This window comes from Sciurus carolinensis, chromosome 4, assembly GCF_902686445.1.
Source record: "Sciurus carolinensis chromosome 4, mSciCar1.2, whole genome shotgun sequence".
NCBI classification, from domain to species: Eukaryota; Metazoa; Chordata; class Mammalia; order Rodentia; family Sciuridae; genus Sciurus; species Sciurus carolinensis.
The window spans coordinates 173,264,532-173,405,361 of record NC_062216.1 but is presented as its reverse complement, the minus strand read 5'-3'; the positions used below and the strand labels follow the sequence as shown (position 1 = coordinate 173,405,361).

The following is a 140,830-nucleotide window of genomic DNA, read 5'->3' as shown; positions in this document are numbered from 1 at the left end:
AGGGTGTTGCTCATTCCACTAGGCAAGGCAATCAAGAACCAGAAAAAGACATTGCAAGAAAAGAAAACTAGAGTCAATATTCCTGCAAGGAACATGGGTGCAAACATTCTTATCACAATGTTAGCAAATTAAATCCAATTATATATAAAGAGGGAAATACATCGGTTATAATGTGAGTAGTATTTTCAGTGGGAATGCAAGGTTGGTTTAATGTTTGAAAAAGGTAATTCATCATGTTGACAAACTAAAAAAGAAACACCTTTTGATCACCTTACCAGATGCATAAAAACATTTCCCAAACCCAACATTGATTCCTATAAAAACTCACAGCAAACTAGCATGGAAGGGAACTTCCTCACCCTGCGAAAAGGGCATTTGAGAAAAACTAGCTAACATCACACCCAGGGATGAAGACTGATATTTTCCCCTAAACCAGGAATAAGGTGAGGATGTTTTGCCACTTCTATTTAACTTTGTCCTGAAATTCTAACCAGGCTAATAACATAAGAAAAATAAGCAAAAGACATCCAGCTTGAAGAAGCAGCAGCAAAATTGTCTTAATGTCAGATGGTATGATTATCTATGTAAAAATCCTAAAGAATCTATAAAAAATTTACTAGAACTAACTAGTGACTTTAGCCAGGGTGCAGGATTCTAGATCAATATCTAAAGAACACTTGCATTTCTATATATGTACACAATTAGAAATTAAAATATTAAAAAATGCTATTTACAATATGAAATAGAGATGTCCGACAAAAAATTTACAAGCTTGTATACTAGAAACTAAAAAATGTACTGAGAGATACTGAAGAAGACCTAGTAAATAAGAAATAATCACGTCTGTGGGTCCGAAGAGTCGACATTGGCAAGATGTGAGTTCTCCCTCCATAGACTACAGATTCAATGCAACCCCAATCAAAACCTCAGCAGGCTTTGAGGGTGGAGATTACAAACTGATTCGAAAATGTACATGGAAATGAAAAGGATAGAGGCTAAACAAAAAGTCTTTGAAAAAGAATAAAATCGGAGAACATATTTTAGGTGACTTCAGGACATTGTCCAAAGAAACAAACGAATCAGGGGAGCTGCACAGAGCTCAGAAATATAGGATCAACAATATGTGATCAATTGCTTTTAGATCAAAGTACAGGGAACTGTAGTGGGGACAGCAAACTTTTTAATTAACTGTGCCAGAATGAGTGCAAATGAAAAGGAAGGAAGGAAGGAAGAATGGAAGGAAGGAAGGAAGGAAGGAAGGAAGGAAGGAAGGAAGGAAGGAAGGAAGGAAAGAATGAAGGAAGGGAGGGAGGGAGGAAGGAAGGGAGGGAGGGAGGAAGGAAGGGAGGGAGGGAGGGAGGGAGGGAGGAAGAAATGAAGGAAGGAAGGAAGGAAGGGAGGGAGGAAGAAAGGAAAGAAGGAAGGAAGGAAGGAAGACAGAAAGGAAGAGAAGGAAGGGAGAGAGGAAGAAAGAGAAAGAGAAGGAAGGAAGGAAGAAAGGAAGGAAAGAAGGGAGGAAGGATAGGAGGGAGGGAGGAAGAAAGGAAAGAAAGAGAAGAAAAGAAGGAAGGGAGGAAGGAAGAAAGAGAGAAGGAAGGAAGGGAGGGAGGGAGGGGGGAAGGATAGGAAGGAAGGAAAGGAAAGAAGGAAGGAAGGAAGGAAGGGAAGGATAGGAAGGAAAGAAGGAAGAAAGGGGAGGAAGGAAGGAAGGAAAAAGGGAGGAAGAAGGCAGGAAAGGAAAGAACAAAGGAAGGAAGAAAGAGAGAAGGAAGAAGGAAAGAAGGAAGAAAGAAAGAGAAGGAAGGAAGGAAGGAAGAAAGAAAAGAAAGCTTTTGATTAATATGCAAAAATTAAGTCAATGAATCTCAGGCTTAAGGGTAAAACCTAAAACTTTTAGATGTGACCATGGGTCAGGCAGATTTCTTAGCTATGACACAAAAAACATGACCTATGAAAGAAAATACCAGAAATAAAAATGGAAAGAAAATAAATTGGACTTCAACAGAAGGCAGCACTGCCTTTTGAAAGTTAACAGAAAGAAAAGGCACACCACAGACTGGAGAAAATATTTGTAAATCCCATATCTGATAAAGCAAATAAATAGGCAAATGACTTCCAATAGTCAATAGTAAGAAAAGAAACAATCAACTAAAAAATGGGCAAGATATTGGAATAAAAACTTCACCAAATAAGAGAGCAAAGAAGCACATAAAAAGATGTTAACATCATTTGGTGTCAGAGGAATGCACACTAAAACCACGGCGAGGAGATGCCATCTCACAGCTGGTACAGTGGTAAAATCTAAGACTGGCGCCACGTCTGCCCTCGAGCGTGCGGGGGAACCGGCACACGCTGCTCTGCTGGTGGGAATATAGAGCAAGCCAGCACTTCAGAAGAGACTCCAGCAGTTTCTTAAAGAGTTCCACAGACCCAAGTCGCAGCTTCCGCTCCCGGTATTTACCAAAGAGAAATGACAGCAGACGTCCACACAGCCTCGAAGTTCACAGCAGCCCCACGTGCAGAAAGTCGCAAACTGGAAATGACCCAAACCTTCATCAGCAGATGCTTGGACAAATAAGTCATGGCAGATCCGTGCAGCAGATAGAAAGAATGGACTTCCGGTAAGAGCAATAGGGCAGACGGGTCTTAAAGGAATTCTGCTGAGCCAAACCAGTCCGACTGGAAAGTATGATTCCATTTACATAAACTCCCAAAGACAGACTGACCTAGAACGATGGACCGGGTGGGTGCCCCGTGTGGGAGAAGAGGGCTCCAAAGGAGCACAAGTGACCTTCCGGGCTGATGGACAGGTCACTGTTTTGATTGCAATGATAGTTTCACGTGTGTGTGTGTGCGCGCGTGTGCGCGCATGCACACGCATGTGCACCTGATTGTATTCTTTAAATGTATGCAGTTTGTTGTAGTCAATGTATCAATAAAGCTGGGAAGAAAAAGGAAGCAGATACATGGCAGTGAGCCGGCCTCCCCCAACTGGTCTTTTAAGTACAGTTTAAAGTGAATACATTTTATATACAGTCCTTCTACATGAGCACTTTACAAAACTGCAGAAATATAGTCCAAAGGATCAGGTTAGATACAAAGATGAAGAATCTAATTCACAAAAAAGAAACCATCTTTAAGAACTGTGAGCAACAGCAGCAGGAGGAAGTGAGGCGGGAAGCAGACTGGGTCTCCCGCACCTACTACCCTAAGGGCCAGTCCAGGAATCAAGGCTGTATGTCTGGTACTCCTGGTGTGGTCGTTACTTCTAAGTTACATATTTAAAAAATTTTTTTTAAAAGTGTGTTATTAAGTTCCTTGGAGTTGGTTAAAAACAAATTTGGATCGCTGAGCCCGCCCCACCCCACCGAGGATGGAGGCCGGTAGCTGACCCCGCCCGCCTGCCCCCCTACCACTGAGCAACACTGCGCCTGCCTCCGTGCTGACTCATCACACCCTCGCTGGGCCTCCCCAGCTTCTTTGGAGGCTGGTACAGGCATCTTGAATTATTCCCGAGGGCATGGCAATCATCATTGGAAGGACAGCTCCCTTCCTGAGACACCTGAAGGTCCTTTGACAGGTACCTCTATTTACTCACGTCCATCCTACACCCTTCCCCATCCTCTTGTTCACAACGAGAAATACTGTAAATAGTAATCGAACTGATCCTGTTCATTACAATAATGTTAAAGTCAGTCTTTATAGGGGCTATCTGGTTCAAGGCTGCGTTTTCTCTGTATTGGGTGTGATTGGTATTGATCTCCCCTTCAAAGGAGAGGTAGTGGAAAACTGCAGGGTCATAATAAGCCTGCAAGGGGGGAAACCTCAGTATCTCTGATCTTCACAGCTAGAGGGGAATATATAGAAACAATATGAAAAATCAGGGGAAGAAAGTGTCCCTAACAAACCAAGATGCTATTGTGATAGACTCCAATGACAGCGTGGCAGTAGAAATGACAGAAAAGGAGTTTAGAATCTGCATACTTAAAATGATCAATGAAGCAAAAACGAGATAAGAGAGCAAATGCAGGCAATGCATGACCATTCCAGTAAACAGTTAAAAGAGCAAATGCAGGAAGCAAAAGAACACTTCAATAAAGAGAGAGAGATTCTGAAAAAAAAAACCAGACAGAAATACTTGAAATGAAAGAAATGATAAACCAAATTAAAAACTCAATAGAAAGCATCACCAACAATATAGATCTCATGGAAGACAGACTCTCAGACAATGAAGGCAAAATATTGAATCTTGAAAATAAAGCTGAACAAACTGAGAAGATGTAAAGAAATCATGAACGGAACCTCCAAGAATTATGGGATATCATGAAAAGATCGAATTTAAGAATTATTGGGATTGAGGAAGGCACAGAGATACAAACCAAAGGCATGAACAACCTGTTCAATGAAATAATGTCAGAAAATTTCCCAAACCTGAAAAATGAAATGGAAAATCAAATACAAGAGGCTTACAGAACACCAAATGCACAAAATCACAACAGATCCACACCAAGGCACATTATAATGAAAATGCCTCACATACAAAATAAAGACAGGATTTTAAAGACTGTGAGAGAAAAGTTTCAGATTACATATAGGGGGAAACCAATATGGATATTAGCAGATTTCTCAGCCCAGACTCTAAAAGCAAGAAGGGCCTAAAACAACATATTTCAAGCTCTGAAAGAACATGGTTGCCAACCAAGAATCCTATACCCAGAAAAACTAACCTTCAGATTTGACGATGAAATAAAATCCTTCCATGATAAACAAAAGTTAAAAGAATTTACAAATAGAAAGCCTGCACTACAGAACATTCTCAGCAAAATATTTCGTGAGGAGGAAATAAAAAACAACAATGTAGGTCTGCAAAGGGAGGAACTACCATAAAGGAAAAGCCAATCAAAGGAGAAAACAAGTCAAGTTAAAAAACAAAAATAAGACAAAATGACCAGGAATACAAATCATATCACAATAATAACCCTGAATGTCGAAGACCTAAACTCAATAATCAAAAGACACAGACTGGCAGATTGGATTAAAAAGAAGGGCCCAACAATATGCTGCCTTCCAGAGACTCATCTCATAGAAAAAGACATCCACAGACTAAAGGTGAAAGGATGGGGAAAAACCTACCACGCACATGGACTCAGTAGAAAAGCAGGGGGTCTCAATCCTCATATCAGATAAAGTGGACTTCAAGCCAAAGTTAGTCAGAAGGGATGAAGAAGGACATTTCATACTGCTTAGGGGAACCATAAATCAGGAAGACATAATGATTGTAAATTTTTATGCCCCAAACAATGGAGCATCTATGTATATCAAACAAACCCTTCTCAATATTAAGAATCAAATAAACCAAAACACATTAATAGTGGGGGACTTTAACACACTGCTCTCACCACTGGATAGATCCTCCAAACAAACACTGAACAAAGAAACTATAGATCTAAATAATACAACCAATGATATAGACTCAATGGATATTTACAGAGTATTTCATCCATCATCAAGCGAATATACTTTCTTTTCAGCAGCTCATGGATCCTTCTCCAAAATAGACCATATGCTATGCCACAAAGAAGCCATTAGTAAATACAAAAAATAGAGATCCTACCCTGTGTCCTATCAGACCATAATGGAATGCAATTAGAAATGAACAATAAAATAACAAACAAAAACTACTCCTACACCTGGAGACTAAATAATATGCTATTGAGTGATGCAATGATAAGAGAAGACATCAGGGAAGAAATAAAAAAAATTCTTAGAGGTAAACAAGAACAATGACAACATATTAAAATCTCTGGGACACTATGAAAGCAGTACTAAGAGGAAAGTTCATTACATCGAGCTTACACATTAAAAAAATTAAAAAGTCAACAACTAAATGACCTAATATTATATCTCAAAGCCCTAGAAAAAGAAGAACAGATCAACACCAAAAATAGAAGACAGGAAATAATAAAAATCAGAGCTGAAATCAATGGAATTGAAACAAGAGAAACAATTCAAAAAAATTGACAAAACAAAAAGTTGGTTCTTTGAAAAAGTAAACAAAATTGATAAACCCCTAGCCACACTAAAGAAGAGGAGAGAGAAAACTCAAATTACTAGAACTCGTGATGAAAAAGGAAAGATCACAACAGACACCACTGAAATACATAACATAATTAGAAGCTACTTTGAAAATCTATTCTCCAACAAAATAGAAAATATCAAAGACATTGACAAATTTTTAGAGACATATGATCCTCCCAAACTGAATCAGGAAGACATATACAATCTAAACAGATCAATTTCAAGCACCGAAATAGAAGAAGCCATCAAAAGCCTACCAACCAAGAAAAGTCCAGGACCAGATGGATTCTCAGTCCAATTCTGTAAGACCTTTAAAGAAGAACTGATACCAATGCTCCTCAAAGTATTCCAGGAAATAGAAAAGGAGGGAACCCTTCCAAATTCATTCTATGAGGCTAGTATCACTCTGATACCAAAACCAGGCAAAGACACATCAAGGAAAGAAAACTTTAGACCAATATCCCTGATGAACATAGATGCAAAAATCCTTAACAAAATACTGGCAAATCGCATACAATAACATATTAAAAAGTTAGTGCACCATGATCAAGTGGGGTTTATCCCAGGGATGCAAGGTTGGTTTAACCTGGAAATCAATAAATGTAATTCATCACATCAATAGGCTTAAAGTTAAGAATCACATAATTTATTTCAATAGATGCTGAGAAAGCATTTGATAAAATACAGCACCCCTTCATCCTTAAAACACTAGAAAAAAGAGGAATAGTAGGAAAATACCTCAACATTGTAAAGGCTGTCTATGCTAAGCCCACGGTCAACATCATTCTTAATGGAGAAAAACTGAAAGCATTCCCTCTAAAAACTGGAACAAGACAGGGATGCCCTCTTTCACCACTTCTATTCAACATCGTCCTTGAAACACTTGCCAGAGCAATTAGACAGACCAAAGAAAGGGGGACAAATAGAAAAAGAAGAACTCAAGTTGCCACTATTTGCTGATGACATGATCCTATATTTAGAAGATCCAAAAAACTCCACTAGAAAACTTCTAGAACTAATAAATGAATTCAGCAAAGTAACAGGACATAAAAGCAATACACGTAAATCATTAGATTTCTATTCAAAAGTGATGAATCCTCTGAAAGAGAAATTAGGAAAACCACTCCATTCACAGTAGCCTCAAAAAAAATAAAATACTTGGGAACTAATCTAACAAAAGAGGTGAAAGACCTCTACAATGAAAACTATAGAACATTAAAGAAAGAAATCGAAGAAAACCTTCGAAGATGGAAAGATCTCCCATGTTCTTAGGCAGAATTAACATTGTCAAAATGGCCATTCTCCCAAAGGCGCTATACAGATTCAATGCAACTCCAATTAAAATCCCAATGAGATTCCTCATAGAAATAGAGAAAGCAATCATGACCTTCATCTAGAAGAACAAGAGTCCTCGAATAGCCAAAACAATCCTGAGTAGAAAAAGTGAAATAGGAGGTATCACAATACCAGATGTTGAACTATACTATAGAGCAATAGTAACAAAAACAGCATGGTATTGGCACCAAAATAGACAGGCAGACCAATGGTACAGAATAGAAGACACAGAGACAAAACCACATAAATACAGTCACCTCATACTAGACAAAGGAGTCAAAAATATATAATGGAGAAAAGATAGCCTGTTCAACAAATGATGCTGGCAAACTGGAAATCCATATGCAGTAAAATGAAATTAAACCTCTATCTCTCACCTTGCACAAAACTCAACTCAAAATGGATCAAGGACAAAGGAATTAGACCAGAGACCCTGTACCTAATAGAAGACAAAGTAGGCCCGAATCTTCATCATGTTGGCTTAGGATCAGACTTCCTCAACAAGACTCCCAAAGCACAAGAAATCAAAGCAAGAATCAATAAATGGGATGGACTCAAACTAAAAAGCTTTTTCTCAGCAAAGGATACAATCAAGAATGTGAAGAGAGAGCCTACAGAGTGGGAGAAAATCTTTTCCACACGCACTTCAGATAGAGCACTTATCTCCAAAAATTAAAAAGTATTTACAAAACTTTACACCAAAAATACAAAGAACTCAATCAATAAATGGGCCAAGGAACTGGAGAGACACTTTACAGAAGAAGATACACAGGCAATTAACAAATATATGAAAAAGTGTTCAACATCTCTAGTAATTAGAGAAATGCAAATTAAAACAACTCTAAGATTTCATCTTATTCCAATTAGAATGGCTATTATCAAGAACACAAAGAATAACAGATGTTGGTGTGGATGTGAGGAAAAAGGCACACTTTTACATTGCTGATAGAGTTGTAAATTAGTGCAGCCACTCTGGAAAGCAATGTGGAGAATCCTCAGAAAACTTGGAATGGACCCACATTTTGACCCAGTTAGCCTACTCCTTAGTTTATACCCAAAGGACTTAAAATCAGTATAGTACAGTAACACAGCCACATCAGTGTTTATAGCAGCTCAGTTCACAATAGCTAGATTGTGGAACCAACTTAGATACCCTTCAACAGATGAATGGATAAAGAAACTGTGCTATATATACACAATGGAATATTATTCAGCCATAAAGAAGAAGAATATTATGGCATTTGCAAATAATTGAATGGAATTGGAGAATATCATGCTAAGTGAAATAAGCCAATCCCAAAAAACCAAAGGCCGAATGTTTTCCCTGATAAGCGGAGAACGATATATACTGGTGGTGGGGGGGTGGGTAAGGAGAGAAGAATGGGGAAACTAGATTATGTAGAAGGAAATAAGAGGGAGGGGGGTGTAAAAAATGGTGGAATGAGACGGACATCATTACCCTATGTACATGTACGATTACACAAATGGTATGAATCTGCATCATGCTCAACCACAGATATGATGTATCCCATTTATGCATAATGAGTCAAAATGCAGTCTGTAAAAAATTAAAAGATAAAAAAAAACAACAACAAAAAGTGGATTTGGAATGCTGTCCTGGGAAGCCACTGCCCTCCACTTCCTTAGATGGGAAGCACCTGCAGGCCGGTGGAACTGGGTCACACCTGGCCTTCAGTGCCACGGACCACGAGGCTGGCTCGGGAGGAATTCCAAGCCTCCGTGTGGGTTAGGAACCGACTTTAGATCACGGTTCTTGACGACAGCCTAGAGGCAGTAGTTTTAGGAAAGGAGCCTTGAACTCTACATGGAAGAACGGGATTCTGATTCCTCCTCTGGAGTGAGGCTACCTGAGGGCAGGTCTGCGGGGAGGGCGGGCCTCTGGAGGCTCTCCTGGCCCCTGCTGGGAAGGAGTCTGCAGAGGTCTCATGGGCAGGCGCCTGCCACCCACACAGCTCTGACCTCAGCGCGACCTCCAAAGTGTCCCCGACACCTGCACTACAGAGAGGCTGCTCTCCTGGGCGGGAAGAGCGAGCTCGCCGGGTCCCTCCCTGCATGTTCAGCATGTTCCCGTTCCCCCCTGTGACAAAGGACGCTTCAGTGCACACCCTGGGGAAGGCTAGCCCCGGGCCTTGCTGGGCTTCCGTTCTCTGCAGTTCTCTTGCTCCCTGCAAAGCACACTGCTTCCGGCCAAATGCAGTGCCTTCTGTCTAGCCTCCACCAAAGAGCCTCCAGGATCGGAGAAATGAGAGAAGGTGGGGAAGCGCTCTCAGCCAGGAGCCGACACCAGGGGCCCCGAAGGTGAGAGAGCAGAGACCAGGTGCTGCCAGGGAGGACCTCTCTGCTCCCTGGGGAGCCCAGATGTCCACACTCAGGGTGGGCCACACACCGTTCACCCCCACCAGCTGCTCTGACCAGTCCAAGCCACTCCTGCAACCCCACGCAGCGGGTGCAGAATGTTCCACCGGACAGCTTTCCTCCCACTGAGGATTCAGGGGGGGCACTACCCTGGAAAGATCACTGCCCTCTGGCTTCTCCTCTCCCAGCGATGCTGCAGGTCACCTGAGTAGACTCCCGTCTCACTCCCATGTACCGTCTTGTCTGGTGTGGCTCTCACCTGATGTGGCTCTCAATGCGATGTTGAAAGTGGAGAGATGGCTGATATTAATTTCCATATTTAGGAGGAGTCACCCTCATCACGGGGGGAATCTCTGCTTTAAGGAAGTACACAGGGCACAGTTAAGACGCTGCGGATGCCTCTGCCGAGTTTCAAGCACGTATGAGAAGCAAGACACGCCTGGAAAGCTTCCAGGTCCGCGTGGCTGTGCGGCTTTACTGTGCCAAGGTTTCCTTGCAAAAAGGTGTGGTTTCTGGTGAAAGAGAACAGTTTTCTCTGCAGGAAACATTTCTAGACAAAGCTTTCTAGGAAGCAGCACACTTACCGGTGACGACAGACCCATCCGATCCGGGCCCGCTTCCTAAGTACTGGTATTCTGTGAAAGTAAAGCTTCCAGAACTGTCCTCCCCAATGGACTGAGATATGTCTTGAATGTTTCCCATTTCTTGTAGGAATTCTTCAGACAGCGGGCTTTCCAGGTCACCAGCCTCCAGTGGGGAGAGGGGGCAGATGGGACTCTCCGTGTCCACCATGTTGACTAGCTGGAGCTGGTCAGCGCTCAGCTCCAAGCTGTGGAAGAAGGCAGTCATCAGTGAAACTGACAGAAGAGATCTGGGTTTTTTAAAACATTTTTATTTATTTATTTGTATGTGGTGCTGAGGATCAAACCCTGCGCCGCACACATGCCGGGCAAGTGCTCTACCACCGAGCCACAGTCCCAGTCTGGAGATTCAGGTTTGGTTTTCAAGTGAAAACATGGTTTACCAATGAGGACGTACCTGAAGTCAGAATCTGAAGAGCAACTCTGTTGGCCACCTTTGAGAAGCACACTAAGAAAGTGAAGGATCTCTAAACAACCAAGGTGTGAGCCCCCCTGTGCGGCTGAGGGATAGTCACCTCTTCCCACCCGTACACCACAGTACGCGAGGGCTGGGGATGCAGGTGTACAGAAACAAAGTCCCTGCTCCTGGAGCATCCCTTCTCGGAGGACATGGATGGGAAGCAAATGAGCGTGAGAGGGAATGCCTAGTGGACATGTGCCAACAGGAGAAGAGTGGACGAGGCGGGAAGCAGGAGGGCCGTGCCGACCAGGGCATGGTGGAGACCGGGGGTAAGGGAGCGAGCTCTTAGGGGACAATGTTCCAGCAGAAAGAACACCAAGTGCTGGGGTGTGCTGCACGTTCCAGGGAGGAGGAGGAGGAGGCGAGGGGCTCGGCTGAGGGCAGGGGAGGGCCAGGCAGTCAGCCCCCGAGTGTACCGCACATTTGCTCCTGAGTGTTCTGCAGTACCCACGAAGGTCACTCACGCAGGGAGTCCTGAGAAGCGATTGCAGAGTAACGAATACATTGAGGAGGTTTCGACAAAGCTAAGTGGGCGAGCCCCAGCCGACGCCAGCCGACGTCAGCTAGCAGCGCAAGAGCACTCTGCACGTGGGCACGGCCCGCCACGGCAGCCGCTTCCGGGCCGGTCTGCACAGGCTCTCTCCCCACTTCTGGGCCCACTTCCCGACACCTCCAGACCAAGACCCAGCCTTGGGCATGCCCTTCCAGCTTATGGAAGCTGACCCTGTGGTTGTGCACTGGGCCCTGGCCCTCTGCCCCGTGGGGGTCACGGCCCACCACCGTCACCCCACCACCGCCTCCTCTGCTTCCCGTTCACCTCTCTGAGCCTGGCCGGCCCTCCCACCAACGACTCGGCTAACTGGGAGACACTTAGCTTGCGGAACTGTTTCTCCATCTGCAAACAGTCACAGGGGCGCCCACTGCTCGCCTCACAGGGTGGGTCCCGGGAGCTCTGGACCGCCATGGGCCTTGGCTCAACACAAGGCAGTCTGTCTGGTGACCCAGGACACCTGGGGCTTCCAAAGGAGTCGCCTGTGAGCAGCATGCCCACTTCAGGTCCGCTCAACACAAACAACAACTTCAAGTGCACAGACGCAGGAAGCTGTGGCCACCGGGTGCGAGTCACACGTGTTTGTGAAGCTCACATCTGATGCCCGGAATTCTGATGAGTTATCCTAGGTGATCATAACCCTCGGGGAAAAATAACGGGAGTCGTCAGCCGTTTGCAGGATTTAGAGGCTTCACTACCTTTCTCAGAGACCGCGCTGAGGATCTGCACTTGCTTTCTGTCTTCCTTTGGGAGGTGGTGCTGGGGGTCAGGCCCAGGGCCTGCACGCTACTCACTCTCTAGCACTGAGCTGCACCCTGCTCTTCCAGAATATTTTGTTGTGCTTGGATCAGGTGGAAGATTCCTTCCAACAGTAAGCAAGATAATGGGGTAACGAGCATTACTTAACCTATTTTCACCATGAACAAAAAGTTCAAAAGCCACAGTCATTAACTCAATACATGGGCCCTAAAGTTCATCCCTCCCGGGCTGCGGCTGGGCAGTCTGCTCACGGCACGGTGGCCGCCTGTTCTCAGCCCTGTCCGAGGCTCCCCTTGGCAGTAGCGCGCACGTACTGACAGTCGCCTTTCATTCCCACAAAACGTTCCTTGTCCTGCAGGAGCACTGGGCTAACACGATGCTCGTTCCTTGCTCATCACCTGCAGGGAGTTAAGAGGCTCTGCATCTTAGGATTTCACCTCCCAGGTGCTTTCTAAAAATAGCAGATCTAGTCAGAGAGACGCTGATACCGCCATCAAAGAGCTGAGCGAGACAGAGGGAGGAGCACTTGGCCTGAGCTCTGGCAGGAGAGCCTGGCAATCGCACAGGTCACCGAACACACTGGCCCTTCTCCCTTCAACCAGAGCAGATAAGAGCTTTCCTCTGAACAAGTCCCTCAGATAGCAGAGGTCACACAGCACACCCTGACCTGCAGGCCCTGCTGCTCCCAGCACACCCTGGTCAAGAGCAGACATTCCAGGGCACAGTCCCCTGCGCGTCAGTTAATGCCCACAGAATGCGGTCACTTCCTGGTCCATTGAGAACAGCAAACCAGGCCAGCCCACGACAGTGTCCCAAATGCTCTGGAGGGACAGAGTGATACGATTCAGCAATAGAAACATTCCTTTGGGAACCATGGAGCACAGTACGAGCAAACTACAGGACATGAAATGAAAAACTCGCCCAAAAGAAAGAGACACAGAATTCTACCGCTGCCTTACCTGCTGCAGGTGGAGACCCAGGGGGCTCTGAGGTCCTTGGTGACCTTTAATAACTAGGATTTTTCCACACAGCCAGCACTCAGAAGCTGACTGTTTGGAAGAATGGGCCAAAATGAGCTGCTGACGGTGTGCTGAGGTTTGGGTGAAGCCACGGGCTCAGCCCCTTCTCTTTGGAGGACTCTACACCCCAGCCCACGCTGGCATAGCCCTAGTTACACGTGGCAGGGTCCCCTCTTGCGCTTGTCTCTCCAGTGGCTGGTGAAGGCAAGGAAAGCATCCATCTCCTCTTTGCACGCAGGCATCCCATGGGGCCCGCCGTGGCAGGTGATGGGCAGCCACTTCCAGCACCTGGCACAGAACAAGCACTCCTGAATGACCTGCTCCCGGAGCAGCCTGGTGAGTGTCCATAAGGCAGCCGTGGCCTGCGTACCCGATGGCAGGGAGACACAGTGTGTGAAGGATGGCAGAGACACAGCGGGCACTAGAACATGAGTCAAGGACTCTGTGTTGGAGAAGCGACCAGCAATTTGCAGAGTGGACTGTAACCATTGCGGGGGCTGAAACAAGCAGAGGGGAGGAAAACCAAGCATAACCCTGAACAGCAAGGTCCTGCGTCAGGAGTCGGGACCGCGGAGAGCAATGCAGAGAGCCGAGAGCTCTGTGTCAGCCCTGTGCTAAGGGAAGAGCTTGCAGAGCTGGCTCAGCAGGGGCCTGGGCTTGGCATGGGACGAGCATATAGTACATGCTCAATAAAGACTGTGTGGCAAAGGGGAGGAGTGAGTTATCCACCTGACTCCCACAGAGGCTGTGGGCTGTAGTCCCAGCTATGTGAGAGGCTGAGGCAGGAGGATCAAGAGTTCAGGCCTGTCTGGGCAAGTGGGTGAGACCCCATCTCAAAAAGAGAGAGAGGTTTCATCACTTGGTTGGAATAAGAAAAGCTGAGGGGAAGTCACTTCCTGCTTGGCTCCCTGACGGCTCCTGTGGTGTGCAACCCGTCTTCACACTCTACACTGTAAATGGAGTTTCCTGAACCTACGATCACTTTGCACACATTTTCGGAAATTACATATTAAATAGCAAAGGAACTTGACGCTGCCCCACCCACCAAGACAGTTCTACACACCGTGTGATCAGCTCCCTCAGGAAAAGGCGGCTGGGATGGGGCTTGCGTTTCCCACCCGGAACTCACACTTTCCACGACAGCAACCAGGTGAAGAGTTGCAAGCATCGTTTGCCTGGCCCCTTCCCGGCTCCTCCATCACCCGCACCCTCACTGCTGGTCCTGGCGTGGCGTTACACCACCCTGCGGGGTTCCTGGGGCTCCCTTGGCTAGAGGGAGTCTCATGAGCCTTCGGGAGCTGCTTAATGACAGAAGATGGGAGTCTTATCAAAGGAGTGGCAGACAGACGGCCACCGGACACGGGTCTTTCTCTTTTCCATGAATTCTTTCACTTTTCCACCCTAATTCACTGCCTTGTCAGATTCTGTAGAAATTTTAGATATTGTATTTCATATTTAGAAGTTTTTTTGGCTCAATTTGTTGGGCTAGGTACCAAAATAACATTTCAGAAAAGACAAACAAAAAAGCTAAAGTGCCCTCTGAACCTTCACCCAAGGTTCTCGAAATAGATTAATCATTAGCATCTGCACAATGATTAACATGCCAACAGTCAATGCAGAAAATGCCCAGGAAACACCCTTAGAACAGGGAGCCAAGGACAGAATGTAGCGATGATAAGGAACCGGGGCGAGGGGCTTTAATAAACCAAACCTGACGTGCGACAAACGGTTCCCACCTCACCTAGCTTTAGCTGGCGGCATCTAGATCTTTCTAGAAATCCCGTTGGCATGTGAGAAAGCCCATGATGGCATGGGAGTGTAGCTCTGGGCTTCCAGGCCTCGGGAACTTCAGGGTGCGGACGCCCCTTCCCCTCTGCTTCCAGGAGAATGTGCTCTGGGCACAGGACCCCACTGCAGGATGCGGTTTACACTGCCATCCGACCGGTTCTTCTTTCAGCTCTCTGAGAGTCGATGGCTCTCGTGTTTCAAAGCAATCTCACCACCGTGGATGGTGATGTCAGAACCAGAGATGGTAACCAGAGAAAAGCTGCACACGTGGGCGTGTCTGCCTGCTGCAGGGGAGTCCGGGGAGCCGGGAGCCTGCGCTGCAGTGACATCGCCACTCTGCACAGACACAAGCACAGCGGCGGGAAGGCAGGCTGAGGCATGTGGCAGCTGAGGATCAGGGGCCTCCCGAATGTGCTGCACCAAGTAAAGATGACATTCCAGAACAAGGGTGGCCCACCGTCGTCTGACAGGAACATCTCAGATACACAACAGGTGAACTTCACGAGGCTGAGCCCTTCCAAGATTAAACTCACGGTCACCTTCCGGAGGGGAGACCATGTTTATGAACTCTGTGGGCCATGTGTAGGCACCACAGCCAAGGAGAGGCAGTCTCAGTCCCGAGAGGACCTGTGGCCCCAGGGCCCCAGGCAGGTGGGGTGTGCCACCAGGGCAGAAAGGCAGGACGTGGAGAGGCAGCGTGTTTGGACCACGCCCTCAACAGAGTTGCATATTTGTCTTTAATATTTTCCCAACCCGGGGGCAGGTGGGTGTCAGGGTTCCATTATCAGAGGAGAAAGAGACAGGTTCAGAGAGACAGGAAAAACGCCCAACTAATAAGAGAGAGACTCCAGTCAGCAGGTATCTGCAAATGCAGCGTGGCCGTGGGGAGTCCCGAGGGTGGTGAGGCTCCAGAGGAGGGAGGCCCAGGAGAAGGCCGACGAAGAGGGAGATGCTGCAGGAAAACCCGACAGGACGGGCACAGGCCTCACAGGAAGAGGAACAGCCATCCACGCGTGCGGCCGTGGGTCTCGAGGAAGCAGGTGAGTGAGCAGCTGGCGGCACCAGGGCCTGGGGACGGGCTGCGTGACGTAGGCTCCAGCTTGGGTAACGGCAGCTGGGTGACAGCAGAACACAGGGTGGCGCATTTCTGGCTGTGTGGGGACCGAGTTCAGCTCGACGCCGCATCTGAGGAGCCGAGGAACATGGGCTTGGCCGCCGACCTCTCTGCTGAGGAGCCGGGGTGCAGATGGCACTTGTCCCCGGGGCTCTCGGCAGCAGCTATGGAGGAGGCCAGCCCCATTCTGGGGGGGGGGCACTGCGCGAGGACCTGGAAGCTCGGCGTCGACCCCGTGGGCTGGGGTCAGCGACAGCTACGGGGCAACGTGGTTCTGAACGCTGAGCGCAAGGTCTGCTCCTCCTCCTTTCTGGGGACCCCATGCCCACAGCCCCTGCTCTCCTCCCTGCCTGGGTCTTTCCCAAACTGTCACCCTGCACATGCAGACCAGGCCTCACTGAAGTGCAGAGCACAGTGTCCTTACTCAAGTTCATCCGTGGTGTCAGCTCACGAGCCAGGACTACACCACCAATCCCACCCAAGCCAGGTTCTCAGACCGAGTGCAACGCGGGCACAAAGGGCAAGAACGTCCCCTGGCTGCCTCTTCAACTTCTAGGGCCAGCTCATGGAAGTTCAGCTTTCCCGAAGGCCAAGAGGAACCCGCCAAGCAGAAAGACGATGACTTCTGCTACAGTCCTACATGCTGAAGGTTAGCTTTGGATTTATGGTCTCCAGAAGTTGACAGGGTGGGTCCATTTTAAAGCCTTCCTCCTTCAGTTCTTAGATCAAGCCAGTGGGACTGTATTTTGCCGGGGCAGACGGGCTCTGAATGTGCAGCACTGAAAGATCAGAACAACAGAGTTCTACAGCAAGGGGACCCGAGGCAGCCGCTGCGCAGGAAGTGGTGAACACCAGTGAGCTCCTGACGGAGCAGGGCGGACAGCGCGCCTGACAGGAGACACGCACGCTGCCGAAGGGACTGAGGACGGAGGTGTCTCTTGGGCAAAAACATGATCACAAACTTAACAGGAGGGGGAGACCATGTCCACAAGCTCCCTGAAAGCAGAATAAAAAGACAGATGGAAAACGGAGACGAAAGCAAGAGGACCAGGCCAGAGAGGACAGGCCAAACAGCAGGCGCTCCAGAGGGAGGGGGAGGAGAGCAGAGGAACGCCACCACGGATCCGGAGAGAGCCCGGAAGGCCGGCGGCCAGCATCCACCACAGGCGCACGGCAAGGCCAGTCACTGGAACTTCAGAACGCACTGGGGACACGCTTTCAGAAGGGCAGACCATGTGCGGAGGACTGAGCACCAGAAAGCTCTGGGGTTCTCAGGGGCGACATGGGAGCCAACGCCAGGACGCCATGCTGGAGCAGGAGACCGGCCGTCCAGGTAGCGTGAGGCCCGACGTGGCCGGAGCACGAGTCTCCCACCCGGGACCCCGCCTGGGACCCCGCCTGGGACCCCGCCTGGGACCCTGCCTGGGACCCCGCCTGGGACCCTGCCTGGGACCCCGCCTGGGACCCCGCCTGGGACCCGCCTGGGATGCCCGGCACTCACCTTCCCTGCGGGCGTGCTGGAGAAGGCGGTTTGCGGGGGAAGGGGACGCATGGCCTTCTCCTGGACGCCCGTCCTGAGTGGAGGTGGAAGCTGCCTGCGTCTCCCCTGCGTCTTTACAGTTGCCCAGGGGCCGCGGCCAGCTTCAGCCACTGCTGGCCACCCTTCACATACAACGCCGCACAGCGTAGAGAGGCCAGGATGGGACACTGGTGATGACGGCGACCAGCACCAGCCACGCACACTGCACAGTCGTAAGCACCCAGCATCTACTGACCTCCCCTCACTCGGCCCCATGAGGTAGGCACTGCGTTCCTGTTTACTTTACAGATAAGGGAACCAAAGTACAGAGAGGTCACAATAACAGGCCCAGGGGCTCCGGACTGCGCGCAGGGTTGAACCAGGCCTCCACCTCTCGTTTCCGACCACGGCCCTCGGCTGCAGGCTGCCTCTCAGCTGTCACTCCCCAGGCCCAGCGGTCCAGAGCTGACGGCCAGCCTCCGACCGTCCAGAGGACGCTCCTCCTTCCCACGGAGCTGCACTCAGAACAGATGCTTCGTTGCGTGAGTGATTTTTGTTTAGAGTCTACAGTAAAATTTAGGGTCGAGGAAAAAACCGCAGTATTATGATGATTTGTTTATAAAGCAAAGCCTCGAAGTTTAAGCCAACAAGGAAATGAAATGTGAGGACCCCTGAGCTCTCGGTCAGTGGAGGTCAGCGACTCATTCAGCAGACTGTGTCATCGCGTCGGGCCACCCGAGTCTGGATCCTCAGATGAGGCCCTCAGGGCCAAGGCCAGTGTTCCAGTGTCTGCTATGAGCCAATCATTTTAATCTAAAAAAGTCAATCAATTTTAATTTATTTTTTGATTAATTTAAAAATGGTTCACACCTGTAATCCAGCCACTCAGGAGGCTGAGGCAGGAGGATCACAAGTTCAAGGCCAACCTCATCAAGCTAGCTAAGTTCTATCTCAAAATAAAATTCAAAAAAATTAAAAGAGCTAAACATGTAGCTCAGTGGTAGAGAGCTAGCCTAGGATGGACGAGATCCTGGGCTCAACCCCCAGTATCCCCTACAGTCACTGGCATATAACTGGCACACAAAAATGTGCGTGTATTTGCAGACTACGAACTGGAAAAGTTCTGAATGAGTTTACACCATGAAACTTCCATCACAATCAAGAAGGGAGTCCTCTTGTCCCTCCAGGCCCACCCCTCTGGTCTGCTGTCTGTCCCTACAGATCCGTGTCCCTTTTTAGAGTTTTACTTAGAAAAGTCAGTTTTTAAACTTTTATTTACATAAGCAAGCTTACATTGATATAATAATACATACTTCTCTCTGTATAAGCAAGCATTTTAAACCTTCTCTGCTCTGATTATGAGGCAGGTCAGGAAGTTTTCACATTTCTTTGCTGTTCACATTATCTCCTCTGGTGACAGGTCTGTTCAAATCTTTTGCCCATTTTTAAAGTTGGGTCATTTATTTTCTTCCAGGTGAGTTCTGACAGTTCTTTCTGTATTCTGGATACAATTCCTTTATCAAGTATATGCTTTACATGAATTTATTCCCAATCTGTTACTTGTGTTTTCATTTTCTTAAAATTGTCCTTGGAAGAGCAAGTTTTTCTTTGGGTGAAATCTAACTTACCAATTTTTTTTTTTCTTTTATAAATGGTCCTATTGGTGCCATATCTGTGATGTCTTTGCTAACCCCAGGGCACAAAGATTTCTTCTGTTTTCTTCTAGAAGTTCTACATCTATGATCTATTTTGAGTTAATGTCTGTTATCTGGTGTGAGGTAGGGATCGAGTCCATTTTGGGCATATAGGTAACACATCACTCTTGAAAAGATGTTCTTTTCCCACGGAATTGTCTTTATATCTCTGTTTTTTCCCAGCACTGAGGACTGAACCCAGGCAAGTGCTCCACCACCAAGCTACATCTTCAGCCCTTCTATTCTATTTGAGACAGGGCCTCACTCAATTGCCCAGGCTGCCTCGGACTTGCCACCCTCTGGCCTCAGCCTCCTGAGGATTACAAGTGTGCACCACTGTTCCAGTGGTTTTTTATTATTAATGAATGTGGAATTTTATCAAATGTTATCTATGGATCTATTCAGATGATCCTATGATTTTTCTTTTTCATCCTATTAATATGGTGAGCTACATTAATTTTTGCCATTTTTGTATTCCTGGAGTGGATCCCCCTGGTTTTAATATTCTTTTTATGAATTATTGAATTCAATATGCTAAAATTTTGTCAAGAATTTCTGCATCTATGTTCACAGGGCATATATTGATCTTTAGTCTTCTTCATTTGTGATGTCTTTGTCTAATTTTGTTACCAGATTAAAACTGGTTTCACAGAAGGAGTTAAATATTCCACCTCTTCAATTTTGTGGAAGATGTGTAGAGTCAATATTCCTTCTTCCTTAGGTATTTGGTGGACTCCACCAGTGAAACCATCTAAGACTGGGAATTTTAGTGAGAAGTTTTTGTTTTTTGTTGTTTTTTTTTTTTTTTTTTAATTTATTTGTTTTTAAGGGTGCTAAGGATCGAGCCCAGTTCCTCACACATGCTAGGCAAGTGCTCTACCACTGAGCTACAGCCCCAGCCCAAGAAGGTTTATAATAAAAAGCTTTATTTAATAGATTTAAGGCTATTCAGGTAACCTGTTTCTTCTTGAACTCAGCCCTAGAGTTCAAGTGAACTTCAAGTAAGCTGTCCTTTTCATCTGAGTTGTCATCTCTTTATTGGCATACCTGTGTTCATAATATTCCCTTGTCACACTTTTGCTATCTGTAGAATCTGTCATGCCGAACATTGGTGATCTGTCTTGCCTTTCCTTTCTTTTAGGGATTTGGATCAGTCAGACTAGAGGTTCTTCAGTTTTATGTATCTTCTCAAAGAACCAGCTTTGTTTTTTATTGATTTTCTCTATTGTTTTTCTATTATTCTCATTATTTGTTTCTATCCCAATATTTCTCTTTTTCTGCTTACACTGAGTTTAATTTGCTCATGTTTTTCTAGCTTCTTTAGGTCACTGGCTTCTCTCTTCTTCTTTTTCCTTAAGTGCTATACATTTCTAAGTACTGCTTTAGGGGGCTGGGGAGATAGCTCAGTTGGTAGAGTGCTTGCCTTATAAGCACAAGGCCCTGGGTTCGATCCCCAGCACACCCCCCAAAAAAAAAAAAAAATCCTAAGTACTGCTTTAGTAGCATCCACAACTTTTGACAAGTTTTATTTTCATCTGGTCTAAAATACTTCCTAACTTCCTTTTTTTTTTTCTCTATTGACCTGTGGGCTATTTGAAAGTATGTCATTTAGTTTCTAAATATTTTATGATTATCCAGTCATGATTATGTTATGGTTTCTAATTTAATTCCAATATGACCAGAGAACTATTTTGTATGACTTGAATCTTTTTAAATTTATTGAAACTTGTGTTACAACTCAGAATATGGTCTATATGGATAAATTTTCTGTATGCGCTTGAAAAAATAATGTATGTCCTGCTGTTGTGTGAGGTGTTCTATATAATATAAATGTCAATGAGATCAAGTTGGTTGATAATGTTATTCAAATATTTTATATCCTTATCTGCATTTGTTTTATGAATCTGGATATAATTGTGTTTGCCTAGTTTTCCTTGGACTTCTAGCTCTGCTTCTTAAAGCTCTGCTATTAGAAACATAAACTCTAACAACTGTTAAATCTTTCCAATGAGTTGACACCATTATGTCTTCAAAGGTTTTTTCTATCACTCCTCTTTTTCCCCCCAGGGTCTTCAATTATACATACATTAGGCTGCTTAAAGCTATTCTACAGTTTACTGAAGCTGTTTTCATTTTTAAAAATTCTTTTTTCTCTGTGTTTCATTTGAAATAGTTTTTATTCGTATGCCTGAAGTTCACTATTTTTCCTTCTTCTGCAATGTCTAATCTGCCATTAATCCTATCCAGTGTATCTTACTCTTGGACTTTGAAGCTTCCCTTGTAGAATTTGATTTGCATCTTCTGTTATATCTTCCATGTCTCCACTTAACCTTCAGAACCTGTGAAATACAGTCACAGCTGCTTTAATGTATTTGTCTGCTGAATCTAATATTTAATTCTGGGTCAGTTTCAATTCCTGGATTTTCTCTCTCATGATGGGTCCTCTGTTCCTGCTCCTTCACATGCCCAGAAATCTTTGATTAGACACCAGATATCGTGATTTTACCTTGTTTGATGCTGAATAGCTTTGTATTCCTACAAATACTTTTGAGCTTTGTTCTGTTATGCAGTTAAATTTCTTGGAAACATTCTGATCCATTTGTGTCTTCTTTTTGAGATGTGTTAGGCAGGACCACAGTTGTGTGGCCTAGTATAATCATCCCCCATACCGAGGCACGCTCTTCTGAAGGCTGTTGATTCCCTCTGACGTGGGAGGGCATCCAGGCTGAGGGGTGAACACTGTTCCCAGCTCTGTGTGAGCGCCAGGCCCTGCTCCTGGGCAGAGTGCGTGCTGGCACCATTCCCTCCGATCCTCTCAGACGGTTCTCTTCCTGGCCTCAAGCAGTTCTGCTCTCACGCATGGATCAGAAAGTACTCTGTTGGCTCTCTGGAGTCCCTCTCTGTACAGCTTTCTCTTCCTGCACTTTGCCAGGGAAACTAGACATGTTGGTCTCTGGCTCCCAGCTTTACCTCCTCAAAAGGGACTCTGCCCAGCTTTGCCTGGGTGCCCACCCTGCACTGGAGCCGGGACTCAGCTCTCCCCTGTCACTCTCTTCTCATGCTGCCAGAGCCCTCACTGCTGATGCCCAGTGTCCTGGAAAGCGCTGTTTCCTTTACTGTCTGGATTCTTGATTCTTGATTTCTTCCACTTTGAATGAAGGAGCCAATCTTTTCTTTTCTCTCTCTCTCTTCTCAGTACCAGGGATTGAATGAGGGCTTCACACATGCCAGGCGAGTGCTCTATCACATCCCTAGCCATTTTATTTTGAGACAGAGTCTCACTAAGTCACCCAGGCTGGTCTTGAGCTTTGTGATCCTCCTGCCTCAGCCTCCTGAGTAGCTGGGGTTATAGGCACGCACCACCACATATGGCAGAGCCAAACATTTTCATACATACAGAGTAAGTTGGTTATAAGGTTACAACGTACTTCTCAATCTTTTGAAATCCATGTTCCATTGTGTTAAACAGAAGTATCTTTTTGTAATTCTTTTCCAGATTCATTATGATTTATTTTATTAATTTTTTATTTTTTCTAATTAGTTTTACATGATAGTAGAATAAATTTATATATTTTGATAAATTATACACAAATAGAGTGTAAATTCACATTTTTCTGATTGTACATATTATAGGATCACATCAGTCATGCAGTCATATGTACATAAGGTAATAATATCAAACAGAAATATCTTATAATCTCCTTTAATATTGTTTAAATTTGCAAAGTAAAGTAACAATTAGTTTATATTTTAACAATCTACTCCCTCCTTAAAGACCCTAATAAACCTCCTTGGGCGTACACCTGAGTTGGGGCAGGGGGCAAGGGCTGGGTATTGAACCAAGGGCCACTCTACCACTGAACTACACCCTCAGCCCTTTGATTTATTTTGAGGCAGGGCCATAAGTTGCTGAGGCTGGTCTCTACCTTGCCATCTTCTTTTCTCAGTCTCCCCAGGTGCTGGGATTACAGGCATAAAGCACTTGGCTTGAGATTCTCATATAGCTCTCTGGGCATACACCTGAGATCCTGACATAGGTCCTTGTGTATAAACCGGAGGGTCTGATGAACCTTGTTCTCCTCAAAAATACTCAACCTTGGGATCCATCCCCAAACCTGTTCATTTTGAATCTTGGAGGATATTATACTATTACATCTTCACATAAAATATTTTTGTTAGTTCTGACATTAATATAATGTTAGAATTATTGAAGGGTCAATAAAAAAGGAAGGAAGACTACCAGTAGACTATCAAAGAGATTATTTTCTAAAGTACAGAACTCAGAGGGTTGGCTAATGTAAGTGGAACCTCCACCAGGCCGACCTGACGGTCCTAAACCTGTCCTCTGACGGCTCTCTCTGGCATCCAGTAGTCACAAGACAGAAAGGCAGCTCGCCTGCGAAGATCTAAGAGACCGAGTAAAGCAGCAGGTCTAACTGACGTCGGACCCTCTGCCTGCTCTCATCTGAACGCTGCAGGCAGGAATGTGAAACAGGACAGGCACCCTGGAAGACAGCGAGGCAGCTTCTTATAAAGCGGAACATGGCTACCGCTGGCAACTGCACTCTCAGGCACTGACCCCAGGGAAGCAAAAGCTCACATTCAGTGAAAACCTGTATGCAAGCCAAAGGCACGGACAAGAGGAAAAAGCATAGGAACCGGACACTGCACTTTACAACCTGTGCTATAAACACTACCATCATGCAAGCAAAATGATAACCCACGAAACAGAAGAAAATACCTGACAATCATGTGCTCAGTGGAGGCTTGTTTCCTGAATGTAAAAGAACTACAACTGAGCAATAAAAAGACAGACATTCCAAATTTTAAAATGGCAAGGGATCTGTGTAGAAATCTCTCCACAAAAAAGATGCAAATGGCCAACAGGCCTCTGAAAAGCTACCTCATCAAAAGCACAGATTAAGAGCACAAGAGCTGCTCCTTCACACCTACAGGAGGGCCACAACCAAAACGGGCAACAAGGATTGGTGGCCAGGTGCAGTGGCCACGCCTGTGATCCCAGTGGTGCAGGAGGCTGAGGTGGGAGAATAGAGAGTTCAAAGCCAGTCTCAGCAACTTAGTGAGGCTCTAAGCAGCTCAGTGAGACCCTGTCTCTAAATAAAGTTTTTTTTTTTTTTTTTTTTTTTTTAAAACAAAGGACTGGGGATGTGGCTCAGTGGTAAAGCTCCCCTGGGTTCAATCCCTGGTACAAAAACAAAAAGCACTGGCGAAGGCGTGCAGGTCAGGACCCTCACACCCTGCGTGTGAGTGTGAGATGGGACGGCCTCTTGGAAAACTGTTGGGCACTTATCAAAGAATCAAACTCAGTCACCAGGTGGCCTGGCAATTCCACTCCAGGAGAGACGTAAACATACATCCACACAACACGTGTGCCTGTGCCCAGAGCAACATTATTCATAAAGGGCAAAAGTTGTCCACTAGCCAATAAATGGTTGAAAGAATGAAATATCTTTTCAATAAAAAGTGAACCACTGAGGCCCCACTAAGCTTAGTGATCCTCAAAAACACGACTGTAAGTGGAAGGTGGCCATCACCGGGGACCTCCTGGTCTGACTGGCAGAGGGGACGGGAAGTGGATCCGTGCCTGGGGCTGGCAGCAGGGGCGCCAGAGAAGCTGGGCATGGTTGCCAATGGCTGGGGGTTTCCTTCAGGGTTGACAAAATCTTCTGAAACTGGATTGTGTGATATTTGCACAACGCATGCTTTGAATTCGTGCCGTACAGTTGTATAGTGTTACTTCTCAACAGCGCTATCTAAAAAGAAAACTGGTACACGAATTAGTTCATTAAAGCCCCAGAGTAGAAGCCACCGAGGCGTGCGCCCTGTGGACAGCTCAACACGCTGGCCACCTCGCTGCGGGCGATTCAGCGGGGAAGGGGAAGGAGGAGTGGGCACTCCCAACAGCTAGGGCGCCTGAACAGCCCAACCCAGGCTGCCATCCAGTGCCAGGAGCGCTGCAGACTCCACCTGTGCCCTGATGGTGCCATCTGTTTCCACGGGTGTGGACCCGAGTACACTTGTGTCTGAGGGCGAGCTGCGGCCCCGGCCCTGCACTGGACCAGGTGTTACGAGCAACAATGCCAGCTTACACCCGGGAGCACATGCAAAGATCTCAGTCGACTTAGGGCGTGCCGACTTCAAATCTAGGGTTCAAATGCGCATTTGGCGAGTGAACCCAACAACATCCTGAAGGTGGTTTCCTGCTGGCACAGGGTCCAGCTGGGGACAGGGGTGCATTTGCTGCCCCTTCCCTTTCCATCTGGCACATTCCCACGACTTCCCTGTGTCTTCTGGGACAATGACATTATTAGGAATGCCATCTCCAGCTCTCTGCCTTTTAAAAGTAGGATGCAGAAGCTGCTTTAATGTCCACTGGTAGGAGCATCTCACAATGGCAACTTGTCACACGAGCCATCTTGTATCCCACGCAGCAAATAAAAGAAACCCACAGCACAATTATTCTGGCCATCTCCAAATGAGAGAGCAAGACGAAGGAGGCGTCCACCTGATGACATGATTTGAAGCCACTCTGTCACCTGAGCTCTTAGCGGATGTCAGGCACAATACACCTGCACCTCCTTAGCCAGTTGCAGGACCAGCCTTTCCTCAGGAAACCAGGACCAGGCAAGTTAGAGGACACCAAGGGGACAGAAGCAAAGTGCTCTTTAAAATGCAATTTTCTGCTGTAAATCAAAGTTCCACATAAAAATAAGAGAAACAGGGACCCGTAAGGGTCTCCTCTGGGCACAGTCTTGTTTCTGGGTAACTGATTATGGGACGGCCGGGGCCAAAAGCTGGAGCATGCTGGGAAGCCAACGACTGGAGGCGCTTCCTGGGCACACACTCCGCCCCGCCTGCCAGCAAGTGGGTGTGTCCGAACCACACAGCGGCCCACGAGCCTTGCACCCAACACGCCCGAGGCGACCTTGGTCTTCAGCGTCGTCACAGAGCCGCTGCTCAGTTGTTGGCGTGTCTGCTGTTTGTTCTGAAGGGCTACTTCCCTTTTAAAGGATCAGCACCCACCCCTCGCGGCCCTCCTGGCCCACCTCCTACCTCCTCAAGGGCGCACGCCTTCCCGCTGACTGTCCCACCACTGCTGAGGGACTCCACTGAGCAGCCTCCTCCCAGGTACCTGGGTTTGCAGATAGGGAAAAAGACCAGGGCCAGGGACCACCGAGGGCACGTGGTCGCACTGTTTAAAGGGGCCACACTCCCTTCTTACATAGAATGTAGAAACTGCTTTCCTGGCACTGGCAGTAACTCGGTCTGAAGTCAAGGTCCCCTGCGCCGCAGCGGAACTCCTCCTACACAATCCCCTTGCCTGCTGGGCTGACTCTCTAGGCTTCCTCAGCTCCTTCAGCCTTCTAAGTGACCTAAGTGACCTACAGCTCTGCCCTTGGCCCTGACCTGCCAGAGGGAGCCTCTCAACGGCTGAATCGGAGCTGTCCCAGCCTGCTCAGGAGCCCTGGGCTGCCCCACCCGGCTGCTCGCACGCGGAGCCTCCAGTGACCCGATGCCACCTCTCTCCTGGGACCGCATGTCCTCTCCTCCCGGACGTTCCTCCACTCACACTTCCTCCCTGCTCCTCACAGGCCAGCCAGCTGCCAGGACGCCCAGCTCTCACCTGCACCTGAGCACTTCCTCCAACAGCTTCCGCCCCTGAGGCCCACCTGACCATCCCTGGCGCCCTCGCCCCAGCCCTACCTGCTCTGTGCTTGCCCTTCTCACTGCACCTGGCCGCTTCTAACACACCAAGTCAAACTCAGCTGCCATGCAAACAATCCGGCTTCCACTGTGAGAGCAGAGACTGCGTTTGGGGCCCACTGATGTATCCCTAGTGCTTAGAGCACAGCCTGGCACAGGCGAAGGAGCTCTCTAAACTCTGCTGACCCTTGACCCCAGGGGAATGCATCTTCTCTTTATTTCCCTCTGCAAACCCTGTACTCTGCCAAAATAAACTACTCAGCATTTGCCAAACCCACCTCATGTTCTCCAGCCTCCATCCTCTGTCCTGTTCTTCCACCTGAAATGCCCCCCATCCTCACCCTTTGGGCAGAGCTCAAGTATCTCTCCTTGACAGCCTCCTGGACCCCCAGGTGGACCACATCCACCTCTGCATCACCACAACTTGGGGCTCAGGCATGATCTGTACCCGTGAGCAGAGCTCTCAGCTGTTCCCCGACTCCCCTACACAGGGCAGGTGTTCAATAAATATTTAATGAGCTAATCTAACATCGGTGCTATATTCTGGATATTGTTCCCTCTGTTATAAAAAACTCATTTTCAGTAATGAGTCTATGAAAGGAGCCTGCCCAGGGGATATGGCCAGTGTTTAGTGAACAGAGTTGACTGTAGGACAAACTATTTTCTAAAGAAAGAAGGAAAAATGCAACTTAAAAGTGTTAAGAACACCAAGGCAACAGAAGCAAGTTGTTTACAAAACGTGGAGTTCTCTGCCATGAAGTCCTAAAGTGCATCCCGAGACCACCTGAATGGGGTGCACACAGGGGGCTCCTAGTCACTGAAACTAACTGCAATAAGTTCTGTAGAGTCCACATTGCTTCATTAAACAGTAAGGGAACACCTGCATGCTGGTGTCAGATATCAGTATCCCTTACATAGCAAGCGAGTCTCTCCCTAAGAGAACTGCCACATTTCCAATACTGAGTTGGTCCTTCCATGAACATGGTACATCCACCTATTTTCGTGGGCTATATTTAACTTCTCCCAATAATATAATCAGAATTCTGAGTCTTGCATATCTTTTAAAATTTATTCCTAGGTATATGATATACACATTTTAATTCAGCTTTAATTAAGACTTATTATAGAGTAGTTTAAGTTTTAGAAAGAAATTAAGAAAATGCACAGAGTTTCCATATCCTGCTCACTGCCCACCCATAGTTTCCCTATTGTCAACATCTTGCGTGGGTAAGGTATATTTGTTACCACTGATGAGTCAATGCTGATATATTATTAGCTAGGTTCATAGTTCTCACTGGGGCTCACTCTGTGGGTATAGTTCTACATGTTTTGGCAAACATATAGAATACAATTTTACCATTATAGAAGCTACAGAGTAGCCCCACTGCCCTAAAAATGCCCTGTGCTCCACTTATTCATTTTCCCTTCCTACCCCTGAGCCCCTGGCAACTACTCATCTTTTTACAGGCTCCATGATTTCCCCTTTTCCATAATGTCATGTGTTTGGAATCATACAGGGTGGAGTTTTTTTCATGTGTACAACATGCTTGAAGATAATGTAACTGGTACTGTTGGCCAACACGTTTTCCAGAGTGGCTTTTACATCCCCATCAGCAGCACGGTGAGAGTCTTGTTCCATGTCCTCACACACATGTGGTCAGTTTGCTTGGTTTTAGCTGTTGCAGTCAGCTTACAGTGATATTTTTTTTTCAAAAATTTTTAAGTTGTTGATGGACCTTTATTTTTATTTATTACATGCAGTGCTAAGAATCAAACCCAGTGTCTCACACATGCTAGGGAAGTGCTCTACCACTGAGCTACAACCCTGGTCCTTATAGTTATATCTTTATTAATAGTGATATCTACTACTATTAATTTGCATTTCCCTAATGACCTTTTTATCTACTTACTTGCCCTCCATTTAAACATGCCCTTTTTGATGAGCTGTTTCAAAGATTTTTTCCATTTTTAATTGGGTTGTTTGTTGTCTTCTTACTGAATTGTAAGAGATCTTTGTATATGACAGATCTGTCTTCCATCAAATATATATTTTGTAAATATTTTCTTTGAGTCTGTGATATCACTCTTAATTTCCTTATATGTCTTTTGATAAGTAAAAGTTTATAATTTTATGAAGATAATTTTTCTTTAAGGGTTCATGCTTTTTGAATCATATTTAAGAAATCTTTGCCAAACCCCAAATCACTATGATTTTCCCCTATGCTTTCTTCTGCAATTTCTATGGTTTTAAATCTTAAAATTCGGTCTATGACCCATTTCACTAATACGATAATACATGATAATATTATGTTATAGTAACAATAAGTATTATCTAGCATGAGGTATGAGGTGAGGGCTGAGGGCCCTTCTTTGTCATATGGTCATCTAATTGCTGCAGCACTGTTTGCCTAAAAGATTACTTTTTCCCCACAGGAAAGACTTGGCACCTGACCTGAAGTCAGTTGTCCACCTATGGATGGGTCCATTTCTGGAATTCTTATTCTGTTCCATCATCTGTCTATTTTCTTATCAAAAGTACGATTCTCGAAATCAGATAGTCTACGTGTCCCACTATGTTGTTCCTCTTCAAAGTTGTCTCAGTCACTATAGGCCCTCTGCATTTCCGTGGAGTTCAGAACTAGCTTGTCAAATTCCACAATTGGGCATGCTTTGATCTGCTTTGGGCGTCCTGGAAAGGACTCCCTGAGTCTTCTGATCAAGAGGAGGATCATAACTCACTCTTTATCCAGGTCTTTTAAAACTTCTCTCAACAGTGTTCATAGGTCTCAGTGAACATGATTCACACATTCTACCCTGAAGCATCTTCTAATTTGATGCTGGATCACACTAACGTCTTATTCCTGGAGTAGACCAAACTTTTAACACGGAAGAGTCTTTTCATTGTTGTGTTAGTCAGTTCCCTCTGTGATGAAAATACCTGAGAAAATCAAATTGAAGGAGAAAAGGTTCATTTTGGCTCATGATTTCAGAGGTTGCGGTCCACGCTGGCTGGGTCCATCGCTTTGTGGCAGAAACAAGGCAGAATATCATGGCGGGAAGCATGTGATAGAACAGAGCGGCTCCCTCACAGCAGCCAGGAAGCAAAAAAGCAAAGGGGGCTGGGGAAAAACACACCCTTCAGAGGCACAGCCCCATGACCCGCATCTTCCAACGAGGTTCCAGCTCCCGCCAGCTCCCCACACCACCCGCCGGTGGGCACCAGTCCTTGAACGCGTGAGCCTTCAGGGGTCAGTCCAGATCCAAACCATCAGCAGTTGTCCTGTAGCTTTCACCGTTCTGGCTCAGAGGTCAGCTCCCAGATGCTCCTTCTCTGAAGGCAATGTCTTTGCTTTCTTCCTCTGGCTTCTTTTAAGATAACTTTTGTCTTTATTTCTTCAGCAATTTTACTGTGGCATGTCCTGGTAGAGATATGTATTTTTAAAATCCTGCTTGTGGTTCTTTAGGCTTCTTGGATTTGTAACTTGACATCTTTCCTCATTACTAGGTAAACTTCAGTCATTATCTCAAATATTGCTTCTGTCCCATTCACTCTCCTCCCACCAGGGTTCAGTTACATCTACTATTCCTTTGTATTTCCATTCTTTTGAAGCTTTGTGCTTTACTTTTTTTTTCTGATCTACGTTATCATTCACCAAGTCTTTCTTCACTGGTGTCTATTCTGTTATAGCTATCTATGGAGTATGTAATTTCACTTTGTGTATCTTTTAGCTTTATAACTTATAAAATGGTTATTTTCAGATCAATGTCCTTTTTAGGAATATAATTTCAAATGCACTACCAAAATGATCAATTTTACCTTCCATCTTCTTGAACACAGGAAGCAGGTTAAAGTTTATGCTTTATAAGTCTGATGTTTAGAGTCACATGAGTCTGTTTCTAGCATCTGTTGTTTCTACTGATTCGTGAGGCTTCCCCCACATGCTTCGTTAGTTTTGTGTTGTTGCCATTAATAGAAAGTCTTGACGTGCTTGGTGGTGTAAGACCACAAAAAGGGTCATGCAAGCAGAAATTGTGCAAAGCAATTTTAATAACCCATGAGAACAATCACACTTGTCCTATAACTTTCAGGTTTTTTGTCAAAATATTAAAACAATCTCTGGCTATATGTTGTACACACACAGGGAAAATTTTAAAAAGACAGTAAGACTAGTATTTATTTAGTACACTCTCTAACTTAACAGGTTAGAAACCACAGTGAGAACCACAATGTCCAATTTTCTGCAAGAACCTCACAGAGGGTAGCTTGAGCGCATGTGCCTGCTTCGTGGCACTGTGTTGTGGCAGCCTGGGAGACTGACGGGCAGGGGCCCTGAGAGGGGAGACTGTCCTAGATTCTTGGGGTGGGCCCAGTGGACTCCCTTGAGCTCTTAGTAGCTGACAACCTTCTCCGGTTAAGTCAGAGAGATGCAGAAGAGGTGGTGGTAATGGCAAGGCAAAGGCGGGGTAGAGAGGATGAAGCCAGAGGACTCGCGTGCTGCTGACTTTGACAAGGAAGGAGCCACAAGGCAAGGGGCGTGCTGGCCCCTAGGAACTGAGAACAACCTTCGCTACCAACCAGCATGGAGACGGGACGGATGGGCTTTTCAAACCTCATAAAATTGTACACAAAAAGGATGGATTTTACCGTAAATTGCATCTCAACAGATCAACTATAAAAACAAAAACAAACTTCTCCACCCTGCTGCTGGCTTCCAGGGAGTCTAATACAAAGGGCACCCCAGGCATCACACACCCCAGAGCAGGTGACCAGGCTGACCCTCCAGGACTTCAGGAGGCCAGCTTGCCTCCACCTGAGCTGACAGGGTTTGTGGCCCCAGGGGCAGGTCGTAGCTGCAGAGCGGCGAAAGCGGCCTGCGTGCAAAAGCCCCAATGCCACCGTTTTCCTCCTCTCCTGCAAGAGCAGCCTGGACAAAAGGCTTACATCTCCAGGGAACCCTTCGCCTCTTGGCACCTGTCAGACCACAGGGCCTGAGCCCGGGCACGCGAGCCCCTCTGCCCGCTGGCTCTTGGGAGCTGCGGACTAGTGGCAACAAGGCCGGGGCTTGCTGGCTTTCCACGCTGACCATGGCAACCACACCAGGCAGACGCTGTCACTAAGTGGACAGTGTTCCCGCACACGGGCCATTAGATTCGTGTTTGGACTTAATAATCACCAGAGATTAGCTCCCGCGGCCAATGTGGGTCAGGAGGAGTTTAACCGGGGTACTTAATGGCTTTGAGATCCTAATCAGAAGAGTTAAAATGGGCTCTGAAGATTCCTGGACAGTTTTATGTCTTTCTTCTCCCTCAACTTAATTCCTTCAGTGAGGCAATTCCAAAATTTAGGGACAAATAGGTACTGAGCTGTGCTGGGTGCCGTAAATCCCTCGCCTCCCTGCCACCCACGTGACCCCTGTGCTGCTCTGCACGCGCCAGGTCACGCGCTTCCCCACCGCCCTCCCTGCAGCTGGGCCCGCTCCCCGAGGACCGCGGGGCTTTAGTCCAGTGGGGACGCGCCTGCTCCTTCCCCCTGCTTCCCCAGCACCCGGGACAGTGCTGGCACTCGCGAACGTTCAGGAAACACCCCCAAGTGAACAAAAGGACTCAGGGGTCCATGACCGCCTGCCTCACGAATAGCCGTGGGACACGAAGCACCACAGAGAATGTGCTGGACGAGATCCCCAAATGTGGTTTGGGGGAAGATCCAGGAAGGTGCTGGGATCTGTCCCATGCACAGATGAGGAAACTGAGGCACAGGCCAGTTGAGAAATCTGAGTCTGAGAGCGGGACAAGGATCCTACCCTTCCTGCTGTCCCTAAGGTCCCCATTCCAGCCCAGCTGGGACCAATTACTGAGCCAGGAAGGGGATACCAGAGTCAGGGCAGCTCAGAATCAGAGCCAAGGAGTTGGGAGTGTCCCCCGGGGAAGGTGGAAGCAATGCCCCAAGGTGGAGGGTGATGGACTTGGAGCCCAGAAGAGCAACAGCAAAGTGCAGGGGCCTCAGGGGAGGTGGAAGGGCAGGCTGGGTCTGGGGCAGCGAGGACACAGCAGTGTGCAAAGGGGCACCCCAGCCTGCCTTTCTGAGAAGGCACACGCACAGAATCAGGAAGTTCACGTCTGCTTCCTGGCCCTGCGGCAATTCACCTCTGGGTGGAAGTGGGACAGGGGTAGCCCTCAGGGTAACTGGAGGGGGATGTGTTACACTGAGGGCTGAAGTTTTGTCTTTCCTACTCCTTCTCTGAGGTTTGAGTTTTTACTACCCTCCTGTCTTTCAGGTTTCATTCTTGTAGAGTCTGTACCAAACCCAAATTATGACAGGGTGGGTATCTTTCTGAAATGCTTCTAGAAAGTGCTTTCTCCTGCTAAGAAAGCCCACAGTTAAACTAATCCATTCCCCAAAGGGTAACCAGGCACTCCCTAGTTTCTGTGCTCTTATTAGTCAGGGAAGCTCTGGCTGGATTCTTTTTCTGGAGTCCTATTTCCCTAAGTCTGTGCCTCTATTATTATTATCAGCTGCCCTTGAGTGTGGTTAAATATTCACCTTCACTTAGACTTCTGCCCTAGACACTAAAAGATAACGTGTTAGATTCATCTAAGTCAAGGGAACAGAGCAGGAGAGAGGCTCCAGAGGAAGGAAAGTGCACCACATTTATCTCTTCTTACGTTGGCATCCTGCTAACACACCTCGCACTCTGTCCACACACCGAGCCAGGGACTCAGGAAGAATTGCCACTGCTCGTAATGGAAAACTGTCCGTGCAGAGCTTTCTCCTGTCTCCACCTGCTAGTCCCTTGGCTCGGAACTGTGACCTTCCTCCTGGGTCTCACCAGCTCAGACCCACATGTACCAGTTCTTCCCTGGCCATTCCAATCAGGGCTTTCAGGCTGCTGCAGCTTGGGTGGGCATCCTCCACCCCTCCACTCCTGAGTGGGCACCTCCACTGCCCGCCATGTTTGATCCATGCTTCAGATCAAAGTGCCAGGCACCACCCTCCCTCCCCTCTTCCTGTCATCTCTGATCACATGCATTCTCCCACCCGCCAGTGCCAGCTCCCCTGAAGGCACACGGGCTTCAGCTACATTTAGAGGCCCCAGCCACTTGCCCTGGTGGTGCCCCCTCCATTGGACCCGGGCTGCAGCAAGTGCTGGGCCCACACCTGTCTCACTGCTGGCTTCCTGCAGGGCTTCTCAGGGAGAAGGTCCACTTGACAACTCGAAAGTGGGGGCCACAGAGTGTCTTCCTTTCTGGAAAACACTCACAGCAAGTAAGGTTTTGAAGGAAAGAAGAGAACAAAGGTCATGTTCTGAACTTCTGGACAGCTGGGCAGGGAGGGTGAACTAAAGTCCCCTTGCCTATATCTGGGGACGGGTTTTGTAACATTTTTCCAAGTGGAAAAAAGGCGGTCAGTACTCAGGCACAACACTCTCCCTCATACATTACAGCCAGGTGCAGTGAGCACACCAGTAACCCCAGCGACTCAGGAGGCTGAGGCAGGAGGACTGCAAGTTCAAGGTCAACCACAGCAACTTAGTGAGACCTTGGCTCAAAATAAAAAAACACATAGGGCTGGGAGTGTGGCTCAGTGGTAGAGTGCCTCTGGGTTCTGTCCCCAGTAGCACAAAAATCAAGCAAATAAATTGATGGATTGTAAAGTCCAAGGATACTGTAGCCACATCAATACTGCCCTGTTTGTTTTATTGTAAATAACTTCCACATACTGAGAGATGAGTCCATCTGAACCAGATTTCAAAGTCCTCTGAACAGTTTTTCTATAAACATCATTGATGTTAATCCCATCCCCAATACGCAGACAGATAAACAAACAGAAAGTGAGCAGACAGCGAATAAACCAAATGCCAACTCAGTTATCAAGTTGTCCCATGAAATGAACTAAAAAGAGACTGCAGTAAAGAATTCGTCATGTTTGCTCATGATTCTAGACAGAGGATAATATGCAGCTTATGTTGGCAACCGAAAAGATGTCATTTTGTCCAGTAAAGAAAACTGCCAGAAAATGCATTCACATTTTTTTCCAGTAAAAAGTCCCATATTTCACATACAGGTGACAGAAGAAAACTTCAGATCACTGAGACTGGCTCGTCACGGGGCGCGACCCTGCCTGTCACAGGCCGGAACGCCTCACTGTGAACGTGCACTGCAGTTCACTTCGGGGGGCCACTGTTTGGCGTGGCTCAGGAAGTCACGCGGCTACAGGTCGACCACTAACAACTGCTTCCCTCCTGTGACGCCTGGCGACTTGTCACCACCATGTGGTTATCACAGAAGGACAGACTTGTTCAGTTATAGATGACTGTGAGAGCCCCTGGGGCCCCTTGCTCAGACCCTGACCTCGGCCCCATGGCTCACAACAGGTTTGGTAACTTGGAGACAGCGGTCATTGTGCATTCTAGTCCTGATGCTTAGAGTTCCAGATTACACTCTCTCAAAGGTGTGCTTCTGGCCCCTGAAGTATCAAGCACACGGATCAGATTAGGAATCTGCATTGCTCTTTATTTGCAAATATTTTTAAAAAGAACAAAATAAAACACAGAGGCCGGCTGCACCTGAAACACTTGATCCCTGTTTTCTCGAATGGCTCCCAGGAGTCTCTCTGCCCGCAGTTCTCTCACACTGCTGCACACAAGCACTGACCAGCTCACCAAGGCTCAACTACACCCCTCTCCTATCCAGTCAGCAATTGGCATTTGAATCCATGATCTTGCAGAAAAAAATAGCATTTGATTTAAATGGAGCCTCAAGGCAGCTGCTAAAGTTTATTTAATGTACAATACCTTCCAAAACTAGCAACCATTACAAACAGAATCCTTTCAACTGCAACTCTCCTAACCCTGAAGCAATGGCAACCACATGAGGGCAGCTGGGAAATGCCAAGGGGTATCCCACTGCGGAGGGACGGGGAAGGCGGTCACCTGCAGGCTTGGAGCTGTGTGCACTTCAGCTTAGATGCCCTCAGCCAGCTCCACCCACATCTGACTGCTGTGATGATCACAGGGGCCCACTATAAGTTTCTGTGATTTAAATTCTATTAACCATTTACGTATTCAATAAGCATTTACAAGCACCTACTAAGTACACAGGACTAGCAGGGCAGCAACTCTGCCCTCAGGGAGTGAGTCAGACGGACAAGGAACCGCAGTACTGGGCAGCAGCTGGCCCCACATCCAGGGAGCCTGCTCTGAGGCTGCACTTCCGCAGGGCCTGGCAGGACGAGGCACAATCTGTGGCACGTTCTAGACACACTGGAGTAAGACACATGCAAGACACCTCATCACCAAAACCTGGGGTCACATCCACACTCAAAGCCAGTGGGAACCACTCAATGCCAATTTGTTCTTACCAAGAGAGAATGTTCCTTTACCTCTACAAAAATGAAAACAGAAGTGTTTTTGGTATTTATGAAGGGGGACGCTTCCTTCTAGAAGTCTTTGAAAGATCATGAAATTATGTGAGCAAACCCAACCCAGGCATCAGATCTGAGGGGGAACTTGCAGGCAGCGGGCCTGTCCTTCCTCCTCGACACCCCGATGGGCTTCACAACCCTCCAGTGTGGCCTAGAGAAGGATCCATCTCCTGCTAGGAGGTGGGCAGAGGTATCTGCACCTGCAGACAGCAGCAACAGGCTAGAACCCAGGTCTGGCCTTTCCCATCCTCAGCCTGCTCCCTGGTGCCAGTCAAAATGCCCAAATACTCTTCCTTCCACCCTATGTGGGCCTCAAAACGACTTGGGCTACACAGTCATCACACGCTGAGCTGGCGAAGCTGGGGCTGCAGCCTAAGACACTTTGGGCACTCCAGGGTATCCCTGCCACCAGGTGCGGAGTCATTAAGTGCTCCAGAGGCAAAGAACACACCCCTTCAACCATGAACAAACCAGACTAGACTGCATTGATCACCTGTAGAACAGGCTGCCAAATCTGCCTGCAGGGCCTTCCCTTCCAGAAGAAGCCCAACGCAGGACCATTGCAGAGAAGAAACCAGTTTTTCACACACAGCCCACTGGACATGAGGGCTTCTCCAAGCTGGTCCTTACCTTGAACTATCTGGGGGCTGGAGTGTGTTTTTAGCACACGAGAGGCCCTGGGTTCCATCCCCGGCACCATAAATAAATAAATAAATAAATTCATAAATACATAAATAAAAGAAAACAAAATCCACAAAAAAAACCAACAAAGCGAAAAGGAACCCACAAATCTCTTACCACCAAATTGTAAATTTAAATTCTGTTCCTAATTTTCCCTAACCACATAGTCTAAAAGATGAACTAGCTTATTCTATGTATTTATAAGACTGAGGTAATAGCAAATGTCTGTCCCACATAAACTATGCCATTTTACACAATGTCCACAAAACATCTGAAAATGGACTATATATCAAGCTGCCCAATCCAGGTATAAAAGCTGAGAACCTCAAACTCCAGAAAAGGGCAATTCAACAGGAGCCCACAATCGGGAAGGGCATTAAACACCAATGCTGGTCACCTGAGACAGTCATCCTGTCCCCACCAACACACCCACTCACACACCCAGACTGCAGGAGAGCAAAGAAGGTCAGGAAGTCTGGCATGTCTAAAATCTATTTACAATAAGCACAAACATTTTAATTAATGCTTTTTAAAAATGACAATATTTATTATAAAAATACTAATGCTCATAGCATGCAAGAAAAAGAGCACACTGAGCACCTGTCACTGAAGAGCAAGATGTCACTGCAAACAGCACTTCTCCTCTGCACTCCAGCGTCCTCATCTTTTACAGGATGAGGATTATCACTAGGTTTCTTTTCTATATTCTGGTATGAAAATCAGTTTCAAAAGCAGATGGGTAGTTGTCTTATTCAGGACTAGGCACAGTAACCCCCAGCCGCTACTCAATAAATGGGCACAGAGTGGAAAAACTATGTGTATATGTCTGTGGATTGATTAAAGACTGCTGTATCTAAATACAATGGAATGTTATATGGATATTTAAAAGGATAAAGCAGAAATATTTTTTTTTCACTTGGAAAAGGTTTTTCTTTAACCTAGTACTCAATAAAGCAAGTGACAAAATTCTATAGGAAAAACTTCTTTTCTCTCTCATTCTCTCACACATAAAACTTTTAAAACTCTGTTTACAGACTTGACAAATACAAGCTAGGTAAAAAGAGCTCTTCTGTGATTAGGGCATGTCTTATATGTTTAAGATATAGCGGAAAAAAGGAAACATTTTTCCTAACATCAATTAATTTATGTGAGCTTCAAAGCTGTGCAGGATACCAGGCCTCCTGCCTCTCGTCTTTCATGGAGGGTGCCCACCCAGATGTTCATCATCTGCTGTATCCTGGGGCCATCCCTGCTGTGGCTGATGGCAGTTCTGGAACTGACCCACTCTATGGGCAAGTCATTTGCCTAATATTCAAAATGAACACAGCTAAGAGACGGCATGCTGGTCTTAACTGGTCAGTGTCAATAACTTAAGTGATTGGCAAGTTACAACATTTCTCAAGGTATGTTATCCCGTCTTGAACTACATGAAACCAGCCTGTCATAAAGAAATGAAGTTTCCAGTGCAATGACACAGTCCTTCAGAGCCGAAAGTGAATCCTCGCACATTCCTCTTCCCTTCCAAGCTCTAAAAATGCATTTAACATTACATCAGAAAGTGCTAATTAACCCCCAAACTGCCAGTCTGTCGTGCAAGGGAAATAAAAACTTGGAATATTGCAGTCTGGAAAGAGTAAATTAAACCTTTTTACCTGTGGTGGCAGGTTCTTGGTTCTGAACTTGTCTTGCCACAAACTGTCACTTCACGGAGAAGGTAGAGCCTTTAACTTCAGCCTTGGCAGTGGGAAGACAGAGGAGGAAATGATTACAATATGTTCTCTGGATGTCCCCCAACTCTCCACCACCTTAGGAAAGTCACGGTGACCCTGCTTCTTGAAACGACAACGGGGTCACAGGGTCATGCCCCGGAAAGCTCTGTAACCTCCTCCCAAACCCAGTCCCTGTTTTCTTTTGGGGGTGAGGGTGATGTCAGAGGTTGAGGTGGGTGTGCAAGCCCCAGGGTTCCAGAGTGCCCCTCGACGCCCAAGACATTACACAACCATGAGAGGAATCTTGACCTGTGGGGCACATTTCCTTCCTTTAAATTTAAGAAGAAAATGCATAAGCGCACGTGCCTTGGGGAGAAAGCTCCGTGCGGGTAGTTCCGGTAGTTCGAGTGAGCCCGCGGAGGTGGGCGGGAGGGTTTGGGCAAAGAGCTTCCCCCAGCCCCCGCCCCGGCTCCTCTAGCATTTCGGGCGCCTACCGGTGAAGGTTCACTGGAACCACACAGGCCGCGCAGCCCAGGACGCAGAGGAAACCTGGGCGCAGAAACTGCCAGCGCCCGGCACTCAGCCGCCCGGGGTTCGAGGGATGTCGCGGTTTCGCGGAGTTGCCACCCTACCCGGCAGAGCCTGCCCTAGGTCTCCACTGCATTCGGGAGCAAAGTGAGAACTGTCGGTCAAACGTGGTCCGAGGCTGGTGACACTAAGCGTGCGTGCGTCTCGCGTCGGGCAGCAGCCGGGCGCACTGGCCCCAGGGTCGATCAGACTCTCTGGGCCTAGGGTTACCCTGCCTTGGGGATCCCTGGGGGGTTTCGGAAAACGTCCCCCAATTCGGTGACGCCCGAACTCCACCGCACCAGGGGAAAGGGCGCGACACGACGTCCTAGCCCGTGGGCCTCCCCTCCCAGGGGACAACCAGAGGACCCGGCGTCGCCACGGTCCACCAAACTCCGCGAAGTCCCGGGTCCCGACAGCTGAGGACGCGGGGTTTCCGAGCTGGCCGCGGGCGCTCCGAAAGACACTGAGTACGAGACAGCCTCGTGGGCACTGCACGTCCCGCAGACTTCTCTGCGTGAGCCCTCGACCCCGCGCCCCAGGGTCTCCAGCCCCGCGCCCCCAGGGCGCGCGCATGCGCCGCCCGGCCCCTCCTCGCCCTGTCCACCGCCCTCTCCGTCCCGGGCAAGGGACGCCCGGCCCCCGACCCCGCTCGCGCGCTAGCCCGCCCGACCCTAGCACCTGGGCCGCGGTCCGCCGCCTGCCGGTTCACGGGGCTAGCGCACCGAGGGAGGCGGCGCCAGGCAGGGCGCTAGCGGCCGCCTCCGCCCCGCCGCCCGCTGCCCCCGCCGTGGGGCCGCTGCGTCCCCGGCCCCTGCCCGGCGCCGCCTCCCCGCGCCGGTGCCAGCCGCGCCCCCGCGACACGCGCCGCCCCTCGGCCGTCCCCCGCGGGTCTGGCCGCTCTGTGACCGCCCCGGAAGCCCCGCCCCGGGGCCCGGGCTCCGGCCCTGGGCGGGACACACCCCCGGACGGCGGCTCCCGATTGGCTGCTGCAGGAGGGGGCGGGCCGCTGACGGCCGTGCCCTCTCCGGGTCGCGCGGCGGTGGTACTAAAGGGGAAACTGAGGCTCGGGCGGCGAAGGGACTGCTCAAGGTCACCCGGCGAGGGAGGAGAGCGCTGCGATGGGTCGCTGCGTGCTCCTGGGCGTCGGGCCCTTCAGCCCTGCGCACTGGGAAGGGCAGAAGTTTAAGTCGGGGGGCGGGCGCCGGCCCGCGGGCGGATGGAGGTTCCCGGGCGCCCGTGCCACGCTGGCGAGGCCCCGCCTCCCCCGGGGAGTCCCGCACTGCCCGTCTGCCTGATGAGCCGGTCTAGACCGAGAAGCGGGTGCCCTCGAGTCTTGGAAGGGCTTAGGCTGGGAGCCGGGCGGGGAGGAACCTTGTCCCGGAACCCCAGGATGCAAAGTAGGGAGAGCGGAGCCGGGAGCACGCGTCAACAGGTGGCCGAGGAGCCAGGGCGGGTGTGGCGCGCGGGGGAGGAGGCGGCTGAAGGGCACCGCGGACGCGCGCGGGGAGGCGCCGCCGGCTCCGACCCCCGCCCCCCGGCCCGCCCAGCCCCTGGTGTCGGCGAGCCTGCCTCCCTTCTCGGTGCGCGGGGGGCGAGGGGCTGACTTGGTGCCCGGCCGAGGCGCTGGGGCTCTGCCAGCGCAAGGGGAGGTCGCGGCCGGGCAGCCAATGGCAAAGAGAAGGGGAGAGCGTTGCAAAGCCTCTTTGTTTGGACCGCGCGGTCGGAACTCCCCGCACGGAATGCACAAAGCGTCAACCGGCTGGCGCAGGGCGCCCCTCCTTTGGGAACTAAATGTGTGCTATGCCAGCCCTCCTCTCGGCCCTCATCCTGCGCCTGCTACTGTGTTATTTGTGGCGACGAGTGCCCAGGAGAACCTGCGGGGAAGAAAACTTCAAACACAAACCTCCATTACTCAGGGGGAACTGGAGATCAGGCCCTGCTTGGCCCTTCTTTAAACTCACCCTTGCTGATTTGCCCGCCCTCCAGACTCCCACATAACCTTCGAGTTTGCCTACCAGCAAGCCCAACTTTTATTGCACGTGCTAGCTGGCAATAGCTAATATTTGTATTTCAGAGTCCGCAAAGTGACCTGTACATATCATGTCCTGGATATCTCCTAGGGTGGGCCAGCAGCAGCATTATTATTTACCCATCCGGTGGTAGTATGGTGTCTGTTGCCCTGGCTGCTCCTGTGGAGAGGGCAGAGAGGCCCCTGTGGAGCTCACAGACTGCATCCTCACCACAGACCTCCTGGCGCAAAGATGGTATCTGACTTGCCCCGGATTCCAAGGACCGGAGAGTCTACCTGGGGGTGTATGGACCTGTTTCTCAGATGATCTGTGGTAAACCGAGTTCAACCAGGCAGTTGGAAAGAGCCAACATAACACTGTCATGAACAAGGACCAAGCCTGTACAGGGCTCAACAGAGCAGTTGTGTACACTCAGCAGTCACAGGAAAATTATATTCTTGGGTTCTTGGGGCTCCCAAGGTTTTGTGGAGAGAACATTTGATTTTCAACCATGTGTTAAGTCACTTTTAAGCAAGTACTCTCAGTCGGACTTCCTGGGCTTCCTGAAGGAAGAAGGAAGCTCAGGACTTTTCTCATGGAGTATCCTGGTCAGAACTTGCTCTGTGTCTGCTGTTTCCTGGGAACAGTGGGATTCTTTAGAGAAACACTTTCAGAGTACAGAGGTAAGAGACCTGTCACAGCCAGAATGGGAGAAGCCATCACAGAGGACACACACTCTGCTCCAAGTGCCTCTTCATCCCTTTCCTCCTTCAGTGCTGATGGGCATGGGCAACAGAGATACTACTTGTTCTGGGGACTTATGGTGTCTTGAAGATGTCTCTGGGCACGACCTGAGAATCTGCCTCCCTTGGAGCATGAGTAGCTTGCTGTCCTGGCTTATGTGCTGCCTCAGTTCCTTTTCATGTTTTCTAGCTTCAAAGATGTTCTAAAAGGTCATTATTATTGTGCCCACATTACAGTAAGAAAACTGAGGCACTAAGAGTCTCCCGTTGTGCCAGGTCACGCGGGACAGTTGAAAGGCCCAAGAGAAGGTAGGTCTATAAAGCCACACCTGCTGCATGTACCCACCTGCCAACCACCAGGGCAGCCAGGAGAGTCCAGAAGAGGAGAGGGAGTACCGGAGGAGGCCACCTGCAGAGCCAGGCTGTGCCACTCTCAGCAGGCAGTGGGTTAGAGCCCAGACCTGGAAAGTGGGAGTCACCAGCCATCTGTGCTCAGACAGCGTGCAAGACTACTGCCCTGGCCCAGCCCCAGCGAAGCTTGTCCCATGGCCTGGGGTTCAGGCTGTCTGTTTACCCTGCAGCTTAGGTAAGCCCTTTCCAGGAACCACCCAAGGCCTCCGAGGGTCACTGAATTGCCCTCTGCTGATCCGCAGCCTCTGTCAGGTTGGCTTTGTGTGGCCAGGGTGTTACTAGCCAGGGCAGTGGTCTCTGATCTCCTGGAAGCGTGCCCTCCAGTCAGGTGGTGGAAGTCCATCAGGGCAGGCAAATAGGGAGGCTGGGGGTTGAGGCTGGATCTTGGTGAGGGCCAACTGTGGGCATGTGCTTGGCCACCACCCTGGTACTGACAACAGAACATCACAGGCCAGGTAACACAGTACTGTCCTATTAAGGAACAAAATTCACAATAGCCCCCACAGGCAGCTGGGCCCACCCCTGTTCTACAGATGAGGAAAGCAAGGGCCAGGAATGACAGGATTTGGCCAAAGTCTCTTAAGAAGGGGCAGGAGACCTCCCAATTCAGAAGCCATCATCAGCATGAACACCTGCCCCAATCTGTGGCAGAAGCCACTTCCTACCTGACATCTCAGCTGCTGGCAGACCCTGGAGCATGGCGTTCAGAATCAGTCCGACTCCAGCTCCCCAGGGATGGCAGTGGCAAGTCTGAAAGCCCTGGCAGGAGAGGGGGCCCTGTTGAAGGGGAGGCAGATGTTGAAGGGTGGAAATGGTATAAGATGGGCAGGGGTGGGCAGTACTCTGGTCAGGCAGGGCCTTGTGGTTGGGTGGGGAGTGGGGCTTTTTGTTCTGAGGGTTGTGGGAAGCCTCTCATGGAGGGTTATAAACAGGAGCATAACTCCATCAGATTAGTAACAAATAATAATAGATACTTGTTAACCTATGGTCTTTACCAATGGTGGGTAAAGCTACCTGCTCACTCTAGGTCTTCAGGCCCAGATACTGCTACATGGTGGGCACTATACCCCTTTGACAATTGACCTGTCTCTGATCAAAGTTTACAGACTGGCCTGCTCACCCCGGGTCAGAGGCCTGTCTTTATAGTCCTTGGGAAGACCAGAACAGCCCAGCCACAGCACTGCTGCCCTGGGAGACAGATGCCCTCCTCAGTAGGCTTAGGCAGTAGCAGCTGGACCATGCATGTCTTCATCCAGTCCAGAGGATGACCTGAAGCTTCTGGATCAGTGTGACCTGCTAGGTACCATGGAAGTTTCACTGCAGAGCATGGTATAAAGGTGGATTGGTCCTAGTCGGCCTGCGGCTGGGCTCTGCAGCGTTCTGACCCAGGCAGGGGCCGACCAGGAGCTGTACCGCCTTGGGCAGGCGGGGGTAAGGGGCAGAGATAAGGCACTGTGACAGCCACAAGTTCAAAGTACAGCAACTCCCCTCATCCCAGGCCGCGCTCACCAAGGTTTCAGTGAGTCATGGTCAACTGCAGTCTGGAAATATAAGTGGAATATTCGAGAGATAAGCAATTCATGTTTCAAGCAACTTATATATTGTTGTGATTATTCTATCTTGTTTCTGGAATGGTTGGGAGTCTCTTGCTGTGCCTGACTTACAGATTAAACTTTATCATAAGCAGGCTTGAGTAGGAAAAAACTACCTATGGGGTAGAATCACGCATCCCCTGGGGGTCCTGGCAGAGAGCCCTGACCAGTGGTGGGAGACCACGGTACCTGCAGGGATACCCGCTGCCCGGACACCCCCTTCAGGTCTTCTCAGGGGTCAGTAGGCCAAGCCTGGTGTTGGGCTCCAACAGACTGGACTCAAATCCTTGCTCTATCTTTTAGTTCCTCTCCCACCTCAAGCATTGAACTTGACTCCAGTCTGAGCCTCCTTGTCCACCACGCAGGGCAGTGCTGCCTACCTGGAGGGTCCTGGTGGGAAGATGAGGGCGCTCCTGGGGAGTGCAGGGACCAGGCCTGAAGGGCGGATGGTGCTCACAGCATGGTGACCACCGGTCCAAGGGCTGCCTCCCCGGGGACGCCAGCTGGGTGAGCATCCCGCAGCCAAAGCTGTCCTCTGCCTGTCACCTCCACTTCCTGCACGCTGTCCTCTGCCCTGTGTCACCTCCACTTCCTGCACACGTGCAGCTCTTGTCCAGTTCAGCACCGTTTCCCGTCCTGTCTCACCACCCAGAGCTACTGCCCTGAGCCCTCGCTCCTTGAAGACACCTGCTGGCGTGCCTCTCTTTGCTCCCTCACATGCTCTTTTCCACTCTGTGTCTGCTCTTTACAGAAGAGTCCTGCCAGCAGCCCAGGCAGTCTGAACCTGAGCCCAGAAGAGCCTCCAGGCCCGGGCCGAGACTGACGGTGAATGCAGCTGAGTGAGCGGGGTGGGTGTTATGCCAGCGTCCCTAGTCCTGGTTTTCACTAAAATGAGGAATTGGACCACGCTCCAGGTCTCCGGAAGAGACAGGCTATCTTTGACAAAGTTTTCCTGATTGGCAGCAAGAATAAACCATGACATTATGGAGACTTTTCTAGAAAACTTCATCAGGTTGTTTTAAAGAAATAAATATCCTTATTCTCCCTGAGATGGTATCCTTTATGTGCTTTTATTGTTGAAAATGCCTTTCTTAGTGAAAACTTCCAAGATGAAGTGCTGGCAATGGCTGGTAGGATTGGTTTGTTTTGACTTGGCCCAAGAAGACATTGGCTCCCTATGTCAGTCTCTGTTCAAAACCACAGTGGTGGGAAGTGTGAGGCCCCACCAACACCCGCCCATGCGCACAGCTCTGTTTACTGATAAACCTGGAGTGTTGTGAAGGCCTCCTGACATTTTCCCGGTCTTTCCACGCCCAGCTCTCTCCTCTGGTTTTATTTGTGATAGTTGGTTTGTGTTGAGACTTGCAGGGTGGCATATACAACTCTATGCAAGCGCCTGATTTTGATCTTCAAGGAGGCCCAGGAGAAGGGTGTGGGCGGTGGAGCCTGCAGGAGCCTCGTCCACAGGAGCCCTGGCTCACACCCACTGGGCACCCTCCCAGGGGCTCAGCCTGGGGAAGGGTGTGCCCTCTGCCCGGAGCCCAGGCTTGCGGGGCTGGTGGCAGGCGGGAAGCTGAAGGAAGCTTACTTGCTCGTGGTTTGTGAAGGCACTCTGTGTTTCCCTGGGGGCCATGACATGGGGCAGTGAAGGACAGGGGCTGTTTTAGGCAGCTGTTCCTCTTCTGTGACTAAACGATCTGACCAGCACAATTGTAGAGGAGGAAAGTTTATTTGAGGGCTCATGGTTTCAGAGGTCTCAGTCCATAGAAGGCCGGCTCCATTCCTGGGTGTTTGAGGTGAGGCAGGACATCATGGCGGAGAGTGTGGCAGAGGGAGCAGCTCACATTGCAATCAGAAAGGAGAGAGAGGGAGAGAGACCCGTCGCCACTCAATCAGTCCACCAGGGACTGGTTCACTGGCTGGGTTAAGGCTCTCACCACCCAGTCATTCCTCCTCTGAACCTTCCTGCACTGCCTCACAGGTGAGCTTTTGGGGGATGTCTCACATCCAAGCTGTAATAGGGGCAAACCCCCTGGCAGACAGGGCTCCTGGGTAACTGGTAGGAGGACAGACCGGGGAACCACAACCCCATCTCCAGGTGAAGGCACTAGAGTGAACCAGAGCATCGTGGCGGGTATTAGTGCTGAGCGTGAATTGAACCCTAAACCAGAACACCAGTGAGCACTCGGTCGGAGCGAGGCTGGCCCTTTCCCAGCGTGAGCCCCGCTTCCTGCCAAGCGAGACCCCACTGCTGAGTTCCTCTGGGCAGCAAGGTGGTCACTGGGGTCTTGAGGGCAGATAGAGTGTTTCCTCTTTGGTCCCGTGTTCCTGGACTCCCCGGGGCTTGGGGTGAGCTGGGGTCTGTGCTGCCATCCACCCTCCCTGGCCTGTGACACCTCCAAGCGCCCCCTCTGGGCTGGGGGCCTGCCCTCACTGCCCCCTGGGCCCCTGGTGAGCCTCCATCTCCTGCCTGCTTCTTTCTCCTGCAGGGGACATTTCCTTGCCCGCCTCTGTTGTCAGACTGGGAGGGCCTCCGCCTTCCCCACCTAGTGTGCTCAAGGGCCATCAGCAGACCTGCTGCCAAACAGCGCCAGCCTGTTGTCCTGCTGTGTGCACACGTGAACACGTAACGGCAAGGCCATCCTCAGGTACTACCATCATGCCCCCATTTAAAAACGTGGGGAAAAGTGGGAAAAAAACCCAAGCCCCATGCTGCCCACCTGGAGCCCGGGCACTCCAGGGCTGCAGCTGCAAAGAATTCGGGCCCAGTAACACGGGAGGCCTTGCGATGCAGGCCACGAGCTGGGACTTTGCCCTGGAGACAGCGGGAGCCAAGGAAGATGTTGGAGCAGAGCAGCCGCAGACTCAGAGGCAGGGCACTTACCCACCTGCTTGTGCTCACCTGCTCAGATGCTGGAGGAAGGCGCAGGCACCGTGTCCTGGGCGTCGTCCCACAAGGCACAGTGGGACACGGCTCTGGGGATGGCCGAGGCCGGAAGAGGTCTTGCCCACCTCTGGGCAGTTTGGAGTGGAAGTGAGAAGGTGCCCCTGCTGTGCCACCAAAACGCCTCTGGGTGTTTGTGTGCTGGGCACGTGTAGGCAGGTCCAAGCGACAAATGCTCAAACGCAGGAACCCTGCCGCTCCCAGGGCTGATTTCAATTCCGAGCTCTTCAGCATTTTCTCCAAGAGCCCGTGGGGTTCAGGACAGTGCAAGCAAAACCAGAGGACAGCCACCTGGGAACACCGGTTCATCTTAGGACACAGCGAGCTTCCACCTGTGGGAAGGGACGGGGGAGCTTATGTGTACACTTTTCATCAAGAGCAATCCTTGTCTCTCCTACACGGAGGCCACATGGTATCAAAGGCAGGGAGCACCTCCTCCGACTGCCCATCCGTCTGCCCTGCCACCAGCCACTGCGTGCCTGTGCCTCCCTCCCGGCCTGGCGAGGTTCTGGACGTGCCAGCCTGGGCCTGTGGACCTTCTCTGTGGAATTCCTGGGGGAAGGAGAGCCACGCCTGGGCTCTGCCCCAGCCGTGTATCTCCACTGCCGCTGTTGGAGATGTGACCTCTGATCCAGTCTGCCATCCGGTGCCGGGGGCGTCTGCTCAGGAGGCGACGCTCTGTCTGCTGGCTGTTGCTCATGGTGCCTTGGTCCCCTTCATCCCAGCATCCCTGGTGAGTCTCAGGACCCTGAAGGGGCATTCATGAGGTCACATATGGAGTGTCCTTCTAACAAGGACTCGTATTTGCTTCCATTAGCCAGACAATCTGAAACCGAGCGCACAGCCTGAAGCCTCCTGGGTCACGTGGTGACAAATATCAGGGATCCAAGTCTGCAGGGCCACGGTCTTTATGCTCAAATCACTTTTCTTTTCCTTTTTCCTCCTACTCCTCTTAATGCTAACGAATGCTTCCTTCTAGACTGACAGGAAAGGTAAGAGGGAATCAGATTCCTGCTTCATTTCACCTGAGGGCTTTCAGGTTCCGCTGATTCCAGGGAGAACCCCTATGGGTTCTCGACTCTGTCCACTCACCCACTGCCCTTCAAGGGCACAGTTTGCAGGGTTGGCAGATGCCGTGGGGGAAATGCTCATGGCCCTCTCTCGGCCTGGCTTCCCGGAGGTTCCCACTGCCCCGCGCTCGATGATTTTCTAGGGTAATTTTCATGCGCGATACTTGCTTGCTTCCAGGAGGAGAGTTGGTCCCGATACCGTCCGCGGCCATCACTGGGCGTGACGCTGGAACCCTTATTTCAATCATGGATGAGTCTTGCTTTCCAGGTGGGGCCTTGCTACCGTCCAAAGCTGGGCAGTGGAAGAACAGGACCTACCCTGCCCTTGTGCTCTGGGGCCCATGGCTTGCCTAGCACAGGGAGGTGGCCACGGGGAGTGGCCACTACGTGGGAATTTTGAGCATGTTGCTAAGGGCAGTGCTGATCTAGAGGAAGGGGCTGCTCTCTCCCTGGGCTGGGGGACAGGTGCCTGGAGGGACTGCCCAGAGAGGTGACAGGAAGCCCCACTGTGCACAGGGCTCTGCACAGCTGCCTGCAGCCTGCATCCCTCTTCCTGCTCCCAGGGCTGGAGACAGAGGCCTGGCTGAGCCCCTGCCGGAGTGCAGGTCCTCGTTGTCTCCACTGTTCTCCCTGCTCCCTTCCAGGCTCGGTGACCTTGGACAGCCACGGCTGCCCTGGGTCCACTCCCAACTGTAAAATGAGAGGCTAGGCTGGCTGATCTCAAATGTCCCTGCCAGCTTTGGGTTCTGCATTGTGCCCAGAGGTGTGACCGTGACAAGCCCAGGGAGGGAGCTGCCAGTGCGGGCAAGGGAGCCTTCCTGGCACTCGGGGTGCAGGGCTGGGGACGGACACGTGGTCATCCACGCTCAGCCTCGTGGCGACTCACCATCACGGACTTGCGCTGTGCTTTGGAGCCGCTTCCAGGACCAGCCCCCACCTGGAACCCACCTCTGAAGCCACAGCCCTGGGGAGCTCAACTCCATTTCCAGAGCCTCCCTGGCCAAGGCAGGTCAGCTGAGAGTCACTCGCCTTGCCTTCCGCGGACGGCTCCAGGCCCCGTGTCAACCCTGTCCCAGGGCAGGGACCGTCCCTTCCCACTTGCACCACTGCCTCGGCTCTGAAAGTCCACTGTGGCTTATTTCTGGAAACCCGCAGAAGTGGGGATCCTGCTCCTGAGCGGAAGCGTTGCCCCCAGGCTTGCTCTGGCAAATGAACAAAGAGGTGGGGCCCACAGGCAGGTTTTCCCAGGTGTCCTTGACTTCTTGCACCCGGTTGGGGACCCCAGGCTTAGGGACATGAAGGCAAACCCGGGCCTCTTTGCCTAGTGACTTTTGCCTCCTCTGGGATGGAGCCCAAGAAGTCATCTGGGAGGGAACCTCTTTGCAGGGCCTGAGGCCCAGTTAGACCCTTCTGGACTGTGGCTTCCTTGAGGGCAGCTTCTGTGTCCTGAGGACTGGCACGTCCTTGAGAGGAAGGCTCAGGCAGCTGAGAGGCTCCCTCACCTCTCCGTGAGGGAGTCTGCGCTCTAGTGTCTGCCCTGCAGGGCGAGCTTGGCTCACACCTCACCTCTCTGTGCTGCTCCTCAGAGGTAATGAAGGTCAGGCGTCCATGCCAACAAGCTCCGGAACGACTTTCCTCTGCCAGACAACCGTCCCCTTCCCTGTCTCACTTGCCTTACTGCACTGACCTCCAGGCACTGTCCACTTGCACTACCCGGTCCTAGCCGCACCCCTGCACTGCTGGCAGCCTGCGGGCCTGGGCAGAGCCCCTTGCCCCAACACCTGGGTTGGCGAGGGTGGTGTCCTCACCTCTCTCCCCAGCCATGCCACTCCCACGGCTTCACTTCGTGCTTGCTCTTCCTTCTGTAGGGCCTCTCCGTCCCCCACTTCTGTTTTTTCTTTAAAGACTTACTTCAGGTGGCACCTCTTCCAGGAAGTCCTCCCTGATCTCTCCTCCCTGGATTATACTGCTCTACTCTCCTCCCTCGGTTCCAGGGACTCCGGCTGAGGTCACTGTATTGTATTTGTCTGCTGGTCGTCTCCCTCGATAGACTGGAAGTGTCTTGGGAACTGGGCTCTCAGCTGAGAATTAATAGCATGATAACAGGAAAGATGAAATAAAAATAATCATCTAACCGCCATGGTAATAATAACTGAATCAGGCAAAAGTCACCCACGGATGCTAAAATTAGTGGGTCAAAGTTTGGGCAACTGGATGTTCATCAAGTCTCGAAGTATCTCCTCACAATGACAGAAGGAAACGGTGGCTTTGCAGCGAGGAGTCTGGCAGGCCTCTCCTGCCCCAGGGGTCACCAAGTGGCTCTTGATCACATGCCTCCTCACAGAACCTGCCAAGAAGGACTTCCTCCCTTTGTGGTCTTCCTGCCAACGGGAACCTGAACCTCATCACAGTGGACCGTCCACAGAATAACGGGTGTGTCCTCCTCCAACGGGTCAAAGGAGACCACAGACGCATCTTGGGGTGCAGAGGATGTAGCGCATATTCACCTTCAGCCATGAAGAAGGAGGCCATGGCATCTGCGGGTGCGGGGTGCCGATGGGGCGCATCATGCTGAGTGGAGCAAGCCAGACTCAGAAGAGCCCTGTCTTCTCTCCTCAGTGGAAGTCAGAGCAAAATAAGGGAAAGAAGGTGGGTGGGCGGGGTGGTCAGTACACGCCTATAATCCCAGAGGCTCAGGAGGCTGAGGCAGGAGGATCGCGAGTTCAAAGCCAGCCTCAGCAAAAGCCAGGCCTTAAGCAACTCAGTGAGACCCTGTCTCTAAATCAAATACAAAGTAGGGCTGGGGACGTGGCTCAGTGGTCAAGTGCCCCTGAGTTCAACCCCAGTATGAAAAAAAAAATTAATAGTATTAATAGTATTAGAAATTGAAACTAGGAAATCCTTTAATATTTAGTAACTCATAAATAACAAGGTCCTTCAGATGTTATAAATAATAGATGTCATAAATAATATTTTAATGAAAATGACTGTGTTTTTCAAAGGAAAACACTTCAAGACATTTTTGAGACCCTCGTCGATGTTTGTGGAGTAGGACGCAGCTGAACCCTCAGGTCACTTGTGCACTCAACCTGCTGCTGCGCTATTTTTATTGACGTCGAGGAACACAGCTTAGCCCTACGTGCCCAGCAGGTTCCATGCTTCGCCCCTGCTGTTCCTCCAGCCCGGGGAGACGTGTCAGCAGTGACCGACGTCATCGTGGGGACGCGCCAACGTTGCCGAATCCAGCAGGGCAGCCTTTTTTCTCTTCTTTTCTGGTAAAGAATTTTGCTCAGTAGCATTCACATAGCACGCGGTCACTTTCTGAAAAGGCACAATTCCCGGTGTTCAGAGCATGCGCAGCTGCAAAGCCTCATCTGTTCTCCCCCGGGCTTCAGGGAGCACGTTTGAAGGCAGTATGTTCAGGCCGGGGCAAATCAGGAAACACCCCATTCCCAGGTCAGAAGACACAATGGAAAGAGGAGGTGCCACACAGCTGTCCCCCTGAGGAAGGCACAGAGGGCTGCCCAGCAAGAAGGCACCAGGAATGCCCGATGCTGGCCCCTGCTGGGAGACAGGCTGCCCCTGGCTTTGCCTCACTTGTCTTCACAAGCGCCCCGGGTGCTGGGGGACAGGGCAGAAAGCAGAGGCTCAGTGGGTAGGGCCATACCTGTTGTTCCCCAGCAGGCAGGCTGGTAGCCAAGATGGACTTCAAGTGCCCTCCAGAAAGCTGGTCTCCACCTGCTCAGATGGACCATGCCGTGTCCTGGTGCTCTTTCCTCCGGGTCTTGCTCCATCGGGGAGAACAAGGAATGAGGACTGACTTGGGGCGACCCCTGGCCTCTGTGGTGGGGCAGTGGGCTCCAGAGGCACCCTTTTGCTTTCTCTTCCCAGAAAGGCAGGGGTCCTCACGCCCTCGGAAGGACAGGAGATGCTGATTCCCCACCTACCTGGGGCCACGCGGGAGAGGTCACAGCATGGCTCCCCAGAGGGAGGGGAAGGCGTGGGTTCCTTGCCTTCCTGCTGAGGAGGACACCGTGTGGGGAAGCACCAGGAAGCACGTGAGCGTCCGTGGCTGTGTTGCCACAGATCCAGTGGCTCAAAATGACCTAATTTCATTCTCTTGCAGTCCTGCAGGTCAGAGTGTGAAACAGGTCCCCGGGGCTAACGCCAAGGACCTAAAGCCACCTGTCCCTTGTCTTGAGACTCCTTCTTCCACCTTGAAGCCAGCAGTGCCTTCAGGTCTCTCTCTGACTCTGATCTTCTTCCTCTTGAAGGACCCTGGTGATTCCGTTGGATCCGCTGAAATCACCCAGAATCATCTGAGTCTTAACCTTACCATCACCATCTCTGGAAGGTTCTTCTGCCATGTAAGATGATTTGTTTGCAGACTCTGGAGATTAAGGCGTGAACATCTTGGGACTTTCTTTCTGCCGGCCACAATGATCAGGAGTGTGGCAGCGAGGGCAGATGACGGCCATTTGCTGAGCAATGGGGGCTCATTTCACAGCCCTGGGCCTCAGTTTCCCTACATCATAGAGGAGATGATGAAAGTCCTAGCTCATCGGGTGTCAGAGGCTGGATGGGGTAAAGGTCTGCGGCACACTCAGGCGGGGCCTGGCACGTGGCGAGGGTGGGTGGTTGTCTGTGTCGCCATTGGGATGAGAGCGGCGAGGAGGTGGAGAGGGAAGAGGAGGAGGAGGAGGAGGAGAGAAAAGAAAAGATCGGAGGGCGAGCAGGGGAGGAAGGGGAGGAGCTCGGAGAGCGGCGGCGAAGTTTTCCAAGAGCCCGAGGGGCTGGCTTTGCTGGCTGTCTGGCATGGGGGCCTTGGCCCTTGCAGCCCAAGGACAGGTCCTGACCAGCTGCCAGCTGCCCTAACTCCTGGCCTGAGCTCTCTGCTGGCTCCTGAATGGCAGACATGCTGTCCTGGGCCAGGCTGTGCCCCGGGCTTGTGGGAAACCACCTTCTGCTGAGGACCCTGGGAGGATCCTGGGGCCCACGGCACAGCAGCCAGCCCCAGCAGAGGTCCTGCTCCCTCCACCCTTGTGCTGGGGCCAAGCCGGTTAGGGGTGGGCGGGGGCCCTCTTCCACTTGCACAGCACCCACCCTAGACGCCTGAGCTGTGGGTCTTGATGACGCCCTGGTGCCCCCCCTGCTGCCAGCCTGTGCAGCTGAGGAAGGACTGATCGCTCAGACCAGAAGGCAGGATGCTGTCCATCTGTCCACTGTCCCTCCCTGAGTCCAGCATTGATTCTAAACAGGGGCAGAAAACATGCCAGGCACGCTGGGAGAACCGGGGATGGGAGGGCAGGGTGGAGGCCCGAGGGGCTTGTGGAGTCCACGGGTTCACAGGGGAGCACTTGAGCTTCTGTGGGTGTGTCCTCCCCAGCAAGGGACGTCACGGCCCACGGGCACTGAGTCATCTATTCAGACAGGTTCCAGGTCTCCCACCTGACTGCCTCCAGGCCCCTGACTCCCCCACCTGTGGAACGAAGCGGCCTTTATTTCAAAGCAAGGTCAAGAGTGCTGGCCCCATAGGCTGTGTGGCCTTGAGCTAATCACTTCCCTCCTCTCCTCAGGGTGGGCACAGTCTGCCCTGGTCCCAGGGCAGAAGCCTGGGAGTCTCCTCGCCATGAACAACCCTGGACCCCAGGACCGCTGCACAGCTGGCAAGCCCCCCACTGCCTGGCCTGCGGGGAGTTCCCCAAGACCCCAGAGGGGAGACGAGGGTGGGAGACTCTTGGCTCTCAGCTCAGGGCTCCCTGCCACTGGGTGTGGACGTGTGCGTGCTCACCTGGGCCTGTGAGTGCGTATTTGTTGTGAGCACGTGTGTGTGTCTTGTGCACACGTGAGGTTTCTTACACTCTCTCGGGGGATTGAGGTCACAGATGCCAGACTCAAAGACAGGGCTAGGAGGAACAGCCCTCCTGTGCCTGGGCTGCCTCACTGACCCACAGCTGCTGAGGACCAGGAAGGCAGAGGCCTTGACTCAGCAGAGCCGAGGTCAGCGGGCCAGGGCGCTTCTGCGACTGTGCTGCCAGCACCTCCGTCCTTCTCCACGGCCTGTTTCCCAGCTTCCCCAGCTCAAGGGCATCTTGCCTGCGTCCTTCAGTTTCAGGCCCTTCCGAGACCCAGCTGCAGGGTCCTTGTGAGTCTCTGTTCCCCAGGGCATTGCTGTGGAATTGTCCCCTGCCCAGCAAGGGTGCCGCGGGCAGCCTTTCCCTGCCGACCAGCCTTGATGGGCACGGGGAGCAAGCCCCGGGCCTGGGGCCCTCCCATTTAAGGCTCGACACTATCCGGCAGCACCCATTTCTCCATCATTGGCTTCGTCCAGGGAACAAAGATAGAATTGTAATGGGCTGTGGGAAAGGGGCACAAAGAATTTATTTTCTCCTTCCCTGGTTTGAGCCATGTCGCCAGGCCCGTGGAGCTGCCTGGGAATTCAGTGGCTTCGGGGAGCAGGCTGAGGCGGGCGGGTGGGCAGCTGCCACGCAGGCTCTTCCCAGGGCCGTCCACACCTGGGAGCCGTGGCGCTGCGGCCTTCCTCCCCGATGCAGGGGTCTGGCCCTCCTGCTCCTGGCTCCGAGCTGCAGAGCGGCATTTCCCAGTCTCTGCTCGGTCTCCTCCTTCCTCACCTGCCCCATCCCTGGTGTCCCCGCACCTTGCGGGCGTCTCCAGTCAGACCTTCCTCCTGAGCTGCCGGCTGGGGCCTCCTGGAACCCTCGGTCCCAGCCTGATGCCCTCAGTGCTCTCCAGCCCAGCCCGGCGGGACAGGCCTCCACCCCGTCACCAGCCATGGGGGCAGCTTCCTCATCACCTCCTCCATCCTCGCCTCCTCCCAAGGGCCACCAATGCCCCCCAGAGACCCCTCTCTCTGGTGCTGCAGGGTAAAGCCTTGCGGCCTCTCGCACTAGTGGCCCCGCAGGCTGCCTGTGCTCTGTGTGGCTGAGCTCTGCACCCAGCAGGCGGGCTCGGCCTGGGGCAGCTGTGGGCAAGCTGCTGTCCACGCCCAGCAGAACCGCGGGGGAGGACTGGAGGGCTGCCCAGAAAGGGGAGGAGCCAGGGCAGACAGGACTCTGGCTTGAGCACCAGAGTGGGCTTGGGACCTTCGCCCTGGGAGGAGGACGTGCCAGAGGCCTTGCTGAAGAGGCCAGGAGGGCTTCAGGCCCCAGGCAGGTCAGGGGTCAGGAGCCAAGCTGGTACTCTCAGACTCAAGAGGTGGCTCCTCTGATGTCCCTGTACCCCTCCTTGGCACAGTGGGCTGACCCTGGGGGACCATGTGACCTGACTGCAGTGCCCTACTTCTGTGGGGCAGAGGCCTGAGAGGATGGCCTGGAGTCACCCCTCCCTGGAGGCCAGGCACTGCCCTCTGTGGACGAGGCCCCCAGCCTGCCCACCACCTGGGCCCCAGTCTGCCCACCACCTGTGTCCCTGCCCACCCTGTGGAGCTGAGCATGTTCTCAGGCTTCTGCTACGACTCCACAGAGCACAGGTCACTTCCCATGGGCTCCAAATGCTCCCAGACCCCCTGACCCCATGGCCAACCTAGCCCAGGCTGGCTCTCCCGAGGACAGGAGCAAACCTGCCCGGAGGCAGGGCCCCCTGCTGGATGCCCTAGTCTGCACCAAGCTAAGGGGTCAGTATGGAAGTTGGGCCTGGCTCCCAGCCCTGGACGCCCTGACTGTGGCACAACCTTGGCCTGATCTTTGGACTCGGGGCCACGTCACATAGACGCTGAGCAAGGAGGCCCTTTTGCCTAGTGGCTCGGATGTCTGTGCTGCTGACAATCTGCCCACATGACCCCACCGCCTGCCACTGCCCTGCTCCAGGGCAGCCCCAGACCACCCAGCAGAGGCGAGGCATTGGCCGGTGCTGCCCCTTTCTCTATCCCTGGAGCTCCAGCGTCCCCAGGGCCCAAGGCCCTACCCCCAGCTGCGATCACATGGGTGGCTATTATCCTGAAGTGCCCAGAAATGATCAATGACAAGATGCATTTCCTACTGAATCTGGTCAGAGGGTGGTAGACAAGTGCCCCTCTGTGGGGTGGGGAACGTTGGGTCCCTGCATGCAGCTTCACAGGTGGCCCAGTGGCTAAGAGGCCAGCGCTGAGCACACGCGACTCCGGCAGGGAGCAGCTGCCTGGGGTCTGTTCCCGCCAGTGCACGCCTCGTGGGCACCAACAGCAGGCTGCAAACCGAGGCTGACACAGCTGTCCAACACAGGACCCTGTCCTGGCCACGCCACAGCCCAGGCCACCAGAGGCTGAGCAGCTGAATCTGGAGCAGGCCCAGCCTTGTCTCCAGGAGCTGCACGCCTGCTGGACACTCCTTCTAGAAGCCTCTGGGTCCTCGATCTGCTGGACACTCCTTCCGGAAGCCTCTGGGTCCTCGATCTGCTGGACACTCCTTCTGGAAGCCTCTGGGTCCTCGATCTGCTGGACACTCCTTCTGGAAGCCTCTGGGTCCTCTGGGCAGTGCTGCCCCTTTCTCTATCCCTGGAGCTCCAGCGTCCCCAGGGCCCAAGGCCCTACCCCCAGCTTCGATCACATGGGTGGCTATTATCCTGAAGTGCCCAGAAATGATCAATGACAAGATGCATTTCCTACTGAATCTGGTCAGAGGGTGGTAGACAAGTGCCCCTCTGTGGGGTGGGGAACGTTGGGTCCCTGCATCTGCTGGACACTCCTTCTGGAAGCCTCTGGTCCTCGATCCTGTCCCCACTGGCCTTCCCCTCCTGTGCACTTCCTGAGTGTGGCAACATGTCGTCTCCCTGGAAGCTGGCTGCTGTCACCCTGCATTCCTGGAAACAGGCTGGGCCTCAGCATGGAAGGGCCCACTGCCAGCGGCCTGCTCTCGAGACCCCGCACTTCTGCACCTGCCCGTGCTCCTGGCCTGAGCCCTCCCCGGCCTCAGCTGCCTCCCACCCCACTGGGAGTCTCCTCCCTCTTTCAGGGTTGCCCCTGGGTGCAGAGCTCGCCCTCTCTGAAAACCCGCCCCACAAGCCCCCCGCTCCGCTCCTGCTCTCCTGTGTCTGAAACGCCCTGCCTGTGTCTGCAGGGACAGCTTCCTGAGAAGGCCTTCCCTGGGCCCTATCGAAGTGGCCCCTGCCCTGAACTATTAGGCGAGCGAGGCACTAGTCCAGAACTGGCCCTGCCTCCCGGAAGCCCACGCTGCCGGCCACCCCTGTGCTTGGTGACTGGGGTTGGGCTGCGTGGCTGGGGGACTGGACAGAGCCCAGTCTGCCTCTGCTCCAATGCCCTGGGAGGAACGGCGAGGTCGGACCTGGGAGAGCAGAGGACCTGGGAGTCCAGCCGCACAGCCCTGTGATGGGGACACTGGTAGGAAGGAGCAGCCTGAGCCCAGCTCACACTCCTCACCCGTCGCTGGAGCTGTGTGGAGTGCCACCGGGCCTCCCCCGCAGCTCTCCCCAGAGCCCCTCGCCGTCTCTCTGCCCTGAAGGCCAATCCCCACCCCACAACCTGCTCTCTGCCCCAACTCCTCAGCTGGAATGGACGTCTCACACACCTGTCTGGTCTTAGCACCATGCTGGAATCCTCCCTGGCTCCTGGGGCTCCTGGAGACCCAGAGAGCCCACAGCCCACTGGCTACCTACCTCTGGCCTCACCTACCTCTGGCCTCAGGCTCTGAGCCTGTCGGGAGCCCCCCACCACCACGGGGACTGTGCATGTTTCTCCCAACATCTGCACCCTGCTTCGCCCTGCTTCTTGTCCCTGAAGAATGCCTCCTCCAGGAAGCCCTCCCTGCCCCCAGCTGGTGAGGGCACCCACCCAGCCCTTGGTCTTCTGCACATCTGCCTTTCTTCCAGGGAATCCGCCCTGGCATCTGGGGTCCCTGATGCAGGCCATGCAGCAAAGCCCTTCTCCCTGCAGGAGCAGGGTGTGGTGCAGGGGTGCGTCTGCAGGTGCAGCAGGCGTGCCTGGGAGTCCACGGCCCCGAGGCTCTTGTTGCTCAGGGTGTGTGACCTTGCTTCTCCCCTCAGGCCTCAGCTTGCCCATCCATGACATGGGGAGCTGTCCCCCAGCACAGGGCCAGTGGTGGATGCTGGAGAGAGCGTGGCTGGGTCCAGTGGACACTGCATGGCCAACTCTGTCACTCACCCCGTCTGACCTTGGTTTGACGGCACCAGCCTGTTCCCTGGCAGTGAATGGGGACAACAGAAGTGGTGTGAGCTTGGGGAAGCAGGGTGATTCTGAGGCTCCTCCAAAGCCGGGCCTGCAGAGGGGCCAGGATGCCTGAGCAGGGAGGTCCCAGCCTGGTCCCAGTTGGCCCAAGAGGGGACCCAGCGGGGCAGAGGTGATGGGTCAGGAGGCAGTGGCCTGCTCCCGGCACTCCCCACTGCTGCCCTTGGGAAGGTCGCCAGCCTTCGGAGCTCTCTGCCCTTCCAGGCCTTGTGGCCAGGCCAGGTCCTTCTGCATTCCCAGGCCTCTGTCACAGAAGGGACGCCCAGCTGTTCTGCGGAGCTGGCTGGCGGAGGTCGGCCCTGGGCCAGCCCGCATTTCTGCCTTTACACAGGAATGGCAGCCGCCTGAGGCGGGGCGGGGTGTCCTGCAACAGCCGGGTGCCCAGGGTGCCCCTTGGCGGCGGCAGGCTGAGAGTCCTGGGCAGGCACAGGCTTGGGGTGGACAAGCTGAGCACCGGGGACGGGCGCTAGCCCGCAGCCTGGCCCACACTCACCGCGTGGGCACTTCCCTGCTCGTGCCCGCCCCTCCCCTTGCCTCTGGGTGAGTCTTGTGCCCACTAAGCACTGTGCCAAGCTCTGGCCTTAGCATAGTCCAGAGGGACCCCCATTTGGCCCAACTGACTTCAGGACAGGCGGCTCCCTGCTGGTGGGGACAACAGGGGCAAGGCCCAGGGAACTCAGGGGCCCTGGGGACTGTCCCCCAGCGTGTGTCGAGCTCTGTGGAATCCAGTATCACTCCACAGTGTGTGGCCCAGAGAGGGTAGGGGATTCCTGGGGACGCCTGCAGCTGACGTGGGCCTGGGACCTCCAGCCCCAGGCCGGGCTGAGGCGGGATGACAGAGCCTGTTCCAGCTGCAGGTACCTGTGCGGGAGGCTGGACACCTGGATGCTGTGGCACCTCGACGGGCAGCATGGGGCTCCTGGGGCTGGGCCAGGATCAGCCAGGAGTATGTGGCTTACCCTGCTGTGCCGAGGTCCGGGTGCCACAGGAGAGCCGAGGGGCCCAGCCTCCCTGAGCGCACCTGCCCCGCTCGCCCCCTCTGTCACTGCCCCGGGGGAGGCTGCCTGCAGGCACAGCCTCCAGGCCCATGGTCAGCACCCCCAGCTGGGCAGAGGGGCAGGGATGGGCATGAACACCCATGGGTGGCCACGGCAAGCCTCTAGTCGTTGCCAGAGGCCGTGGTACCCCCAGTGTCTGGATGCCAGCCTCCCGACCCCTGCTGAGCCCAGTCCCATCCACCCCAGGTCCCAGCCGGGGGTGGCCAGGCCCAGGCCTGCTCTCAAGGGGCTGCCCAACTGTGAGGAGTGCTGGGGTCAGGACGAGGGCAGGGTCATGGCAGGGCAGCTGTGAGCCCACCTGGGGAGCGGGTGCAGCGGTGACAGGGGCTCAGGCTCCAGCCGATGGGGGAGGGCGGCTGGGCGGGGCGGAGGGTGAGCTCCTCTCAGCCTTCAAAGCCCAGACCCAGAAGCACCTCGCTTTTCTGACAGGTGCCCCCTGGTGTCAGCTCCGTGCTGGCGGGTGCTGGACACAGGACACAACAGCGCGGACCCCAGTGGGGTCTGGGCACTTGGGGGTTTCGCTGTCCAAACAGGACCTTGAGGGTCCCCAGGTGTCTGGCAGCGTGGCAGTTCTGAGAGGCAGTGAGAGGGCACAGGGGGCTGGGCGGGGCTCCTGAGCAAGGAGGTGCGGCCACTGCCAGGCTCAGGCCCGGGTGCCCGGGACCCTTGTCCTGGGTGGTGGCCAGGGTGTGCCTCTGGGCTGTACCCACAGCTGGCAGAAATGCCCCTGCTCTGTGGCTTGCTCCTCTGCCCACGTGCAAGGACTCGGGGACATCTGGGTACGGTGTGGTGGCAGAGGGGACAGTTGAGGGCCAGGAAGACTCCCCTGGGACCTGGGGGAGATGAGGCCTGGCAGGTGGCTAGTGGTTCATGGAGGCTGGGGGTGGAGGCTGGGTGGAAGGCTCAGGAGGAGAAGGAGCAGCAGAAGGGCCTGGAAGGAGTGCAGGCCAGACACCTGTGCTCTGGGGTGCAGGTGGTCTTCTGGGGCCAGGTGGAGAACTGGAGAGAGGGTCACCCCACCCCAAGTGCTGCCCTGGGGCTGGGGAGAAGCTGAGGCTGGGTGAGAGACTCCAGCCTCTCCAGCCTCACAGGGTGATCTCTCTGGGCAGCAGACCCTGTACAGGGACAGGTCCTGTGCTGGGTGGGGCAGCGGTCATCTTGCCCTCTTTAGGACGACCCAGGCCAGGGAGGTGGCCCTGCCCATCACTGCCCAGCCAAGGTGCCCAGGTGGGACTCTGCCCTGGCTCTCAGGGTCTGTGGAGCAGCCTGGCCCACCAGACCTGGTCACTGTGTCCAGCCTATGCCCACGTGGTGACACGTTTCCCCAGGGCCAGGCCAGCAGCTCCCTGCCCAGGGGGAGATCTCGCTGGGTGGGCTGGGCTGGAGTGTCGCCAGGGCCTCCTGCCTGCCTGGGCACAATCATCCCTCCCTGCCTCCCTTGCCCACCTCGAGTCTGTCCTTGTGAGCCTAGAGCATTGGTAGCCTCCTTGTGGCTGAGCGACCCCCTGGGGCACACTGCTGTGTGACCCAGGACCTGGCATTGACCTCTCTGGGTCTCGTATCTTCATCCAGAGCACAGGGATGCCCAAACCCACCTCAGCCTCTGTGTGGGCCCTGTGAGGCCACACTGCTCCTGCCCCCTTCAGTGGTGGACCGCACTTGCCCTTCTCTTGCCATCTCATTTGCAGGGCGTGACCTCAAGCCACACGGGCTCTGCAGCCAGGCATGGGGCAGCCCCTCCGCTTTGCAAAGGGCCGCCCTCACCTGTAGGGGCTGGCAGGAGAGGAGGAAGATGGGAGGGAGGGAGGCGCAGCTGGAGGCTGGTGCGGGCAGGACGTCCTTGCTGGCCCACCTCCCCAGGAGAGGTATGGAGACGCTGAGGCAGTGTGGCCCAGTGCCACGGCAGGAGTGAGTCAGGCTGACGAGGGGCCTGACCCAGCCAGGCAGGGCTCCCATAGCACCCAGGGGGCTCGGGGTGGCCACATTCTTGGGATGGACTCTGATGTCCTCCTCACCACCCTCCGGTCACCAGCAGGTACCACACCCGATGGAGGGGAACGGGACCCTTCCCCCAGGGCAGCCAGGCTATCTGCTCTTGGTTTGTGCGTGTGCTGGGGGCAGGGGGCGCTTGACCCCTGAGCTCTGGCCCCTGTCCTGGGGCAGGGGGCGCTTGACCCCTGAGCTCTGGCCCCCGTCCTTTTCACTTCTCATTTTGAGATGGGTTTCACGAAGTTGCACAGACTGGTCTTGAACCTGCCACCCTCCTGCCGCGGCCTCCCCAGTCACTAGGCTCACGGGGTGCGCCCCGTGCCCGGCCCACCTCCTCACTTGATGGAGGCTGCTAGGCCTCCCCACAGCTGCGCTGGCCAAGGGCAGTGCCACACAGCCACCCCTTTGCCACCTGCCACACGTTTCCCCGGGTGCCAAGCGCCACCTGGTGGTGAATTTGGAAGCTGCCATGACCTGAGCAACAGTGGAGAGCACTCTCCCACAGCAGGGTCAGGAGGCCCGGGGCCCCGCAAGGAGGCAGGGCCTGCACTAGCGACAGAGGCCAGGGCTCCTGATGCCCATCTAGGGCCCGATGGGTTGGGTGGCCAAGCTCATGTGGCTTGGGGATAGAGGGACAACTGGCACAACCCCAAAAGGACTGGAGTCCCTCGCTGGCTCATGAACCCCAGGACTGAGTGTGGCCCTGGCAGTGGTCTGTCTCCCTGCCTTGGCCAGGCTGGGGCCTAGAGCCTACTGTCCCCAGCCCACTGCTGGCCAAGATCTCTGGGGAGGCACCTGCCTTGCTCTTGGCCATGTGTAGGTGGGACCTGGTCTGCTTCACATTTAGCTGCCAGGCTTCTGCCCTGTTCCAAGGCCCAGCTGGGGCTTTCCACAGAGCAGAAGTGCCAAAACCAGACGTCAGTTCCTGCCCTCGGGGTTCCCAGCACCCGCCTTGGGGGCCACTCAGAGCACCCTGGTACCTGCCCAGCTCTGAGCCTTGGCACCCAGCTGCTAGTCTCTCTGCTGCTCCAGGGCCTGCTGTAGCCAGATTCCCACAGGGCAGGACGTGAGGAGCCCTCTCTTCTCTCAGGGTCCAGGACGAACGTGTCAGGCAGCGGGAGGGAGGACTGTCCTTGATGCCCAAGGGTGGGGAGGCACGGAGTGGGGCCCCACAGAAGGTGTCTGGTTTCCTGCCATGGGACCTGGTGGCTGCCCTGGGGCAGAGTCCCTAGGAACCTCACAGGCCACACACCCCAACACCACTTCCATAGGCCATTGCTAGCCTGGCCTCCATGTCCTCTGCCTGTACATCCAGGCCCCCTGCTGCCCCTGTGGGGTCCACCAGCTCCTCCTCAGCCCTGGCCACTCTAATACTCTGCTCCCCACCACCGTCTGGGCCCGTCCACCTTGGCCTCAGCCCTGGTGGCTGTCACCTCTCAGGGCCGTCTGCCCGTAGGACCCTCTGCCCTCATGGTGGCTGGTGAAGAGCAACCCTGCCAGGCTGGGCTAAATCCTGTGAAGGTCCCTGCTCTGGGGACAGCCACTGGCATGATAAGCGCGTGCTACCGTGGTCTGGCCCCACAGGTCTTGTCAGAGCCTCCCAGGGCTCCAAGAGAGGACACAGAGCAGCAGCACTGGACATCTCGGTCCAGGGGCCCTTGAGTTCAAGGGCATCTCAAGGCCACTTACAAGGGACAGCAGTCCCCTCCCCACCTGTCCTGGGGCTCCCAGGGCTGCCCACAGCTGTCCCATGGCTTCCTGGGTGCTGGGCCGCTCTGCCCCATTCACGCTCACTTTCACACCTACTGTGCGCGAGGCAGTGGGCAGGTTGCAGGACTCCGAGCCCAGCGGGGGCGGCAGGGAAGGAGGGCGCTCAGGTGCAGAAGGACACCCTGGCTGGAGTGGGCAGGAAGCAGCTGGAGGCTGGAGCCCTCCACCACCTGGCCTCCGTGGCCACTCCAGGCCGGCCTCAGGCAGCCCTCTGGGGCTGAGGGGTCAGGGCGAAACGAGCCCTCCACAGTCCTGCTGAGCTTGACAACTGTGTGGACATCGTCCAGGCCCCCAAATGGCCCGCAGCCTTGGCTCGGCCAAATGGTGACACCAGTGGCTTCCGTCACAGCTGGGACCTTGCCCTGGGCTCTGCCCTGGACAAGGCCTGTTCAGTGGCCCAGCAGAGCCCAGCGCACACCCCCGCACCCTCTCACTGAGATCCCCAGGGTCTCTTCCTCCCTCACGCAGAGTGTGCCCTGCTCCACCACAGGGGAGCCCAGGCCCTTTGGCTGAGGGTCTTTACCAGCTCATGGAGGAAAAAGAACGTGGGTGAGAGGCCCAGCCTGGGGGTCAGGGCCTCTGTGGACGACCGCTCCTTCCTACGCCGGGTCCTCCTCTCCTCCCACCGTCTGCCTGCTCAGCTGACCCTCCTGACCCCGCTGAACTTGTTGCCCAGGGACCTGTCAGTAACGCTGAGACCCAGGTCTCTGTCTTCAGCCTGGACTAGGACACTGGGTGCAGAGGGACTTGCCTTGGGTCAGACAGCACATCTGTGGCAGGGCTGTGTACGTCCTGCTGGGCGGTTCCTTATGCCACACCCCGAGGTCACTGTTGTGTAGGGGAAGCTGCTGGAGTGACAGATTCACTGGCCTAAGGTCCTAGCAGGTGGCCTCCCGGGTGCCCAAGCTCAGTCCCCTTGGCTGGAGCACATGGACATTTGAGGAGGTGGTCCTCTGTCGGGGGGTGAACTCAGACCACCTCAACTCTGTCAGAGGCCTCAGGGTCTCCCTAGGCCTCAGGCCCCATGGGGCAGTGGACACTCTGGTTGGCTCCTCGTGAACCCCTGTGTTCTCCGTGACCTCTGCAGACATACCCCTGGGTTCCTCACTCCTGATAACAGCCCTCACCTGCTACGAGGGTCCCTGCCTCTGTCTCTGCCTGATCCCCCAAGGGTACCTCCTGGTGTCCCTCCTGTGGGGCCTCCTCCCCCAGTGGCCTGGTCTCAGGGCCCGTCCTGGGCCCCCCTGTGCTTGCTGGGCTCCTCACAGGGACTCAGAAGGGCCACACAGCTCCACCCGCCCCCCTCCAGCACCACACTTTCCTTCTTCCTCTGCTGAAGGGCCCCTAGTGCTACACTACCAACTTCCAGGGTCAGGGCTGGGTCTCACCCCAGAGCCCACACATCCTCACAGGACCCCGCTCCTGCCGAGTCCTGGACTCCGGTGGTGCTGACCCAGGCAATGGCACAATAGGAGGCCCTGGGCTTGGCCTTGGGGAGAGAGGCCCGGGGAGGGGAGCGGAGCGACAGGCCTCCCTTCTCCGCTTCACTTCAGGAGGCCACAGCAGGTGGCCCTTTCTTCTCACCACATTTAGACATGCTACACCTGGGCCCTGGCTGGAGGCAGGCCCAGAGGCCCAGAACCTAAGCAGGACCAGAGCTGGGGACCAGGCCATCTGCCCAGGTCAGATCTGAGGGGGAAGTCACTTCCTTCAGGGGTGGCCACTGACCTGCCGAGGCGAGCCCTCAGGGGCAAAGCAGGAAGGGCCCTGGACCTGGCCAACTCCTGGGCCCAGAACACCCACCCGCCACTTGCAGCCTCAGACAGCTTAAGGCAGGACAGCAACAGGCACTGGCCGCCCACTGCTGTGTGGCCTTGGGGAAGTTGCTCCATTGCTCTGAGCCTCCTTTTCCACATCCCTGAACAGTGGGGACGGCAACCCCTCCAGAGGTGGCCATGGAGCCTGGAGAATGAAGCCTGCGGCGCCAGCAGAGCGCACACCCAGTGTTCACAGCCGCGGCCTGCGCCTTCCATTCCTGTCCCCGAGAAGCTGTCCCCTCAGGAGAGAAACCTGGTTGCCCACTTAGACTCAGAGCAGCTGGGTGCTCTGCCTGGTCCTGACGGGGCCGCTCAGGCGCCCCTGGAGTCGTGGAGGGCTTGAGGAGGGCCGCAGGTCCTGGCTGACCAGGGTGTGCGTGACGGACTTGAGTCAGCAGGCAGGACGTGAGTGGACAGGCAGCCGTGGGGCACCTGGTGGCCCACATGTCCTTAGGCTCAGTGATGGGGGGCGGCCGCGGGTCCCAGCCCTTGGAGCAAGCTGGTGCACCTCCCCCTTCAAGAGAGAGAGTCGGGGCTCAGAGTGGGGCAGTGCAGCCTTGCTCCCTTCCTGGCACGGGGCCTGCCCTCACCTCTCACACCCTGCCCGTTCCAGTGGGCGACATCACAGAGACCATGCCCCCTAAGTGGCACTGGGTGGGCACAAGTCTGCCACAGGGTCACGGGCATGACAGTGGGGACGAGACCCAGGACCTGGGTGCCTCCTAGTCTGCCCTCACCTGGGCTCTTGCATGCCCCTGGGCTCCCAGGCTGTGGCCTTCCCTGTGCCACCCCCTCTGCCGGAGGACACCCTGTCCCCAGGTCCTCACCCCCTTCCTCCCTTCCTGCAGCCAGTGGGCTGCGGGTCTCTGCTGGGGAGGCGGCCCCCTCCAGTCCCCTTCCCGGGCTGGTTGGAGGGGAACACAGAGGCAGGGCAGGGGTGCCATGGGCGAGGGATGGCACTCCTGCTCATTGACAGCAAGCAGTCTGAGCAGGATGTGGCCAAACTTGTCACCCGGGCTCAGTGTCCTGTGACTCAGAATGATAGCAGGGCCACCCTGTCATGTCACTGCTGCACAGAGCAGAGCCGAGCAGAGGGTAGGGGCCGGGGGGACAGGCTGGCGCAGACACCAGCTCAGCCCCTTGTGGCCTCCCCTGGGTTGTCCTTGAGCCCAAGGCTTCTGCAGCTGGCTCACCCCTTCACAGCTGGGGCCGACTGTGGCAGGCCTCAGGGCTGCCACCACCTCCTGCTGCCACACGGGGTCGCTGTTGGGAAAGGCACCGTCAGATGGCAGGTGGCGGGGCTGTGCGCCCAGGGTCCCAGGAGACCTCACGCTCACACCCCTGAGAGCCAGGAGTGTGGCTTGGGGGATGAAGCCGGCCCTGCGGTGGGCCCGGGACTGAAGAGGGCCTGGGCACTTGGCCTGTCTGGACCTTCCTCAAAAAAATACCCCCCATGTATGTGTGACTGACCCAACCAGGACAGCCATCCGGCAGGTCCAGGATGGCCTGCCACTCCACGGTGGGCAGGACAAGGACACGGCACGCGTGCGTGTTACGTTTCTATCACATCAGTATTTCTTATGTACTGCACATGTTCAATACTTTCATGCTCATTTTTCCTTTAGATTTTAAAAAGAAGTGAAATGGAGCAGTCCTGTGGTCCCTGGCAGGCCTGCTGTGTGAACCCAGGAGACCCCTGGCTGCTGCTGGACTCTGACACTGCACTGGCCCAAGGCTACAGCCTGTCCCTTGGTGTCCCCAGTGCCAAGCAGGTCTTGGCTGAGCTCTGCTGAGTCCAGTGTCTGCTAGCTCGGTCAGCCCTCCTGGGGCCAGGATCTGGCCTCCTTGGAATTCAGGGCCTCTTGAAGGTCCAGCCTGGATACTGCAGAAGCCCAGGGTCTCTGATGAGTGACCTCTAGGAGGAGCAGGGATGTGCTGGCCTTTCTTCTGTAGGATCAGACGTGCACTGGCGCTGCCTGGCCCGTGTCTCCTATGCTGGGGCCTGGTGGGTCCTGGCCGGCTCTCTCCCAGGACCCCAACTGGATGGTCCTCAAGGTCAGACCTGCCTGGGGAGCTTGTCTCAGGAGGGTGAGTCCCCGGGGCCTCCAGCTTGTAGCACCCACCTGGTTGCACCCAGATTACCTCCCACCCAGGTCCTGGGGCCAGGAGCCACTTCCTGAATCATGCAGCAGGTGGCCAGGGATGAGGGCCGGCTCTGACCAGCCTCCCCCGCACGCCGGCTGAGCACGTTGCCCTCAAGTCCTGACCCACCCTCTGAAGTGGGAGCTCCGTGCCCCTGCATGATGGTGGCTGGGCCCTGACTATGTCTACAGTAATATGGGGACAGGAGTGGCGAGGACTGGCCTGGGCCTGAGGCCCCCAGAGCTCCCACACGCTGCTGGCCAGACCCCCTGCAGCCTGCATGTCCACTTGACCTCTTGCAGTCAGCTGAGGCGCAGCACTGGCGGTCAGGGAGGGACGTAGGGGAGCCAGGTGTCTCCTCTTTCAGGCAGTCACCCTGATTTCAGGCCCTCCCTGGGCTGCCTTGCTGTGGTACAGGCCTCAAGGAGGGGGCTGCTTGTGTCCCTGGCTGCGCCCTAGGCCCTGAGCTCTGCAGGCAGCACCAGCTGCCACTGCACTGTGGGTACCAGGCGGGAAGGTGAAGCCAAGCCTCTGGACATTCGGGGTCAGCTCAGGCAGGCCCGGCTGCAGGCCCAGAGGTGGGGCCTGAGCAGTGGATGAGGCGGGCCTGTGATGAGCAAAGTGGGGGAGGGGCAGGGTCGTGGGTGGACAGTGCAGGAGAGGGCAGCGGGGTGGGGGAAGTGTGGAGACCACACTCAAGGACAGACATGGACTCCAACTAACCACCAGGCAAAGCGGGGGTGGGCTGTGCCATTTCGTCATCTGCCCTGACCTCAGAGAACAGAGAGATGGGGGACCACACCATTGCTAAGGTCTCCCAACTCCGTGTTCCAGCTGCCAACACCCAGCTCAGATGGCCCTGCTTGGGGAGCCCTCCTGCTGCCCGGTCCCCCTTCTGGACATCCTCAGCCAGCAGCAGCACCTCGGGGGCGGGGAGAGTGGGGCCCAAGGGGCGTTGGGGGCACTGGTCTGCCCAGGCACGGCTATGCAGGGTGGGAACTCCCCAGATCTGAGGCCGGTCAGGGTGACTCAGAATGGAAGCTGGGGCCAAGCGTGGGGAGCAGTCACCTTGGGGGAAGAGACCGGCAACACAGATGGGCATGTGGGTGGGGGTGCCAAGGCCAGGACCCAGCGGCTCCCGCACCTCCAAGGGTCAGGCGTGGTCAGGGTTCTTCTGCACACCAGGGTGGGGTGGCTGGGGACTGACTGACAGAAGCTGCCTGAGGTCCTGGAAGAATGGTAGGTGACCACTGGGTGGTAGTTGGCCCAGGATGAACAGCTAAGTTCAGGGTTGCCCTGGTTCTGTCCTGAGGGAGCCAGGCAGGACAGGACCCCAGGTCCCGGGGTCTGGTCAGGTACCAGGGCTGAGCTGCTGACCCAGGCTGCCAGGAGGCTGTTCCTGGGTCTCTGTGCTCAGCACACAAGGCTCAAAGGGTGTGTGCAAGGAGGTGTGTGCAGGGAGAAGGTGTGTGCAGGGAGGAGGTGTGTGCAGGGAGGAGGTGCGTGCAGGGAGGAGGTGTGTGCAGGGAGGAGGTGCGTGCAGGGAGGTGTGTGCAGGGAGGAGGGTGTGTGCAGGGAGGAGGTGCGTGCAGGGAGGTGTGTGCAGGGAGGAGGGTGTGTGCAGGGAGGAGGTGCGTGCAGGGAGGAGGTGCGTGCAGGGAGGAGGTGTGTGCAGGGAGGAGGTGTGTGCAGGGAGGAGGGTGTGTGCAGGGAGGAGGTGCGTGCAGGGAGGAGGTGTGTGCAGGGAGGTGTGTGCAGGGAGGAGGGTGTGTGCAGGGAGGAGGTGCGTGCAGGGAGGAGGTGTGTGCAGGGAGGTGTGTGCAGGGAGGAGGTGCGTGCAGGGAGGTGGGTGTGTGCAGGGAGGAGGGTGTGTGCAGGGAGGAGGTGTGTGCAGGGAGGTGTGTGCAGGGAGGAGGTGCGTGCAGGGAGGAGGTGCGTGCAGGGAGAAGGTGTGTGCGGGGAGGTGTGTGCGGGGAGGTGTGTGTGGGGAGGTGTGTGCGGGGAGGTGTGTGCAGGGAGGAGGTGCGTGCAGGGAGGAGGTGCGTGCAGGGAGGTGCGTGCAGGGAGGAGGTGTGTGCAGGGAGGTGTGTGCAGGGAGGAGGTGCGTGCAGGGAGGAGGTGCGTGCAGGGAGGAGGTGCGTGCAGGGAGGAGGTGCGTGCAGGGAGGAGGTGTGTGCAGGGAGGAGGTGCGTGCAGGGAGGAGGTGTGCTGGGGTCCGGGTGCCTGGGGCCTGGAAGGCTCCGGGTGGGTGGCCAGAACACCACAGGCAGGCCAGCCTGGTGCCCTGGAGGCTCCCTGCGGGGCCCCCATAGACAGAGCCATGCCCTCCACCACCCGGTCCTGGGCTTCTGGAATGAAGGGGTCAACGCCAATCTGGTCAGAACAGCTTTTATTGACATCTGGGCCCCTGTGTGGCCCCCACCTGCCCGTGGCTCAGGCTGCCCCCACCGTGTGGCCCGCGAGCTGGGTGGCCCTCCTGCGGGGACGTGCCTCTGGGCTCCTCAGGGAAGGCAGTAGGTTGTATAGTTATCTTCCGAGGGGCGACATCACTGCCCTGAAACCACACAACCTACTACCTCACCCCGCCGGCGCCCCAGCTCACCGCAGGAGGCCTGCCCGCCTCACCACCCCACGCCCAGCCCTGCCCTGCCCAGTGACGCATGGCCACCAGAGCTGGAGGGCCGGGCAGGCGCAGGGCAGGAGGGAACGTGGACACAGGTGCCTCGTCAGGGAGGGGGCTCCAGCCTCCGGCCTTCGTCCCCCTATCTACCTTCAGGCCGTGCCTGTGGGCACTGGGGTGTGCTCCGAGAACGCTCCACCCAATCCCTACTTGACCTCCCTTCCGCTGCCCAGGGGAGGCCTGACACTGAGCTGGACGGACTGCCCCACGCCAGGCAAGGGGTGGCGGGCAAGGCTGATGCTCACCGCCCACGACCCCTGCCAAGTCTGAGCTGCCAGCCCATGGCTACCTTCGCTGGTGCCCTGCTGGTGATGGTGGAGTCAGGTGCAGTCTGGACCCTGTGTGGGGAGGCCTGAGCCTGGGCCTGATGTGGGGCTGGAGAGGGAGGCTGGACCAATGGCTCCCAGTGTGACAAGGAGCCGGGGCAGCGTCAGCTGAGCCCCTCTGCCCTGGGCAGGTCACACTGCAGCTCCTCCAATCCTCATTTGCCCCATTTCATGGATGAGGAAACAGAGACAGGGAATGGGCTGAGGGACCCATCCAAGGTCATGCACAGAGACCCAGGCCGCCAGCTCCCGCTGCCTGGCAGCCACTGCCCCACGCCCCGCGGCCCTCCCGCCGGGCCGGCGTCCGTCCATCGCAGAGATCACAGCCACTTCAGGAAAGACAGTAGATTGTATAGTTAACCCACAGCAGGGCAGAGCCCCAAACTATACAACCTACTACCTCACCCCAAAGGGCGGCCAGTCTTGGCGCCGAGTCGCACTTCGGTTTCCAGGGGCACCTCCTGCGGGGAAGAGAGCTGGGGAGGAGGTCAGGGCCCGCTGCCGAGGGCACAGGTTCCAGCGGGGGCCCGGGACTCCGAGCTCCCGAGCGGCCTCTTGTCGGGTGGCCAGCATCACCAGGCACAGGAGGCTGCAGGAGACCACCAAGCAGAGGGACAGGGGAGCGCAGAGGGGGACGCCTGAGGCTTTTTGTCACAGGCAGCTGGATCACTGCCTTCGACGGGAGTGGCCACATGTCCCCAGGAATTCCTCTTGCCTTGGAGACACTGGGAGGAAGGTGTCGTTTGCCAAAGGCCAAGTATCTGAGGTGCCCCACGGGTCCACCTGGCCACACGTGGCCTTGGCCTGCCTCAGGCCGTCACCAACAGTGCTTGAGAGCCAGGGCCTCAGCTGGGGCAGTGCCCCGGCTCGGCACCCTCCCCTGGACAGGGAGGGGCCCCTTCGCCTTACCCAGGGCTTGCAGAGACGGCCTTGTGCATCACTGACCACAGCCACCAGTGTGGCCACTACCTTCCCCAGGGACCCTGGTGGGGAGGCTAATGGAGGAAGTACTTCTGATCCCCTTCTCACAGGTGAGGAAGCTGAGGCCTGGAGGTCGTGTGACCTCACACAGCTCATGGTGGCAGAGCTGCTGGAATATTCTGCTTCCTGCCTAGGAAGGTGGTGCCATGGCTCTGAGCTCTCTGATGTCCACGTGGACTTGAAAACTGCTTCAGACCCCTTCTGGGTCCCTCCTGACAGGCTGCCTCCTCCAGGCAGGCACCAGGTTATGCCACCCCATCCTCCCAGCCCTGGCGAGGCTGGACCCCAACCCACTTCACATGAGGAAACAGGCTCAGTGTTGGACTCTCCGGCCCCAGGTGGACGGGCTCTCCGTGGAAGGCAGGCTGCTTGCTCTCAGGCTCCAGGCGTGGCCTCAGCCACTGCTCTGGTCAGTCCCAGGGAGCACGGAAGCCTGCTCTCTGGGCAGGCCTTGGGCACCTGACACTACCCCTCCCCTGGAGGGCACAAGAACAAGTCCCAGATCCGCAGCCACATGAACGACACCAGGGCTCAGGTCCAGCACTCTACTCAGAGCTGGGGGCTGCAGCCAGGAGGCCGGGGCAGGTGGCATCCAGCCCGTGGGGGCAGACACCGTGATCCTCAAGGCAGAAGGAAGTGTAGGTGGGCTCTGCCGCAAGCTTCCACCCCTGGACGGGCAGACTGGACCATGATGTCCCTGAGCCTTCCCCCAGGGGTGGGGTGGGGGGAGAGTGACCAAGTGGTCCAAGGGTGAGCAGTCTATGCAGGAAGTTGGGGGGCATCTTGGCACTGCCCAGCCCACAGCCAGGGTAACCGGCTGTGGTCAGCCTGGTCACAGGGAGGACACTGGCTCCCAGCCCAGGCCCCACTTGAACGTCCGTGAGGGACTAGAGGTCCTGTCAACTGCCTCCATCTGGACCCCAGGGAAGGGGCTTGGGGAGGTGGCAGGGCCCGCCTTGCCCTGGGTCCTCTCTGGGCTGCTAAGCCCCAGTCCTGCCTCAGGATGGTTCTCGGCAGGACTACAGGCAGGGGAGCCGGGGAGAACCGGCTGCCGCAGGGCCACGTGAGCCTGGGCAGGTGGGGTTGATTTTCTTACTGAGAGGCGGGGTTGATGCGGCAGCTAGCCCGGGGTCTGGTCATTTTCCAGGCCTTATTTTTTTATTTTATTTTTCTGCAGTACTGGGGACGGAACCTGGGAGAGCTCTGCCGAGCTGCACCCCAGCCGCCTGAGGAGCTGGGATTATGGGTGTGGCCTGGTGCCAGGTGGGCTGCTCTTAACGAGCAAGCAGAGCTGGACACACGGTGCCACCTCACACCTGCTCTGTCCTTGCCTGTCCTCCCCAGGGCCAGCATGCCTGTGAGAGAGTGGGGACACAGACAGACACCCTGGCTCAAGTCCTCTCCCTTGGACCCCAGCCCAGTCGGGAAGCAGCAGACGTGACTCAGTTTCCCTCACTGGCCTTTCTTCCCATTCCAAGTTAGACTCACCTGTGTGGCATCTCCGGTTGGTCCTCAAGTCAGGAGAGGTGGCTGGGGAGTTCCAGGGTCACACTAGAGTGCTGAGCAGTGGAAGGGCAGAGAGAGGGGGCCACCTCAGCACCTCCTGTCCCCAGGGCCCCCAAGGCTGGGCAAGCCTGCAGGATGGACAGGTGCGGGACAGTGCGTCCTCAGGGTGGGAAGGAGACAGGGCGTCCACCTTGATGCTCTGCACTGACCATGGATCCTTCCGGCCACGTCTGGTCCGATGGGGAGGCCAGAGAGAACCTGCAGAGACCAACAGGGTCAAAGGTCACCATGTCACAATGCATCGTGGGTAGATGAGGTGGGTCAGTTGGGAGGCCCGCTTGCTGGAAGAAGGCCCGCGTGGACAGGAGCAGTTGCCCGGGCACTGCCCCTGGGCCTCTGGAGGAGTGCTTCCCGCTGGGCTGCCTCCCGGAGCCTCACCCCACTGACCCCAGCTGGCCTCTCACCTGGAGGCACTGCCCACACACAGGTCAGACGCCAGGGAAGGGACAAACTTGTGCTGGCCTACTGCGCGCCTGGCCTGCGGCACTTAGCTGGACCCTGGAGGGGACTTAAATCCCCCTTCGCAGGTGCGGGCAGCGGCCCCTGGGACCCGGAGCCCGGGGAAGGGCTTCCGGATGGGCCTGCTCACGGACGGAACCGCTGCCCCTCCCTCTGGCCCACTCCGGCCACAGCGCCCTCACAGGGCCAGCACGGGAGGGAAGACGCGCCACGAACCCAAGCAGGAAGGGAGGGGCTGGGCAGCGGCAGGCTGCGGGCCTGTACCTGGGACGACCGTGCGCCCACTGGGGTCTGCGCAGCCCTGCCTCAGGCCAGCCCCGGGACCTCAAGCCAGGTGGCTTCTCTGGGCCTGGGTGTCCCCGGCCAAGGATGACAGGAAGATCAGGCCATGCGGTTCCTGAGGGTCCAGCGAGGACGTGGAGGTGGGGTACCCGCCTCTGCTGCAGCACCAGCCCAGCCTGCACACCCAGCCAGCCAGGCCATCCATCGAGGCGGACACGCTCTGTGTGTCCCTGCTTCTCCCACCACCGGGCCTGTGCCCTGGCCTGTCCATCTGCCAGGCGTGCCAGCCTCCCCTGTTCCTTCCCACCGGCCCTGTGCTGCTCGGTGGGCTTGGCCTTCCCTCCTGGGCTCCAGGTAGGGGGGCCCACAGGCAGGGCCTGCGGGGTTGCACCCCTTGTAGGACTGGGCTGTGTGTTGGTGGCCCCCAGAGGGCTCCCTGCACTGCCCGGCCCCACCAGGCTCACACAGGGTCCCGTGACTCTTAGCTGACACCACAGTTCTGGGGCAGAGGCAGGATCTGTCACTGGTCTGTGACATGTCGCTGGAGTCATTCTGAATGAGTGGGCAAAGGCCCCGGTTCCAGGTCTGGGGTCAGGGTTGGGATTTGCAGGGCCTGCCCGCCCGACAGCCTGGGTGTGGCCATTGGCCTCAGGCCTGAAGGGGACCAGGGACTTCCGCTTTCTCAGGAGGATGCCAGGAAATGGCCCGAGACAGACGCGAGGGTCCTGCCCCGAGCCTGGGAGAGGGCCGGGTGGGTGGGCGGTGTGGCGTGCAGAGCGCCCCTTGAGAGGAGTGGCCTGGGAGCGAGCGGTCGGCAGACGCCCTGCCATCTGCCAGCTGCCAGCTCTCAGGCCCCGCCCGGGCCTGCAGGGTCTGCCCGTGGGCAGGGAGCTGGGCAGGCTGGGCGGGGGCCGGGACAGGTGCGCCTGAGGCCTTGTGGGCAGGTGGCCCTTTCAGGGCTGGGCGGACGTCTGGAGCGAATGAGGCAGACAGACGGTGTCACCCTGAAGTCACCTCGGGCTTGGCTCTGGGCCACCCGGAGCAGACCCGACCCCTCCAGCAGCCCCCCACTCCGGCCGCCCCGATTAGGTTTCTCCCATAAAGCGGCCAGTGTCTCTGCTCAGCAAGCCGCGCCGACAAAGGCGGCTGGGAAGGAGGCGGGAGGGGTGGCATCCGGGGCCAGGCGGGAGGCGGCCGGGCAGTCAGGAGACACGCGCACCAGCAGCTCTGCTGCTCTGGAGGGCCAGGGAGGGCACACCCAGAGGTGGCCGCACCCACTGTGCACCCGTCCTGCCTGGGACCAGGATGAGGCGAGCAGAGCACTTTAAAAGGCCAACCCTCCGTCCCAAGCTGCGTCTTCACATGAAACCTGCAAAATAACAAATAATGCAAAGAGGCCCGGACATAAAAATGCCAGGCGAGCCGGCCTGTGCTCTGGCCTCGAGGGCTCCAAGGGCTCGCCACGGGGCCAGGTGGGCTTCTTCGTCCCCCCGCTCCCCGGCCCTGAGCAGCCAATGCAGGCAGAGAAGGGCAGCCCGGGTCAGACCCCAGGCCTGCCTTTCTCACATGACCACCTGCAGCCCCAGCCTGGTTCTCCCTAGCGCCCTGCCCGCCCTGCTCCCAAGACAGCCAGGGCACAGGGTCTCCCAGTGCACAGCCTCCCCACGGAGCTCCCCGCGCCCGAGGCCTCCGGGCCCACCGACAGGGCTGGCTCACCTCCCAGGTGTGGGCCAGGCCTGCTGTGGCCACATGCCCACACCTACAAAGGCTGAGCCCTGTTGCTCGTAGCTGCTGGCCTGGGTTTAGAAGCCCATGGGGTCAGGGTGGCATCTGGGAGCTAGGGACCTGGCCATGGCTGGGAGGCCAAGCAGGCCTGGCAGTGGGGTCTGGGCAGTCTCTGCCTCGGCTCCCAGGGCCCTTGGTGGCTGCCAGGGAAGCCCCTTGTCCCCGCCCCGGGTCAAGCCAGTGTCTTTGCCTGGTGTCCATGGGGGCAGGGCAGAGTGCAGAGCCCTCTCCTGCATGGGAGTCCACCTCAAAGGTGCACACGCCCTAAAACAATCCCACCTCAAGCCTCGTTCTGAGCCCGAGGCAGGGAGGCTGGGCTGCGGGGGAAGACTCCATGCGGGCACACCTCTGAAACTGCCCGGCGTGAGGCCGCCTGCCCGTGGCGGACACCCTTCCAGCACCCCTCCAGGGCTGCCCCTGCTCTGGGGAGCTCTTCTGCGTGGGGCACCTGGGGCTCCTGATCGCCCAGGAGGCTCCAGGTCTGGTTTGACATGTGGACAGCATTGGTCGGGGCAGCTGGGTGGCCGGGTGGAGTCCACCGTTCTATCTTGAACTGGTCTCCCTGGAGGGAGGACAGGGCCTGAGCAAGCCTCACTTTGCAGTGATGGAATGTTCCACCTGGGAACTGCAGGACAGGAGCCTGGGAAGGGCTTGGTGGACACATGGGGCTCTGGGCACCACCCCACGCTGCCCACAGACAGGGTGCCCTCCTTTGGGGCACTTTTTCCAGGCATCCTTCCCTACTTCACAGGGGACTCTCCCCACTTCTGAGGGACCTTGTTGTTGACAGTCGCAGGGAAGTAGGGATGGTGGCCTGCTCCCTGCCACCCTGGGAGGCTGGGGAGCTCACAGTCCTCTTGGTGGTGGCCAGAGCTGCCTTTAAGAACCAGGTCTCGCCAGGCACAACGGCACATGCCTGTAATCCCAGCAGCTGGAGAGGCTGAGACAAGAGGATCACAAGTTCAAGGCCAGCCTCATCAATTTAGGGAGGCCCTAAACAACTTAGTAAAAAGATCCAGGGATGTAACTCAGTGGTCAATTGTCCCTGGTTAACTTCCTAGTACCCCCTCCTCCCAACACAAAAAGGAGCCAGGCCTCCTGTATGCTGCCCTTTCCAGCCTCCCTGGCTGCTGCTGGAGGCCTCCTGGGCTGTCCTGCATCTCCACATCCCAGCCCAACTCCTGTTTCGCTGGGTACTAAGAAGTCACAGGATCAACACACAAGAGAAGAAAGCCAGGAGGAGGCTGAGGACTTGCCTGGCGAGCTGTCGCTGGACACGAGAGCCCTGCAGGGGGAGGGGTAGAAGGTGGTGGTCTGGGGGACAGCTCACCCACTGTCCCCATGCTAGAACCCGGCAGCCCAGGGCTTGCCTTCTCCAGGAAGCCCAGGCATGTTTCCCAAGATGGGCAGAGTCTGCCCCAAGCCAGTGGCCTGACTGACCACTGTGGGACCCCAGCATTGGGCATCATGTCTTACCAGGGAGCCCTGAGGTCCTCCGTCAGGTCAGCAATTATGAGAGGGCAGGTAGGGCCCAGAGGGCACTGCTCCCCACCCCCAGAGGTCCTGGAACAAACCTGCCCCTGCTAACACCACCTGGGGGAGCCCCCTCTGCCTGGTAAACATCGCTTCTAGAACCATCCACTCACCACTGCTGAGGACTCCCTCTGAGAGCATGGCTTCAGGGACCCGGCTCCCGGCTCTGTGTGCAGCCTGCCTCTGGGGTGGCCAGGGGCTGGCAGGGCTGGGTGAGGGGCCAGGACTCCCAGGCCGCCCTGCCAAGTGGCTGTGCCAAGACTGGGGTGGCCATGGCCAAGACCAGGCAGGCGGGGCTGGTGCTGGGCTCTCTCCAGGCCACCAGGGCAGGCAGAGACAGGGTCTCCCTCCCTCCCTTCTCTCCTCCCGCGGACACTGCCCGCCTCAGTTACAAAATGGCGGAGGGCCGTGGCAGCCATTTTGTGGAGCCCTTGGAAGACAAAGGCAGCCAAAGGCAGAGGGCGGGGTGGCGGGCAAGGGAGGAGCATCACTCCGGAAACGGCTCTGGATGGCCTGGCCAGAGGGAGTAGGTCAGGCAGGCCCTTTCTGGAACCTTCCTCCTGCCAAGTTCCTGGCCTTCCAGGGTTTCCGATGGCTTGTCACCAAGTTCAAGAGGCTCGGGGTGGTCCTGGGGGCTAGGGCACCTGCCCAAGGGCTCAGCCACATTGCAGTGGATCTGCCGGCATGGTCAGTGAGGCCTCCCAGCACTGGAAGTCCTCTTTGCCTTAGACTCAGGGTGGGTCCTTGACCTAGGCCTAGGTCAAGGCAGCCTCCATGCTGGCCTGTACTCCAGGGGCCACCTGGGCCTGGCAGGAGCTGCCCCCTGATGCCACAGACCCTAGGGCAGCCAGCAGGGCTGATCGTGACAGGAAGAGGCACAGTTACCACAGTGGCCATCGATAGACGCTGGGAGGGCCACTCTGGGATGGGTGGCCCATCCCACTGCCTCCTGCCGCTCCAGCCCCAGGGTAGTGTGAGGCCTGTCCATGTGGTTTGGGTCTATTGTGCCCAGCCACACCCAACACCAGCCACTTCCCAAGTAACCACCCACTACTGCTCTGTCCCCTCTGCTGGCCTCTGGCCAAAAAGACGCTGCTCTGAAGCCCATCCAGGGCACAGCCTGGCAGACGGGGCACTCAGAGAAGGCCCACAGACCCTCCTCAGGGAGGAACCAGGGTCTGTCTTCTTGCCCCTGCCTCTTCACCCCTGGTCTCCATGTGTCTCCAAATCTTAATTAGAACCCAAATGCAGAGTGGAGACCCACAGGACTCTGGGTCTGGCCTCCTGGTCACCCACTCATGGCCTGTGCAGAGTGAAAAGCTGGGATGGAGATCAACCCACTTGACAGGCGAGCAGACTGAGGCCAACAGCAGGGCCCTCACAGGAGGACCAGGCCAAGGGCAGCCGCCACTCACACACCTGAGGATTTGGGCCTCTGGCACCAGCGAGTGCAGAGCCAGGGCAGGGTCCATGTCAAAGAGCAAGAGTAGAACTGGAAGGGAATTCCTTGGGATTTTTTTTTTTTTGGTACTGGGTGTTGAACCCAGGGGCACTTAACCACTGAGCCACATCCGCAGCCATTTTTATATTTTATTTAGGGACAGGGTCTTGCTAAGTCCCTGAAGCTGACTCTGAACTTGCAATCCTCCTGCCTCAGCCTCCTGAGCGGCTGGGATCACAGGCATGTGCCACGTGCCCAGCTTCCCTTCGTTCTTACAGGCGTGGTTGCCATGGTACCAGGGCAGGTGCCACCAACCTGCCACGTGCACAACCACAGCTGTCCTGAAAACTCCCAGGTGCGAACAGCACGCAGCCTCCACAGCTCACGGAAGGCCTCTCCCCGGCACCCTTCCCCAGAAGGGCCGGACAGGCCTCACGGCCCCGGGCTTCCGGGCTCCGATCCCACCCCTGGGGCTCCAGCAAGCGTGAGCACTTCCCACCTGCACTGAGCTCTGCCCACCTGCCCGAGGCCGCTCAGCTGCTGGGAGGGCCAGAGCCTCCTGTGTGGCTGACTCCGTGAAGCCCACAGCAAAGAGGTCCCTGTCTCTGCCCCAGGTGCATCTCCCCACGGGCACCTCATCCACCCAGCTGGTCTGCCTGGGCTGTGGCACAGGAAGTCCAGCTAGCGAGACTCAGGACCTCTGGGAGGAGCCGGAGGGTGTTTCGAGGGAGGCGGGGAGCAGGGGCAGGTATTCCTGAGGGTGCGCACAGAGCACCTGGCTCCTGCTGCCCAAGCGAGGCCCTGTTCCTCCCCAGCCTGCCCTGGCCACCTGAGGCAGCTGCCATGCCCCCTGCACCCCAGGTGTGAAGGTCTGTGGTGAGTGAGTTGCTGGGTCCACCCAGGGCCACTCTCCACTGTGGGTGTCAGACCCAGGGGTGGCTTTTCCACATGGTTCCATTGTGGCGTCAGGTCCACCCGCTGGGCCCCAAGCCTTGGTTTCCGAGCCCTCACATCTGCAGCAACTCCTGAGGCCCAGGACGCCAGAGAGGCTGGGCACCAGGAGACGGGGCCAACTCCCTCAGGAAACCAGCCCGCCCCAGGCACTGGGTGGCCCCAGGGCCACAGCTGTGCTTGGCTCTACTCCTGCTGTTGGCCACTGAGTGTGGGCAGGCCTTGTGGTGGATGCCACGGGCATGGCGGGGACACTGCAGCTGGGCCCAGGGAGTGCTGGGTAGTGGGGCGCCTGCCCCGCTCTCCCTCGTCCTGAGCCAAGTCTGCACAGACTTCAGGAGAGCAACTTCCAGCCAGCTGAAAAGGAAACCCTGCCAAGCGAGTCACTGTCCCCCAAACCTTCCAGGGCTCCTCCAGTCCAAGCAGGTACCCCAGAGTCCCCAAGGCTGCAGGCAAGAAGCTGGCTGTTCCCACCCCCGAGGCTTGGCCTCCGGAACGACGGGCGGGGGTGGAGGCAACAGGAGTGCCCTGGACCAGCACTGGCAAGCTCTGCGGGGATGAGGAGAGGCCGGCCCCATCCTCCCTCTCCCCTGCATCCTGTGCCATTGGGCGCCAGCTGGTGGCCTGGCCCTGCATGCACACACAAAGGCCTGGGGCAGCTTCCAGAGCCTGGTGGGCAAGCCTGGCTCGTGAACACAGAGGCCCGATGGCACCGGGGTCCTGGGCCCAGACGCTACTGCTCCAGCTCGTGCGGGCAGCCTGGCTCCTCTCTGCAGCCTCAGAGGTGCAGTGGAAGGACGTCCCCCGTGGGGTGAGGATGCCCGTCTCAGCCTGATCCCCATGGCCACCAATTCCCCAAGCGGCCCTACGGTTTGTGCCCAGGGAGGGGCTGGTGTGGGCACAGCCAGGGGCAGCCTGGTATGGCCGACCCCAAGTGTGGTAGGTCCCCCGTCACAGCCCCAAGGCAGACATGCCAGAGAGGCAGGCGGGGACCTTAGCCCATGGAGTCCTGAGCAGCACTGCCGAAGGGCCACCTGCCCTGCGGTCACTGGTCCCCCCTGGGCTGCCCTGGCCATCACAGAGCCCTCACGGTGGCCAGGGCTTGGAAGATGGTGCCAGTCCAGTTTCCTGAGTGAGACTTGGGCGAGCCCTTGACATCCCGAGACCCTGGTCCCTCAGCCACGAGACCCTGTTGTACGTGAGGAGCCCACGCCTCAGGTGTCCCAGTGGCCGTGAAGCTGCGTACAAGCGCGTCACGGGCGTGCCCAGCTTCAGGCGGTGGCGTGTGGGGACCCTGATTCACATCAGCACTCCAAGGGCTGCACTGACCTGAGCGGGGGCCTCCAGCCGCGGGCTTCGCCTGGAGCCGCCGGGGAGGGGGTGGGGGGGCGAGACCTGGAGGAGAGAGGTGTGCGGTCAGGCCTGGGCCCTGGGTGTGTGCGGGGACCTCCCTCCTTCGTGCCCTGTTGGCTGTCCTCCCTGCCCTAGTCCCCGTGAGGCCTGGCACAGCCCAGGAGCCATCTTGTCTAGTGACTATCCAATCACGGGCTCAAACGTGGCTTCCTGGGTCCACCCTCCCCAGGATGCACCAGTCCGCAGCAGGGGATGGCCGCAAGGAGGTGAATCTGGGGACCCAAGAGATGCAGTTCAGTCAGGCTGAGCTGGGAGGACGCACTGCCCTAGGGTGGGGGACCAACTGTGACACTGCTGGGGGCAGGCAGCCGAGCAGACCCACTGGGCACAGGCAAACCCCTGCCCTTCTCTCCCTGGTGGTGCTGGACCTGTGGGACCTGAGGGGCTTGGCACTGGCCCTCCCTCCGAACACCACCCCTGAATGTCAGTCCTCCCCAGATGTCATTTACAGCAAGGAAGGTCTCCCTTTTTGCTTTGGCTGCTAGGAAGCTCAGAGCTGAACTCTACCAAATGAGAGGTTCCAGGCTGTCCTTCAGTTTCCCTTTGTCCCAGCGTCCTCCGTCATCTGCCATCTTCCTACACTGCCCGTGCTGTTCTAAGCTGCTCGGCGAGCAACACCTCCACTCCCTTCTTCCCGTGTGACTGGTGAGGTGAGGTTTCATCACCACAAGTGCAGGGCGAGGCCTGGCTAGCTGAGAGCAGGGCCGGGCGTTGGCCCAGCCACTCTGGCTCCCTGTTCCCTACTGATGCTTTGGAGGGAGACAGGAGGTCCAAATGTCCTTTTCACAAACGAGAAACTGAATTCCAGGAAAGGGCTGTGACTCCCCCCAGACCCCAGAGCAGTGAAGCGGGAGGGAGATGGGACCAGGGGTCTGGCCCTGGTGCTGTGGCTTAGTTCCTCCTGCAGGCCGGCCACTCCCACGAGTCCCTAGGGCTGGCAAGAGCTGCACGGGGCCAAGCCTGGGTCTGGGATGCTGAGGACGGACCTGCACGTGGAGCCTGGAGGTCCAGCCACGCGGTCAACACAGGCCTCTAGCAGGCGGCTCGCCCTGCCCTGTCCAGGTGATGTGCAGAGGACCCAGGGCCATCGTGGGGAGCTGCATGGGCCCTGAGGCCTCCAAGTGGTAGCCTCTTCCTATCTGGCCACCATCCTGGGTCCTTGCTGGCCAGGCCGCATGGACAGCCCTCTTGACCCAAGGCCACACTGCCACAGAGGTGGGGCTGCTGGGGTACCAAGACCTGCTGAGGTCCATCTGAGAGGGAGGCCAGGCCAGGTGTCGGTGTGGCTTTCTGTGGGTCACCAGGTCCTGCCTGCTCTTGGAGACGACAAGGCCGGCTGGGCTCCTGCACAGAGGCCACAGATGCTGCGAGCTTCAGCAGCAACCCCAGTGCTCCCAGGAGGCACGCTGCCTAACCCACAGAGGGGTAAACTAAGGCTCAGGACCAGGGAGGTGGGCGGGGGTGGCGTGCCTGCTGCGTGGCCAGGCTGCAGGTGGTGGTCACCTGAGCGAGCTCAGAAGAGCCTCGGCATCAACAACACGGCACCCCCTGTCCTCCCCAGGGCACCAGGTCCCCGGCCAGTTCCATCTGCTTCAAGGAGGCAGGATGGGGACATCGCTGGCCATAGGACGGCCACACGGCAGGCCAGGGAACCCTTGGCACTGTTCCATCCCTCCTGCCCCAGGGGAAGGTCTCCTCACCGGCTGGGGCCAGGCGGAATGATGTGCGGGAGTCCCTTCCCCACCAGGCCGCCCAGCTCCGGGCAGCTTCTAGCCAGAGTAGGCCCCTCCCCGCCAGCCGGGGTCAGGGACGCAGCTACCTGGGCCATGGTGCTGGATGGTCTTCAACGGTCCTTCTTCCTGGGTGCTCCTGACTTCCTGGGTGGTTCTCGGGGATAGGCCACGTTCTGCAAGACACAAGGAGACCCGGGTGTCAGCTCAGCAGGTCTGGTGGCTCAGGACAAGACCGGGGCAGGGTCAGTTGGGTGTCCCGCCCCGTTACCCCCAGTCACGTACAGATGGCACCCCTTCCCCGGCTGTGCAGGGAACCCAGAGACCCAGAGATTAGAGGTTCCACAAGGAGACAGAGGACCCCGTGGAAAGCCACGCTGGACTTGGCCTGGCCCTGCCTGACCCATACTCCACAGCAAACCCACGCTGGCTCCCGGCAGCCCAGTCCAGGACCAGCATGCCCTCCTGGGACTGGGGGCGGCTCCTGGCTGAGCGCGGTCACTCTGGGGCGTTGCTCAGGGACGCCCCTCCCACCTCACTGCAGTCCCAGCCTCACAAACCCTCTTCCTTCCATCCTCGAGGTCCCCTCCTCGGGGAGCCCTCCTGTGTCAGGGGCCTTCCTAGCTCTCGCAGTAGGCTGTGGGTCCCTCAAAATCAGCTCACGTCTTCACTGCCTGTCCCCCCAGGCCTGGGAGCTCTGGGGCAGGGACCCCCTCACACAGCACGCGTGCTGGACCAGCACAGCCCTGCGCCCCCCGCCCTCCTCACTCCTGGAATATCTGATATTTGAGGCTTAAGATGTGCAAATGGGACTCTGGATCTTTCACAATGGTCACTTGAGTGATCACTGTAAGCCAGAGAGGGGCAGACCAGGACGGGCCGCAGACACCGAGGCCCAAGGCCATGACGCTCCCTCCCCACCTGCACACCTTGGGCTGAGGCCTCTGGATGGCACCTGCTGCTTCTCTCCCACCCTCTGAACTGGGCAGACGTCTGTGGACCCTGGTAAGAAGGCTTGGCCGGCTGGCTGGGGGTCAGCCCCCTCTGGAGCATGGCCCAGAGTTGTGAGAGGAGCAGAGCTGGTGTGGTGGGGTCATCGGTCCCTGAGCCAATAGCTCATGCCACCCTCCTTGGGGCAATGTCTCCAGACTCCTTGAGTTGGTTTGGTAGGAATCGTGAAGCCCGAGGCTGGAGGGACTCACTGAGGGCTCCCCGTGGACATGCGTGGACCCAGGACCTCAGGGGTGGTGCCTGGAGCAAGCCCCCAGCCCAGCCTCTCCTCGTCCGCAGAACCGAGATAGCACATCTCTGAGGGTGGAAGGAGCCTGGTGAGTCTGATCGCCTGGCAGTCCCGAGACGTGTCCACCCAGAGGGCTGCGGGGAGGGGCGCCCGGGCTGGTGCGAGGGGAATGTCTGGTGCAGGCGCTCCTCGCCTCCCGCGGATTCTGAGCCGCTCCTCCGAGCCGCACCTGTGCTGCGGTCGCCTCTGTGACGGAGCCAACCAGGCCATCTTCACGGTCTGTGGCCCGTCCAGGCTGGCACCGCGTCTGGCTGACCCAGCCCCGGGCTATGTAGGAGTCCTAGAGGCCCATCCAGCGCCAACCGGCCTAGTCCTCGGCCCTGCCCACAGCATCCTTGGGTCCATCCGCAGAGTGGCCCAATGGGGCCCTTACACTCCCATCTCAACTGGACCAGCCCCTTCCCCTCTCTGGACTTCAGTCTCTTCATCTGCACAATGGGACACGTCCCCTCCTTGGGTTTACACACAGGGTCAGAAATGAAGCATGCTCCATGCCCAGGCACGGTGGGACTCAGTGGTCAGCGGCACTTTGGGGACACATGAGAAGTCACCACAGGCTTGTGCCTGCAGAAATTCCTCCCCCGCCTTTCATATAGATGAGGGACACTAGCCTGGGCTCATGACTGGAGGAGTCTGGAGAGAGCTGCAAGGCCAGCTTGGGGACACAGGCTCAGGGGACACAGGCTCAAGGCCCGCAGGCAGGAGCTGGGTGGACACTGCTGAGGCCAGGCCCTGGGGCCGGAGGTTGGAGCCCACGAGGATCTCCATACTGGCCGAGCCATGAGCCCAGACCATGGTGCAAAGACCGCGAGAACTCAGTCTTGCCTTGTACACCTGTGTCCCAGTGCCAAGCTTGCTCGCTCAGGGGTCACATGCAGGAGGAGCCTTCTCCCTGCAAGGTAAGTCCCACGAGCACCCTTGATTCATGTGGGCAAATGCCACAGAAAGGGCAAGGACCGGCTTTGGTGACACTGTCAGATGCCCAGGGCCTTGCAGGGAGCAAGTCTCAGGTCAGGAATGGGCTGGCCACATCCTCCCGGACTCCTGTGTCTGGCAGACACACAAACCAGGACCACGTCCCCAGCTCAGCACTTGACTGGGGCCAAAACAACTCCAGGAGGGACCTTGGCGGTCCAAGGTGTCAAGGCAAGGCGCGTGGAGACCCCGGTCAGCCTGAGCGGGTCCCGGAGAGGAGGCAGAATCTGTAGCCAAGCAGGCCGAGCAGCACCCTCCAGGCTGTGTGGCCTGGGAACCCGCCTCTCTGAGCTCCGGTTCTGTGAATTCAGAGGGGTCACTGACATCTGCAGCGAAGCTCTGACTCAGAGGCGGGACACCAGGCCGGCGGGATCCAACGACTGCCCGTGCACACGGTAGGTTCTCCCTCAGGGCGGCCACCTGGAACGGCCAGGGCTGTCTGCAGCAGCAAGCCACCGTCAGACGCCCACCCGCCCAGAAGGCTCCACTCAGCGCGTCACGGAGGACGTGCCATCTGTAATGGCAAAACAACGGCCTGGTTCTACGGCAGCAAGGAAACCAGGATGTCACATGCAGACCTGACGCAACGTTCGAGCGGCAGGAAGGAGACCAGTGAGGTGGGTCCTGTCCCCAGCTGCATGGCTGCTGTGCTCCTGAAGCCAGCCTTGTGGGGCCCCTGGGCCTAGTTCACAGGCAGAAGGCCGAGGGTGAGCTCCCCACCCAGCCCCACATTCCGTCCTCCTGCGCATTCCGTCCACGGCTCTCCATGGGAGGACAGGGGGTGATACTGGGTCTGTTTCCCTCCGCCATTCCCCCCACCGCAGGAGAACGGGTGCTCACTAAGCAAGACTCCGGGAACCGAGGACACAAGGAAACAGGCAATCGCTGGGCCTCCCCTGCCCAGCCTGGCGCACAGCACACTGTCACACCTAGGAGGGACCTGTGCCTGAGGACGCACGTGCCTCCACCCGCCTTTGGAAGTGTTCCCATCTGGTAGCCCGGTGTGCCATGCTGGACAGCTGCATGAGCACCACTTGTCACCTCGTCACCTCTGCCGGGAGAGCGGGCGGTTGCTTCTAGGTCTTCACACTGGACGTGGCAGTGCTGGGCGGACACCTCTCCAGCTGCATGCACAAACCTCTCCCTGCTCCTCGGGGAGTCCCACAATGGGGTCTCAAGGCGAAGCCCAAGAACATGGTCAGGCCTGAAGCAGCTGCTCCGCGCCTGGGCCCGAGAACTCTCCAGAGACCCGCTATGGCCAGAGGGGAGGGCTCAGGGCAAGACGGGGACAGGCCAGTCATGAGCCCACTGACTTCTCACACAGCCTGAAGAAGTCACCTGGACCTTAGCAGCTGGTGACAGATCCTCATGGAACACAGACCCTGGAAGGTGACTGACAGAAGGCGAGGGACCAGGGGCTGTGGTCCCACGGGAGGGGCTGGGCTAGCAGGAACCAACCTCTGATAGCGCAGGGAGGACAGCGAGAGGTCTTCCCCCAGGAAGAGGACCGTGGGCTGCGCCAGGCGGCAGGCCTGCGTGGCAACCCGTGTATGGGATGCATTTGGCCCAAGCTGCAGACCATGCGCTGCTCCCCACTAGCAGCATGAGGAGAAGGCACCACCTTCCACAGCATCCCGCTACACAGTGAGCCTCAGCACTCCAACGCTTGCAGGCCAAGGCCCCAGAGACACCACTCTGGGTCCTCCCGGCCACAGGACGTCCCCCCCCCGCACGACTGCTTGGCCTGTCCGTGGCCTCCCGAGCCCAGGTTGGCCCTGGGGGAGGGGATACAATGGCGGCACCATGGCCTGTTTTCCCATTTCATCCACTCATAAAACACAGCTGAGTGTTCCCAGACAGGGCAGCGCCAGGCCCCGGGGCTCTGAGGTGGTGCTGGCTATCCTGCCCAAGGCTCCCAGGGCAGACACACAGGGGAACTGGCCATCCCGCTCAGAGCTATACGCCCAGGGCACTTGGGTGGGTGGGAGGCTTGGGGGAGCTGCATGCTTGGGAGAGCAGGCAAGGAGCTATGGAGGGACAGGGCTGGGGCCTCGAGGGCCCACTGCGGAGACTGGCCTTCAGCCAGGAGCAGGATGGGGCCCTCATCCAGGTGGGAGATGGGAGGCGGGCAGGGACCTGCCCTGTGGCACCTGCCGCCAGCGCTCTGCCCTACACTGGCTCTAGGGGCTGCCCCCCAGACCCTGCCCTCTGGAGACTCCTCACGCAGTTGTGGGCAGAGGAAAAGGCTAGGGCTCAGATGGCGGCCTGCCTGCTCAGAGTCCGCCTCCGAGACCTGCGCAGCCTCCAGCCCTCAGCTCCCCCATCCGCAGGGCGGGGCTGGTGACACTCAGGTAACAGACCTCAGAGCCGCACACAGGAGCGCTGTCCTCTCCACTGCGTCTTCTGCCCAGCCCACTCAGGGCTCGTCCCCAGGAGATGAAGCAGAGCTAGGGTGCTGGGCAGCACCCGCTGGTCTCCCAGCCTTCCCCGCATGGGGTTCCAGGATGCAGGGGACCAAAAGGTGGAGGGTGCCATACAGCGGGCCCACCTGCCAAAAATCACACCACGCCTGGTCATCATCTGGGCACTTGAGCTCCTGTCTCGTCCTCCCGCTGCCCTGGGGTGCCGTCCCTCATCTCCTGCGCCGCCCCTGTCTCCTGGTGTCCGGATCCAGCCTGGCCAGGCTGCTGCCTGCGGCTCATGCCAGCTCCCTCCCTCCGCCACTTCCACTGTGGTGGGGGTGTGGCAGGTGGGTGGCGCCAGGATGCATCCTGCCACCACCCCACCAGAGAAAACTGCCATGCCTTCAAGCTGGGGTGGCAACGTCCCCAGAGTCCCTCAGTGGCTCCCCAGGCCACTGGGACAGGTCAACAAACCCGGGTGGCCTCAGCAGAAGGCAGGTATGGCAGCGTGGACTAGGTCCCTCGGCAGCGGCAAAGGACAAGACAAGTGCACTCGGCTGCTGGGGCACGTCGTCCCCCAGGGACCCGCGACGCTCTGGGGCTGCGGCCTGCTTCCTTCACCTCGAGTCCTGGGCGGTGCCCTTCCAAGGTGTCTCCTGCCACCTGTCCTTTCCTGACCCTCCTCCACCTGGCTCTCACACAGACCCCAGAGGCCAGGGTCACTCACGCTTCACAGGTGGGACCACGGAGGCCACGGGAGGCAGTGACCTGCCCAAACCACAGAGGCCACAGGCCCCTCTGCTGTGGAGAGGGCCCGCTGCCCAGCGTCTGCTCCTGGTGCGTGAGCTGACGCGTTGCGGTGTGGGGCCGGCTCCCAGGACCCAGCAGAGACCAGCGGCCTGCAACGTTAGGCCACCGCAGGCGGGAGCTAAGGCCCTGTGGGAGGGGACACATCAGCCATCTGAAGGCCAGGCCCAGGGACCGTGCCAACACCCATCTCTGCAGTGCTCCCCAGTGTGCTCCCCAGAGTTGGAGCAGGGTGACCTGCCACCGGCACATAGGCTGCCACGGCCGCTGAGGACGCGCCCCAGGCGACCCCCGCTAGGTTCTAGAGCCAGCCACGCGGCAGTGCTTCCAGTGCTCCCCGGCTCCCCGGGACGGCTGGCTGGATCCCGGATGCTGGATGGCAATCTCTGCCCATGTTCCAACCTCTGGCAACCTCCCAGGCCAGCCGGTCTCCAGAGCCCTGGGTCCCACGGCCAGCACGACCGAGGCCTCGCTCATGGAGTCCCAGACCTGTCACGGTGCCACACAGATGCCAGCGATGCCGCGGGCACAGTTCGCCAGGCCCACCGTGGCGAGCATCCGTGGGTTCCGCCTCCCAGACAACCAGCGCCAGTCACATTCCACCACCCGCCCGTCCCGAAAATCCAGGAGGGCTGGTATGGGTACCGCTCCTGTCCTTTCCTTCCTTCCTTTTTGGCATTTCAGGAAGTCAAGAAACCGTTCAAACCCTTATGACGGGTAGACCAAGACCCAGGAAAAGGAAGGGGCTTGTCCAGGTCCCCTGTGACTCTACGGCTGGGATGAGCGCCCAGGACCCAGGCCTCAGTCCAAGACAGCAGGACTGCAGCAGCTGCTGGTCTGACCAAGACCAGCGGGAAGGGACTAGGCCTAGGCTACTCCAGGACTGGGAGGACCTGCATGGGAGACTGGAGCCCAACACACTCCCCGGGGAGGGTGGCCAGCGGGGACCTAGACCTTGGGTTTCCTGGCACGGACTGACTGGTGCTCAATCGATGTGGGAAGAAACCCCCAGGGGCAGCCTTGAACCTCAGGGGCAGGGCTCCAGGAAAGCAGGCCGCTCTAATGGAAACCAGTCAGTGGGCCAAATGCAGCCCGCCCCCGTGGTTTCCATGGGGATGGGGACAGGAGGTGGGGCTCTGGCGTGGCTGCTGCAGCAGATGTATCCTACACAGGACTGGCGAGGAGCGGCGCCTGGCGGGGGGCCCTGGGACGTGGCAGGCCTGAGGGTTGGACTTGGGGCCCTGCAGCCACAGCCCTGGCGGTCAGCTTTGGGAAAGAGCCCAGGGCCGAGTCCACCCCCTCCAAGAGGCCTCCCGGAGTCCTCAGGTGGTCCAGGTCTGGAGCCTCGCTTGGCTGGCCCCTCCCGGCGTCTCCTCAGCCTCAGCCCCGTCCTCCTGAGGTGCTCGTGTTTGCTGACGACACGGCACCCATCTCTCAGGGTGGCCCCGTGCCTGGGAGCCGTCGGGTGCAGTGTGCGAGTACAGTGCAGCATCGGGCCTCAGGTCCCCTGCCCCCCGCCAAGAGCCCGCGCCACGGGGTCTCTCCATCCAGTCCCTCAGGGAGCCGCCCAGCTCCCTCCCGCCACCACACTTGGGCCCGGTGTGCCGCAGGTGGCAACCCGGGAGTCAGTGCCCTGGAGAAGGGAGCAAGCCCGGCGCTGGGCACACGAGGGAAGCCTCGGACTCGGGGACAGGTGCGCTGGGCCTGGGCCGTGCAATGGGTAGGGTGGGGCCTCTTGGGAGGGTCCCTTGCCCCTGCCCTGTTCGCCCTGCTGTCACATGAGCCCGCCTGGCGTCCCACCTCGGGGCCACAGGAACACTGAGAGTCATGGCAACCCGCACATCACCTGTGCCACCTGCACTGACCACAGCCCACCAACACCTCAGGCTGTGAAGGCCCAGAGTGCCCAGGCCAGCAGCAGGGTGTCCTGGAGTGTTGCCGCCCAGGCCAGCAAGCTCCAGAGGCCGAAGGAGTGGCAGCCCAGCCAAGGAGGGGTCCCCAGCACCCAGAGAGTGTGACACAGGGTCCCCAGGACAACTTCTGTTCTCTGGAGAAGAAAAACCCCCGGTTAGAGGAAAGGGCCCCCTGCTGCTGGGCATCTGGTGAGAACTGGCCAAGGTCAGCATCCGAGAGACAAGAGGCAGGGCTCCCGCCGAGGCTGCCCAGCACAGCCACAGGCAGGTCTCGTTAGGGTGCCCTCTGTCACCCGCCTGCTGTGCCACTGGAGAAATTCCCCAGCCTCTCTGGGCCTCGTGTTCTCACACAGAGAATGGGGCGCCCAGCCCCGCTACGCTGGAACTTCCATTCTGCGCTCTAGCGGAGCACACCATGGGCACACGCGGGCTCTGAGGGTGCGGAGATGGCTCAGGAGTGGGCAGACTCAACTGTAAAACGAGTGCTTTTAAAAAACGGATGCAAGGCACCTCTCAGGCCCCATGGAGCTGAGCCCTGCTTGCGACACCCAGCAAGCACGGGTACCCCCTCGGGGAAGCCAAGTGTGGACCCAGCTCTCTCTGCCGGGCCAGGCGAGGGGCTCTCTGCCGCCCGTGCCTCCAGCTGGGCCTGCCCAGAGGGTCTCGCCAGCCCCCCGGCTGCTGGATGCTGACGTGTGGCCATGCCGTTCCCACCACGCTGCCTGCCTGAGGCTGCAGTGGTCAGCTTGGCCCTGGGAGTGTCCGCCTGCAGGCTGGCACACAGTGGGCACTCGGGGCAGAATGTCCCCAGGTGCAGAGGCCTGCGACCCTGTGGTCCAACCCTCGGCTCCCGAGTCTCCAAGGTGCTGGCGTGGCGTGACCTGCCCTTCGTGCGTCCACACCATCTCCGCACCACAGAGCCTCGCACGTGGGTGTGGAAGGCTCCGCAGGGCGTCCACTGCAGGTCACACGCACCCGAGTCAGGTGGGTGGGGTGGGCGGCTCCTCCAGGACTCAAACACCAGACCCAGATGGGACTCACGTCCCAAGAAGTCGGAAGCAACAGCGGATCCAGGCGTGGAAATGCGGATCCCAGGATCCCTCCACCCACGTCTGGGCCGGAAGCGAGGGCACACCCACCCCAGGAATCTGGAGGCAGAGGGCTGAGCGCCCAGGAAACTGGGCCAGAGGTTCCCGCGCACACTGGCTGCCTCCCTGGCACCCCTGCCACCACCAGATCCCTTCTGGGGGTCTGCATCCCACGTCCCACCTACCTCCAACTCAAAGCCCAGAGAGTCATGCGCCCCAGGGCCAGCGACCCTCACCCAGGGTCCTCTGCAACCACACCCCTCCACCCAGGCGCCTTCGCGCAGAATCCCACCAGACACCCGTGGGTAGGACACAGCCCCCCTTCCCAGACGGAGAAACTGAGGCTGGGCCGGGAAGGAGCCCCTGGGGAGCCCAGGCCCCTGGCTCTCCCAACACAGCCACTGGAGGTGAAAGGAACCAACCTGGGCCTCCCAGGCATCAAGGCCAATGCTGTGACCCCATTTCCAGGGACGGAGAACTGAGACCTACAGCCATGACGGTCTCAAGGCCGCTTGCTGGAGGGTGGGTGGACACCACTGCAGCAGCCATGGCCCAGCACGAAGGGGCACGTGCGTCCACACGTGGCACACATGGCCCTGCGGCCACTGAGGGGGGAGGGAGGAGGAGGAGTCCAGCTCGCCACCGCCGCCATTTCCTCTCCTCTGCCCAAGGCCCACGCCCACCCGCAGCCTGCAAATGGCTGCGCAGGACAGGCCGCAGCGGGCAGCAGCAGCCCGGCCAGGGCCTTCCTGACTGCAGCGCCTCTGAGCAGCACTGCACCTGGATGCCACCCACCCACTGCCCGGGGCCGGCTCTGGGCTGGGGAAACAACCGGTCCAGTCCCCCAGGGACACAGCCCTGCCACCTCCTGGGACAGGACAAAGACACCTGCCCACCGGCCAGCAGCATATGGGTGGGCCTGGGTGTCGGCCCACAGGGGAGTGGGGGACACCTGTACATGTGTGCCCCTTACCTGCACACACATCTGTGCACACACCCCGCGAAGGCCCAGCACATCCACGCTCCCCGAGCCCACGTGGCATCAGCGAATGCCACGGCAGAGCGCGCCAGGGCCTCGGATCCCAGCCTGTCAGCTGGCCGCCTTGGAAACCACAGAGCCTGAGGGTCGCCACCTCCGCAGGTGGGAGGGAGAGGGGATGCCCTGGGCAGGCACGTCCTGGGGTGCAGCACACAGCAGGACGAAGGGCATTACAGATGCCCTCCCGAACATCTTCTGTTTTCTGGGTGTTTTCTGGGCACTCGGTAAATCGGCACTTACTGTCCCCATTTCACAGACAAGCAAACCAAGGCACAGAGAGGTGAAATGACTTGCCAGGAAGCAAAGACGGCTCAAGCCGAAGACACGTCCACCCTGTTACCACCACTACCAGCACGCCCGCTCTGGTGCTGGGACAGCACCTCATCTTTCCGAGCACCCCACCCATATCTTCCAATTCCCAGTGGCCGTCCACAGGCTGAGGGACGACAGGAGGCCAAGTGGTTCCGAGCCAGACCCTGGAGCTGCTGGGAAACGGCTCCCCAGTGGCTCGGTAAACTCTCCGGCTTTTCAGGGCTGCCACTCCCCAGCGGGTCCACCAGCGGGTCCACCAGCAGGTCCACCAGCGGGTCCACCAGCGGGTCCACCAGCGGGCCCACCAGCGGGTCCAGTCCTTAAGGGAAACACACGAGGTGCTTCCGCGACCCCGCGGACACAGGCTGGAGCTCCAACAGGCACCTCCCGGCCGCCACCAACGCAAGACCAGCGGGTTCTCCACGCGGGAACTGGAAATGGCAGGCAGATGTTTTAAATGTGGGAAAAGGAAAAACAACGAAGCCTGAACTGATGACATCATGACGTGCAAATTTCACAGAATAAACAGTTACCATCATTTGCAAATTATTGTGGCTATAAAACTGCTCGGCCCTCGAGTGTGTTGATACAGACCCATAAATTCTGCACCTTGTTATCTTGGTGAGATAATTTTTTTTTTTAAGTTTACAGCTCCTCTATGCAGACTACCTGCTGAATTTGTTTTAAAGTTTGGATTTAAATGTACCTTTAGGCCATCCAAAATATTTATCATCAGATTTTTCATAAAGGCTTGAAATTATCACACGTAAGTCAATGCAGAACAGCCAGCACCTGCACCTCTTTCCTACAGATGAAGCCATTAAAAGCAAAGGTCCCACACCCCAGAAGTCTAAGTTGAGCATGCTACACCGTTCATGCAGCAAGACAAAATAAAAAATTGGTAACTAATGAAAACATCTAAGGTCCCCTGACATAGGGCATTTGGAGACTTAAAAGACAAAGATCAAAAATTAAATTATGATGTAACGAATGAAGGGATGGCAATGCTCTGCTGAGGTTTCCAGGGGGTGAGCTCACCGAGTATCTGTTTCCGCACACAAATGCAACTTGTTTATTTTGACCTCAGTTCTTCGAAATTGTCGACTCCACAATTGAAATATGCTGTGTGTTCCAACAAGTACCAGGCAGTCGTAATGACAGACCAGCCCATCTGTGCTGCGAGAATGTATAATTTCAGTCTATAGTGGAATTTATATAGAAGCAACGAAGGGAAAAGTGCTTTGCGTGGTACTTTCATCAAAAAAAAAAAAAAAAAAAAAAAAAAAAACAACCCGCTGAGGAGCACAGGGTGCTATGCAGAGTGCTGAGATTCTGTCCAATTTTTTTTTTTTTTTCAACAGCATCCACAGTATGTAGGTGACTTGGGGGAGTGTCGGGTGCTACCCAAGAGAGACACTTACTGACAGCTGTTCACATATGTCCACCTCAGAGGGCGAAGGGGCATCAGGAACCTGTGATCCACACACGTGAAAAGCACTAGATGAAAACGATCAGTGGAAAATGCTGATTTAGAATGAAAATGCTCATTTACGCAAGTTAATTAATTTTTTTTGCTGCTTGCCTCTACCTTATCTAAAAAGGTAAATTAAAGCTCAGTGCATTTTACCACCTATCGTTCCAGAGTTTAGGATTAAAGGTCTTTGTATCGACATTAATTGCACCAAAAAAAGAAAAAGAAAAAGAAAAAAACACCCATGAAAACTAAAAAACAAAAGAAAGACGAGTGGGCGGCTAGTAAAAAGTGTCCGTCCCTGAACAGCGCCCACCACCCTCCCCCTACGGCCTCTCTATCTTCTCAACGCCTTTGCCTTTAAAATACATTACACTGTTTTCTTCCTATGACTTCTATTTTGCCACCAGTGTTTTATTCGATGCTTGCTAAATATTTGGGTGGAATGGCTCCTCCAGCTTGCCGCAGCAGAATGTGGCTGTCACAATCATGAAAATGTTTTAATCATCTCTGCTGTATATGCCTGTCTCTGCAGCCCCAAACCTCAGTATCCACTGCTGTCTAATCTAAGAACAAAAGCAGCTGCAGATGCCCCTCGTGTGAGCGGAGTCTGCTCTCCTATTTGGTGGTGTGTGCTATGGCCGGCTGCTCAGACCCAGGCTAGGACACACGGGGTTCACTTGCCTCCAGACTAGGAAAACAAAGATGTATTTACATGGGAATTTTCCTCTTTGTGCAATTTAGAACTTTCTGGGTCTGATTTTCCATTTCTCATAAATCAAGATCCCAGCTACCCTCAAATGTGGGAAACCAGGCCGGGTCAAGGATGCTTTGGTCAGTCTGCCAGAGGCTTGGAGGTGGGCAGAGTGGCCCTGAGGAGCCCACCTCTCCAAGCAGAGGCTCAGCAATCCTGAAGGGCTAGGGACCAAGCTCAAGCAGCCACCTACACAGCCCACGGACAGCGGAGGGCACACAAAGGTCTCGAAGGGACTCCTGACCCCGCAGGCAACATTTCTGGCTCTGGATGGCCTGGCACAGCTCTGCAGGTGGGACACCAGGACAGGCTGGGCAGGCCTCGGGACCTCCGGGGGGCTCTCTGAAGGTCTGTCTAGTGGATGGTGCCCACGTGCACCCTCGCCAAGCTAGCGAGGCAGGGCAGTCGCGAGCCAGGCACAGCACTGTGAGGTGCAAACCCCAAACTTAAATAAGTACTTAAAAAGCAAAGCTCAAAACAACCTCAAAGATTTTTCCCCACACTGAGCTGAGAGCCAAAAAAAGCTCTCTCTTCTTTCTTTCTTCAAAAAAATAAAATAAAACGGAAGGCAGAAAGAACTAGATCCCTAAACTGTGGAAATGGTAGCATGAGAGATGCGGGACAAAATGAAAGGGGCTCTGTTTCTGGATGCAGAGTCCCCCCTCCCGGGTGCCAGCCTGGCCCTGCCCGCGCGGAGGTTGCTGGGAGGAGTCTGGGGATGGGTCTGGTGTTTTTCCTTTTACTACTCCTGGCACCGCCAAACGTAAAAATAACAATAATGATGAGACCCCCACAACAAAGCGACACAACCAGGCAAGAAAGGGTCGGCAGCCCACCCGTGCCTCCTGCGGCATTCGTTCATGTTCTGACCGAACAGCGGCCACTGTGAAATAACAAACATTCGTTTTTATTATGAATTCTGAAGCCTGTAGCTTTGGATCTTAAAAATAAATGGGCTTGGCTTCTGCCTCTTCCCCGCAGCTTTTGGCAGGGCCTGCTTCACTCAAGATGGGGGGTGGAATAGAATTTGGGGTTTGGGATGAGCCAATTAGAGGGGAGGAGACAGAACGGGCATGGGAACACAAGATGGCAGGCCCTCGGCTTGTCTCCAGCAGCAGAAGGGAGAAGGTGACTTACCGAGGTGCAGGAGGATGGAGGTGCTTTCCCAGAAGCCAGGAAACAAGTAGGATGTCCCCTGCCCCAGCCAGTCACCTGGGCAGGGGAGGAAGGTGGGTCCTGCCGGCCAGCAGGCTGTCCCCAGGTGCCAGCCCTGTCCGACAGGCCCTCGGGCCTGCTGGGCTCTGGCCGCCCACCATCCGTCGGTCCCTCGGTCCTGGTCTGGGCCTCGGCCACTCCGGCACCCAGGGGCAGGACTGCCAGGAGCAAGAGGCGCTGGGGGAGGCCCTGCTGCCAGCCCAGGAGGACGAAGAAAATGCTACTTTTGTCTCCTGCTCTCATCTGGCACTGGCTGCCCGGGAGGGGGGGGCCAGAGGCGGCCGCTGCGGCTCGGCCCCGCCCACCGGGAATTTTCGAAAGATGCTCGTGGGTGCGGGAGGGTGGCAGACGTGGCAGAGGCGGGTGGGCCGGGCCCCCAAACCCACCACCAAAAAAGGAGGGGGCTAGCCGAGCGGGGGAGGGAGGAGGATGCCACAGCGTCTGGCCACTCAGCAGCCGGCCCGAGGAGTGCGCCGGGAGCAGCCCGGCCCAGGCCCGGCCCCGGCGCCCGCCTGCCCGTGGACAGGCAGCATGGCCTGGACGCCATGTTGAGTGCCTGCCTGGCTGGGCCGTGCCGCGCCAAAGGCCCTGAGTCCAGGCGGCCTGGCTTGCTAGGGATAGAGGCCACATTGTTCCCACAACCGGCAGGAACAGGCAGTGGCCAGCACCCTGTGCTTCCCTCGAAGGGAGGCCAGGGCCACCACCCCAGGAGCTCCTGCCCAGGCTGTGTAGTGGACCATCTAAGACCTGGGGCTGCGGGCACCATCCTGGCCAGGAGTCCAAACCAGGGGCTTGAATCCAGCCTGATGTCCACCTGGCCAACTGACCACGGGCAAATCTTCCCGCAGACTCCCCCACCCTCCTCGCACAGATGGGGACAACTGCTCCCACGTCTGGGCTGTGAGGACGATAGTATGAAGCCCAGTGCTGAGCACCGTGCCTGCACCCCGCGGACACTCCCGCAACGCCCCGAGGCATCCAAGCAAGTATACAGGACAAGAGGATGTCAGGCTGGAGCCCGCCACGTCCCTGCCCTCTCGGACCTTCAACAATTCTTCGGTGCTACCAGAATTGATGCTTCCCACCACCAGGGGAACAGGCTTCTGTGCCCCTGCCCTGCGTACCAATCACAGGGTGTGAATGTGGGCATTTTACGCAAGTCTCTGGGGCCCTGCCACCCTGTCCACCAGGCACAGTCCACCTGGCTGTCCCATCAGCCCGGTCTCCCCTTTGGCCCCTTATGTCACACCAGCTCTGCCCACCTGGGAGAGCCTGGGGAGAGGTCCACAGGGGTCTGGGGTCAGCAAGGCCAGTTCTATTCCATGGAGTGACCGCCACCTGGGCTGCTGCCGGCAGAGGCCCACACCCAGGTTCTGAGCTTACTCCTGGACACGGTGAAGAACTTTCTGTACACAATGGCTCCAGGTAAAGAGCAGCAGGACACAGGGGTCAACCCACACCAGCCTCGTGGGACAGGAGCTGCCCAGATGCCTGACTGCGTCCAGTGCTGCTCAGAGACAGGCACCCAAAGCCAAGGCGGTGGGGTGGAGCAGGGAGAGAGAAGGAAGCAGCCCAGAGGAGCCCTGTGGTCCTCAGCCCTGGTCTCACGCACACAGCCACGTGACTGCCCGCCAGCTGACGCCAGAGACAAAGCAGGTAGGACTCGGATGCCATGCACTCAACCAGGAAGGCCGGGAATCCATGCCAACAGCTTGGCACGGCTGCCAAGAGCCCGGCCCCAGGAGAAGGGTGCCCCCTGCTCTGTTGAATGGGGCCTGCCCTGCCAGCCTGTACCACAGGGGGGCCACCAACGGCCTGGTGGCCATTTAGAAGGAGAGCAGGTGGAGCTGGGTCCCAGCCACAGGAGGAGTGTGCCCCGAGCGTCACCATGACCAGAGGAGACACAGCTGTGCCCCAGAGATGACAGCCTCCAGCCCACTGCAGACCAAGCAGGCCTGCAGGCCATCGCGGGTGCAGGACACAGGCACAGAGGAGAGCAGTGGCCCTGCTCGGAGGGGACCGTGTGCGTGTCTTGGGGTCTGGCAGCCCTCAGCACGGTGCTGGGCCAGAATCCTGTCAGCAAGCCCTCTGGGGTGGGTGGGGAGGACACACAGGTGACATCCGTGGCCCCTGACAGGCAGGTATTGTAGCAACGCAGGGGGCTCACCCAGCTTCCCTGATGGTTGAAATGTGCGGGAATCGCAGCCACGCACCCTCGTTTTATTATAATTTAAAATGTAATTATAAAAGCCTGATTTGAATGTAAATATCTCTCTTAAAACACGTGAAAGGCAATTCTAAGTTGAAGAGCCCCCAAATCAGCAGGTAAATATTTCAGCTCAAAGCTCTTCCTGCCATCTGAACCCCCGCATCACAGAGGAAGGCTCACAGGAAAACCCAGCCTGGCTTCAGCCAGCAAGACAGGGGTCAAAGTTCCTCTCTGACCTTGAGCGAAAATTCTATCCAAATTAAAAACAAAAACAAAATACGTGAGTGTATACACACACACACGCACACACATAAAGTTTGCATTTTTACTTTGAACACACTTGGGCACACGTTTTACAACCACAATTACTAACTGTGGCCTCTGCAGGTCACATCTCTACTCAGAAACCCTCCCAGCCACTGGACAGTGAGTCCCAGACACCGGTGCACGCGAGTATCTGAGCCTCAGGGGCAGCTGAGACTCTGGAACCAGACTCCACCAGAAGTCTGCCACCCCAAAATTGGACAATAAGATAGTGCTGGGTTCTATGCTGAAGCGCCCTCACCAAGTGAACAGAGACCTGTGTGACAGGGGCTTTCATTTTTTTCCATGCTTTTGATTTCACCACTTCTCCTGTGGCCTCAAAGCCTGACTGGACACCCCCACGACAGAGAGGGCTCCCACGGCGCGTTCTTCTGAACAGCTTAATGCAGAGAGAGCAGTGGGCTCGGCTAAGAGGGTCCAACATTAAAAATAACAAAAGATACGACAGCAGTTTTAAAAACTAAGACCTCATTTCGAAGACAAATGTCATCATATACCAACAAAGCCGTGGGCGAGGAGGAAGAGTGGCAGCGATGGGACCACTCCCCTGTCTGTCCTCCGGCTCTGGCCACGTGGGGGCATCCATTGTGAGGACCACCTACAGTGGCAGGCATCACCAGTCAGCAGGGTCCAAGGTCCCGAGGCAGAGGGCCCGAGCGATGGGGCAGACCCGAGGGCTGTGGCCCTGGTGCTTCCGGGGTCCTGTCCCCAGGCTCAGCTCCTCCCTCGGTCTCCAGGTGAGCCTGGGCTCCCGACCTGCTTCCCTGAGACCCAGCAGCCAGGCACTCCAGCTCTGTGCCCGCAGCATGGTTGGCACAGGCCTCGGGCCGGGATTCTGCTCATTCTATGAAATCAGAAAATACTCATCAGGTGCTCACTCCGGGCCAGGTTTGTCGGGAGTCACGAAAACATCCTCTGCAGCCAGGGAGGGTGTTGGAGGGCCCATTCAGACACCCCACCGCCTGCAGGTCACTCCCAGGTTCATCTGAGAGCGGGGTTCGGGAGAGGCAGGAGAGGCTGGAACCCAGAGCTGTGTCCCCACTCCTCTCTGGACGGCCCTCCGCACCCTCTGGAGACCTACCCTTCTGCCTCCTGTCCCCATTTGCCCACTTCCAGGCTGCAACCCAGCCACAAGACAAAGGCCGACGACCCAGGCCTGACCGGAGGGAGGTTGCATCCAGCCCACAGCCTGAAACCTGGCCACCTTTCCAGAGCTGGCCAAGTGCCCCTGCTGCCGTTAAGAAGAAATCACAGAAGAGAAAAAATAAACTTGCGAAAGTTTAAACTCCACTCAACAAAGAAAGCCAGCCGGATGTGCCTAGTGAAACTGCCCAAGAGCCACGGGTCAGGAGACTTTCTTTTTTCTTCTATAAATCTCTGCCCCTGATGACCCGGCCAGGCCTGCGATACCCAGACACTGCAGCTCCAACAGCTGTCCGAGCCGACAGAATACTGGTCAGCCCCAAAATAAAGATTCCATATAAAAGAGCCATTGTCTCTGCTGGGTGACAATTGTTGCTTTTCTCCGTCCTCGGCTCGGTAACATCGGAAAGTATTGCCAGTGCTGTTTAGGGCTCCTTCTTGCTCCAACAAAATATTTTGAGAAAGGACAATCTTTCTGGGTCTTCATGAGCCATTTGGCAGGCTTCCTCCTCTACCTGGCCAAGGAGCAATTAGCTCTTCAGGACGGTGAAACTCCCACCAAATCGCCACCTGCATTTCCAGCAAGGCTGCTGACTGCTGGTCTGGCCACTCTGGACCTCTGTGGGGAACAAAGGTCAGACACAGGGCCGGTCCCTGAAGTGCTATTCTGGGTGAGGTTCCCATCCTGTTCTGGGAAGGGGTGCCTCCTCCCTCAGCACATCCTTGGTCCCCAAGGGGACCCTGGACTCATCTCCTGCACCTAATGTGAGGTACAGGATGCATTCAGACCATCATGTCCACCCCAAGTCCCTGGGACAAGGGAAGAGATGGCTTTACAAGGTCCTGCCAGTCTACCTGGCAAATACCGTGCAGGTCCACGTTGGCTACCACCCGTAGGCAGGGCAGGGAACTTGTTGGTGCCCTTCCCAGGGAAACAAAAACTGGGAACTCTGTACTCAGAACATAATATAATTATTATAGTGTAATACACAAAGTAAATGATAATAATAAATAAAATACATTAACAATCAGGGTGACTGTCATTTATAACAATGACCAAAGTAGAAGCCATTTAATTCTTCCACACAATGTGCCATGAACTGTATTTATGGAAACAATGTTGTCTGAAGCCTCCGACGTCGTCATTATCGTCATGATTCCTGCTTTAGCACTCAGGGCACAGGCTCAGGGAGGCTATATAACTTGCCCCAGGTCACACGGTGAGCGGGGCAGGGCTAGATGGAAGCCTGAGGGGCTTGGACCCTGCCCCTGCCAAGAGCTTGGACACTTGGACGGACTGGGACTTCTGTCAGAGTATTTCCCCCTCTCCCCACACAAGAAATACACCTCAAAACCAGACACCACAACATACTACTAGGCACCAAAGTTCCCAAGATGCACCTGGCCTGGTCTGGTAGACCCCTCCCTTCCCCCACACTGCCACAGGGGTACGAGCCAGGCTTCCCTGGACTTCTCGGGATGGACCTGCCCCACAGGATGCTCATCAGGTAGGTAAAGTCCTCCCTGCCTGCCCTCCTGCCTTCTAGTAGGGCTTCATCTGCACTGGGCTGGGACTGCCCCCTGGGCCCTGCCGGGGCTAAAGCAAGAGAGACACATCTTCCACGCGGCTGTCCGGCCAGGTGTAAACCACACAGAGGAAAAGCAACACTGCTGCAGAGCCCCTGCTGCCCCAAGCCCAGTGGAGGGGACAAGTGAGTCTCATGGCCACACAATGCCAGGCGCTAAGCCCAGCCAGCCTCTGCCAAGACCCTGGAGACCCCTTGCCCAGGAGGGTCTATGGCATGGTAGGGCCCTAAAACAGGCCAGCGGCCCTCCCAGTTGGACCCTGGTTTCATGCAAAAACAGAACACGCGTCCTTCCCACCAGCCCACGCCGCGTCCACTCCTCGGGCCCTGCTCCCCCGTTCCTTAGATTACATCCTGCAGGGGGAAAACCCGGAAGGAGCTGGTTTCGTTTTCAGGCCTCCTCTTCTGTGCCCGTGTGGAGTCCTCAAAAGTCAATTTTGCTGAGAGGGGATATTCCAAAATGGAAAGATGCCCTGGCTGGCCCAACTAAGCACTGAAGAACCTCAACCTGACCACTGTCTGTGGACCAGGGTACACCCTGTGGCAGCCAAGGGGACCCTGAAGCTTTGACAAAGAGCAACAGACTATGAGGCCCTGGGCCCAGCTCTTCTGAGGCTCTGATCTTTCCTCCTTGCCTTCGGTCAGTCGGGCCTGTCGGCCTAGTGTGCAGGAGAGACGGTGCCCCTGGTTTGGGGTCTGTTTTCATCCGGGGTTTACCCATCAGTCTCTGCAGAATACCACACAACTCCTGCCCACCGAGCATGGACCGAGGAAAACATCTCCAGCACTCTGCAGGCGAGGCCACGATGGAACCTGAGCTTCTTACAATGACCAACCTCATGGCTGAGGGCACCATGCCCAGGGCAGCTCCTGGCTGGAGTGGCACGCCTTCAGCCCTGTGCCGCCTGCTTCCGAGATCAACCCCGAATGTCCCACTCTGGGGTTCATGTCTGCTAGCTGCCTCCGATAAAGTCATAAATAAAAATCAGAGCAGGGGGTGCAGGGAAAGCAGGCCAGCAGAGACCACGGCCAATGCCAGCCCTTTGAGCACCAGAGCAAACTTTCAGACTCTGGTCTGGCTGCCAGACCTTGCTGAAGTGGTGTTCTCCTTGGCCTTCCCCAGATGGAGGATAACCAGGGAGCCCAGAGGGAGCGAGGCATAAAGCCTGGACTACACAGGTCTTGTCCACGTTCCCGGAAACAGGGCCTCGAGTGCCAGCCCAGGACTCTGGGGCGTTGTGGAAACAGGCCCCCGCTGGGCGACTTTGTGGTGAAAGCAGCCAGACCCACCATCCAAACCACATCCACAAGGTGGGAAGGGAGGGGACACTGCACCTGTGGCAGGACCATGTTGAAAGCAGGCTTAATCCTGAGCGATGGGTTTCCTCTAACGCGGAGCCGAGCATGCACGTACCCACACACGTTTTAAAATCCCCAGTAGCTGGAACGGATGAGTTACCAAACAAAGCTATGGCTGGCCTGTGGTGATCGCCTCGACTACTGGAACCCAACTCTGAAAAAAATAATCTCAGTGCTACCTCTAAACCCCATAATCACAGCTAACAAGCATTCCTTCACCTCTCTCCTGCTCCCCACCATCTCCCCAGGGCCAGCGGCCCAGTCTCTGTGTGACCCACCTATAAATGGACATTTATTACAAAAAGTTGAGTTGTTTTTTATTTCACGCCACCATAAAAGACAGCCTGCACACCGGGCCTCTTGGTCCAGAGTGAACAACTGGGATGGGAGTCAGAGGGTTCTCCCTCCAAGCTCCCCAAAATGTTCAAGCAGCAGAAAAAAGCAGCAGCAGCAGCAGCAGAGGGTTGAGGAAGTAAGGAAAGTTCATTTTGCAAGACAGGGCTGTGGCTTCCAAGTAACCTTTCCGACACATCTATCCCACAAACAGAAGTTTTTCTTTCTATTGTTCAAGTCGCCTGTTGGGGCTTATTTTATGTATTCACTAGTATTCTCTCTGCCTAGTAACCTGCACACCTGAGATGAGAAGCTGTACTTCACGAATTCCAAGTTCCATGCTGAGGACGACGGCGGAGTTCTTGCAAGCTGGCTTCGCTTCAGGCTGGGGAGCAACCTCCTTCGGGAGTCCCTGGACTGTAAGAGGCCTGCCCCGCGGAAGGAGCCCTCTGAGAAATCCCTTCATTAATATTTAAATACTCACTAAGTAGTGAAAGTGAGAAATGCACTTACCATCCTCCGGAGTCGCCGTGAACCGATCGTGCCCGCGGCGCACAGGTCGACAGTCCTGCCCTTGCCGGATGACCGCGCCTGGCCGTAGCCAGCGCAGGGCTAACGTGCCCACGGCCGCAGAGGCCCTCGGTCACGGGCCGAGAGTCCCGGGTTCGCAACGCTTGCCTGGTTCCCGCGCCGAAAGCTCCGACAGAGCGGTGCGATTCCCGCAACTCCTGAGGGTGGGACAGCCCGGCGGCAAACGCACAGCCAGGCCCCGCGCCGCTCCTTCCCTCCGGCGTCCCTGTATTCAGCGAGCGGCTGCGCGAAGAGTTGCCCGCACGACCGGGTCACCGCGTCCGCGACCGGCGCCGCCGCCGGGGACCTTTGTCCTAGACGAAAACGAAAGCGCGCCGGCCCGGGTGCGCCCACGCCCTGCCGCGGAGGGCCCGGCCGGCGCGCCCTGCGACTTTCCCCAAGTTCACGTGCATCCCGGGGCGGCCCGGCGGGTGCAGCGGACCCGGACTCGCAGAGCCTGGCCGTCGGGCAGGCGCGGGCCGCGGCGGACTCGGGAAGGACCAGCCCGTGCTGCCCGCCCCGGCACAATGGGCGCCGCGGGGCCGGCGCGGGGACAGCGCGGGCCCGGTCGCCGCGCGGCCGCTCGTCTGGCGCTGCCCGGACGCCGAATGCGGCGGCGGCTTGGCACAGACGCGCCGCGCGCCCGGTGCATGCTAATGGCCGGCGGCCGCGCCATGAATTATTCAGCAGCGGCGCGGAGAGGGCGAGCGCGGCGCGGAGGGCGGCCCTGGCCGTGCGTCCCCCGCCGCTGCGAAGCGGCCGCGGCGACTTCCCAAACTTTCCCGGGTCCGCACCGAGGATGTGGCCCCCGCGGTGCCGCCGTCCCCGCCCGAGCGCGCCGGCCGCGCTTCCCCCGTTGCCGCCTATTTTATGTCTTTTGTCTCGGAGTTGGCACCTGTCCCAGAGAGCGCGTTTCCCTGCCCACCCCTTCGCCGCCGGATCGGGGCGGGGGAGGGGGTACGGGGGACCCGGGGAGGAGGGGACGGAGGAAGCATGCGCCTGCGGGCACCTCAGCCCGAGGAGATCGCCCGGGGGTGGCGGCCGTGCCCGCACACCAGGGCACCCCTGCTCCGCGGGGAGGTCAGGGCTGCGGACGCGTCCGGAATACCGACGACGCGCCTGCGGCCCCCGCAGTGCCCGCTGCGGGTGAGGACAGGGCGCCGCCCCTCCCGGGCTCCCCCCCAACCCCGGACCAGCGCGCTCGGGTCTGGGCGGGAGACGAGAGCAGAGGATTCGCCGCCCCGCGCCTCGCCCCGCAGCCCCGCGTGCGCGCCCCCGCGGGCACGCCGCCCCGGGCGCTGCGCGCCCCCGCCCCCGGCCCCGCCCGCCCGCCCGCCCTCGCGGAGCAGGGGCACAGCGCCGCGGGGACCCGCTGGCCTTCCGCTTCGCGACCTGGGGCCCGCGCGACCGAGTGGGGCAGGCAGGCGCAAGCTCCCGGCCCGGCCCGACCCGCCCCCACCGCCCTGGCACCGAAGCGGCTGCCCAGGCGCGCTCGGCGGCTGCGCTCCAAAGCGCCGGCTGCCATGATTGCGGGCAGCGGGACGCGCGCGCACGCTCGAGCCTGGCTCGGGGACCCTCCGCGGACCGACAGTCGGGGCTTCACCGCAGCCCTGTGCGCGCTGCGGACAGTGGCGAGGTCTCCCGACTTATTTCCGTGGGGCCACCGTACATCGCGGAGCTCTAGACCAGGCACTAGGACAGCACGCGGGGCCGACAGTGGCAGTGGCTTTCCCTAGGGCGGGTCGCGCGCACGGGCGCCCGCAGCGTCTTCTCGGACACCACCGGCCCCCGGAGCAAGGAGCGCAGTACCCTTTGGGGTTGGGTGGACCGATCCGGCGCACGGGATCTGGCGAGCGGGAGTGGGGGAACAGCGCACTATGCCCGAGATGTAAAGGGGTGCGCGAGGTGCCTGGCAAAGTTGGGGGCGCTCACGGTGCCTGGGGAAGCTTGGAATGGGCGGGGGCACAGTGCCCGGAGCCGCTGCCCAGTTCGGAACTCGCCCTCTTCCTTCCCTGTGGAAACAACTTCCTGCCTCCCTGACTCAGGGCGCAGAAGCTGCGGGGAGAAGTTCAAGGCCGCAGTTTTGCTCTCAGCCCGACGGTGACACTGCTGGCTCCAAGCCACACTGTTCTTTTCCTGGGCTCCTTTAGGAGAAGGGGAACGGCTGGGCTCCATGGCCTGGACGCTGGTTAGAATGTCAAGGAGCCTGCAGTGTCTTTCCCCGCCAGCTTTGCAGGGGTGTCCAAGCTGTTTCCAAACCGCAGAGGAGCCGGCCTGGGTCTCTGGCCCTGGGGGACACCCGCGACACAGGGTTGCTACACTCAGACCCCTTCCCTCTCCTGGGCATGCTCTGGCTCAGAGCCACGCAGACCCAGCTCTTCCTGAACGCTAGCGATGGCCCATTGATGGCCAGGGCCTGAGAGAAACATGGCCTCGCGGCCCCATCCCACTCTCTCTGTGCCTGTCTCCCCCCTCCCCTCCCCCCCCCCTTCTGGCCTTGGCATTCTAACCAGTGTCCCTTGACGTCACATCTCGCCATTTCTGTCAACCAATTGAAACTTGCCCGTTGTCATAAAAATATATATTTTTATGCCATTGGTAAATTCAAAAGTTCCTCACATGCCCAGCTTCCCAGGAAACTCCACTCCACATTGGATTGGACTGCCCAGGAGGGGGGAACTGGCCACTGTGGTTGAGGCTGGGCTAGACAGCACTGCCAGGGCCTGAGCCATCCAAGCTCTGTGGACCCCTGGCCTTGGTCTTGAAGGTGCTGGACACTACACACCCACATCATTGCCACCACCCATGACACAGAGTCTGGGGCAAGAGAAGGGAAAATCCAGGATATGCTAAGAAATCGTCCCAAATTGTTTTCCTGGGAGCCCGGGGTGTGGAATCTTACTGTAGCTTCTTTTTCCTAGGGGTCGCTTGCTTTTTCCCTATCAGAAAACTTGGGTGTAGAAAGCGGAGCTGAAACATTTTCCAGCTCATGTTTTCACTGGAATTTCTACCAACTTTCACTTTCCACAGCCGCCAGCAGCAGTGCAGATTCGGCCCAAGCAGGGGCCCTTTCACAATAGGTGGGTTTCAGTCTTTTCCCGAGGAAGGTGCAGTGTGCTTTCTGCTTCAAGAGCTGTGGGACCCCAGGCTAGGAGCCCTGTGCACCTTCCTCAGAAGACAGCCTGAGCGAGACAGGGAGGATCCCTCTTGTCTAGCACGGTCCTTTACGATGTCTCCACTGTCAGAGTTCCCAACCAGGAAGTGTGGGACAGGAGCACAACGTACACCCAGGGTAACTGCACCAGGCAGTCCCCAGAGACCGTGCAGACCTCTCCGTGAGCCCCCCTCTGCTCCAGCCACCCCAGGGACAAGCTCAGTCACCAACTGCCATTGTCTGCTCCTGTGCCCCCTTACTACATGGTTCAACCACTTCCAAGACTTTACAGACTCCTGTGGTTTAATAAGTTTAGGGGCTCCGAAGGACAAAAATGTGTAGGGTCAGGGTCAACGGAGGGATCACAACAGCATGAGCACCAGGCCCTTTTGAGACCAACTCTTGCCTTTCTAAAATAATGAGCAAGCTCAGAACAACCAAACGGGGATTCTGAACGTGACTATCTGGTGACTTCCCATGTGAAACTGTTCTTAGGCGCAAAGTCTGAAAATGCTGCATACCTTTGAGATAAAATCGTGAAGAAATAAAAAGACTGTATCCAACAACCACACCATAATCTATTTATAATCACTTTTCCAAACACTATAAATATTACAACTAATGTGATATACATTGTGATTAAAACATGAATTAAATGGTGGATTAAAACACTGAATTTTAAAAAGCCACAAAGAAAAAGAGATTATCTTCCATTACGCCACTTACAACTTTTGTTCTGTTGGCACAAATACAAATTTGACAACTGTATCATTACTGAACGCAGTGACTAAATGCCAGGATATTAGCTTTGTAATTTTCACCTGAAATGGTTGTATAATCACACCAGCTTGCTAACTTTCTTTTTATTGGCCAATTTTTTCTTGCTCTCACACAGTAATAAGTTAATTTAATGCCTTTTCCCTCCTTCCAATTTTTATTTGGTAAAACAAGAAATCAAGTGAGTCAGGAGAATAGTCAAGAATATCCACTTTTTAAAATTCTCCCTGTACTTGGCAAGGATTTACATGCAATTTGGTTGCAAATTCAGAAAACAAATTTTGCTTAATTCCAAGAAAATAATAGCATTCAGATAATTCCACTAGCATTACTCAGGTTGGACACTTTTTTTTTCACTACTTGCTATCATACTATGTTATTCAAAGTAAATGATATTTTTAAAGGGAGTTGAAATACTCAAAAAGGGAACCTGGAAAATTTGCATTGTTGATGAGCATTATGCTGGACAACTTTCCTGGAAGAAAAACTTGGCTTGTCCCTTTGGGCCACAACCATGCCTGAGGTCAGATGTTTGAAAATAAGTCCTAGGAAGCCTGTCGCTGTACCAGGATGTTTATAGTATCAGCCTTATACTGTTATTTTTTCCTGATTTCTCCCAAGATCTGCCTAATGGGAATGTGGCCGGCAACTTCCTGCCATAGCCTTCAGCCCTGGCTCTCCTTTGCCCCTGGCCGGCGGTCCAGCCTCAGAAGGCTGGGGTGGGCTTCAGTTTCGATTCTCTTCTCTCCTTGTAGCAACATTTAATAGTGTTACATTTTCAGGATCCAAGGAATTTTGAGGACTTGTAAGCAGATGCATTTAATCTAGTCAGAGCAAGCAGATGAGCGTGAGGGAGATGCCACATTTCCACGCGGGGTCTGATCCTTTAGTGTGCACATCAAGAACTCTGACGTTTCCAGAGCTGGCCCAATAAACCTGGGACTACAAATTCGCTGAAGTAAGATACCACTTGGATCAGCCCTGACAATGCGCCCTTCAGAGTTGTGCTAAGCAGCTTTGGTTATTCCGTAAAAAGGCAAACCAGGCTTACGCTTTCTCTCTTTCGCCTTTTGTCTCTAAGTAGTTTGCAGATTTGAGAGTCCATTTTAATACACCCAGCTCGTGATAACTTGTGCTGCTACTTTGTGAAGGCTTTAGTTTTACTCTCCTTTATGCACAAAACCTAGAGCCTCCATTTCCTTTGAGTAAATATATGTGTTTACATATTATTATAAATGCATAACTATATATATATATATACATATATAATTCATTACAAAGGAAGTTGAGGAAGGAGAGAACAAAAAACTCTTAATTTCCATAGAAGTAAAACAGCCAAAGCTGTGCAGAGTTGGTGTGGGCTCAGGCAGGGACAGAGTGAGAGCAAACAGCCATAGAAAGGACTCTTTTCCCTCCAGACATAATGAAGCCTTTTTCAGAATCTTTTGCTTTAGTTCCCCGTTTACCTCACATTTGGTGTTGGTTTACCACCAACAGTAATGAAACCTGGCTGTAGGACAAGTGTGTCCGACTGTGGCACGGTCTCCCCACCTCCTCTCCTGTAGCCTAGAAAACACACTGAAGCAGTCCGCAGCTGGCCACGCCAAGCAGCGTGCCCTCTGCTCTCGGGGCTGCTGGGTGCTGACCCCATGCCACGCTGTGGCTGGTCAGCAAGCTGCTGGGAGCCTGGCACCACGGACTTTGACCCAACAATTGCTTCTCAGAGGCATCCCAGAGCGACCAACTTGAAAAGAAGTCTAACAACCCCGAAGGCATTCTTAAGGGGTTAGTATTATTTCTCCTATAAAGGGAGAGCATAAAACCACGAGGAATCTATGATTAATGTGTGTTTAATCATATGTAAATACATGAATATACTGTATAAAATACATAGCTATAAGTTGGAAGAATTTCCCCTTACACAGATGAGGAGTCACAATTAATATCTTCCCCTCCAAGATAGTAACAGCACAAAAATATGATGGGACAAATCTGATTATCTATGTATGCATCAAATGCTAAAAAGAGAGTCTTGCTTTATATAAGAAGCCAGAGAAATCACAATACAAACTAAAATTTAAAAAAAAAAATCACCTTTCAAAGAGAAGTGGAATTGTTTTAGAATGATTCCATTCTAAAATGCGATCATCAGAAATTGAGAAAATACATTTTTCTAAAGAATTAATTGTGCTACTTATAGCATTTAATTAGTAATTTAACATATATTAGAATTTGGAGTTTTACAGTTTCTGGTAGGAGCTACCAATTTCCCAAGAAAATGAAAGTACATCAGAAAATTTGGAAGGAATTTTACTATCCCAAAAGTCCAAAGTCTGCCTTCCTTTCACAGATGAGAAGCCTGATTTATGGGAAGCGTTTTTGTCCTTTATCCATCTTTTCCTGGGGTCTTAAATTGTCATTACTGAAATGATCAAGTGTTCTTTTTGAATCACATCTAGGCAGAATTTAGCTCTGTGATTTTAAACTTTAAAAACTGTCAAATGTTTATATTTATGCTTCCAATTTTTAAATAATGCTAAAATGGCAATGGAAGTCAGTTGAAATTTTTCTTCCCTGTAGCTGAAATGAGAAGTTTACCAGAGTTTCTTAGATACACAGTTCTTCAGTGGGCTCGGTAAATTAGAACCCTCTAGAATAAAGGAAAAGAAAGAAAGGGAGAAAAAAAGCTGATTTAAAACTCAAATGGCTCATTGTTAAATTGCAAGGGATTGCAGGAATTTTTTTTAAATCAAGACTTCACGGATTGCTTCTTTAAAAGGATTGCGACAGCGCTTAGCTGCCCGCAGAAGGAACGCAGGCTGAACGTGGCGTTTTGGTGAGGGGGGAGGGCTGTCAATTACAAATTGCTTGAAATTTCAACACACTGGTCTTATTTTTTGAAATGATCTTATTCTATTCTTATAAAATCCGATATGATTTTGCACAACACAAAGGAGTAACTTCCTGCATAAAGACAGTTTCATTTTCCTGTATCCATGTATCCCAGTTTTTAGATATGGTTACCTTTAAGTTTAAGGTCTGATTTTTCACATATGCCCTTTCTACAAAAAGTGCAAAAATGTTTTAACTAAATGTACCACTGCAAGAAAAGATACATTTAATAGCTTCCAAAGGAAGATACTAAAGAAGAAAACGGATGCTTTCGTTTTGTTTCTGGCTATTTATAGAGCAACTTTTGGTCTAATTCCTAATTTCAAAAGCACGCGAAGTTCATTTTCTTTTACCAAAAGAAAGTGGCAGTGCATGGTATCAGACAAGAAGACACACCAGCCTTGGAAACAAGTCTGTATAATTCGTACATGCTAAATGCTTAATTTTAAATTGTATTTCAAAATAACCACAGATATGAGGTATTTTCAGTTCTGCACTTGGTTTTCAACGAGAGGCAGAGGCAAGGATTTTTAGTTCGAAGCAGGAGCCTGAACTTTTGCTAATACCTTACTCATCAACCAGTTCCAGCTCCATCATGTTCTGAATGTGCTGGAGATTTGCCCCCACAGTGTGCCTTGCTGTTGACCTTGTGTCTCGGAGGAGGCACTGGACACAGATACTGCCGCTTCCTCCCCTCCCTCCCGAAACTTCTCTGAAATTGGAAGTCTCTGGAACACAGAGCAATGGAAATTCATAGCAGGACTCCGAGGCTCCCTGAGAAAGCTCTGGAGCTGGGAAAAAGCTTGTCAACGCACACCTGGACTCACAGATTCGGAAAAATCAACCAGCTGTAGCCAAAAACCAAAGCACTCACCACCGAACACAGTCTGCAAGAAACACAGAGTTCTTTGACGTGACAAGAAGAATTATAAATAAAATAGCTCCAAGGCAGACAGGCTGAATGAGTCTTTTAAGACAGCCTGTTGGTGCCTCAAACTTTAATACTTGCAGCATTAAAAGTTCACTCCACAAAGAGAATATGCTGGAATATGCACTTGTGCGAGTGCACATATGTATGTGTACAAGTGTGTGTGCGGGGTAGCCCTGAGGGCCTCTCACCCAGGTGAAGGGTAGGTAGGCCCTGCTTGCATTCTCTGGCTTCACCCTGTCTCCTTTACACATGTGCCAACACCCAAAGGCAGCCGAAACGCACGCTGCTGTAGGTGACAAGGACAGATCTCAGACACAGAAAAGCTTTCTATGAAATAAAAGAAATTGTGTGTTGTGAATGGGAGGGGAACAGGCAAGGTCTCTGGAAGCTGCAGGAGTCCAATGCCCCGGGGAGGGGCAGAGGCCAAAGGGTACTGACCAGGCTGGGATTTAGGCCCCGAAGATGCCTACCCATGCCAGGCTGGACAGGGCAATGCAGGGCCATAGACTGGAAGGCAGGCTGGGACCTAAGAACATAGGGCTTTCAGGAGTATGTCCCAGGAGGGTCTTCAAACTCCAGTTCCCCAAGTTTGAGCCATCTTGTTGTCAGGCTCTAAGTCTTTGTGGGGGTCAGGATGTTTTCTGACTTGCCCTGATTTCTTGCCATGCTTAGTCCACATGCTTCTCAGAGCCAGCACAGGGAGCTTTGATACGATTGACATCAACAGCAGTGTCCTGACCACTTAGCTAAGTGCCAGCACCAAGACAATCACTAAACATTCCAGCCATTAACCACTGTATCAGAGTAAAGGGTCTTTCCCAAGGCAGAAATGACAGCACCTCATGTGTATACAGCAAGCACTTCATAATTTACATCACACATTTGCGCCCCATTGCACATGACTCCCATGACTTGTGAGGCAGGCAAAACTGTCATAGTTTTGCAAAGACTGAGGAAACCCAGGCCAGACAGGTGGAATAGTGACTCGGACTGACCCCCACAGACCTGGGGCCCCGCTGCACGCACACATGCGCTTTGTTTTGCAATTTTTTAAAAAAGAAAACATCACCATCGACACCTTCCCACTCCTCCACACCCAGGCTTATTTTATAGGCAAGAGCAGTTTCCATGAAAAACAGAGTCCCTTTGAAACCTCGGCCCCAGAACTCCCCTAAACTAGTCCAGTTTTGGCGACCCCAGCCTGAGCCCTAAGGCCAACTTTGGTCATCTGAGGCTTCCACCCTCCTCTGCCAGGTGCACCCTGACCACCCCTTGACACCAGACTGGGATGGATAGACTGGGGTATAAAATCACAGACACAGCTCCCTACCAAGCCTGCCAGAGTTCTTGTCACAAAGCTGCCTCGCCTGAGCTGAAGGGTCAGAAGAGCTGCCATCCACTGCCTTGGTGTGCTAGGGGCCAGTGCCCTGTACCTGGAACCTCCTTGGTCCAGCAGCCGGGCCGCTTCTGAACCCTACCTAAGCCCTGCCCTTGCTCTGTGACCCTGTAGGCACCTGCCTCACGGTCTTGGTGTAAAAGGCCAGCCTGAGCTGGCGATGACTGGGTGGGAAAACTCAAGGTCTCAGTTTGGGTGAGCAAGGGCCGCTGGTGACCCCTCCTCTAGTCAGCTTTCTCCTTCAGAGGTCCAGGGCTGGACCTCATCATCCCGCAGAGGCAATCTTACACTATCAAGTGGAATAACTGCTCCTCGGAAAGGAGAAATGAGGAAAGGCCGACCAAGAGGAGCCGGGTTACAGGGCAAGCTCTCCTAAGGAAGCAGGAATCACGGGCCTGTCTGTGGCCACCCATTCCCAGGCACGGATTTGCACAGCACACAGGCAAAGTCACCAGTGCAACTGCCTGGCCCTATCGGTACAAGGCAGGATTCCCACCCCAGGGCCCCTCTTACAACACCCAGGCAGGCTCTGGCAGCTCCAGAACACAGATCCTTCTCAGAGTCAAATTCCACCCCACAAGCAGCAGGCTCCGAAACAAACTCTCGTTTCAAAGTCTTCCTTCCAAAGCCTAAGCTATAGTCAAAGCTGGCGAACAAAAGTATGGACTGAGACTCAGGTCAGAGGGCTTCGCCCCCACTGCCAAAGCCTAGAGACAGACCACTCTGCCAATCTTCAAAAGCCAGGGCTTCCAGGAGTCCTTTTCTTGTTACCCGTTTGCACCTAATTACAAGAGAAAAGGTGTTTTTAAAACAACAGAAACCATTTTTTAAAATCACAAGGAGTTAAGTCTCAAAAGCATCTCGCAATAAAAATTATAACATTCAGGAGGAATGAAGATCACAGGACACCGAGTGTTCCGAAATGCCACCTGCACTCAGTATCTGGGTGTCTGGAACTGCCCTCGGGTACTAGAAAGGTGGGGTGTCCTGGAGGAAAAAAGGGGGGTTGTGGCCAGGCAGAAGGGCCTAGGGGCATTGGGTGTTCCCTCGCAGCGGGGAGTCTGCATTTTGCTTTGATGGAGCAACCGACAGCCTTCCAAGCAGGAAGAAGAGAGAAAGAAACGGAGGATCACTCTACATCCCGCTGAGGTCCTCCGGAGCTCCGCGGAGAGACTGCTCCAGGGCCTGGGACCCAGGAACGGTGTCGCTCTGGACCCTACCAAACCAGGTGGCAGACACCCACGTGGCCGCGGGAGCCAGCGCGTGGGGACAGCAGCCGCTAGCCTGCCCGCGGGGAACAGGGCCGGGCGGCAGCGACTCCAAGGCCGATGTCCTCCGCGCCTCCTACAGGCAGCCCCCAGGCTGGCAGCGAGGGCCGCGGGCTGCGTCGCACGGGCCAGGACGGAGTGGGCACCGGGTCCGCATCCGCGAATGCGTCTCCGTAGCTCTCGGGGTCCCAGCGAGGCCTGGAGGCTGACCTGGGTCCGCTTGGGGCAGGGACTGGGTTCCAGACCGCGTCCGAGCAGGGGACCTGGCCCGAACTGGCAGGAGTCAGCTCCATGCGAGCCGGGGACCGGCGTCTGGGGTCCGGGGGCCCGGGACGGAATCAGGAGCCAGGGGCAGGGCCAGGCGGGAACGGCTCTGACGTCCGCGTCCAGGTCCCGGTCCGGCTCCAGGGCTGGAGGCCGCGTCTGGAGTCCGGGGTCCGAGGACCGGAGTGGGTCGGATTTAGACCAGGTGTCTTTCTTCGCCGTGGGCGGAGTAGGGGTCCAGGTCTGAGTCCAGGTTCGGGTTCCGGTCCAAGTCCGGCGTCCAGGCCGGCGTGAGTGCTCGCGGCCCACGTCCCTGTGCAGATGCAGGCGGGCCGCGCCCGGCGGCGGTGGCACGCGCCCCAATTAGCCGCGGGCCGGGTGGCGGGGCGGCCCCATTGAGGGCGAACAAAGGGCGCGACCCCGGGGTCAGGAGTCGCGGGCCGGCGGCCGTCGCTTTGTTCCCGCCTGTTTGCTCTGCCGAAGCAGAGCGCGCAGTATATTGACTAAAGCGGATTAGAGGGTCGCGCCCTGGCGGCCAGGCGACCAGCGGACCTCCCAGGGGCGGCCGGCCAGGCGTGCGCAGGCCCCTTCCCGGCGCAGTCGTGCCTCGCCCGCCCCACCAGGGAAACTGAGGCTCGGCCGCGCCCTGGCGGGTCAGATGTGCGTGGCCAGCGCCGGGTCCTGCGGGCACGGGGCAGACCCCGGCGTCGCGTGCTGGCGGTCCACGTGCAGAGCTCACCCCAGAAGCCCCCTCTGAGCCTTTTAAGCCAACACGGAAGTTGCCTCAGTTCTTCGGCCCTGCATTTTAAAGAAGTCTGCCCTTTCCAGTCCCGCACGTCCCGGGCAGGGCATTCGTTTTACAGAGAAGCAAATCGCACTTGCCTGAGGACTTAGAAATGTCTAGCTGGAACCATGGACAGAATTTCCCAAATCACAAAACCCTGCAGAAATATAGTTAAAAAACAAAATCTCTGCCTCTTAACACAAGCATGCACCCCAGACATGAATGGCAGGTGACTTAAGCAAAGCATGCAAAGAAATGTTTTGAGATATAGCCACTTTTGAAAGTATGTTCTAAAGAAAATAAATATGTTCCCTTTCTTTTTTAAAAAGAAGCAATTGATGAGCACGAAAACCCACGGAGATTTCCAACCAAAATCGGTTTACTGTCTGACATTCTGAATCTGGGGTCTCTATACTTCAGTACTGAACTTGAAGCCTCGGTAGAATAGGTTTTAAACACCAAGCAGGAGAGGCCAAAAGCAGCTCCAAGTCAGGCACTGACCAAATGTCCAAGAAGGAGATGGTCTTCTCTCTCATGCTGCTATTGTTTAAGGGACAAAATCGCTTCTTAAATCCACATGAAATCTTGAGATTATATGCCCTGGTGGTGTAAGTATATATGTTTGATTAGGGTCTCCTTCGTATTTGATTAGTAAGCTATCATTTATAAAAGAACAAATCCTTTGTAAAAGACCAAATAGTATTTATATACTATGCGTATTTGTTGGCCTAATGAGTATTTCTGCTACCTGACTTCTTTGCCCAACAACTAAAGGAAAATGTGCTTTTAGTCTGTATTTCTATTACAAGTCTTTAAAAATGATTTTCCCCTGGTTTATAAAAATAGGACAAGTTTAAGGAAGGCACAGGAAAGTCTAACATCAGTAATTTAGGAATAAAATAAAAAGATATTTCAGATACAGATAATTTAAGAAGTAAGTAGAAAATGTGGATTAAGTATAAAATACACAGAAAAAGGAAAATTCACCTCTGTGCCATCTTCCAGAAATATCTGTCATGTCTTCTTCTCAACTAGCACTCAGGCATACAATGACAAGGTTCACATCCAGACCCACTCTTAGGGAAATGCTGTCATCCATCCTTCCCTGTGACTTTACCAACTCTTTGTCAACACCATTTTAAGGGTGACACATGCATCATTATTTCATTCCTAGGTAATTTATTGCCGTGTCCCCTGTTATTTCATTTCTTGCTGGTATTTCTGTCCTGTAGCTAACACTGCAAACCATGAGCTTGCCTGGGAGCTGGTCTGCAGTGTGGCGCATTGAGGAATCCTCAATGATCTGCTGTTAAGACTTGGAGTTCCCTTCCCGGCCACCCTCAGGGGTAAGGCCGGCCCTGCAAATTTCATTTATCCTATCAGCAAGGAACTTAGTGATTCTGGAATTCCCTTCAGCTCACAGTGACTCCAGAAAGCAATGAAGAAATCTGCTGGTTTCACCTCCAGGGGCCTGGATCTGTGAAACTTTCGCCTGACCAGCCCGGGGGCCCAGCCGAGGCACATGCCTGACAGTGAGAAGGTATTTGGGGATTGTGCCCTTACACTAAAGTTCTGGCACATTCCGGCCTCCCCAAGCACTTGTGCTAACCCCCCTGCTCAGCTGGCTTCAGTCAGGCCCAAGCTGGCACCTTGGAAACCTCATCTCAACAGCTCTGACGGGACATTGCCGGTCCCAGAGGTGGTCTGCCGGGTTGAGACCCAGTGTCCCTCCTCATCCAGGACCTCCGCATCGGTGCTGCTTTCTACCACCTCCCCACGTGGTGGCCTGCCTGGCTTTCTGTCTCCTGCACAGGGAAGGCCTCACCTGCTCATCTCCGCCTCTCTCCCTCACACGCCGTGCCGTGCCTGGAGCCTGCTTTCAGCCTTGGCTTTGCCGTGAGTCCGTGCCGTAGTAGGTCTGGTCAGTCCCAGCTAGACTCCCAGAACTTCAGGGGCAGGAGGTCAGAGAGCCTGAGGCCCTGTCCCTGAGCCCCCAGGGCCCGAGCTGGCACCTGGAGGAGGCAGCCATTTGTCCTGAGAAGAACTGCCCCGATGAGCAGAAGGGCAAAGGGAGCCAGCAAGATCGACCAGAGAAGTTATCTGATAGATCCCTGCAGGAAGCAGTGAGAAGGACATGCAGAAATGTGACCAGAGCTTGTCTCTGCACGGGAGGGTTGAACGGTTTCCCCTTTATGTGCATTGCCTGTATTTTCCAAATTTTCTGCACTGAGCAGAATTAGAAAAGGACTAGATTACTGATATATCAATGATATGGCAAATAGATATAATTCATACTTCAGAATGAAATAAGCATTTAATATTTAATTTAACATAAAGAGCAATCATTGTGTATTGCCAGAAGAGTTATGGAACGATAGTGGCCGTTCCATGTCTTTAGCCCTTTCCCTGCAGAGAAACACCTTCAAATAGAAAACGAAACTGGGCATCTCTGCCATACCAGTCCTGCAATAGCTCTCGTCAGCGAGCAGGGCTGGACCTGTGCTTGTTTTAAACCAGGTAGGCCAGTGTGGAGGAATGAAGAGCCCCAGGCCCTTGGTCTCCCCAGAGCAACTTCTAGGCTGTTTTTCCTGCGGATCTGGCATGTTTCCTGTTGACCCCCAGCATTTCCCACATGACTAAAGGTAGTGCCTGTGGCCAGTAAAACTGCAATAACAAAGACCGTTTGGGGTAGTGGTATTTGCATGGGTCTCTGTGTCCTTTGGGGGCATGAGCCAGCTTGTGGGTCATGCTGGGAAGTGGCCTGGTTGAGTGTGACATGTCTCAGCCAGGTGGTACTCTCTTCCACACGGTAGCATTAGAGCTGAATGCCACCCTCCTCCTTGGAAGGAAGAGAGTTCACAGGATGCGGACTCAGTACATGTCTGGGGTACGCCCACCCAGGACCCCACGGCTGCGGGGAGATGTCCGTTCTTTATCCTGTCTGTCGAGAGAGGGCCACTTCCATCCCTGGATAACAGCCCAAGAGGCCGATCTTCAAACTGACGTATTTGATCTTAAGTATCTTCCTTTAAAAACTGGGTTAAAAGGCAAACCAGTATGCTGTTTTCTACTCTAAAAGGCAATTTCTAAATTTGGATTTAAAAAAAAAAATTGTACTCCAGCTTGAAAAGCCAAAGGCTCTCAGAAGGCAAGTAAGATACACCACTCTTTGTGCTAAATTCATCTTAGCTGGCTTAAAATAAATCAGAACAAAATGATGTGCGCCGAGCATATGTCTCCCCTCCCTACTCTCCGGAGGCCGAGTGGGCCGAGCTGCCTCACGCAGACCTGACCTGTCTCAGGAGTGACCGCCCCATGCCGGAGCTCCAGAACGGTAATGGTGAGGCTCCGGGGCCTCATACACCAAACCCGCCAAGGCTTTCCACGTGCCAGAGGCAGTTCCAGGGCTAGGCTGGGATCCAATTATAAAATAAATAATCACGAAATGCAATCAACAGGTAAGATGACTAAATTGGACACATTTATTTCCTCTAAGAGAAACGTCTGGCACTTGGAATTTTGAAGCTGTAAGTAGATGGGCACGTTTTCAAAAGACCCCTTATTTTACACCCTCTCCTCACACTGGGCACAGCAAAACATCCCTGCTTTCTAAAACAAAAACACATGCCACTTCCATTTAGCAAGGAAAAATCAACACAGAATCTTTGCAGAGATGATTTTTAAATTAAAAAGAGAGAGAAACTGTTAGCTGTGTTTTATACCTTTTGGGGGGGGAATTACCTTCTAGTGTCAATAATTTAACTGTCAAATCACAACAAAACGCTAATTCTGCCTCTGAGGCGCTGGGATGGCAGCTTGGAAAGAGAAATTTTAATTGTAACTACTAAATAGCAAACGCTGAGGTTCATAGCAAACGCTGCTTTCAAGGCGTCTCCAGACGAGGCGGCTCATCACTAATGTATTTTATCTCATCCATCTATCTATACGCAGGATTGAAATATTGATAGCGACCGGCTCACTTGAAGACACACAGTCACAGACCCCAGCTTCAGGGCCACTCCTTGGTTTTTGGGTGTCAGCTGCCCATTGTTTCTAGAAACGCAATCTTTGGATGTTGCCTACTTTCAAACACTGATGGGATCTGAAAGTAGGGAGCTACATGCTGGGTTCTCTGACTAGCTCGAAGATCCTTCCTGGGGCCTCGGGATGCAGGGCAGCCACAGGGATGGGGATGGGGATGGAGCTGGCCGAAGCCTGTTTCCCAAGAGAGACCAGTGAAACCGGGCAGACCCGACAGCTTCAGGAGGCAGTGAGCCTCTGGCCAGGGTGGCGGATGAAAGCCAGAGGCTGGCAAGGAGGCACCAGCCTGGCTGCCAGGTAGGTGGTGGGCAGCAGGGGGTTAACGTGGGGACTGGGGTGGGTGCTGTAAACAAAAGCCACAGGCAGGGGTACGGGGCTGCAGGGCCCAGCCCAACAGGCGCAGACACAGGGGCTCTGTCTCCCTGCCCACTGCCCTGGCACTGCGACTAACCACCCCACTATTGTGAGCCTGAAGCCAGCCCTTTGTCCCGTCTGCTGGCGTCTGGGAGCACAGTTGAAGAGCCTTCCTAGCAGTTCCCCCTCGCTCTGGAGACCTGCAGCCCAACACCCATTCTTTCGGCTCCCAAGGATGCTGGGGGCCTGGCGAACCAATCCAAGAGTCCTTTCCTGGCCAAGAGGGACACTAGCAAAAAAAAAAAAAAAAAAAAAAAAAAGGCATAAAACCAGTCTTCACAACTCTGGGAGGGAGGACACGGGGACCTGCTAACCCTGCACTGCCTAACGCAGTCATGTGTGGCATCTGAGCCCTTGACATGTGGAGAATCTGAATGGGGACACTTGTGTAGAACATGCTGGGGGTTTTGAGGACTTACTGTGAAAAACGTGTTGGACAGCTGGTTAGCAACTTGGAGCGACTGGACTATTTGGGATATACATACACATATTTTTTAGAGTAAATGAATTTTGTTATTAAGTGACCCTCACCTCTTTAGTGTTACTTTCTAAAACAAGGCTGCTGGAAAACACTTGATTACAGATGTAACTGTTTGCAGCTCCGTGAGTTGGACTGTGCTAGGCTGGACCTGGGTGCGGGGATGTGGACCGCCTGGAAACCTGCGTTCTCTTAGGGGGCCTATGACTCCCCCCAGTCCAACCCCTCGCACACTGCCCCGGCCCAGTCTTGCACATGTGTGCTTCTGCAGTTGGGACTTGCACACTCAGGTGTCTGGGAATCCGTTGTGAAATACACATGTGTGCACTTGAGCGCACACACACACACACACACACACACACACGGGGGCGGGGGGCTGGACCCTGGCTTTTGTCCACAACAGGCAGTCGCCCCATCCCAGTTAGACTTGGGGGAAGCCAGATTCACAGGGCACCCAAGACCTCTTGGGGCCAGACAATGAACCTTTGGCCCTGGGACGGACTGAACTAGCCAGGATCAGAGCTGCCCTTCATAGGCCAGAGCACCTCTGCCTTCCCAGGCCCTTCCTCCACAAATATTAAAAATCATTTTTTATGACTGCATTGGATTAAAGACTAATATAACCTAGGCTAAGCTCATTATTATATATTCACTTTTTTACTCATGTTTTCCTTCTGATTAGAGAAGAAATTAAAATTAAAGCATTCACAGCCACACAGACTGGGGCTGCCCCCTGTGCTCCCACACCTCATCTCCCCAGGCCCCTGCCGGCCTCTCCTGCGTTAGGGCCGGCCTGCCTGCGGCCTGCTCCACTGCCATTCATTCCTTAGGTCCCGCTCTGAGGGGCAGCGCGCAAGGCCCCACTAGATGCCAGAAAACATTCCACATAATTTTTAAAGCACAAAACGGGTCGTGAGAAAGGCCCAGGTCCTGCTGTGACTGAAGGCCCAGGTCAGTGCGAGCTGAGACCCCCCCCTGGCACTGTGCTAAGGTCCCCAGCGGTGGCCCAGCCACTACCTCCAACCCCAGTGGAGGAGCCCAGCAAGCAGGCGCGATGAACAACGTGGGCAGTGACCGGCAGTGAGCCCATGAGGCCCTGGGCACAGTGACCCTGTCCTTAGAGCCCTGCCCCAGGAGCGGCGGGTCCCAGTTTCTGGAGGGCTACCGAGGGGGCCTGGCTTTCCAGAAAAGACATCGGGCTGGACCATTAGCTGCGGGCAGTGCCCTGGCCAGGCCTGGGCCCTAACCCTGCCCCAGGCCCAGTCAGTGCAGGAGACGGTTAACATTCTGCATCCTTTTTGCATCCGCCTCCAGAGGAAGCTCTGCTTTTTTTTCCCCCAAGCAGGAGGAGGGGGAAAAGCTGAGAGCAGCAATTTGCAGGCCTTGGGATGTTTTTCTCCTTGACAGCCCTGGGCCCCGCCTGCCTCGCTTGGCCCTTCTCCGCTGCGCTGCTGCACGGCTGGACCTGCGGCCACAGCTCGGTGTCTGCTGCTCCTGCTGGGCCCTGAGCTCGCGCGTCCCCACCCCCCCACGGAGCCCAGGCCAGGCCCGGCGGCAGGAGGCCGGCTGGGGCAGGCAGGCGGGCAACGCTGCCTGGCACTGCCCTCCTTTGTGCCTGCCTCCTCCGCCAGCCGGCCCTCCCCCCACCAGGCCTGTTCCCCGCACCCTGCCTGCTGCCCGCCAAGCACCCACCCTGTGCCCACCAGGGCGCCCTCACCTTCTGGGCCCCTGGCCCCCGGCCTCGGGTCCTGCTCGTGCCCAGGGCGCCCGGCCACGTCCTCCGCGGCTCTGCCGCTCGCCCCACCCTGCTGCCCGCGCTCGGAGGCGAGCCTGGCATCGTGCCAGGCTGCCTGGGAGCCCAGCCCGGGCAGGGCGAACTTTCCGGAGAGGGTGTGCACGGGGACTGCGGGGGCGAGGCTGGTGCCAGGGGAGGGAGCGGGCCCCAGGTGCCCGGCGGCCGCCCCCCTAGTCCCCAGCCGGCCTGTGGGGGCCCCGCCTCCCCGTCTCCCGAGTCCCATAAAGGCGCAGACACCACGAGCGGTTCAGTCAAAACAGTCATGTGCAGGAGCCGGCAAACAAACAAAAGCCCTTATTTATTTATTTAGTTCACACACCCAGATAAGGAGGCGCCTTTTGTGCACATAATTTCACACACATCAGAAAGGAGGGGGTGCCGCCGGGCTCCCGTAGCCCGAGCGCCCCGGACAGCCTGCCTGGCCTCATGAATAATCGCATCGCTGGCCTGGGCATTTCCATATTTAAATTGGGCAGCAGCGTATGATTAATTAAGAAGGAAAAAGGCAAAAAGGAAGAAAAGCAGTGGGGGTGGGGAGCTGGACATTCTGGCCAGCCCAACGTGCCAAGGTGCCCGCTGCAACTTAACTCCTCCCATGCCAGACCCGAGGCGGCAGTCATGGCACGGACAGCTCAGAAGGGACGCCGACCAATCATGCCCTCCACAGGGTCTAGTCTTGGGGTGCATGCCCTGGCCCACCCTCCCATATCAAAGTCCACCCCATCTCCAAACGCTGCTCTTGGAAAATTCTCTCAAGTTCTTAGTCAGAGCAGTGCACCAGTGCTCGGGCCAGAATATGTGCTACGCCCCAAGCCCCCGCAGCGCAACGTTTCCAGCTGCACAGCCTCATCCTGCCATGCACACCTCCACCTCTCTGCAAGCAAGCCGCAATGGGGCTGGCCTCAGGTGTAGCTTGGGGTCCCCCACTCACAAGTCCCTTTCTCCAAGGGTCCTCCCTGGTCAGGACAGGCCCTTCTGTCCTGACGGCCCTGGGCCTATTCTTCCAATGCAGCAGGAAGAGCTACCACCTGTCTGGAAAGCACCAAGGACTACTGCCTAAGCGAGAGCAGGAAAGGCTATGCCCCTGGAGGCAGCAAGTGACCCCATGCAGCCCTGGGCTTGGAGTCTAGCCACCACCAAGGTCCAGCCCTGCCCTTCCAGGTGCAGCCTTAGGCAAGTTATCTAGGCGGTCTGGGCTCAGTTGACCCACCTATAAAAGCAGGAAGGATACTAGTGCTCACTGTCCTTGCCTCCTGGTGTCAGGGAGCAAGAGCAGCTCCTGGCTAGCTCCAGGTCCTAGATCCTTTGTCCTGGTGATGGGCAGAAGTGGGATCCAATCAGGCCTCTGGCAAGAAGCTCCTAGCCTCAGAACAAGTCCAGATTGATCCAGGACATCCAGCCCTGCTTCTGCTGAGGCCCTAGGGCAAGTGGTTAGCAATTTGCTGAGAAATCAGCCTGAATCTTTGTGGCCATACAGGGGTAGGGGGGGCATCCATCTGCCCTTGAGTGTGTGCAGGGTTGCATGGGAGGGAGGGCTCTGGGCAGGATCTATTGCCAGCAAGAGCCTCCCAGGGGTCGACTGGGGTCTTGTGACATTATCATCCCCATCTTGCAGATGGGAAACCTAAGTACAGAGAGGTCAGCAACATGCCAAAGATCACCCCAAAGTGGTGGCATCAGGATTTGAACTCAGAATGGCCCAGCTCCACAGGCAGCAGCGTTTAACCACCACATTTAACTGTGCACTGCCCTGGCCCCTGTCTATGTGAAAATCCATGCTAGAGAAAGATTCCAGAGAGGCAGCTAAGTGCTCCAACAAGGGACCATCAGCCTCCCCAAGACCACCCACAGACCTGCTGCCCGCGGTGCGCCTGCGGGAAGGATGCAGGGCAAGGTGTGAAGTCAGAGCAGAAGAGCTCCGGGGAGCTGTGAGTCTCTGGGAAAACACGCCACCTTTCTGAGCCTGTCTCTCCCCTTTACAGTCAGAGACGTGATTGCAGGCACTTCTCAGGTGCCCATCAGTGAGTGCAGAAGGCTTGGCACAGGGCTTGCTGGGACGACTGGCATCTCAGCACCTCTGCCCTCCTGCTCATGGGACTGTCCCAGCCACACCTACTTCTCTGCCCACCACGAGGTTTCCCAGGCTCTCTGTAGAAGCCAGTCTCCTCTGTGAACAAGCTGCTGCTCCTGAGAGCTTCAGCTCTGGCATCTGCAAGATGAGCAACTAACCTGCCTCCCGCGGGGCCGGGAGGAGGAGAAGGGCACTAGGCCAGCAGCGCCAGGCACGAAGAGGTCCTGCCTAGTGGGCGTTCCCTCCTCCCTCCCTTCTGCCACTGATCAGGGGACAATCCTCAAGCTGGGGACCTCCAGGCTGGGCACTCCCACCCCAGGTGGGGAAGAAGGGTAGGTGTCTGTTTGAGGCCCCTGGGCCTGGCCTGTGAGCAGGGCTGAGGTCTCTGTCTCCCTAACCCTGCTGGGGGTGACCTCATAATCGCGTCATGGATCCTGAACAGCAGAGAACCTTTCCCAGCTATGGTCAGAGAAAGAGTGAAATGCTGCTGCTGGCTTAGAGGATGGAAGAGGGGGCTGAAAGCCAAGGAGAGCAGGCAGCACCAGGAGCCAGAAAACATGGGGCAGTGGATCCCGCCTGGAACCTCAGGAGGGAGCCTGCCCTACTGACCTCCTGACTGTAGCCCAGGGAGACCCATGTCAGACTTCTGACCTCCCTAACTAAAATAAATAACCAACAAACAAATGCATTCGGAGCCGGAGGTGTAGCTCAGTGGTACAGTGCACACTCGGCATGCAAAAGGCCCTGGTGTCCATCCCCAGAGACATATTTAAAAAGAAAAGAAGCAGCCAGTACATCCCCAGCAGGTTGCTGTGGCCACCCGGGACACCCATGGGCTTCCCTCCTCCCAGCGTGCAGATGCCTCGGCAGGGGGAGAATGGTGCTTGACGCAGCCCACCGCACAGCCCCTCGGTTCCCAGGGCTCGTGGACATGGGCGGCACTGGGTGGGGTCTGGAGTCTGTGTGGGGTCACACGCTCATCCCTGTCCTGAGGGGCCTTTCCAGGTGGGCAGATGCCCTCCGCAGAGCTCTCACCCCACCAGAGCTGGGCTGCTGCTCCTCCTCTGCCACATCCTCAGCCTCCTCATGGTCCTTTCCTGAGGGCCGTCCATGAGGGGGCACCATGCCAAGGGCTATCTTGTCCCAACTCCAGCCTGACAGGCTTGGTGGTCCAGGCAGCCCATCTTGCCACTCATGGACTCTCAAGTCCTGTCCGTGGTCTGGCAGGACAAATGGTCATTTTCTGCATAGTAGCCACTCATGAGTCCTCCTTACAGTAAGGGCAGCAGAATCGCCCTGCTGGGGGAGCCCAGGTCCTCATCTGTAAAGAGGCAGGTTATGGTTGCCAGGGCTGCCGCACCAGTACTGCCAGAGAGTCAAAGCTGAAGCCCTTGAGCAAGGTGGAATTTCACAGAAAATTCTAAGAAACTTCTGGAACTAAAAGGTCTCCCATACCCAGAAGCCCCAGCACCGAAGCATGGTTTCACTTCCTTAGGAAACAGAAATGTGCACACATGTGCTTCCCAGTGCTGTTTCTAGCAGGGAAAACTGAAAATGCTCAGGAAGAATCTGCAGTCTGATGAGAGTTAGTTAAGGAAACCGTCCAGTGAACATCAGCAGGTGTGGAAGTCAATGGCGGAACAAGATCTGAGGAAGGCACAGGTCTGTGTTCGACAGTGAGTAAAGCAAGCAGAAGGTAAACCATACACACAATGAGATGCTCAGACGCTGGTGTGTAAAATGCTCTGTGCTCACGGACACTGCGCCAGGTGTTCCCAGGGGCAGGCTGAGCGTGGTTTCAGAGGTGATTGGTAGATGGTTTTCTAAAAACAGAAAAGGAAAGAAAGACGGTTTTCCTCTTTTGTGAGGATTCAAGATGTTCTAAGATGCCCTGGGGCATCGGTGAGGGCACCATGGCAAGGCAGGGGGATTAATGCTCCTCCCGGGAGCAGTGAGGCTGCCGTGGGCCTCCCTGGCCTCGGCACTTGGCTTGAATAGGTGTGAGGGGCAGGTCACCTTCGGGCTTGTCACCTGTGCTGCCACACAGGGCCGCATGGGGAGGACAGCCTGAGCTCAGTTCACGGCGCCCAGTCATTATCTCGACCTGCTTGTCATTTTTGAACCTGGCCACCCATTTTCTTCTTGTACCAGGCCCTGCACCCTCTTCAGCCAGCCCAGGGAGGAGTGCCGGCCTCTGTGTCTGGGTCTTGCTCTTTGGTGTCCTGAATGTATGGCCCACTTTTTGCAGAGGGTTTATTGGTCACTTCAGTGACTCCTTTTCTTCTGGTATTTTATCTGGGTTTTCAGATATTGGCAGGCCGAGGGGGTTAAACCCAGAAAACCAAAGTACATGTCTGTTGTCCCCGAGGACAGAGGCCGGCTTGTTAGGAGGTGGGTGGGGTCACCCTCATGGCCTTGGCACTGCTAAATGGACTGTCGGCAGAAAGGGGAAAGGGCTCGGTTTTATGAAAGCACACATCAATCATGAGCAGTTCTTTTTCTGAAGACTGAAATCAGTACCTCACCAAGTCCTTAGGACCTTCTTATAAGGATAAAACCAGATGCCTCAGACACAGAGCCACTGCCTGGGGACCCGTTCCCCCTCTGGTCCTCCAGTTAAGGCTCATGGAAGCCTTGGAGGCTTCATCCTACAGCATCTGCGCAACACTGCCAGAGCGGCGAGGAGCTGCCCGTCTGGTGGCATTCATCACAGGGGCATTCACCACCTTCTCAAAGCAGGGACCTGCCTCTCTGGCCCAGCACAGGACTGCAGGCACAGGGGAGAGGCTCAGAGGCACTGGTAGGATAAGAGCATAACCCTAAGAAGGAAAAGGGAAGCAACTGAGAGTTGACATGAGATGCAAGAGAGTAATTCCTGAGCTGCCCCAGAGACAGGTGACCCGTGAGAAGAGCTGGAAGCCCGGGCCACTGGTCCCCAGGAGCACAGCAGTCACTAATGACTCCTGAAGGCCTGCTGTGTGAGTCAGAACTATGAAGCCCATTTTATGGGTGAGGAAACTGAGACTCAGAGAGGTGAAGTGGTATTTGATGTGGGACAGGCCCATCAGCAGGGCAATGGCACTTGCCACACATGGGCTCACCACGAGGGACACCAACCAAGTCTAAGTTCGGGCTCACTTTCTGCATCCTGTCCTTCCTTTATTATGCCTCAGTGGATGGAAGCTGCCCCAGATGATTTGAGGCCAGAGAAGGGCAGGTGTTTCATTTTAGGGAGATTTTTAACTTCAGATCGTCTGAAATACATAAATCTGGCCTCCAAGAAGCAAGCGAGCGTGGGTTACCGGGCCAGCTCAGCTTCCCCGTGGTGCTGGGTAATGAGGCACGTGCCCCTCCCTCTGGCTCCCCAGGTCCACAGGGCTTTCCTCTCCAAGCCCTGGCAGGGTGGGGTTACTAGGAAGCCTGCTTTATATTTATTTTATTTTTCTTAGTTGTAGATGGACATCTTTGTTTTATTTATTGATTTTTATGTGGTGCTGAGGATCGAACCCAGTGCCTCACACGTGCCAGGCAAGTGCTCTACCACTGAGATGCAGCCCAGCCCTGGGAGCCTGCCTTTGAACGCTAGCCACTTCACCATAGGCAGGGCCTGCAGCCTTGGGGGTGGGGGCGGGCTCACTCCAGGCATCTGTTTCCTCTGTCCTGCAGGGCTTTCAAATTTTGGCCACCCAACAAATCTGGATGTCCTTCTGAAGTTGGTAACTCTGGCAGCCTGAGGCCCCTGCCCTCGCTGAGGTAGATGGGTGGCCTTCCCTTAGGCAGGCCTGGCGTCCCCTGTCCACTGCTGCATGCTCCCCTCCAGCCCGTCTGGTCTCTCCATCCCATTTGGGAACCTGCTGGAGAATCTGGGCACCGTGAGTGACCCACTGGGGCCCCAGGGCCAGGCATCTTCACTCTGGCCTGGGAGCTCTCCCACAGACTCTCACCAAGGACCCTGGGGTCCCAGGAAGGGAAGGTTGGTGATGGCCTCTGGAAGGCTGGGGACCCAGTGGTCTTCAAGGGGTTAGGGGCACCTGGTAAATTTAGTCTCCCGGGGCCACAGGCCTGGGGCCAGCACAGGGCTGTAGGAGCGTTCAGGGCCTTTGTCACTGCTCACAGATGGGGTGCTTTTCTATCCCATGGGTGACCCCCAGGGGCCATGCCACTCCCAGGGGCAGGCACCTTGTCTCAGCAAGCCTAGGAAGATGGCGAATGCAGCTGGCTGGAGGGCGGGCTGGGCCTGGGCAGGCTGGCAGGTGCTGGAGGGAGGCAGCAGGGTCCCACACCTTTCCCCAGGGCCAGACCCTGCAGGCTGGGCTCTTTCTTCTCCCAGTCCCTGTCCACAGCTGCCTTGTGTCCCCAGCGCCCATGGCCACTTGGCACTGTGGCTGCCCCAAGCAGAGCAGACAGAACGCTGGCAGCCAGAGGCTCCGATAAACAGGGTCGCCCAGGGTGGTGGCAGGGTGTCACCAGGCCGTGGGGGCAGAACAGGAGCAAGTCCATCGGAGCCCCAGCTTCTGTTCCAACAGTCAGGAGGCAGCTGGGCCTCACCCCCGGCCGCCCTGGCAGCATGTGCAGCGCCAGGCGGCCGGGCCCGGGCGGGTTAACACCTGGGCGCTGGGTGGCACGGGTGCCCGCTCCTTCCTCCCTGCAGCCAAGGGAGGGCCATGTGCGGGAAAGCAGCCAGAGAGGCCGCCCGCGTGATCTTTCCCCTTTAAGAGCCCTGGCGGCGCACCCGCGCCGGCCCTGCGGCGGGAGGAAGATGTCGGAGGAGCCCCTGCCCCATCCGCAGCCTTTGTTCGCGAAGGCCAGGGGCACCCTCGGCGGGGCTGCGCTCCCCGCGCCCCGCGCGCGCCCGAGCCCCTCCCGCTGCCGCCGCGGCCGAGCTTACCAGGTGGTCCCGGAGGCCCCGCGGCGCGGGCGCTCGCGGTCAAGTTCAGGTCCGACCCCGCGAACCGTCCGGGGTCCCGACGCGCAGCCCGGGCGGAGTGCGGCCGCGGTCGCCACGGCGGCCGAGCCCGGCGCTGCTGTCACCCCAACTTTGTGCACAGTCGCTGAGCTGGAAGTTTCCGGGCTTCGCGGACGCTGGGCTGGGTTTCAGCAGCGACGTCTGAGCTTGGCAACAAAGAGGGAGAGAGCAGGCCCGGGGAGAGGGAGGAAGAGAGGACTCGGGGAGCCAGGGCCCACCTAGAAAGCCCCAGAACTTGAAATTCCACCCACACGGTTTTTTGGTTTTGTCTTTTTCTTAGGAGGTAAACAAGAACGTCCGGCAGCCTGGTCCCCTGGCCCTTGCCAGAGCCCTGGTCCCTCTCTTGGGTGGCCTTCTCTGCATCTGGCTTTTGACAGCCCCCTCCCAAGGGTCTGGGAGCGAGGGTGGGCATGAGCTTTCCCTAACAGCAGGTGGCCCCACATCCCGTGGGCTGAGCAGGAGGGTGCTGGCTGTCTCTTGTGCCCTCCAGGGCCAGGCCAGCCTGTGATCCAGAACGGGAGGAGGGATTCCCTGCTGGGTCCTGTGCCCGGACCCACTCTGCTCCCAGCCTGCAGTCTCCTCCAAAATGTGTGGAGTCTGGGGTGAACATGGGGCCCCGTTCCCAACCTCTGAGGGGGATCTTTGGTGGGTGAGGCTGGAAGGATGTGCCAGCCTGGTCCTGAGCTGCAGCTCCCCAATTGCTGGCTGCCATTTTGTGTCCTCTTCTCTCTGCCTGACTTTGAACCCCTCCAGGGCAGGGTCCTGGCCACACATCCTGGGTAGGGGCAGCAGGTGAGTAGCCCCAGACCTGGGAATCCACAAAGTAGACCAGCCCACACTCCAGAGACTGCCAGGGCCCTGCAGGCCACAGACCAGGTGCTGAGGGGCAGGGGCCTGTAGCTGCCAGCTGGCTTTGGGCACTCCTGCACCGCCCTGGCCATGTTTATACATGCATCCTCCCCACCCAGACTCATTTATGCAGAAAACACTCAGTCCCAGGCCTGCTCCTCCAGAGCACTATTTCAGGCTGGGAGCATGGGGCTTTTGCCTGTTTGTTTTTTAAAGAAAAATGGAGGGGGATATGGAGGCCTAAGTGGGGGTTGGGCAGGAAGACTATGTTTTCTCTTGTCCCACAAAGTGGTTGGTGGCTCAAGGAGCTGCAGCCCCTCTCCCTTAGGTGGGAATTTTCCCTTCTAATGACTGCCCACGCTCAATCCTCTCTGGATTCTGTCCTGGACTTCCACAAATGATGCATGGAGGAGGCCTCACCCACCGGTGTGCCCAGTAGCATTGCCTGCCCACCTGGAAACTTCCAAGACTTCTGGCACTGTGGACACAGGTTGTGGAGGTGCCAGGAGGTGCCAGGGGCTGACTGGGATGGTCTATGGTGCTGAGCTGCATCTGGGAGAATATCCACCTGTCAACAACATCCAAGATCCTGTCCCAGGCAGAAGGACGAAGCTTCTTATTTTCATGGAGATCAGCAGTGGCATCAGCTCTTCCTATTTCTCCCCAAGCCTCGGGATGGCCAGCCTCACTCACTCCAGGGCAGAGACCAACATTCCATTGAGGCGGAACACCAGGGTGTAGACATGGCAGAATTCCCTCCTTCTGAACTTGAGCTCCTAGCTCAGGGTCTGGCCCTTTCCCAGGGAGGGACGCTGTCTGCCTACTTCACAGGACCTGTTTTGTATTTTCGGTGCATCAGGAACGGGGTGTCTCCCTGCAGTCTGACTCCTCTGCTCCCTGCCTCCTTGTCGTGGGCGCTCACGTTGTCTCAGAGGGGAATGCCGCCCTAGTTCTACAGGAAAATTCGCCATCTTGCCCCAGGCTGGCTGCCTAGCTGTGCAGCCCGCTTCTTTGCACAGGGCCACAACACGCACGGGGAATGGCCCAGCGCTCAAAGCTCAGCTATACCCGGCTCACAGTTCTGAGTCATTTTTGAAAAGAAGGCCTGCATTTTCATCTTATCCTGGCCCTGCTAATCCTGACTTTGGCTGCTGGTTACCAATGCTGTACAGTGAGGAGGTATATGCCAATGATTTGTATATAAGCTTAAACTAAGTTCTGCTTACAGAAATAATTCCACATTCCAGGTAAAGGAAATAAAAATACTTTAGTTGAAGATCATTTTGTTTAGGGAAAATGATCCCCTTTAAAAGACAGGAAGATGTGACGAAAACAGTGCCATCCAGATGGGGCACTGGCACACACCTATAGTCCCACAACTCAGGAGGCTGAGGCAGGAGGACCACAGGTTCAAGTTCAGCCTCAGCAACTTAGTGAGACTGTCTCAAAATAAAAAAGGACAGGGGATGTAACTCAGAGGTGGAACACTTGCCTAGCAAGTGTGAGGTGTTAAAGAAAAAAAATTCCCAGCACTGGAAAAAACAAAAAGGAAAAAAGAAAAAGAAAAACAGTCCAATCCTGAGGCCTGGAGGTTGGAATGGTCCACAGTGCCCCAGCTCTGCCATGAAGAACCCGTGTGCTATCTCAGGGCTTCGTGTCCCTCTTGGCAGGGACAATGGCGGGTAAGCACTCCCACCAGCAGGGTGTTCAGAGCAGTAGATCTGGGCATGCCAGGCACTCAGGAAAGGCCAGTGTCCTTGACCGTCATTTGACATGAGGGCTTAGGCAGTTTCACTGCTTTTTATCCAAGTGTACTTACCTCTTCTCATTATAAGAATAATATCACTGCTACAGAAAGTTTGGAGAACGAAAAAGAAAGGAGAAGTTTCACCATGTCCTCTACTCCAAAGCCCGCAGGCAGTTATGTCAGTGCACAGTCTTAGAAATAGAGGGGAAGCTGACCAAGGACCACGGAGGGGCAGGACGCTGCGGAGGACTCAGCGTGCCGCTCGTTCCAGAAGGCTGCAAGGAGGGGTTTGTGTTCCCCATAAAGGTATGAGAAATGTTTGTGGACATAAACATGCTTAATCTGATCAAACATTATATAATGTGTACGTTATACAAATGTCACATGGGGCCCCATAAATATGTGCAACTTTTATCAGTTAAAAATAAGTTTAAATTTGAAAAATAAATTTAAATTCAAATTAAACTCAAATATAATGCATTTTAAAAATATCTATTTTTTTTACCCCAACTTGTTTTTAAATGGAAACACTACTGAGGCCTCATAGAAGAGTCAGCAGAGCTAGGGACCCCCAAGCCATGCAGTGACCCTGGCGGAGCACACGCCAGCACAGCTTTGGCACACAGGCTGCCTGTTCTCCAGGACTATACACGGTGACATCTGCAGTATGAAAGTGCCAGGGATGGTGACTCCACCACACCATGTCCTCAACCTCCTGTGCCTCAGCACCCCCTTTCGGGACTTGGTTAAAAAGTATACGTTTTCAACAGGTTCAGGCTCTTGCTTTAATTTCCACAGGTGGTCTCAGAACCTGCTGTCAGTCAGGGAAGGGGTGACACCACCGCAGTCAGGCCTCCCCCAGCACCAGGTGAGGCCAGGTGGCAAGAGATGAGGGGGCAGGGGACACGGACAGGGCCCTGTTCCCAGAGAGCACCGTGCACCAAGTCCAGCCAGGCTGGTGGGTCTGCTGAACAAGAACCCAGAGCAGAGTCAGCAAAATCAGCCTGGACCCCAAGCCCACGCCGCAGCTTCCAGGAACTTAAGTTTGAAGGCAACAAAAATCCTGGCAGAGGGTCAAGTCCTGCCCAGGTGATTTGGCAAGCTACTTCTCATTTCTGAACCTGTTTCCCCGAATTTGGAGGGGGGTGGCAGTGGCAAACAATAACCCTGACCTCTGAGGCCCATGGAGAGGAGGTGGCAACAATGTCCAGTGGCTGGCATAGTATGGGTCTGCCCATCCCCACCAGCCCTCAAGGAGAGTCGCTGGCACAGGGGTCAAGAGAACTGAGCCCCGAGCCCCATGTTCAGGGTAGCACTGGAGGTGGGCACATCAGGAGAGGCACACAGGGCCCAGCACCCCAAATGGGAAGGTATGGCCCAGGAACAAGGTCCTCCAGGCTGCCCTTCCCTCTGAGCGTCAGCAGCTCAGCAGTACCCGGAGGGCAGGACAGCCGTCCAGAGTGAGCCAGCACTGACACTGGGCTGGAGGAGAGATGGAAGCCCCGCCTCAGGCCCTCGTTCCTGCTGGTGCCTTGCCAGGCTCTTCCCTTCGCTGGAACCGGGTATCCCGCATGGTCTGCGCAGGAGCCCAGCCCCACACCCCGACCTGCTAGAACTAGAAAAACAGAAATATGCTTGGTTTTATTTAATTTGTTCATAACATGAAAAGTGTTCATTAAGGAAAATTAAAATACAGAGAGGCACAAAAAAGAAAACAAAAATTACCCATGAGGTAATTACTGGGTATATTTTGCTAAAAGTCTTTTGGGTATATTTTCCAAACTGTATGTATGTGTGTGTGTGCACTAGTATGTGTATACGCACACACAATATATCTAATTAGACCACACCATAGGTTACAAATGTATATGTATAATTACATAGCAATTAGATATTACATTTTAGAATCATTCTGATTAATATATTGTGAGCATTTTATGTCATTACATATTCTCTACTAGATCTGAAAAGTAAAAGCTAAATATCAATTTTAGAAATCAGTTTTACTGAGATATAATTCCATGTAGTTAAGACCCTTTTAGCTCACACCATAGATTTTTTTTCTTCTTTGTGGTGCTGTGTGGAACCCAGGGCTTCATGCCTGCTAGGCAAGTTACCACTTAGCCACATCCCCATCCCCTATGGATGAGTTTTGACAATCATATAAACTGTGTAGCCACCATCTCCATCAAGAAAGGACACACCTACCCCACATAACATTTCTAGAACCCACTTGCAGGCAGCTGCCTGCCAGGCCCCAGGAAGTCACCCACCTGAGTCCTGTCCTTGCTGAGTTGTTGAATCGTTATTTAACTTAACTAAATGGATGGTGGAGCAGGAACTCTTGCTCAGCACACTTTCTCTGTGTTCTTCAGTAAACCCAGAGCCTGGTCCTTTCTATTGCTTTGGAATAGTCCTTTGCAGCTGTTGAGGTTTATATATTTAGTAAGGGACAATTGTTTTTGATTTTTAATTTACCTTTGGTTGTCATGAATAGAACTTTGAGAATGCCAATTACTTTTCAGAATCTTTTCAGTGAACAGGGTCACTGACATGTTGGGGATACCTGCTTGTGTGTGCTTGGCCTCTCTCTCCTCCCTGGAACATTCAGAGACAGGGAGACAGAAAATGAGAGAGCCCCTGGAACCCACCGGAGGTCACACAGCTGGTCAGGGATAGGCCAAGAGTAAAGCCCAGACTCAAAATTCCATCATCTTTGGAACAACGTACTCACTGTCAGAATTTTCCCAGGAGGAGAGGTTTCTACGAACCCGACTGTGGACTGAGGAGGCAGCCTGCATTAATGAGGCCAGCTTCGGTCTGGCCCCTCCGCCAAGCTTGGGGCATGTGAATATCACACACCAGCACCAGCGGCCCCCGATGAGAAGATCCAGTTCACGTTCTCCTTCCTGGTCCTCGCAGCCAGGATCCACAAGGAATCCCAGCTTTATGGTTTCCTCACATCTTGGCCCCTGAACAGGAGGCCCGGGTTTGACTTCCAGAAAACTCTCAGCAGAGTTGGCCTAGGGATGTCTGGTTACTTCCCCAAATCAAATCTCCACTCAAGGACACAGAGCAGGCTGCTGAGGACATTCAAGAAGATAATCGCTTGGTGGCTGCTTCCATGGAGGTGTTGTAGCAGAAGGCAAGGGACAGGAGGTGCTTGTCAGAGTACAGGGATCCTGGGTCACTCTACAAATTCCTAGGGTTCAAAAAGAGCTCAGCATAGAAAATGCAAGTAAGTTTGATTTTGCACACTGCTAACTAGCTCCTAGTTGTGTTTGACAGGCCATTCCTACTATATGGTTATCCCATTTTACAAATGAGAAGCCTGAGGCTCAGAGAGGTTAAGAAACTTGCCTGAAGCCACAAGTAGTGGGTACTGAGTCCCAAGATTCCTGTTATTTGCAGATGTGAGGCCACAGCATCTTTTGATCACATTAAGTCTCTGCCTTTGTATAGTTAGCAGGCTCCAAGGAACACTCATTGATTGGGAGCTAGTTTGTAGAGAACCCAAGACAATTTTCATGAGTTTAGGGGACATAAAGGGTTCAGGCCTCATTGAATCCTGCTCAGGTGCTGTCTTCCTTGAACCACACCCTAGGCCCACTCCACTGCCCCCCTGGAAGAAGGTGGGTGTTGGGCACACTGTCAGGAGCCCTGGAGGAGGCCTCTGTCTACAGGAGATTAAACAAGAAAGGAAGAGACCATTCCCTGGAAAACATGTGTTTTCTGTTTACAGAGGGGCCTGTCCAGTTCCCATGCTTTGTTCTTTAATATGGAGCCAAAAAGAAAAAAAAAAAAAAAATCCAATGTGCAGCTTCCTCTCCAAGGGACATTTGAGGCTAGAAGATCTGGACTGCTGCAGACAAGCTGTGCGGGGCCGCAGGCCTGGGCCAGGCAACCCGTGTGCTATCTGCTGCCAACGTCCAGCACAGACAACCTGGAAAGGCAGTGAAGTTAGAATGTGCCCTGGTGGTCCCAGGGAGAGGGGTGGGGACAGACGGGAGACAGCCTCCAGTATACCATGGGCTGATTTCTTCCACACTGAGGGAGTGTGTACAGTGGTTTTCTCTCATACATACGTTCTGTCTCTGGGTCACTAGCTCAGGAGACTTGGTCGCAGTCTGCCATCTCAGGATCACCTGCTTCTTTATGCCTTCTCCTCAGATGCCATACAGAGGAAACCCTTTGTCTTCCCTTGAGCAAAAGGAGGCAGAGTGTACAGATGGTCCTCAACTTAAAATGGTTCCATTTAGGATTTTTTTGACTTTGCAATGGTATTAAAGGGATAGGACTCGGTAGAATGTGAGAAACTTGAGGCCTCTGCCTGTGTATGGCTAATTCCAGTGGCGGTGCTTGGAATCTTCATCCTTCCTGTGCTGATATGTGATAAGAAACCCTTTCTTGACGCTGGGTATCAGCAGTCAGCCAGCCACAGCTCCCAGTCAGCCCCACATCACGAGGGCATACCATGGTGCTCTAGTGTGTGTGTGGTGTTTGCTGAGCAAGGGTGTTCAGCTTAAGGGTGTTCAATGCATTTTTGACATACGATATTTTCAACTTATGATTAGTTTAAGTGGTAACACCATGGTAAGTCGAGGGCACCTGCACCGTTAGCTCTGGGCAGGGGGCCTTTCCAGCTGGGGATGGAGCGGCAAGAAGCTAAGGTAGGGATCAGCTGCAGGCAACTGTGCCCACTGAAAGGACACCAGATGTCAGGTGCGCACAATGGGTAAAAGTTCAGATTCAGAATCGGACCTAGGTCCAAACCCAGGCCGTGAACCTTCTCCCTTTGGGTCTCGACCCCCTCACCTGTGGAAGGGGCACCTTATGACGACAGCAGGTGACACTGCTGGCATGGGGAACACAGAGCACGTTCCTGAGTATGTCCAGGCCCATGGTTTTCAACAATCTCTGGGCCTTCAGCCTTCCCGGAGGGCACGCACTCTGAGTCAGCCAGCAGCAAGAGGGGTCTCCGCCACTCCTGGACTCTATGCCCACCGTGCTCCCAGCACAGGGAGGCGACGACAGCGACCGGGCGCCCTGCGGGTCACAGCCAACGTCCTCTCGCCCCTCCCCTTTCTCCGCCGCGGTCCCGGGTTCTCTGGTCTCCTGAGGGTGGACGAGGACAGGAACGCAAACGTCGGGAGGACGCACGATAACCGCAGCGAGCTGCGTCCCTCCCGCGGACCACGGCCGCCGCCCGCGCTTCCGCCCCGCCCCGGAAGTCAGTACGAGGCGCGACGCGCAGACGCGGCGCCGGGCCGGGGCGGGGCGGGACCTCGCGCGGCCGGGGGTGGGGTCTCTGCACGACCCGCTCCGGAAGCCGGAGGGAGGGTGAGGCGGACCGCGCGGGCGCAACTCGGGAGCCGAGGGCGGGGCCGGGCCTGGGGGCGGGGCCTCTGGGCAGCGGTTTCTGACCTCCCGGACCGCCGGCGGCGCGGACGTACGGTCGCGGTCGAGTGGGCGTGGCCAGGGCGGGGGTTGTGCTGGGGGCGGGGACTTGCTGGCTGGGGCGGGCCATGGGTGGGGCCCAGGGCGGCTGACTCTGGAGGCTCCTCGGGGCGGGGGCGGGGCCTCGTCGGCCGGGGCGGGGCCGGGGCGGGGCCGGGACGCGGGCCGGGCCCGGCCGAGCGTGCGGGCTTCCCGCAGCCGGCGCTCGCGCCCCCGCCGGGCTCGACCCGAGCCCGGATGCCCTGCGTTAGCTGGCAAACCCGAGGTCCTCCCCTAGGTTTCCTTTAATCTGGATTTTCATTTAAATTAGGTATTTATCTTTAACAGCTTAAGCTCTTCCCCTCCTCCCTAAACCATCTGAAACGACGGACAGTGGAGAATTTGTAAAAGCGAGGCGAGTACAAAGTAAGAAAAGGAGACGCTCGCTGATCAGGGTTCCTCTGGAGTCTTTTTTTTTTTTTAATTTGTAAATCGTGTACATAGGTTTTTTTAAACATAATCAGACAACATTATACGTACACTTGTAACCCTTAAAAATAACTGATTTTTTTTTCTTACTGCATAACCTCACATTACCGTAGAGAATTTGGAAAATCGAGGAAAATCAACGCGATCACACAAGATTATCAGTGTTAACATTCTGGCATTCTCTTTTATAATTATATGTATGTTTGAAACAAAAATGGAATCATACAGTGAATAGTGCCTTGCAAAGTTGTCTTCTGCATTCCTCTACTGGGAAGGTCTACCGAGTTATTTGTAATCATCCACAGTCCTGAGTTGTGTGGGGCCACGGTTTATTTAACCCACATGCTATTATTGGATTTTTAAGTGTTTTTTTCGTTGTTGGTAGACCTTCATTTTGTTTACTTATATACGGTGCTGAGACTCAACCCAGTGCCTCACACACTCCAGGCAAGCCTCCACCCCTGAGCCACACCCCCAGTCTTGTTATGGGATATTGATGTTGCTAGTTTCATCTCTCCCTTGCTCTCTTCCTCTTGTGTTGAATGTTCTCACAACTAAATCATCTGGCATGTCCGTGAAAATGCCTTATGAAATCTTTTGGTGTGGAATTGCTGTGTCAAAGGATATAAACCCTAATGTTTCTTGTACCCACCTTTTTAAAGACATGTTTTCTAAATTTAAAAAGTAATGTGAGTATTTTCACACATGGTTGAACCAAAAGCATTTTATATCCAAAAAAAAAAACCTCATATCCAGATTACATACAGAATTACACCTCAACAATAAAATAGCCAATTTAATTATGGGCAAGGGACATAAATTTCCCAAAGGAGATTAAAAAATGTCCAATAAGCACGTGAAAATATGCTTAACATCACTAGCCATTAGGGAAATGCAAATCAAAATCATGATGAGATAGCACCTCAAACCTACTAAGATGATTACTATACAAAGGATTTCAAAGGAGAAAACAGCAAGTGTTGGCAAGGATAAGGGACAATAGCAATCTCTGCGCTTTGCATGTAAAAGGAGCAGTCACTGTGGAAAGCTGCCCCATGGTTCCTCAGGAAACTAGACAGAACTACCACATGACCCAGCAGCCTGCCGCCTGGGCGGATACCTAAGAACCGAAAGCAGCAACACTGGCACTTGTTCACAGAAGTGTACTCCGCAGGTGGGAGGCGGGAATGGAGAAAAACCCAAATGTCCACCAGCAAATGGATGGGTGAAGAAAAGGAGGGAAATGCGTACAACTGGACGCCAGTCTTATACCCGCTGTGACAGGGACAAACCCTGAAACACCGTGTGAGCGAGGTAAGCCAGGTACCCAGGACAGCTGCTCTGGGTTCCACTTGTATGAGAACAGTCACGTTCAAGGTCAGGAAGGTAGAGCAGGGTTACCCAGCACCAGAGGGCAGAGGGGAGAGGTGGAGTTACTACCTACCAGGTCTGGGGTTCAGATGCCAAGATGGATAGTGGGATGGTTGCTGCTGAGAGGGTGGATTCTGTTATGTACACTTTCTCTCTCTCTCTCTCTCTCTCTCTCTCTCTCTCTCTCTCTCTCTCTCTCTCTTTCTCTCTCTCTCTCTCTCTCTCTCTCTCTCTCTCACACACACACACACACACACTTCTGGAGAAAAAAGATCTTTCTTAGACTCTGGTCCCAAGAATGCCTGGATGGGATGAGGCCTGTACAAGTAAAAGGTCCCTGTTGGTCACCCCTGCCCAGATGGTCCACAGGGCCCTTCTGAGGACCCCTGCTCTGGCTCAATGGGCCATGCCAGGCTTCACTTTCAGCATTTTCTGTAATAAATTCCCAGCAAGGAAAGAGAAACCTGCCCTGGGGAAGGTTTATCTGAACTTGGCCTTCTGCTTCTGGGCCACTGAAATACACCTTCTTTGGCAACATGATGGTGTTGATGACTGACAGTTTTGCAAACGTGGAATAGCACCCATGAGAAGACAACAGGCCTAGAATACTGTTGACTCAGAGAGCATGCGGTCATGGGGCATGTGTGTGCGGCCTTCCCCTCCCTCCTACTGCTGACGCGCCACACACGGTGCTCCATGCAGAGGAGAGCCCCCGCGTCCTGAAGTGTTCTGGGCACACTTCCCGATGTCCGAGTAAGCTGTCATTCAGATTCACCTTCTTTACCTGATCCTGTGCCGTGGGCTGTCCAGGTGAAGTTCAGGTATGCTGGTCCACCTCTCACGAATCCCTCAGGTGCACCTAGGAGAGTCACTGTGACCCACGGAGGATTAAAGGCTTGAGAATATATTATCAGATGGTCCTTCAGGAAGGCAAACAGACGGTTCTGGTACCAACTGCACGTGAGAGTGCTTTTTATGTAAGGTGTCTTATTCTACCCAGCAGGAGACCTGCTCTGGCAGGAACTCACTGTGGGAGATGGCCCAAGCCCAGGACTTTGGTCCACTGTGGACTCCTATACTTCTCCTCTTTGTTGAGCAACCTCAAGACAGTGGGTCAGGTAGGACCTGGATTCAGAGCTTTGCAGGATCCCAGTTCTCTGACTCTGGGGAAAGTTCCACTCCTAGCTGCTCCCAGGGGCCACTGACTACTGTAAGCTTGCTGGTCCTGTAGGACTGGGCCTTGTTCCAGGTTCGGCTGTGTGGAATGCTTTTCAGTTTCCCACCAGGCCTACAGGCTCTTTGCTCTCACCTGAAGGGCAGTGTCCACTGTTGCAGGGGCAGCAATGTCAGACACAGCTTTGCTGTGAAGCAGGACCCCATAACAAGTGGACATGAGCCGGGTGCAGTGGCACATGCCTATAATCCCAGGGGCTGGGGAGGCTGAGGCAGGAGGATCTTGAGTTCAAAGTCAGCCTCAGCAATGGCAAGGCGCTAAGCAACTCGGTGAGACCCTGTCTCTAAATCAAATACAAAATAGGGCTGGGGATAGGGTCGAGTGTCCCTGAGTTCAATTCCCGGTATCCCCCAAAAGAAGTGGACGTGATAAAGAACAGTCCCTACAGCCCCCCACCTTCAGGACACCCAAAGGGGGCAGCAGCAGGGGGTCTCACATGGCATTCCAGTGGCCAATACACTTGGCCCAGTGACTCAGGGGCTCTATCCAAAACCTGGGGCTGACCCGAGGCACCCTGGGGACACAGTGCTGTCTGTTCCCTCCAAACCCCCTGCCATTCAGCCCTCCTTCCCTCTCAAGGCCACAGTGGTCCTCCCCTGGCCCCCCTAACATGGGAACTGCTGCAGGATTGGCCTTGCTTCTCTCTCCAGCCTCACCACCTCCCACCATTCCCCAGCACTGGCCACCGACTTCCCCAGCACACCATCCTCAGGCCAGAGAGAACTGCCTGCCTTCCCCCCTGTGCTGGTCCCTCTGAAGGGGAAGCTCAGAGCCCTCCACCCCCACCAACTTATTCCTCCTATGAACAACAGCTGCAGCTGTTGGTGCAACACCACCTCCTCCAGGAAGCTCTCCAGGATGGCTCCCTCAGCACTGGCGAGCTGCTCTTCCGGCCTTTGGTTGCAAGCTCCGTGTGTTTCTCTTGAGCCTCACTGGGCTTGGGTTGCCTGAGAGCAAGGTGCTTTAGTCTCCTCAAGGCCCCAAGAGGGTGTCGGAGGAGCATGTCCAGGACGACACAGGCTGAGAGCAAGCCTCTGAGCACTGGGAAGTGGAGGGACTCCGGTCAGAGGGTAGTTCAGACCATCTGGGAGGAAACAGGGTGGCTTGAAATTCATTCTTGACAGAGGGATTCAAAGGCAAAGGAGAGCGGGAGTGTGACTACAGATGCACATCACCAAGAGCAATGGTCTTCCCCATGTCTCCTTGCCATTAACGGGCTGGGCCACCTTGCGCCAGAGTTGTCTGTCTCTCTCTGGGCCTCTGGCCTCTTCCATGCTGAGCTGCCCCCAGTGAGGCTGGCCGCAGGATTTCATTACAGTTATGGATGGTGCCTACCATCCTCAT

At 55.3% G+C, this 140,830-nt stretch overlaps 2 protein-coding genes, 1 long non-coding RNA gene and 1 other non-coding gene across 9 annotated transcripts in view; 1 reads left to right on the top strand and 3 right to left on the bottom strand.

The window, feature by feature from the left end:
* Positions 1 to 42,674, bottom strand: part of Ppara (peroxisome proliferator activated receptor alpha) — a 64,297-nt gene extending 21,623 nt beyond the window's left edge. Inside the window, exons 1-3 of one of the 6 annotated variants that reach the window (XM_047547974.1) lie at positions 42,538 to 42,674; positions 38,813 to 38,894; positions 10,374 to 10,618 (exon numbers count right to left, since the gene is read on the bottom strand). In XM_047547974.1, the coding sequence (XP_047403930.1) occupies positions 10,374 to 10,581 (208 nt within the window). In that variant the 5' untranslated portion in view covers positions 10,582 to 10,618; positions 38,813 to 38,894; positions 42,538 to 42,674. Of the gene's footprint in view, positions 1 to 10,373; positions 10,619 to 14,959; positions 15,278 to 17,621; positions 17,889 to 38,812; positions 38,895 to 39,363; positions 39,962 to 40,117; positions 40,275 to 42,537 lie in introns of those variants that run through there. The other 5 variants (XM_047547970.1, XM_047547971.1, XM_047547972.1 and 2 more) reach the window with 5 other exon arrangements.
* Trnai-uau (transfer RNA isoleucine (anticodon UAU)) lies at positions 20,726 to 20,801 on the top strand. The gene has a single exon. It is a non-coding gene; the product is annotated as a tRNA-Ile (tRNA).
* Positions 42,675 to 69,564: 26,890 nt separating the features above from the next.
* LOC124982986 (collagen alpha-2(I) chain) lies at positions 69,565 to 104,654 on the bottom strand. The gene is made up of 5 exons (XM_047549825.1): positions 104,589 to 104,654; positions 103,073 to 104,521; positions 82,419 to 82,505; positions 80,516 to 80,581; positions 69,565 to 72,933 (listed from the first exon to the last, which is right to left on the bottom strand). The coding sequence occupies exons 1-2, from the start codon at positions 104,652 to 104,654 to the stop codon at positions 103,172 to 103,174; spliced, it is 1,416 nt and encodes a 471-aa protein (XP_047405781.1). The 3' UTR covers positions 69,565 to 72,933; positions 80,516 to 80,581; positions 82,419 to 82,505; positions 103,073 to 103,171.
* Positions 104,655 to 121,596: 16,942 nt separating this feature from the next.
* On the bottom strand, positions 121,597 to 129,987 carry LOC124982435 (uncharacterized). Its single transcript, XR_007108278.1, has 2 exons — positions 128,283 to 129,987; positions 121,597 to 125,217 (listed from the first exon to the last, which is right to left on the bottom strand). It is a non-coding gene; the product is annotated as an uncharacterized LOC124982435 (long non-coding RNA).
* Between the last annotated feature and the right edge of the window lie 10,843 nt (positions 129,988 to 140,830).

Coding starts and splice junctions, on each gene's coding strand:
- LOC124982986 (XM_047549825.1), bottom strand. CDS start 104,654: ATGGCAGCCGGCGCTTTGGAGCGCAGCCGCCGAGCGCGCCTGGGCAGC. Junction 104,522..104,588: donor GCCGCTTCGGTGCCAGGGCG/GTGGGGGCGGGT, acceptor CGCGGGCCCCAG/GTCGCGAAGCGGAAGGCCAG.